Source organism: Xiphophorus couchianus, chromosome 9 (assembly GCF_001444195.1).
Source record: "Xiphophorus couchianus chromosome 9, X_couchianus-1.0, whole genome shotgun sequence".
Taxonomy (NCBI): Eukaryota; Metazoa; Chordata; class Actinopteri; order Cyprinodontiformes; family Poeciliidae; genus Xiphophorus; species Xiphophorus couchianus.
Genome location: NC_040236.1, coordinates 17705569 through 17816643, shown reverse-complemented (window position 1 = coordinate 17816643; position 111075 = coordinate 17705569). Strand labels below are relative to the sequence as shown.

At 39.1% G+C, this 111075-nt stretch overlaps 3 protein-coding genes and 1 long non-coding RNA gene across 5 annotated transcripts; 3 read left to right on the top strand and 1 right to left on the bottom strand.

The window, feature by feature from the left end:
* The first annotated feature begins 2445 nt into the window (after positions 1 to 2445).
* On the top strand, positions 2446 to 28258 carry gatad2ab (GATA zinc finger domain containing 2Ab). The gene is made up of 11 exons (XM_028028675.1): positions 2446 to 2653; positions 16846 to 17154; positions 21309 to 21432; positions 21637 to 21768; positions 23420 to 23491; positions 23599 to 23715; positions 23831 to 24010; positions 24104 to 24344; positions 24435 to 24823; positions 24929 to 25142; positions 25957 to 28258. The coding sequence occupies exons 2-11, from the start codon at positions 16859 to 16861 to the stop codon at positions 26088 to 26090; spliced, it is 1899 nt and encodes a 632-aa protein (XP_027884476.1). The 5' UTR covers positions 2446 to 2653; positions 16846 to 16858; the 3' UTR covers positions 26091 to 28258.
* Positions 28259 to 30862: 2604 nt separating this feature from the next.
* Positions 30863 to 81474, top strand: yjefn3 (YjeF N-terminal domain containing 3). The gene is made up of 6 exons (XM_028028676.1): positions 30863 to 31331; positions 65561 to 65669; positions 74986 to 75096; positions 79137 to 79250; positions 80438 to 80588; positions 80824 to 81474. Exons 1-6 carry the CDS (start codon positions 31264 to 31266, stop codon positions 81018 to 81020), a joined length of 750 nt encoding a protein of 249 aa, XP_027884477.1. The 5' UTR covers positions 30863 to 31263; the 3' UTR covers positions 81021 to 81474.
* Positions 81330 to 86534, bottom strand: LOC114151460 (uncharacterized). Its single transcript, XR_003596947.1, has 2 exons — positions 86014 to 86534; positions 81330 to 85818 (listed from the first exon to the last, which is right to left on the bottom strand). It is a non-coding gene; the product is annotated as an uncharacterized LOC114151460 (long non-coding RNA).
* On the top strand, positions 85725 to 107757 carry cilp2 (cartilage intermediate layer protein 2). Of its 2 annotated transcripts, XM_028028673.1 has the most exons (9): positions 85725 to 85828; positions 93139 to 93216; positions 94859 to 95128; positions 95274 to 95456; positions 95902 to 96057; positions 97682 to 97999; positions 98347 to 98455; positions 99282 to 99439; positions 104420 to 107757. In XM_028028673.1, the coding sequence occupies exons 1-9, from the start codon at positions 85765 to 85767 to the stop codon at positions 106831 to 106833; spliced, it is 3750 nt and encodes a 1249-aa protein (XP_027884474.1). In that variant the 5' UTR covers positions 85725 to 85764; the 3' UTR covers positions 106834 to 107757. The 2 variants fall into 2 exon arrangements, with proteins under 2 accessions (XP_027884474.1, XP_027884475.1); XM_028028674.1 differs by lacking the exon at positions 93139 to 93216 and having other exon boundaries at positions 85731 to 85828.
* Positions 107758 to 111075: the final 3318 nt, after the last annotated feature.

Below are 111075 nucleotides of genomic sequence, written 5' to 3'. Positions count from 1 at the left end.
GACTGGTCAAGGACAGAGTCGCTGAAGTAACAAGTAGGACTGAGCTAGAAAACAATGAGCTATGTCTGAAAATCTCACAGAACGTTGTTCAGTCTATCATCTGAAATGGAACAAGTAAGCCACAGCCGCAGTTTCACCGAGACGTAGCTGTCTACCCGAAGCGACAGTCGGGCATTTATCAGTGAGGCATTCTGGGGGGGGTTTGTTTCACCTGCGAGAGCTACAGAGATCTACAGCTTAGGTTTTGTCACCAGAACAACCATTAGACATCCACTTTCACAAATATGGCTTTTTTGAGATCTTTGCAAGAAGAAATCCATAACAACATCCATGGAAGACGGTGCTCTGGTCAGATAAGACCAAAACTGAACTCTCCATCTTACAAGAAAATGGCTGTGTTTGGAGGGGGGCGGGGGGAATTGCTGCAAAGCTCCATGAAGACAAGAGTATTGTGAAAAAATTCACTTTTTTGATTTTCCCCTCATCAAAAACATACCTGGAGTGTTTGGTTTGATTTGTTCATGCATGTTAATATCCCATGGCAGCTATTTGGGATGTCTAAACTCTTGTTTTCATAAAGAGCTGCTTATATCCACTTATCCTCCTTAGAGCTTCTCACAGATGATACCCTCCTTTACCACTCATCTCCTCTAGACTAGCAGCAGCAATTAGCAAACACCTGATGGAACTGCGAGTCTGCTGAGCTTCCCGTACAGACTACTTCTCGGTATAATTCTTCTAAGAATGGTTGTAAACAGCGTAATGGGAAGCATTATTGTGCTAAAGTCAAAGTGTCGGAAATAGGAGCTTCTTAAAGAGACAGATGCGAAATTTCAAGGCGTCAAATTACAGTCATTTCTTTTGTCGTGTTTGATATTTACAGCATTTTTATAACAACTGAAAATGACATCAGCTCTTCATTATTTTGTAAAATGGCATTATCTGCCTGGAAAATGACCAATTACTATTGCAAGTTAAAAACAAGGGTCATTTTTTTATTGTTGTACAATACTCTTGCATAATGGCCAATTGTCTTCAGCTCCTCAGTGACCAGTGTCCTGCCGGTTTGTCTCTGCGTCAACAAAACTGACGTAAATAGTCCAACTGCCTCCTCATGTTAAAAAGTTTTACAAAGGGCTGCTGGTGATCCATAATTTAATCCAGGTGTGTTGAACAAGGAAATGAACTAAAACCCTTGAAGATTGACTTTGGACACCACCGCTCAAGCCAGTCAGTGACCAGCAACCTTTTGAAGTCACATCTTCAGCTCGCTTAGTAGAGGCTAATAAAGGATCTATTACTTTATTAGTAGTTGTAAAAACAACTTCCAGGTACGAGTTGTTTTTACTTATACCTGGAAAAAACAACTAGAGACAGGTTTATGTAGTATGTGATAGTGGAAAAGTAGCTTTATGGATCAAGAAGCCAGTTCAGCCTTCTGGAGAACATGGAACATAAAACATATGGCCTGAGCTAAAGGAAAGCATATTCATAAGTTTGAATTACCAAGTCAAAGAGGAGAGCTAAATATTCTTGAGAACGTGTGGCAACTTGAAAATTGCGTCTCGCAGGCACTCTTTAGCCATCACTCTGACAATGAACAATTTCCCGTGAAGAAAGAAAAAATCTGAAAACATCAGCTTTTACATGTGCACAGCTGGTAGACAAAAAGACTTGCAGCTTTAATTGCAAAGCGCTGACTTGGAGCGGGGAGCCGAAAACAAATGCATGACATACTTTTCAGTTCTTTATAAAACAACTGGAAGCCATGTGCCATGTTCTGTCCACTCAGTTATTCCCTCCACTACTGTGCATTAAAAATAATTGAAATAGACATTTCTATGATTTCAACATGACAAAATGTGATAAGGTTGCTTTTCCATAGAACCGTATCTTGTAAAGGTTCAGTTCAAATGCATATGACACTTTTCGGATTCAGACACTTTTTTAGATGCCTTCAAGCAGAAAGGAGCACAAGACGGAAACTGATGCCTGATTGCATTATCTGGTTTATGTCACAGCAGAACCCCGACAAACGTTTTAAACTGCACATGGTTTGTGCAGCTTTCTTTCACCCAGACATTTCTAAATGAATGAATATATTAATAAAAAAACATAAACTTTATTGAATGAGCTCTTGTAAAGACAGCACATGATTCGAGTTTAAAAATATATATTCTTTGATACAATGAAGAGGCGTAACATTAAATAGGCTACCTGTTGTCCGGGACGAATTATCCCGTGTCAAAACTATAAATAGATTATGTGACTCAATTAATTACTAACAGCTGAAGCTACGTATCTTATTTATGCAGAGAAGATGCACATTAAAAGTGGACATGCGTATAATGTATCAAACTCCAAAGTCAAAGCATTCACAAAAATGCATTTCTCCTACTCCTCAGTCACTTCCGTGAAGTCGTTCCAGAACACATCTTTTTTCCTTCCATCGCAGCACTTATCATTTCCGAGGTGTGTATGAACGCAGCATGACGCCGCCTGTGGTGGCTCATTACATTATCTGGCAACCGGAGTGGCAGCGGACAGAAGAGAGGGGATCCCCGGGATTTTTTTACGCCAAAGCCAGCTAAATACTGACGCCAAACAAGTGAAAACCGCGGGGGAACTCGACCCGGCTCCTCCTATATACTCCGTAAGTTCGTGAAACTTTATTTCGTTGTCCTGTAATCTTATCCGAGATCATAATTTCCAATTAAAACGTGACGGTGACGGAAGTTTTTTTCTGTCGGTGTTAGCTCGGCTAACGCAAGTTAAGCTAGCTAGCATAGCTTGATCTCCGCTAACGTGCAAGGTAACAGTGTGTGTGTCGTTGGGCTCCACACACACACCCATTCACACACACATACACACACACACACACCTACCGAGGACGGACTGCCAGGAGCAAAGCCTCAAAAGTGGAGCAAAATAAAACAAACTTTTCCTATCAAACTTGTTTTATCCTGCACCGGTATTAGTACATAATGAAAGTTAATTACTGAATTTGCTAATTTGAAGCCAACAATGATTTAGCCAAAAATGACATTTCTCTGTGTAATTAACGCTCAATTATTCGTGAACACATCCAGGGACTGTTTGTGCAGACCAGAGAATTAGCGTTAGCAGGCTAACTTAGCTTGCATGTTAGCTCGCCTTGTACTGCCCCGTTGCTCTCCGAAACGGGGTCGGTTTCATTGTCTCTACCGTGTATCGCTATTCGGAGGTGTAGAAACACCCAGTCTAAAATGTATGATATGTATTATCACTTCTTAAAGGGGCACAAGCTCCTGGTTTACACCTGATATCACAACTAACCGCCGAGGACCATTGTGGGCTGGATTTATGTAGCCTCTGGTTTTGTAGCCGGACAGATGGACAGGTTGTTGTTGGGAAGCCAAGTTAACGTTAGCATCCGATAGCTTGTTGTTGTTGATGGGTTAGTTCAGCACAGGCATCCGCTCTTCCGAGGTTTAAGTAGAGTCTCTTAAGTTTTCAAACAGTATTACTATTGTTGTCAGCAGGCATTTATAAGTCTGCGGTTTCTCCTAGTTGTAGATTTATTCTCCTGCGCTTCCAGAAACCATTGATCTCATAACTTTGTCAGATTAGCTCAAGCGTGAAGAGACTTTATGGAGGCGTAATGGTGGACGATTGTGCCTTGGCCGGTGTGTCTCTGTCCGTCCACGACAGCTTAGTAGCAATCTCCCACGTTTGGTTAGGTGTTTTGGTGAGACATCTGAATTCCCACTTTTGTTTTACTAGAAAAGCAAGGTTTGTGTGCCATGATACAAATTCGAGATCCAATGCCAAGGCGACATGGTCTTTTAGTTACTACACCGTTCAGTGCCTGTTGAGGTAAAAAAAATTCGGAAGTATTTTATCAGTAGAGACATGCCTCTTAATTTACGCCATTATTGTTATTCTATCATAGTGGCTTTCGTAGTTGTGTTTTTTTTTAGGTTGCTTTAAGCAGTCATCTTATATCTACTTGGCTCCCGACCAAAGGTCCCTGCCTGTTCTTCAAGAGGTCAAGTCAGAATTGTGTTTGCAATTCTGACTTTCAGTTATGTTTTTTGTTCTTTTTGTTTTTTGTGAGATGAACAGCAGTCTGCTTATCACTTTCTCTTCTGAGCAAGTGTCCTCTATTTAGATCAGGCAGACAGTTGGCACCCTTGGCTGGTGAAAGAGGACATGTGTCGCTTTGCATTTTATGATGCGCCTTGGAGTTGCCTGAGGAGGGGTGCCTCTTATAAAAAAAAAGAGACATGGGGGGTGGGAGGGGTGTAACTCCCCTGAGAGTGATGTAACTAGACAGGCATGACTTCTGATGCTCTGTTATTCATCTTGATTAAAACTTCAACTTACAGATATGTTTTCTATTGTTGACTAATATATGTTATTTCCGCATTTATTTCCATGGTTATTCACTCTTTGTTGCAATTATCTGGTTTATACGGTGTCTGGAAAAATATTAGCACCCCTTGGACGTCTTTAATGTTACAATCGTAATATTCAATATATTTTTTGTGACAGGGGAACAAAATGTAGGGTGTGACTGTGAAGTGAAAGTAAACAGATGCTTTTATTTTATTTTTTTAATACTTTGCATAAAATGAAAAGTGTGGCAGGAGTTTGTATTTCCCCTTTTATGCTGATTCCCTTAAATATAAACCAATTGCCTTCGCTCAGTTGGGAAATAGTCAACCTGTGTTTAATCTTTGTATAAATACAAAATAAAAAGCTGAATGCTGATACACTTTGGAAGAAATTTACACTTTTTTTTTTTTACCCCTCCAGGGGGTCTTTTTGTGGGCTCTAGTGTCCCTTATATGATAGTAGGCTGACAGGAAATGGGGAAGGAGAGGGGGGAAGACATGCGGCAAATGTCGTCGGGTCCGGGAGTCGAACCCGCGACGGCCGCGTCAAGGGCTCCAAATGTGGGTCGTGCTAACCCCTACGCCACCACGGCACGCCCATTTACACTTCTTTTAAGTGTACTTAAAAGAACACTGTATGAAGAACAAAATTTAATTACAAATTGCAATAAAAGCATTGGGGTGGCAGCATAATGCTGTGGGATGCTTTTCTTTAGCCAAACAAGGCAGCTGATGAAAGACAGCGACTCCAAACGTAGAATCAGAGCTACAAGTGAACAAGAATTGAGTGATTATTGCCCTTTGAAATCTAAAGATATAAAGGGCATTATAAATAAAATCTATTATTATTTTGACCCAACGATGTATCTGTTACTATGGTAGAAAGCCAAACTATTGTATGGACCTTTTTTCGAAGTGACTTTGAAAAAGATAGTAGTTTATTTCATAATAAACTACTATTATCACTTTGACATCCTTGCAGTAAAAACTTTAACTCATTGATAAGATGTGTCCCTCCATTTTGACAACTGAATCGTTATCTTTATTTAACATGAATAACTATTGCAATTGTCATGCATTTGCATAGTGTCTCTTTATGTTTGCTGTTAGATTCGGCAATTCCTGTCTTTCTAATTTCCACTTAAAAATCTTAAAACCAGGCAACAAAATATCTAAAGGGCCGGGTAGTGACAAGGAACCATAAAGTGGGCAAGTCTGGTTTAGACCTGGGCACTTTACGGCCCTGTCAAAGTACAGACCTAAATCTGACTAAGGTTTTGTGGCAAGACTTGTAAATTGATGTTCCCAGTCAGTCTGAGTAAGCTTGAGGTTTTTTTTTTATTGTAGCAAATTGGAATGGACAAAGAGTTCTGCATTTCCATGTGCAAAGCTGGTAAAAACATCTGCCAGAAGAACCTGGCAGCTGTAATTACCATGATGGGTGGATCTATGAATCATTGACTCAGGTGGATCGAATAGAAATGCTGGCTACACTTTTTAGTTGTAAAATATAGTGGAAACATTGTATAATTTTCCTTCCACTTCACGATTTTGTGCTATTTTGTTTTCATCTGTCACATTAAGAAAACACCTCGGTGTGCGATTGTACGTAGCAAAAGTGTGAAAACATTCAAGGGGTATGAATACTGGAAATGTTCTTATCTGAAATGTAATATATACACTCCTGATCAAAATCTTAAGACCAGTCAAAAAATTGCAAGAATTTGCATTTTGCACTATTGGATCTTAAGAAGGTTCTAAGTAGAGCTTCACAATGTTAAAAGAAGAAATCAGTGCAAGAGACAAGAACATTTGAGCGGGGAATTAATTGAAAACTGCATTTATACTCAAAGATGATTTTTTCAGCTGATCAAAAGTTTAAGACCATAGCTCAAAAAAACCCGAAAACCCCCCAAAACAGAAACAAAGTGTCAAAAAAAAGGACTCAGTAATGAGTAGCTCCACCATTCTTGTTGATGACTTCAAACAATCGTTTAGGCATGCTTGATGCCAGTGTTTCCAGGAGGCTAGTGGGAACGTTGCTCCAAGTGTTGAAGATGGCTTCACGAAGGGCATCCACTGTCTGGAACTGATGTCCATTTTTGTAAACTTCCCTTGCCATCCATCCCCAAATGTTCTCAATTGGGTTTAGATCCGGGGAACATGCAGGATGGTCCAAAAGAGTGATGTTATTCTCTTGGAAGAACTCCTTTATCAGGCGGGCATTGTGAACTGCAGCATTGTCCTGTTGAAAAACCCAATCATTACCACACAGACGAGGGCCCTCAGTCATGAGGGATGCCCGCTGCAACATCTCCACATAGCCAGCTGCTGTTTGACGCCCCTGCACAACCTGAAGCTCCATTGTTCCATTGAAGGAAAACGCACCCCAAATCATGATGGCGCCCCCACCACTGTGCCGTGTAGAAAACATCTCAGGTGGGATCTCCCTGTCATGTCAGTAACGTTGGAAGCCATCAGGACCATCAAGGTTACGTTTTTTCTCATCAGAGAAGACAACTTTCTTCCACCTTTCAATGTCCCATGTTTGGTGCACCCTTGCAAAGTCCAAACGGGCAATTCTGTGGCGTTGAAGAAGACGTGGCCTTTGAAGACGTTTTTTGTTTCTGAAGCCCTTCTCTCGCAGATGCCGTCTGATGGTTATTGGGCTGCAGTCAGCACCAGTAATGGCCTTAATTTGGGTAGAGGATCGTCCCGTGTCTTGACGGACAGCCAATCGGATCCTGCGGCTTAGAGCTGGTGAAATTTTTTTGGGTCTACCACTTGACTTTTTTGTTCCATAACCCTCAGGATCGTTTAAAAAATGCAAAATGACTGTCTTACTGCGTCCAACCTCAGCAGCGATGGCACGTTGTGAGAGGCCTTGCTTATGCAGCTCAACAATCCTACCACGTTCAAAGTCAGTGAGCTTTTTTGCTTTTGCCATCAGGAGGTCTTGACAGTGTAAAGACTTCACAGAAAATGACATGGAATCCAGATGTTTGCACAGCTTTTGGCTTTTAAAGACTATGGTCTTAAACTTTTGATCAGCTGAAGAAATCATGTTTGAGTGTAAATGCAGTTTTCAGACAATTCCCTGCTCAAATGTTCTTGTCTCTTGCACTGATTTGTCCTTTTAACATTGTGAAGCTCTACTTAGAACCTTCTTAAGATTCAATGGTGCAAAATGCAAATTCTTACAATTTTTTGGACTGGTCTTAAGATTTTGATCAGGAGTGTATTTTAATCCTACTGTTATGTAATCTTAATTATGGCATGTGTATCTTACTCCTTAGTCACTATAGCTGATATGAAAGCATATGTTCTTAAATGTGTGACTACTCTCCTCCCTTCTCTTCCTCCCTCATCATGGTATTTTATTATACTTCTTTATACTAAATGTCACAGTTTAGTTTAGGCAGTTTCAGATTATGTTAAAATGTCACTGATTTAAAAAAAAAAAATCTAAGTTCTCTTTCTACAAGTGAAAAACAAACTACCATAGTGTTGTCTTGGTGTCATACCAAGCATGAATATGGCTATTTTTTTGTTCATTTCTTTACTAATAATGAGTCATCTATACTGTTTTCTAATAAGGGTGTTCACCTTTTATGATTCCGAGTATAAAAAATATTTCACACATCACAGTAAACTTACTTATATTAAACTTCTAGACTTTCCTGCCACTTTTTTACAGCACCAATTCTTTACTTTACCACCTCTGACATCTTGTTCTATTATATCACCCAAGCATAACTTTGCTGATTTACAGTGTTTTCATGCTATCTGAGAAACTCCCTTTCTGACAGTTCCTCCAGATACCAGAGGACAGGAGTAGACATATTGGACAGGAATAACCACCCAACAGCCTGGGGCGGTTCTTTAAGCAGAAGCCAGGAAGGTCTTTAAACCCTAACTGCCCTGACTATTACTTGTTTACCCTGTTGGATTTTGTCAAGCATGTGTGTTAACAATGTGACCAGCCTGTCCCTTTTAGCCATCAGACACCTCATGTTGTTTTGTTGTTTAAAGTGATGGCAGCTTCAGGTCATGTGTCTTTATGTACTTATTTAGTAAATTATTATCTTAGGTAATGCATTTCTCATACTAGCAGTGATAATTTACTTCACCGCCTTTACATTAGGTCTGTGTGCAGCTCAAATTTTTTAATTGTCAAAGATGTTAAATAACACTAAATCCAACTAATTAAAAATGACAATTTTTGTGTTCCTGGAAAGGATAACTATTGTTTTTAGTGACACATAAGGTGTTTTGTTTTTTGGTTTTTTTTATTTTAGTCCAACTGAAAGCTAGTAGTGAAAAACTGTCTCCTGTCCCACATTAAATATGCATCGCCTTGTCCTTTGTCAGTTGACCAAAGTGACTTTCAAGCCACTTGGTCAACATCATAGGAAAAGTTTTTTTTCTCCCTATGATTTCAAAGATCCTTGTGCAGGGAAGCAAGCAATTTATATTACACTTTTTTATATATTTTTGGAGTTGTGTATCATTTTTGGTGTAGCGGTTGCTTTGATTTTTGCATGTCAGCAGCTTCATTAAATGTGTTCTCTCAGCAATATGTTCATTTTTATATTAATGACAGAAGGGCGCTACAGAATCTCGAGGATATATTATCACAATATAAGTGTGTACAAAATTCATATCAAAAAGGAGATTTTGGAGTGGCTTAATTGCAGGCTGATATATTCCAATTGTTGTGAACTTGCTTTTTTACATGCTAATTTAGTATTTATCCATTAGAAACACAGTCTTAAACAGCAGATCAGCGGGTTTTGTCATCACAATTTTTACCACTAATGATCTCATCACCAGATTTTCTATCTTACAGCCCTAAAAAGAAGCCATGCTTTGGTTTAGTTTTGTGAGCATTCAGGGTTTTCTTTTTAGCAATAACTTCCACAACTGATATTTCCTGAATTGGCTAGTATACTGTCTATTGGAAATTATTTCTAAATTTTGTTTGCATTTTAAGTCCTGCAGCTGATTTCAATCTCTTGACCCCCTTGATCCTTGCATCATTTCTGTCCAATGGGAGCAGTAACCATTGCTTTGTTTACAAATTGTAGGTCATTTATATTAAAAAAGCACAATGTGAAAGCAAACCAACAAAGAAAAGAAGTTTGCCTTTGGTCCGGCCCAGACAAGTGGACCAAAGGAATTTCCGACATCCATAGAATGCTAGATTTTAATGCTGGTTTTCAATCTAATGTTTTTTTTTATTAAGCAGGAAATTCTATCCTTTTTATGTTTAGTCTTTATTGAGTAACACAAGTATAACAAACTAATATTATCGGTTTAATCCAGCTATATGCTCTGGTAGAGCCTGCAGGCAGCTGCTTCACAGATATGTGGCTTGTAGTTGGATAACTAACTTTGTAAAATGTTGCCTTAATAGCAGCATGGGTTGCACTTTTATTCTTTCCACACCATCAATGTCTGTTTTTTCCATGACTGTCAGATTTTCCAAACAGAAAGTTTCTTCTTTTAGATAAACAGTAACTATTAGACATTTTCTTTCAGCTAGATGACCAGAAGTGTGTAGTAGCAGACAGAGAAGGGGAAATATGCTGTTTTATGTTCTATAAAACCGATGAAAACGCTTGTTTCTCTGGTTCAGCATTTTCTTTGCCATCTTCTTATTAGGATTGTAAAAACTAGACATCATTTGACAGAAAAGTGTGAGATTTTGAACTGTAGCTTGTGAATACATTGGTACAGCTTCATACAGCAAACTTTAGATTGGAGGTTTGTTGGGGACTTCCACCTGGGTTGTGACTATAGGGATGCACAACATTAGAAAATCTCTCAACTGAGATAATAATGTTAAATATTGCAATCATATCAGTTGCAATATATGCCTATTGTCTTCTTTCCTCTCTTTCTCGTGTGTGCTTCCTACATTCGGTGACCTTTTAGGCTTTGGGACAATGTCTCTGTGTCTGCAGTGAGCGTGTGTCCTGCAGGCTAACTGATACATTAGCATCAAAAATGCAAGTTCACAACACTTGGAATGTATGAGCCTCAAGTTTTTGAACACCAAGCTGTTCTTTGCAATATGAATATTGCACACAGTGATATTGCGACATTGACGTATTTGTGATGTATTGTGCAACCCCAGTTATGACACTAAGGAAGTCTTAGAACTTGCTGGTCAGAATAGCTATCCCTTTTGGCCTTGGTATCCCCCAGAAGGAGCTGGGTCACTGGGGAGATGAATGTCTGACTTTCCCTCCTGGACCCGTCACCCCTTCAACTTGATCTCAGATAAGTGGAGGATGGCAGAGGTTGTGATGAAATGGTGTAATGTAATGCAAGCAAGCAAGTAGCAGATGAAGGAAGAAACCCTTGGTTGCTCTTTTACATTACACAACACTAGTATAGAGTGGGAGCCTGTTCTAGATGCCAGGTGTTTGATGCTGGAGGAGAGCTTATTAGGCAATCAAGAAAATCCAAAATAACTTGATGCAGCGACTAAAGCAAAACCTACATACACATATTTAGGGACATATTTAGAAGCTAAATTCTGTTTTGTCTCTAGCACCATTTTTGTTTCCTCTCTTGGTCTGCTTCCACTTATCAAAACTGTTTATTGTTTTGAAAATCCATAGCTGTCAGTATCATTGTAGTATATTCTCTTTATAAGTAAAAAATAATTATTAGTAGAAAGAGTTCATACCTAGTACAGGCTCAGTTTTTGTGTCTGGTCAGTTTTTCTCATGAATTTTCTCTGAATGGAGTGGCCTGAATCTCATCGTTGCATCTTTACTCTTCGGGAAATGTTCTTTTGTTTTCTAATCTTGACTGACCCCTTCTGATGGAGAGCCACTTAAAACTTATGACGCCTCGTCTAATCTCAGAAATATGCACCAATTGTCACTAACATTGGGTGTAATTCTTTGTTTGTTCGTGTTTTCCATCTTGAGATGTCTTTTTATACGGTTTTGTTTCACTCCCAGAGGTCCCCTTTTTTGCTCTGGTCACTTCCTGCTTAGATCCATTTCTAAGAAATGTAATCTGATAGCAGTCTGCGTGTGTCCTGGCCCTCCAGTTTCTATGAGGGTATGTGCTTCTGGTTTTACAGGATTACAGAGGGACCATTTGGAAGCAATTAGGCTGAAATTTGAGATTAGCCCTTCCTTAGATTTTTGACAATGTTTAGCTGTTCTTTTAAATTTTGGATTGTAAATACTTGTGTCTGTAAATGTATCTAGGGATTGTACAATAATAGTGTAGAATGATACTGAGAGATGAGATGAGTAGTATTTTATGTGAGTTTTGTCACCTTATTACGGATTAATTGGTGGTCAACAGACACGCAACGTTACTGCAGTTCTACGTGTGTCTACTATAATCCAGATTAGACGTTGGGTCTTTATGCGAGGAGGTTACATGATGAGGTGTGAGTGTGTCTGTGTGATGCAAACAAGCGAGCTCTTGTGGTTAAATGCGGCCGTATGTCTACCAGCAGTTTTATACGATCATGTACAGAAGTCAGAGGTTTTTCATACTTCCTGGTCTTGTTGGTGTTTCGTTGTCGTCATGTTGCTGGGGGTAGAATCCAGGTGGAGACATGCGCACACACAGATACACTCTGTGTAGCTCCGGCTCTCATTTACGCACACAGACACACACACCCCAACACACACAAAGAGACAGTCTGGCAGATTCAGGGTTAAAGGCTTCCATTTTGTTAGGTAACACCCTAATGGTCTGATCTGTCAGTGGCGTTAAAATGGCAGGGGCTTAACCCTTGGCGTTCGGGACACAACCGGTAGGGGCACACACACACACACACACCCCTGCACGCGCACACACACACACACACACACACACACACACACTCTTGGAGACTTCTAGGCTGTCCAAGCCTAGAACAGAACAAGCGAGCAAGGAGTGTGTGTGTGTGTGTGTGTGTGTGTGTGAGATAGAGAGAGGGGGACAGAGAGAGAGAGAAAGACAGGGAGGGGTAAGATGGAGAGTGAGCTTGTCAGTGAGAAAGAGAAGACAAGGAAGAGTTTTTTTTTTGTTTTTTTTTTCTTCACTTGGGTACAGTTAGATTATGGCTCAGCTAACCACATGCGCTCTGCGTTCTTCTCCCTCCCCCAACCATGGCACCTCCTCAGCTGGGTCCCTGCCCCCATTCTTACCCTGGTGATCAAACCAGCACAAGTAGTCTGATCTTTATTTTTGTCATTATTAAGAGTATATCTGTAAAAAAAATTCCTGTTTTCTGATCACCTCATAAAGAGCATTGGACATTTAAAATGTTGAGCTGGCAGTACAGAAAAAAAACCCCATTAGTTGTGATGATTTGTTATCCGTCGCCTTAAATTTAAAATCATCACACAGACGCATCGTCCAGTTGGATAGCTGGTCAGTATGAGGGATTAAATCAATATAATAAAAGCCAGTGCTGCTTAGCTACCCAAAAATGAGTAAGTGTTCTGTTGTCTTTTATTGGGCTATAATAATTCATACTTGTGGCATCTCTATCGGACGGCATAATTGTTGTTTCTCCTTGTATTGAACCCTAAGGACGCAGCCGAGGAGCCTGTGTGTCTTTAAAATGGCTGTTAATGTGTTCACGGGCTGCGACCAGTCCCAGTGGGGGGGTCGTTAAGGGGCTGGAGATGAGCGGCGAGCGGTCTACCTGAGGGGTTGAGCCGTTGCCATTGATCCATTCTCTGCGAAGCTTCTGGACACAAAAGGAGAGCGACTGAGGGTAAAACATGGAGTGTCAGCTCAGGTCACAGATTTCCATTTATTTTTAGGCAAGCATTTTATTTTTTTTTTATCCTGCTATACTGTACTCAAGAATGTTGGAGATTTCATTTGGGCTGTGGGGTCCTTTCAGAGAACAATAAATGTCCTGTGTTGTTTAAGCTATATATGAATTTCTGCTCTGCTTTAATTGACAGATTTACATAGTTTATGTTTTTTTGCTTTGTCCCATCCTCCTTTTGGTTGCATTTTTTTATACTGCGGCTGTATTTAGGGCCCCATGATTTCTGCGATGCGGAAAATTGGGATTGAATCGCTGAACTTATTACACAAACTAGAATCCATAGCAAAACACAGCTGGTGGCGATTCAGGAAAAATATGAACAAAGGTCTTGATTATTATGGAAACGTGCACAAACATTTACTACTTACAAGTTTTTTTTGCATGTAATAAGTATATTGATATTGAGTTGAAACTCTAGAGCATTTTTAAAAGGGAAATTTTCTTTCATGTTACAAAAAAGATATTAGTTTTTGCACATAATTTTTGAGTTCTTAAAAAATGAGGGGGAAACACTGAACACCATATAAAACTAATGTTTTGTTGGACCACAGCAGTTTTTCATTTGATATGAAATACCAAACCCTAGCTAAGGATGTGGGTTTTTTTTTTCATTCACTCCATAATTATGTTCTTTTTGGGTTAATTAATATGGTTAAAATGTAATTCAGAAAAACTGAAACAGAAAAAGTGGAATTTGACATAAAATAAAACAGAATTTTGAAAATAAGGCCCATGTATCCTCCTCGCCGTCCATGGTAGCATGATAAACACGTGTCCTCTTCCAGCCTTGTTTCCCACAGTTCCACTTGTGTTTTAAACATTTAGCATTGCTTGCACTTTATAGATATTTTCTGACAATCAACACGCATATGCCTTACTTTAGATGTACTGTATATTGCTCATAGAAATGTCCCATATTTATTAGATTGTTGTCTTTTACTAAATTTAAACGCTCCTAATTATTTTATGTAAGATGGGATGCCTGAAAAATTGCTTCAGGTAAGATTTGTTTTTCTATGTTTTCATCTAAGAAAGAAAACGTCTGAATTATAAGTGGAGACGGTGGTTTAATACATAATGAACTGAGCTTACAAAGCTGTTTATGCTGTAGAATTCCCTTAAAATGTAATTGTTTGCAGACAGTTAAATGTGACCCTTAACCTGCGATTGCAACGTCCTTTGACCACTGATTAGTAGATTTTCTCTTTCAACATGCTGCTGGAACATTTACTGTGGATTCACAAATACATAGGTCTCAATATATAGCTTGTTTCTTATTAGTTTTCCCCCCCCATCTAATATATGTTCTTTAAGTTTTAGGCAGCTGAATAAATCTACTTACTCCTACAAACATTATGACCCTCAAGCATTTTGCAACATTTATTGTCTTGTTGTTTTCCACCACTAGTTTCTTGGTGTACTTCCTAAGTTTAGGACTTTTGGTGGGGTCACCAGTCTGTCCATTCCTTCCGGGACAAAGGTAGCCACGTGTCTCAACTTGAAACTAGTGGCTACAGTTTTTCTGGTCACGTGGCGATTTGAATGTCTAACTTTGAGAGTTGATTCTCTGCTTCTTAAATCTGCCATAGTTCACCACAATGTTGTGCAAACTGACTGTGAAGCCGTTACTTAATTGTATCTTGGTTTAAGTTTGATTTCTGCAGTGCCGTGTGCAACACACTCCCACACAAAAGCTGTCATCTCCGGTAGATAGATGCTCTTTGTATTCAGGCATGGTACAGCAGGGCACATCTGTCCTAGCTGTGTAACAGAGTTGGGTCCTTTCTAAGTACTGCAAACTTTCATGTCAGCAGGCCTGAATGTTGGCTGAGTTAAGTTGGTTTTGTTTTGAATGTTTTTGGCCATTAAACAGCAGTATGAATTACTGTCTCTTTAATATTTAATTAATTAATATTCAAAAGGCCCTATAACCTGTAGACTAGGTTTATCATTTCAGTAGACTGCCATGCTTTGCAGCCCAACACAAACATCCCAGACATTAGCTTGCTGTTTTACTATCAACACAATAATTGTTGACTTATTTTCAAATTTTCTTTTCCAACTCTCTGCTTCACATTAGACTCTATAGATAAATATTCCTAAATATAGATGAAATAATTTGGTACGAGGGCTCGGTTTCAAGTTGCAGCTGTGATTTGGAATTAGTTTTGTCCCGTATTCTCCTTGTAATTCTTGTGACTTTGTCTCTGGGTTGGTTCGGCCTTTGTGCTCCCTCCATCTCGGACCAGTTAGAACTGGTTTTTCAAGGAAGTGATTTCCCTCTCATAAATTGCTCATAATGTGTTCACTAATCAGTACGCAGAATGTTTCCAAATGACACACATTTTATGTGAAACATCATGAATTAATAAAGTGAGGATGTGAGTTCCTGCTTCATCTCTTAATGCGTGACGATTTGTTCGCTTTATGTGAAAGTGTCACTAATAATATTCACTTTCTGCTTTGTATTCTGAAATCTTAGTGGTTCTCTTACCTTTGCTGTTGCTGTACTCTGTAAGAATTGGGTCGGCTTTTAATTTAAGCTGGTTTGTTTTCTGCCACTTTTCAGTTTTTAGATAGAGTTTTGGTCTGGGTCATTCCAGAAGCTCATTGTTTTGTGTGTTTGAGAACATTTTGTTGGAACACCTTTATGGTTTCAACTACTGATTTTATAGGGAGTTGAATAATTTGGATTCACTGGCAACAAAAGATACGCTAAGCATGATGCTTTTACCAAAATACTTAATAGTTAGTTTTTCTTTGAATAGAAAACTTCACCAAGAATCTTCTAAAGCTTTTATGCTTTTAAGGCAAAACACTAATATCAACCATCTGATCCAGACTGTCACGACCAGACTGAAGAATATGAGAATGTTCAATGTATGTAAACCTTTTCTGGTGTTGCACCTGTTTAGGATGGTAGTTGTTGGAAATTTTAAGTAAACTCTGTAGATCTAATAAATTTATTAGACTTGATTATTTTTTAAGAAAAATAAAGTAAAACTGCAAATATTGCATCCTTTGGGTTTTTTAATGAGCATTTCTTCCCACAATAGAATTTAGTAAATCAAGACGGGTTCTGTTATAATAATCACTTCTTTCTTAAGTGAAGAAAATCTTGATTAAATCAAATCCTGCGTAGGTTTCTTCCCCACCTCACCCCCAATCGTCCTAGATGTAAATTAATGTATTGTAAAGTGTTTGACTTTTGCAAACTGGCATTGAAGTACTAAGTGCTCCCAATCAAGCCCTGTATGTGATGCTTTGTTTCAAACTGCAGATTAGCTGATTTGGTTTAGCATCTTCAATCACCTTTAGGACTCTTTGTTGTCTCGGTTTAAGACAGCCGGTCTGGCACTGCTGGCTTTATCTAATTGACTCACTTTCAGATACTCTTTCACTTCAATGAAATGTACACTGAGCCAGATTTTACCTCACTTGGCTTATAAGACTGCCTCTGTTGTGCTGAAGCATTTTGTTATATTGATGATGTTTGCCAAATGAGAAATGCTCGCCCTCAGTCTTGATTTCAAGTCAATTTTTTCACCGTTTCCTTTTTTTCTTTTTTCTTTTTTACCTAGCTTACCTCTTTTGTTTGCTTTTCTGTGTTTTCTGAATACATAAACAGAGTGCTGCAACTGTTTGTTCCTTCTGTATCTCCAGGGTGAGAGCAGCCATGTCAGAAGAGGCGGTGCGTCAAACGCGCAGCCAGAAGCGAGCTCTGGAGAGGGACCATGCAGCTCTTGGCAGTTCCCCGGGGGACATGGACGGCAAGCGGGTAAAGCTGGAGAGAGGTGATGCAGCTGGGGCTCCGCTGGCCCTGGTGGGACCTGCAGCTGAGGGCATGAAGCTGAAGAGTGAGCAGGCTGCTAAGGTAGCAGCCAGCATCCTGAAGACTGGGGAGGTGAAGGCTACCATCAAGTTGGAGGTGCAGACTGGAGACGAACCAGTGGATATGAGCACATCCAAAAGGTGAGGCAAGGAAAATAATCTGTTGGGTTTTGGTTTCTTTGTGGGTGTTGCACTGTCATGTAAACAGAACATACTGTATTTTACGTGATTGTATTACTGTTGGACATGAGCTGGCATTACATTTTTGGAGTACAACTTTGAGTGCAAAGGTTCCAATGTTTTGACACAAAACTACAAAACAAAAATAAGCAGCACGAGTCAATTTTAGGAGAAAAGCAACAATTATGCCTGCTGTTGCAAAAAAAAAATAATAATCCAACATATTGATAATTACAGGTAATGGGTTCCATAAAAAAATTTTAATTTATTTTTATGGAATTTTTTAAACTTGGAAAAGGTAAAATACATTAATTTAGTATTACTTTTCAAGGTCAGAATATTATAGCTTTTAGGTGTTTATAAAAGTAGAACTGAGGTAGCTGAGAATAATTGGATAATTAGCAGGGTTATGGACACGGTGGAGGGTCTGTTTTTCTCACCTTGGGAACATCTTGGGATTCCCCTGGAGGAGCCGGGCCTTCCTGCTTAGTCTGCTGTCTATGCAGCCCAACTTTGGATAAGTGGAAGATAATGGATGGAGGGAGGGAAGGATGGCTAGTGGGGATCTGCTCGGATAAATCCTGCGTTAGACTGCTAACAGACACTTTCCCCAAAGCTTGCTAGCTGGAATTATCAAATGTCCTTCCTCCATTTACTGCAACACACTGCCAATCAGCTGGCTGAAGGGAGACTACAAAACCTTTCTCATACATACAACAACTTCATGGTGAGGAAAGGCTTGCCATCTAATGCATTGAACATTGACCAGTAGCAGTCTATTCCTAATCTCTGGGCCTTGATATTACATTGTAGGTCATTTGCATTTGCAAGAAACATTAGAAACCTTCTTGCGTCATGTTTGTCGCCAACTCTGAGCTTCAAGGGCTACCTTTCTGATACAGTTGTAGATTGGTAGGCTGAAACAACGTTTTGAATTCTACGACATCTGAGGTGATTCTATGTATTTTTATTTTTCCCTGTTATAAGGGGCAAGGCCCCATGTATGTTACTATAGGCCGTGGATTGTATGCAGGCACGCACAGCGGGGTGTTCTGCATAGAGCTACGTCTTTTGGAGTTTCAGGTTTCTCACTGAAATTGCAGTAGAGCGAGTGGTCTGACAGGAGTCATACAGGAAGTCGGTGTGTGGTTGCCAGCAGCCTGCCCCCATTCTGAAAACTTTTGAGGCTCCTAAAGGCCCAGGCTCCATTTTCTCCCACAGCAGCACCTGAACTCTGCCTCGCACTTCTCACAAAATGAAGGCTATGTGTCACAAACTGGTTCCAACTGGCCGTTGCCATGGTTTCCACGTTGGAAGGAGCAGTTGGAGGAAGGAGGGGCCAGGAGGAGTGGTGGGTGTGTCACATGACCACACAGAGAAATGCCTGATGTCATGTGATGTGTATTTGGTAGAGAGATAAATACATACACGTACACACACACGCACAGTGATATGATAACAGTGTAAGTGGAACAGAGGGGTGATTGAATAGTGAGTGTGTTTGGCTGTGCTGCGTTACCGCATAATTACAGACGAGTGTCACCTTTGGCCCCAGCTTTTAGCCTCTTTTAATGTTTACGTGCTTCCTTTCTGCAAAGTGATTATTTGGATTGTTTATGGAGGCCTTTGTCATCGAAGCTCAGCTTTGTTAAAAGTATGAATGACAGAGTTCAATCCAGCTTCAAACTGTCAGACAATCGTACAGTAACTGAATTGAGACTTTCTATTTATATGCTAGACGTCTGCTTTACAGTGTTTTGTTGATATTTCAACCAATCTGCACAGAGCTGTTTCATTCCCTTAAAGAGCTGAAATCGGCTCTGGGCTGGTTTGCATTGCACTCTGAATTTGAAGATCCATCTACACCTCAAAACGACTGAATCAGCAAAATCCTACCATGGTAGGGGGGTCAGCGTACATCTACAATCTGGGGAAGCCGAGGCATGTAGAGACACTGGACCTTACATAACCAAGCTGCCATGTGGTGTTGTGACGCTTGTGTAAGCTGTTCTCAATAGATGGTAGCAACCTTCATCAGCTAGGCCGTGTCATGTCGGTAATGAGGCCATATCGGTCAACGCGCAGGGTTCGCCTTGAAGGTTTTGTGGTACATTAGGAAGCACTCAAATCCTCAGTAATGGTGCTTACTGTGTTCCTCTGACTGCTGTTTTTATTTTATGGACAGAATGTAAACGAAGCTGCTCATCTCAGGCTTTGTTTTTCTTCAAAGGTGTAATATGTCTTTGAAAAGCAGAACTGCATGCAGATCAGTTTTTCTTTTCACATTTAAGTTAAACACATAAGGAAAATACTCTATTACACACTCTGGACAGACCTTACTGGCCTTAGATTGATGTCTCCTGAGGGGAGCCGTTGAGAGGGCAGCAGAGACACGACTCCGGGGTGAGCAAAAGGAAGAGGGGAAAAAAAAAAAAACCCAGAAGAACTGACTCAGTGAGTTGGAGTATAAAAGATGAACAAGTAAGGTTGGGGGAGGGGTGCGTGAAGTGGTGACTGAGTGAGAGTGAGTGTACACAATAGGTTGGCTCCTGGCCATGTATTACCCTCCCCCCCCCACCGCTCGCTGTCACCCTCTCCAGCGTCTCGGGCCGACCTCTGCTCCGCTCCGCTTGTGACTCTGGCGTCGGCAGCTGGGAGGGAGGGAAGAGCCGAGGCCCAGGCTTTGCCGGCGCGGCTAGGCCACAGGCCTTGCCATAGAGGTAGAGCAGGAGCGGGGTGAGGCCCTGTGTGGGCGACAAAACGGGTCTTGCCTCAAGCCCTGGAACCTCTTGCTTGGCAGGGACTGAACTTCCACACAGTGGAGAATAATTGCACAGCATGATGCAGATGTCGGAGTCCGATGTCACAGACGCTAGCATACCCAAAGCTATTTTGCATAACTCGGCCTACCTACAGTGGTCAGTCGTTGTTCTTGTTCTGTAACATTACTGTGACCCCCCCTCCCCTCCCTTCTCTCTTTTTCACCCACCTCTCCGCTACTGCCACTTGTCTCCCCCTCCCTTCGATTGCGAACATAACATGCTGTAAGTCACCTTTGTTTTGCTTAGTCGCCAGGAAAAGCCATTATGCACTTAACAAAGGTCTCCAGCTTTCACTTCAGTTCCAGTTCTACACTTTAGTTCATTAGATTGCTGCTTTGAGTCCCTCTGCTCCCAGAAGGGAGAGCACAGCTGGTCTGTTGATGCTACCTTACGCTGGATATAATCGGTGGTTGTATTCTTCCTCTGCCGCCATTACCCCATTATTGATCTCTTGGTACATGTCTTCTTGTGTGTTCCTGCACACATTTGCACCGCAGCAAGGCTGGCAGAATAACAATTCAATAACGCCATCTACTGGATTCAAGACAAAGCTACAAGTTCATAATGGACAACTTTGTTCAAACGAGAGAAAATTAATCAAATGTCATTTGTTCATCGGTCTGTTACAATAACAAATTTTGCTGGAACTGGAAGATATTTTAAATATCCAAAATAAAACACAACAACCAAAAACAATAAATAAAATGGAAATCAAAACCACACACAACAGAAACCATAAATAAAATGGATTATAAAGCCTCTACAAACAAAACTGCCCTTCACAAAATATTAATCATCAGAATGGAAATTGAGCATTTTTAACTTTATCATGCGATTAAATGACTTATTGCGTATTGCGACAGGCATTGTACATCTTTTGTTGCATAACTGCAACTAAGTTATGTTTGATAAAGTGATGATGCTCCATGGATTGGGTGTGAACTTGCAAAACAACTCTGAAACCAGTTTAAACGGTCTTTACACAAGCGTTGAAAGTGCAAAAAATCTTCCCATTAACCATCAAAGTCAGACTCCCAAATAACTTCAGTTGATTCTCTCGCTCCATCCAAGTATGTTCTTAAATAAAACAAAAAGACACTAGAATTCCTATGCATGATGCAAAGCGTTATTGGAAAGCACTATTTCAACGCAAGGCAACATTGCTACACTTTCAGGAAAACTTATTAAACTTTTAACTCAGTTGCAATTGGTCTTTGGTTCATGAATGTGTAATAAAATGTAATAATTATTTGTTTAATAATAAGCATGTATTCTTATTGTTTCTTCCTTCAGTGACATTAAGAAAGAACAACAGCCACCTTCTCCAGATGATGTGATTGTGTTATCAGACAACGAGCCGTCCAGTCCCGTCATGAACGGCCACTGCTTCACGAAGACGGACACAGATAAACTCATGGTAGGAGAACATAACTTTAAAATGTAATGGTAGTTTTGCAGTATTTACTGTCTATAAAGGCATTTGCAGCCACTAAAAAGATAGTTAGGCAATCGTCTGGTATGCTATTTATTATCTTGAACTGATTTAAAAGCTGGCTTTCACTACACCCAGAAAATAACAAGGTATGAACGTATTCCTTTTTTTTTTTGGTCTTATGTGCAGAAGAGCTCACCTGAGGAAAGGGAACGTATTATAAAACAGCTCAAGGAGGAACTGAGGCTCCAAGAAGCCAAACTGGTTCTCCTCAAGAAACTACGACAAAGCCAGATCCAGAAGGAAAGCACTGTACAGAAGGTAAGCAGCAAAGGGAGCAAAGTTTGCAACATTAAGAGGCTTTCACTGTGTTGTGCCATTCTGAATAAGGGTTTTAGCTCTCCACAGAACACGTAGTTCTTGTTCTAATCCTTTATTGACTCTTAATGGAATGAAAAATAGAGATTTCTTGATCAGGATTTTTTTAATCCCCAGTACAGCTCCAAATTATTTGAGACAGGACATTTTGTGATTTGACTTTGCAGCAACAGTCAAATCACATTAGTATTGTGATTGTGTTCAGTTGATGAAACTCATTTTTGTTTGGCCATTTCGACACTTTGGACGCGGCTTTATTGGTTTGGCAGCAAAGGATCATTTTGTTCTAATAGAAGTCTCTGAAAAACATATTTTTGTTTCTCTAGATGTATCTGAGTCAGCACAATTGTAGTCTTTGGTAAAGTTCAGTTTTACTTCCTTTGAATTTTTTTATGCAAAGCACTTCCCTGAAGTTGTTCATGCTAGCATGTTTCCTCTTTGTTATATATTTATTTTTCATGTGCAGTCAAAATTTACAGAAAGAGTTTTCATCTGATTCTCAGATGTAGTGCTTTATTTGTAACGTCATACAAGCAAAGCACTACATCTGGACTTAACCCCTCTTTCTCTGTGGACGTTATGAAGGGTGAAAAATAAAAGGTTTGTTAAAATGGAAATAAGCAATTTTCCCAAAGAGCCTCATAATGATCTGTAATCAGCCCAGTCTCCCTACTATTGGCCTAACACTGTATATATTTTATAATAAAAGATACATTTCTGTTTGTTTTACAAATTAATTTATAATTTCTAAGAAGAGTTTAAAACTTTTTCTGCAAGCAGAATGCTGTAGTGTTATAGTTCAAGCTCATTTACTCACTTAAGGCTATGTCCTGTTTGAAAACTCTACTTTCTGTGTGAATCTTTCTTGGTTATTGTCATTATTCTTCAGCTTTGAGGCATATCTCTATTATCAGTGCAGATGCTTCCTATAAACGTGCCGGGCAGGCAGGTATTTCCCGGGACTGTATTTCCCGCACAGACTGTTTATAGGAAGCATCTGCACTTCCTATAAACGCTTCCTATATTAACTGTGCGGGAAATAAGCTTATTGTGCAGGGTGTGCTTATTTTCAAAATCAGGAAATTTAAGATTTTATTTACAAAATAAAATGCTTCCCTCACCCCCAACCCAACAACAGTGTAATTGATTTGCATGCGGATTTCACATTTCTGTGTTTGATGAGCTAGTGGGCCACAAAATGGCCGTGTCTTGATTAGATTAATTAAATATTGTCTTTATTTTTAATTCAAATTAGCTGCACAAATTACGGTCGCATGTCTTTGTGGACTGTGGCAGACAAGATCACTCACAACACCATGATAACAGGTATCAGGAGTTGAGTCTCTTCAGAAATACGGATCATTTAAATAAAAGCCCAGATTGGGATTCCTAACCTATACTCAGGATCTCAGGATATTTTTGATGTGAATATTAGACATAAGTCTTATAGCAATTTAAATTAGTCAATTTGAACCCACTTTTTAAGTCATGACATTTTTTATATTATAAAGCTGCTACCTTATAGAAACCAAGTTATGGTGTTTATTTTGCCAGGGTTGGTTAACTTCTTAAACCACACTTTGTCTGTCTTCAGGCGAGTGGCTCAGTGGCAACTCCTCCTCCTCTAGTGCGAGGCAGCATGACATCCAGTAAAGGACCCCTTCAGGTATCGCCTCACCTCGAGTACTCATTCTAAAACTTGTATATTTTTTCCTTTTACCTGAGAGTTTTCTTCTCTATTATTTATAAATATCATCATTATTGTGTTTGCAGGTGACAGGTCGCAGCTCAGGCACGGTGATCCCCCCACCCTTAGTGCGGGGTGGACAGCACATCCCGTCCAAACACAACTCTCAGATCGTGATGCCACCCTTGGTCAGAGGAGCCCAGGTTGTTGTCCACCTCTTTAAACTTTATGCTGTGAATGTCTTTAATGTGTTTATTTTTCTTGTTTATATTGTTGGGGACTGTTCTCTATAATTGCTATATCTGTGCACCTCCCCAGCCTATTGCGGTGACCCCTCAGCAGATCGCTAGCCTGCGGCAGCACCAGCAGCACAGCGGTTCAGGTCCGCCCCCACTGTTACTGGCGCCCAGGGCTTCTGTCCCCAACGTCCAGATCCAGGGCCAGAGGATCATTCAGCAGGGACTCATTCGAGTGGCTAACGTGGCCAACAACGTCATGGTCAGCATCCCTCGGGTTAAAACCGCACCTGTGGTGATTTCTAAACCTCCTCTCCGTTTGTGTGAAATTTAGATTTTGTCTTTGTGTTTTTAGGGCTCTTCTGGTCTTAAAGGCTCGTCTCCCAGCTCCAGTGTCAATGATTCTCCGGCTAGCAGGCAGGCGGCCGCTAAGCTAGCTCTAAGGAAGCAGTTGGAGAAGACTCTGCTGGAGATTCCTCCTCCGAAACCTCCTGCTCCCGAGTTCAACTTCCTGCCATCTGCGGCTAATAATGAGTTCATCTACTTGTTGGGGTTAGAGGAGGTGGTTCAAAAGCTACTCGAGATGCACGGCCGGGGTGGGTAATTGTCTCTGTGGTTACGATGGCAACAACAGATTGTAAAGATGTTAAATAATCAATATTGTCTCAATATTATTCCATATCTAGGTAATCTGGGTCCTGCTGCTTCCATGGCCAGCTCCAATTCCAAAGACCCATACACCTGCGCCCAGTGCAAGACGGACTTCACCTCCCGCTGGAGGAAGGAGAAGGCCGGCACCATCCTCTGCGACCAATGCATGTCGTCCAATCAGAAGAAGGCCCTAAAGGCCGAGCACACAAACCGTCTGAAGGCAGCCTTTGTGAAGGCGCTCCAGCAGGAGCAGGAGATCGAACAGCGTATCCTCCAGCAGACGGCCTCTTCATCCTCCTCCAAAACCACCTCGTCCTCCTCTCCCTCGCTGTCCAAGAGCGAGGTGCTGATATCCCCGCAGTACAAGCAGATCAGGTCTGACTTGCAGCACCGATCAATGTCTGCACACCACTCCATTAAGCAGGTCGGCACTCCATTTACTTATGTAGCGGTCTCTTATTTGCTCCTGCATTATGTTTGTTGATGTCCACCTTGCTCAGGATTTCACCCGCGTTGTGTCTCTGTACAGAGTCATTTGGCGCACAGCATCCAGTCTCGTGGCGTGGCGCACTCCTTTACCTCCTCCCAGCTGCAGAACGCGGTGACGGCGGCCGCGCTGGGCAGCAGAGCAGGGAAACACGCTGCCGCTCTCTCACTGCAGCAGGGAGCAAAGGTCAGCGCCAGCAACAGCGGTAACCAGGGCAACATGGGAGCCTGGAGGAAGCAGGGCAGTGGGAATGCAGGTACACAAATGTGACAAAGTTATGCAGAAAATGCACGCCACATTTTCTTACTTTGTAAGAACACTACTTTGTACACTGTGTAGTGTGATGTACACAGTGCATTTTACATTTTATTACAATGTTTCTAGAAACTTCAATGTATTGAGATTTTGTGCAATATGCAATAGTTAATGACTGAAAAGGAAGGGAAATGATTTATGGTTTTCAAAATGTGGATATCAAAAAGAGTTTGGCAAGCCTCCTTAGGTGTCTATACCAGATTTGCACATCTGAAGTCCTTTTGGGTTTTTTTTTCCTTTCCTATTCTTAGTTTCAAAACGACTCCAGCTCAGCTACGTTAGACTGCATCTGGAAACATTATGTTCAAGTCTCACCAATTATTTTTTTATAGGAAGTGTAGGTTTTGACTAGGTCTTTAACATAAAATCCCAATAAAAAAAGATTAAAGTTGTGGTTGCATGCATGTGCAAGGCACAGAGTTCTAATGCTCCTTCTGCTCATAGACTTTAAAAGAATGAATAAACTTTTTTTTCTCTTAGACTCTATAATCTTTGATTCATAGCCATATTCAATGAATAAGAATATGCATTCCAATGAGACCTCTTTGGCAGATTAAAGGAAGATTAAAAAAACCTTTTCACAGTCCACATTTCTGTCTTTACAGTGTGTTTTTATTGGTAACAAAAAAGAAAGGCTGTTTTAACTAATCTATATAATGTTTCTCTTAGCAAATTAATTAAAAGAACAAATTTTAATAATGTACTCATTTATCACACATGACTATGCGTTTACATTTTTTCGTGTGTCCTTTCAGGGGTGACGATGGCCTACGTCAATCCCAGCTTGTCTGCTCATAAGACCTCCTCTGCAGTGGAACGTCAGCGGGAATATCTGCTGGACATGATTCCTTCCCGCTCCATCTCCCAAGCAGCAAACACATGGAAATAATGCAATCTCTCCCCTCCTCCTGATGCCACAGCGTTTAGCCCTCCTAATATCAATAACAGCCATGCTCATTATCATTCTATTGTTTTCTATAGACTCTGGCTCGGACGGCCAGGATAAGAACTCTTTTTCTCGTTGATCAGAGGTGTATTTAAACCTTTTCTCGACGCCTTCTTATGCTACCTTGTTCCTTTTCCGAATCACTTCCTTAATGGAGTTGTTCTCCAGCAGCTTCAGGGATGCAAGGAACATGTCATAAACATCTTCGGGGTACCTTTTGCAAGACTTGGGGACTCGGTGGGCGGCACTTCGGCTCTTCCAACTGTTTACTGAAGAAAGTGGCAAAAAAATAAATAAATAAATAAATAAAAACAACGCTGAGCGTTCCTCCTTATGGACCACGCAGGGATTAGCAATGATCATCATTATACACACGATTTGTCCTGCATCCTGCCCCTCTGCCACCCCTTACCCCCTCCAGCCTGAGCCACTCAGGCCCGTGCGCTGGCCTGACCGAACTCTCCTACGGACCTCATGACGGGGATTGTTGAGCTTCGAGGACCATTCGTAAAATATTAACTGCTTTAGCTTTGCAACAATGAATAAGACAAACATTAAAAAAAAACAACAGACTGACAAGGAAAGAAAAAAAAAAGAAAAAAGGATCTATCTGCACACAGACTGCCTCTTCTCACCAACCTTCGGCGTGTAAATTAGAGAAGTTGTCTGTTGAACTATTTTGTATGGCTGAATGTTAGGATTTTGTCTTCTCTTCTGTAAGTCCTATGCTGTGTTTGGAATATCGTGCTCCCTGACACTTTGGAAGTGGCCTCTTGTTGAGGTCTGAATATAAAAAAAAGGCTAATGTTACTGTTGAGGTGGTTTTACATCTGCTGGTTTCCATTATTGTGGCCTAGTTTTAAATACTTTTTTTTTTGTCTTTTTGGTAAGATGATGAGGAAGAATAAAGATTAAGGGTTTCATTGACTCATGTTAAAAAAAAAAAAAAGCTTAAAAAAAGAAAACGGAGCATATTTGGAGGACTATTCTTATTGAATATTGTAAAATAAACCTTCCAAAGAACTAGTGGAGCCCAAATGGAATCCCTTCTGCTAGAAGGTTTCTAGTTTATTTGAACCCTCTCTGGATATGAACATGAATTCATGCTAAACTGAGTGGGTGTAAGGAATGTCAAGATTTTGACATTTTAATTTTGCTTTTTAGTCATAGGTTGTGGTGCATAACTTTTTTTTTTTTTTTGTTCCTTCTACAGACAAAACTGTCTGAATTTATTTATAGGGTTAGTAAAGACTTGCATATGCCCTACGTTTTGAATGGATATTGGTTTAAAATGTGTTTTTTTTTCTCCCTCTGTGTCAAGCGGCTCTCACAGAACCTTCGACCGGTTTGAGCGAAGCTGGACAGCTTTCAGAATGTAGTCATGCAAAAACAAAAACTAAACCCTTCTGCAACAGATGACGGACTTCTTAGTCTTTAAGGTGTGTATGATTTCTGTAAAGTCGATTCTTGCATTTTACATGCGCTACAGTGTGTTTTAATCAGATTGCAGCAGCACAGGCAGACGTAAAGTGTCATGGTATAAAAAAAAAAACAGGATGTTACGGTCACAACAAGAGAAAATGAGCTGCTTTTCTTTTATCAGCCAGCAGGGCGGCCCAGCTTATGTACCACTTATGAGATGGTGTTCTCTTTGTCTTACTGGAAAATTTACAGTAATAAAAAAACGAGAGAGAGGCAGAAATGCACGATCGGGCTGTAACGGGTTGACACACATTTTTTATGTTTTTTTCCAGTCTCACCTGCTGATTCAGATTTTATGTTTGTTTTTCTAATTCAAAAGGACTATAATGCATGAGAGAAATGTGTGTTGCGGGTCTGTGATGGAGGCAGTAGTTTTGAGTCGAAATAAACTCTCAGATGTTCTAAGAGTATCCGTCTATGCATCAAAGCACGTCCTTAACCTATGACTTTTAGAAAACTCCACATGCTGTTGATTTAATGAAAATGGGAGCAATCACAATTTTCATGCATTTAATGACTGAGGGGAATAATAACTCACTAGAAGTGACTTTATGTCCAGCATCTATTTCAGGCAGAGCACATATAGTCATGTTGTTAAAACCCCCCAACAATTTCTCAGTAATTAAAAAATAAAAAAAACGGAAGCTCTGTTCTGATCTGTTCAGTTGATTGCTGCATCTCCCAAAAGAGTCAGTTAGATTCAATTTAGTCAAATTGAATTAAAAGTTACTGCCTGACCCGATTGTTGTGTTCAGTCTCACATTTTCTAACTCTTTGTTGCACTCAAAGATTATGTCCTTATAAGCTCCACTTCTTGAAGCCTAATGTCCTCACTTCAGATAACATGTTTTTTTGTTTTTGTTTTATGTAATCCAACGGTTGGACAATTACTTTATATGTCAGTGCCTCAAGTTGAAAAGTATCCCTTGATTTTTGGGCTTTCATAAAAAAACCCAACTAAATGTATGTTGACATGTGCAGATGCCTGGTGGTAATGCAAACATTCAGAAATTAAGGTAGATTGCTTGTGAAGTTCATATTTTCTACATTGGCATAGAAGGGGAAATATTCCAGGTTGTGTGTACATTCCTGATGAGCAAAACAAAACAAAAAATAACAACCCGTATATTGTGGGAGCAAGAACTAGCAACCTGGAATGAGCCCATGCCTCTTTCGTTGCCCTCCTGGTGCAACCCTGTGCTGTCCTGACGACTGCCTGCTGCTGCTGTTTGGCAACATTATCACCATTCCGTTGTTTGTCTGTGTGTTTGGGGTCAGCTGCTGACTGCAGTGAAGCGCAAATGGACAACAATGTATAAGGTTTTTGGTTTTTTTTGTTGGCTGTTTTGGATTTTTTTTTCCTGCTCTGTCAAATAATAAAACTAATTTTAACCCCTGTTTCTTGACTTGTTTGTTTACTGGCAGGGTTGCATGAAATTTGAACTCTTGCTTTGCTGGAGGAAAAGATACAAAGTGTTGACAAAGGCTGAAGGAAAGTGTTTTAACTTGACCCAAGGTATAAGCTGGTTAATACATAAGGGGTAAGTTGAGCCATATACCCAAAAACACGCACACACCCTCTGTCCTTGCACCAACTAGACTCCACCCACCCACCTTGTCCTTTTTTTAGTAAGAGCCACTTTTCCCCAGCACATTCAATTTTTTTTTATACACAATTCATCAAGACTCAACTTACTCCACCTCGCATAAACATCAGATGTTGCCTAGTATGTTTTGTCTGATTTCTAGTGCAAATATCTTAGCACACTTAAAATAAGAGAACTAACTTATAAGTAACTTTTCAGCAAGAAATAGGAGCTTGTTTAAAGCAAATTTGCTTCCTTACTATTGAAAAATGACTAGTTCCATTGGCAGATTATTTCACTCAGGAAAATGTTAATTGTTGTAAGTATAGTATTTGCACTAGAAACAAGACCAAAATTACTTGGTAAGATTTTGTGTTGTTGCAGAGCAGTCTCCCTCAGAGGTAATTACACAAAAGGCCAGTTATACAAGTTTCTTTTTAAAATGTTTGAGTTAGACGACCTGATTTGCATTTGCTTGTTGTGGACAATAGATGGTAGCAGAGTCTTTCAGTAAGAAAATCTTTTTTTTTTTTTCTGAAGGGATGCCAGAAGACGTTTCAGTGAGAGCCACTGTAATGAGGAATGGACAAAACTACACTGATAGATAATGAAAATAGATCGTCATTATAGTCACTCATATATGACACATTTGGAAATGAGATTTTAAGAACCCACAGGCACAGAACACACAGCTTCCTTGAGGCTGTCTTTTATTTTATTATTTTTTTATATGACCTTTTAATTACAATAATGCTGTTTGGCAATGATCCCAGTGTCCGGTTGCTAGTCCATTAGCATTTTGTCAATTTGGTCTGGAACATTCCCACTTTGACCTATAGGACTCTAATTTGTAGTTATTTTATTTCCTGTCCAGTAGTTTTAAAAGCTAACATTGAAGAAGCAAAAATATTAGATATATATGTATATATATGTATATATACATATATATACATATATATATGTATATATATATACACACGCACACCCCTACACGTATGTGGGGGTGTGCGTGTGTGTGTGGATCAAAAAGTTACTGGGGTCAGTGTGTCAAATACTGCTCTGGAGTCTTTCTGCATAAAGTCTGAATGTTCTCGCTTCCTCCTACAGTCTAAAAACATAACTGATAGGTAATTTCCCCTTAAGTCTAGCTATTTGCAGGGTTGTGTGTCTTTGTGTGATGGACTGGTGACCTGACCAGGCTGTACTCCGCCTCTCACCCAATGACCGCTGGAGATGGATAAGTGTGTGTACTTAGAATCCCATTTGCTGATTTGTCATATATTAGTGACCATAGTGCAGTATTGCTCATGTCATCTTTTGTTATAAGAAACAAATGCCCTTATGTCATGTCAAGAGAAAAAAAATGCAAGTGAAGATATTCCTCTTAGTTTAGCATTTATCATCCATGACCTGTTCAGGGCTGAGGAGAATGTGTTTAATGTGTGGACCTGTCTGGTCAAATTTTAGTGATGTGATGACCAGTGGAGATGCTGATGACTAAACAGCCACGACTGGGAGCCAATCAGCCGTCAGAGCACCGGGGCTCCTGCTTCTTAATTGGCTGGATTTCCGTGTGAGAGCTACGGAAAGCGCAGACCTTTTTTTTTTTCTCAGAGAATGAGCCGAGGGGACCCTGCAGCTGAAAAAACAGACAGAGAGAAGAGGAAGGGTTATTGAGACAAGAAGCTGTGTGTCTGTGTGTGTGTTTGTGCGTGGGCGTGTGTCTGTCGGTGTGAACGGGCGTGTACGTGTGTGTTTTGAAGCAGCCAGTAATTACCTTCCAGCATCTGAACCAATCAAGAGCTGCAGAGAGAGAGAGAGAGAGAGAGTGTGTGTGTGTGTGTGTGTGTGTGAGAGAGAGAGTCCATTTAGATTTCAGTCTATTCCCAGGAAAAAGACACTCGCGCTCTCACACACGCCCGCACACGCACGCAGTCTCACAGCCCGTCCATTCAACCAGAGTCAGGGAGAAGGGACGGAAGTGTTTTCTTTGGGGGAGCACAGCTTATCCTTTCTCCTGTTTACCGACTCGTGGTGGGTGAAGACAGATGGACAAGATGAACCACAGCTCAGCTGAGGCAGAGCCTGAAACCATAGAACCGCTGCGTTACCTCAGGTAGGCACCATTCTATTCTATTCTATTACCACTTTGATTTTTCACGCTGTCTTGAGCTGTTCCGGTTCCTTCCACGCTGAGCTACAGTTGCTCCTTCTCATGACTGCTCAGATCAGTGTGGAGAATTGACAGACAGTGGCGGGCAGATGGAGACAGGAGAGACAGAGAGAGACCTCAGCATCTTCTTACATGCTGAGGTCTTATAGGCAAGACAGAAGATTTTATATTAACTTTCTGACTAAGCTACTGGGATCAGGTAAATAATAATAGGAATAATATTTAGTTAAGAAACACTGGTGAGTAATATGATTGGTCAGTTCTTCTGAGGAACTTCTTCCGCCCTGCGTCTTAACTTTTTATTCCTGTCTCTTCTTCTCTGCCCTGAAGGCACAAATTGAATTACCAATTTGATCTATGATTAAATTAGGATGTCCACGGGTTATCTGACCTCATCACTTCACACATTACCAACCAAGCCAAGCATCTTGTGATTCTCTGGTATTTGGGAATGAGATGGGAGGGCTGTGGAGACTTACAGAAGCGAGGTCGCTTTCCTGGTTGCCTGTTGCTCTCGCACACAAATGTGTGCATCAAGTGCCCTAAATTGTTTAGCAGTAGTTTTGCTGCTTCACATAGAACCAGTCGAACATGACGAAAGCTGTTGACAAAGATTTATTTTTCCACTGGCTGCCGGGTTAAGAGAATACGCAAATATGTGTATTAAGTGGCAAAGCTGCACTGATTAAGCTTTTAATGGTTGAAATTGTTTTCTTCGAAGTCAGATTCTGGTTTTGCTCCCCTGAGGACCAGAACACAAGAAACACTGTGAGGTCTCTGACAGAGGTCGTCGTTTTGAGTCCAACAGAAAATGAACGAATTACAAAATTATGTCTATGTACTGTAAGTATACATAGACATAATTTTATACATTTTATATGTAATGCAGCTCTTTGTTTCACAAAGTATCCCTTAAGCTGGTTTATTTTTTATCATTTCTTTAGTATCTGAAATTGTTCATGAAATTCTGGTGTGACAACATGACTATATGTGCTCTGCCTGAAATAGATGCTGGACATAAAGTCATTTCTAGTGAGTTATTAACAAGCTTATAGTACAGTTTGAATGCATAAATCAAAGGGACTCATGGGTTTGTCAGCTTGAGTCCCACCTAAGATTCTATGATCTGTGAGCTGTCTGAAACAGACATGCACACACAGAGAGAGCATGTTGTTGAAAATTATTTTAGAACTAATCTGCCCACAGCCAAAGACTTCAAATAATAATAAAAAAAGCCCACTAGAAAATCAAAGGAAACAGTCACAAGCTAGAGAGCAGAGCGAGTCTGGCTCATTAATTGGTTCGTTTCACTGATTAACATGAAGGTTTTCAACAGCTTTCTGTGGGCAGGTGGTTAAATTCAGAAAAGATTATTTTTTCATAAGCTATTTCACTTAAGTAGTTTGTTATAGATGAACTGGGTTATGATGCAGATGTTTGTGAAGAATATTTTCTCTTGCTCATTAAATCAGAAGTCCAATAACTGTGTGTGTTTTTTCTTGCAAAAAGTTCAGACAGATATTAAAAAAAGTTGTGCATGGCAGTGGCTCCTAATGCCTCAGCCTTGTTTGGTGTGACTGATTACTGCACAACCCAAAAGTTTTCAAGAGGCAACAACATTTCAAATAATGATACATGAAGCTGCCAGCAAAACTATATACTGAACTTGATCCATTTTATATTTTGTCAATTTATTTTCACAAATTTCTGTGTTTTTTTTAAAATTATTGGATTGGACTGGGTTAGACCAACTCAGCAGGGCACGATTGTAAAGTGAAAGGAAAATCCTGCATGGTTTTTGATATTTTCTGCAAATAAAAATCTGCAAAGTCACAAGATGAAAGCAAAATGTACATCTTTGACTGACATGCATGCGAACTGGACGTTTGTCAAATTACACCAACCCCTTGTTAGAACACGGTGGCGGCAGAATAATGCCTCTGGATGCTGTTCTTCAGCAGAAGCTGGTCGGAGTTGATGGAAGGTGTGGATGTAGCTTAGGACTGGGCAAAAATTATTACAAACAAAACAAATGCTAAAGTGGTGGCGTTAATCAATTTCAAAATTCATGAAATTTTACTATTATGTTGTGATCATACTTTTGTCTTCTTAGTTGCAACCCCTTTGTTTTCTCTTTGAATATATATATAAAAAGATGGCTGGATAAAAATGGATTACCCCGTGCTGCTGTGGCATATTTCACAAACGTCATTTAGAGACGGGATGAAATTTGCTCCCGTGAAACTGACAAAACACTCTTGAGTCACAGAGATTGATTCAACTTAGGAGGAACTCCCTGGTTTTTATCATTAGATTTATTATTAGAGCACTCTCGTGGAGCTTAATTTACACTCCTCGTAAACATATGTAATTGCAGCCTTCACAGCGCCTGCGCTTGCATTACTCACAATATGTCAGCATTAGAAAAAATGAGGCTGTGAAAACGGAGCCTCGCTCACGGGTCTCTGCTGGCACTCTGTTAATGGATATTATTGTGGAGGGAATGCTCATTAGAAGCTGCAATTGTCCTGCTCAGATTCCATGCATGTCTACATGTGTGAAGTCTAAGTGAGGATTTAGGATGAGATGATAATTAGACAGTGATAATTCCTCTCTCTCACCTCGCCGGCCTGGTGAGATCATATAGAACTTGCATCTAGCATATGTTGCCAGAGGCAAAGAGAAACCCCTTTACGTTAATGCATGGAATGCAGAGCGATATCAAAATTAAGCAAAATAAATCCACACACAAAAGGGCTGCCGCGCACATCTGTGTATTCAAATAATCAGATGGAAATGTGGAATAAAATGCTCGCCCCACAATCTTTCATGAGGAGCGGAGTCCTTGCTCTGGCACTTCAGCTGATGTGACGCCGCAGGCAGCGAGACCTGAAAATGTTGTTCGCAGTTGGCAATGACTCGGCCTCGTATCTGGATCCGGAGCTTGTTGCTGCAGGTAGCTACGGAAAGTTCAAATGAGTAAATCGCAAAGGGCACGCACACACAAAAGGCTTCTGTGAGAGCGTTTTATTCAAGGAAAGAAAGCAGATGACTAAATATCTCAGCTCCAAAGCCTGCTCTGTTTCTCTACATTTCTTCTTTTCTTCTTCTTCTTCTTTCTGCTGCGACTGCAACATATTTTCATTGTGGAAAAGTTTTTTCTCTGTTTATTTGCTGTGTATTTTTAAATGACATGCTACAAAACAAATTAATATAAAATATAAAAGGGCTTTGAAATGGCTGTCTATCTTTATTAGCCACTGCCCGGCTCTAACTTCATGCCCTTCCAACCTTTGCAAAGATTAATTTCTTCCTCATTGTTATTCCTTCTGCTCATCTGCCTCCTCTCAGCTCAGTTCTCAGGTTGGCAGCTCCATTTGCTTGTGTGGCAGCCTCTGTATTTATTTATAGTCCGAATGTAATGACTGGGGCATGGAGGTGGAGAACCGAGGACAGTTATGATTTGCAACCAGTACGATGTTTGCCCATCATTTTTCCCCTCTTTGATTAAAATCAGGTTAGCTGTAGAGAACTACATTTATCTCAATTTGTCATGTTAAAACAACAAACAGGATGGGAAAATGCAGAGGGCAAGGTGAGCTTCAGTGTTTTTTTTATATGAAAAATTTGATGTCGGCAGCTATTTTTTGTACTTTAGATTATATACCTATATATATTAAACAACAGAAATATCTCTGAATGATGTTAGGATTTAGTTAGAAACTAAAATGGTTGGAACAAGAAACGTATACAATTACTATCTGACCTCAACTCATCACAGATAGCCAATTTTTTTTTTTAGTTTTTTGTTATTGTCCTGTCACACTATTGCACATCTGCCTTGTGTTTTTAATAGTGAGTGAAGATACATGGCTTTAATTCAATGCTACTCTAGCATAGTTTTCATGTCCATCTGATACTGTGGTGTATATAATTTGATCTTGCATCTCAGAGATGTTAAATATACTGTGCACATGCTAAATGTACTTGAATAACATGCAGTTGTCGCAGCACTAACCCAGGAATAACATTAGTTTTCTCGGCATGGTGAATTCTTGAAGCTGCTTCCCCTGATTGCGCTGTGACCCATTTTGAGAAACTTTCTGCTTAATTTCACTCAGGACTGAACTTTAAACACACACAACCTCCCTTACACAGCAGCAGACTGTGCATGTCGCTCACATTCATGAGATTTGCACAATCTCATGAATAGGCTGGCATCATAAGTGACACACGTCATGTTTTGCGAAACATGTTTTATTTCTTCAAGTTTAAAACAAGTTTTTTGATAGGCAAATATGAGCGGAAACGTAGGACACAGTGTGATAACAGCGTTAGCGTTTATTCATCAAATACGCCAAGATGTTGTAGAGCGTGTCAGATCCTGAACTGTCTGTTAACCCAAATATTCAGTTTTTAATAGCCGGAATATAGTAACCTCTCATCATCACAAAGCATTGTGTGATAGGAGCACATTTCAAAATGAGGACAGAACCAGAGAACTAGGCCGCACGATTGGTAAGGTCGCCTTACTAACCCGGTAAACAAGAGCAGCAATAAAAAAAAAGTTGCCCTTGAATTTAAATTAAAAATGAAACCCAGATATTGCTTTTCAATAATTAAACAAAATCATTTGGATTCATTTCCTTTCCATTCCAACTGAATTAAAGTATTCAAGAGGTTGTGGTCATTTTACAAATTTCTAAGATACTATATTACACTATAAAGACAAACACTGTTTGGGAAAAATACGTACACAAAGTCACAATAACAACTAAATGGATTTTGCTCCAGCCAATTTAATATAGATATATATGATTCTGTCACATTTTAATGCTCCATCTGAAAAAACAAATCTTATGGGACTATTTCCATGTGATATAATTGTAACAGATGGGCTGGGAACATGAAAACTACAGAAGCTTTATGGCTGCTCCTGAGTGCCTAACGTCAATATTCTTCTGCTTCTCTACAGCATGCATTAGTCAGACAGCTTAGAAATACACACTAATGTTCAGCTCACAGTGTTGTGTATGTATGTAATTCACGAAAAGTGTCAAAAACGTCTCCTTTACACAGACTAAAACTGATCTAGTTCACTTTCATGTTGTATCATTTGAAAGCCCTGACATAATTCTGTTATTTATTTATTTTTAAATTGCGTAACATTTGTGGATAAAAGGTAATAGATGTAGGCCGATACCATTCTCTGTAACATATTTCATCAATGCGTCATCTCACTAGCGGCACATTTTGCTTGTTTGGAGCTCTTCTATGAAATGTAAGAAAAAATGGTCCAGTTATTTGAAACAAGGCCTAAACACATCATTCAAAATTAGTCTCAATATTAAGCAGAGAATGCCTCTCCAACATTTGATTTGTTGCTATTATTGGACCTAAAAGAGAGCTTACCTCAATAATTCATAGTTAGCGTTATAGTAGAAATCAAACATATGTAAGCACAGTAATTAGTTAATAAATGTTAGCAAACATGCTAACATTCTAGTTTATTGCACTAATCGATGCATATTGGTGATAACAGCATGTCACCTAACTTAAGGTCAATGAATAATCTTTTTCTCTAGTGGTGGGGGATTTCCCTTCTTCCTGTCTGTTAGATTGTTTTTATGCAATTAACTTTAAAATAAAACAACACAATTAACAAAAAAAAAATGTGTCAATTGCCCCATGTCAAGTGGTAATTTGAACACTACAACAGTTTGTTTTTAAATTCACTGTTGTCTTGCAACAACAACAAAAAACCCCATTCTGGTTTTGAACCTCGGCTGAGCCAATTGTACATGCAGTTTGCAGGTTCCCCCTGTGCATACATTGATTTTCTCCAGGCATCCCGGCTTCCTAATTGCTCTTATGATAGTTGAATAGCTGTTTGCGCAGTATGTCTCCTTGACAGACTGGTGCCCTGTTCAGAATGCTCCCACCTCTCGTCCATTAACTGCTGTAAATAATAAAGCCACATGCTCCACTGCAATCCTGCAGGAGTCAAGCAGATATCATTTTCTTTTCTACCTGCATCATGGCAGAAATTGAATAGAGTATTGAGGACTGTCTATATGCAAATGAAAAACTACAAGCAAAGTAATTTTGCTAGATTGTTGTTTAAATCTGATAAATTTATGGTTGTGTGTGACTTAACAAGAACTAACTACGTAATTTTAAAAATGCTTAATCTACTAGGAAAGTGCTCCTACTTGCACAAGTGGGCCCTTGGTCTTACTTGCTTACTTGCAAACCACAGCCGTTTGACAGAGTCCTTTCAAAATTATGCAAAGAACAACTTACTTAAGTATAGCAGGTGCCATAAAGAAGATGTTTTCTAAAAGTTGGACTTGGCAGCTAGTTGACTCAAACGCATCCATTTGGCAAGAGAGAGCAAACCAATTCCAAGCTGCCAGCAAATAAGGACAGAAAAGAAAATGCAAAGAGGCAGCAACAGCTTTTTCATGTTAATTAATTTACACAATGCACCTCTCTTGAGGTTGAGGTCTGTTTTAGTGGAGGTTTGTTAGAATTTGTGTTCATTTGCCAGAACATCACAACGGCCCAAAACAGTTCAAATCCAGGTTTGAATTGGTCTCCAGGCAGCAGCCTTTGTTAACAAGGCACACAGGGGAACCATTCGAAAGAGGCTGAGTGGGACTCAGTCCACCTCTCTTTGCCCACACTGTGAATCATTTAGGGGGATTTCAGTGGGTATTGGGCGGCAGTACAGAATGCAATATGTTCTCAAATGAAACGTCATTTCTTCTATAAAATACACACACACAGTGAAAGATTTATAAAAAACAGAAAAAAAGCTATCATCCCTTATCAGTTTCTGCTCGTAGGAGGAAGAAAAACAGAGGAAAGGTCAGACATAGCAGGCAGAAATGATGGAATGACTTGTTTACATTCAGTTCAGGTTTGCTCTGACAAACCCAATATAATAAATTGTCCTTTGGCTGCAGTCGACTATGGTTTGCGGAGACTGCTAATATTTCCATCTTTGCGCCAGGAATAGTAAATTTATATAGCCTGGATGTTTCCTGTTTCCACAGAGTGTTGTTCAGAAGTTCAGGTGCAATGATGTGGTATTGCATACATGCTAATTCAATGAATTTTAACAAGAATAATTTAGTGCAGATGCTTGAATTTATTGTGATTTTTCTCTTATCAGTGCATGGTTAAAACTAAATATGCTTGCTCATGTATACATACATATGTGCCTATTAAGGCTGGGTTAAATTCCCCTTAAAACATTGCAGAGAAACCACGTGCTGTTTCAAGTCTTCAATAAGGTTAATGTATAACCTAGCTGGATAAAAGACCAATGTTTGAGTTTACGTCAATAAATTGGTTCCCTGTCCACTTGAGGTCAAGACTTGTTGCTTACTCCTACCAGTTTTAATGTGAGTTTGGGGTATTTGTTCTACTAAAACCCCAGTTGTGTCCAAGTCTTAAAATCTGACTCAAACTGCCACACTAGGATTCAAGAAGAATTGCTTGGACACAAGCGGATGAGTCAGTGTTTACAATGAAGTGAGTTTCACATTACCATGGGCTGGGAGAGTGTTAGCTAAAAAATAAGCCACTGCTCCAAAACCTAAACAATTAAGAAAAACAGAAATTTTCAGCTTCTCGCATGTATGAGCAAAATGTCTTTTCTAGTGGGGAAACATTTTATTGTTAGACAAATACAAGATTTTGCTTTTGGGTTAATGGCAAGAAAAATCATGGAAAGAATCAAGATAAGGCTTTAAAACTGCACCAATATGGTGCAGTTTTCAGTGTTACTGTTCAGTACAGTGGTCATGTCGTTGAAAGAAATTAGCGCATCCAACAGCAAAGTGATTCCATAGACACATCTAAGCTGGTTTTGGAAAAGATAAAAGAGTTTGAAAAACCTCAGGGTCAACTATATCAAAAATATTATGGACTATGCTTCAAAGCTGAGCCCATGCCAAGAAACCCACCAGTTTGAATTAACTCTATCAGTTCTGAAATAAAGATCAGACAAATATTCAGTATGAATAATATCAGAACATTAAATTTGAACATGTGAACATTACTTTGACACTGTTAAAGAAACCCTTCAACAAAATTAAACTTATGATCCAAATTCTTAAGTTAATCGAAAATGTATTTTTCCATTATTCCATCGAAAACCTCCCCAGATAAATATGCCATTCATCCTCATGTTGAGCGTATGTAAACATTTTACTAGCATTGTACATAATTTAACCTCTTTTGCTCAGTCGTTTTCGTTTCTACATCTGATTTAGTTTGTCTACCTGTCCATCTGTTCCCTGTGTCTGTCTAGAATAGCAGATACAGTGGACTCGCTAATGAGTTTCTTTCCTCCTACTAGTAATAGTACTGACCCAGATAGTTAGACAGATTGGAGCTGTGAGTGAGTGTGGATGCTTCAGCAAACTTTTAATGGTTAGCTTCGCTCACTCTCCTTCCTAAATAAGAGACAGCTCTGTGCCTCTCTGCTCTCCTCGTCTCTTGCTGTCAAACTCTGGACTCTGGGGCAAACTCAGAGAAAAGTGAGCGGAGGACGTGGCTTTTTGTTTTATTTATTCCACCGATGCTGCCATGATTGAGCATTAAACCTTAATTGAGAACTGAAAGGTGGCCCACTTGAGTCACATAAAGCCACAATGAGGAGTTGTGGATACTTATGAACATGTTTCTCGTAAGTTCGTGAGTAAGTGTTTATGCTTGTGAGATTGATTTGATGGATTTTAGAGTCTCTCTTGTGGCAGATAAGAGCAATTGTAGCGTCTGCCAGGAAACTCTCAGCTCGGTCCCCCACCTCCGACACCTCACTGCTAAATTCTTGTCAAATATTCGCACCTACAGTACGCATAGAAGTGCTGAAAGAAAATCCCACTGATAGATTTCTGGAAAGCAAGTTAAATACCTCCACATATTAAAAGCGAGGTAAGTCTTACTACATTTTCAGTTAGTTTTTGCATTTGCCCAGGATATATTAAGACATAATCACTGTGAAGATTATGTCACAGGTCTGCTATGGAAGTGACAGACATGATAGAGTGAAAACAAAAGCTTATGAAGGGTAGACTACATTTTCTGGAAGAGAAATAGATGGTGCTCTGCTTGTGATACTGTTCTGTTTCAACAAGAGTTGTCACAAAACTCCCGGGCTCGCTCTGTGCTGTCTAAACACTTTGCAGGCAGTCTAATCAACACATCCTCTTTAGTACGTCTTCGTATTCCAGGTAATGTGATCATCTAGGAAATCATCAGAGATTTGCGTTGTATAATTGAGTTTACCTACTGCTGCCTGTGTCCATGCATTGGGATCATTTATAAAAGAAAACTACAATACCAGGAAAAGCACTGAAACGTACCATCCTTTTATCTTTATGATTGAGAACCCAACATGAAAATATTTACCCCCCTGTTGGTGGACTAATATTAGAAATCATTGCTGATGAAGCGGATGGACATAGCAATTTCATGCATTAACATGAATGTTGTTCAGATGAGAAAACAGCAATAAACTTAAAATCTCTAGTAAATCTAAAGTCTGTTAGCACTTGCAAATACGGTGTGTATGTAAGCCATCCTGAATGTCTAAGTGGACCTCCATGGAATCGCTGTAATTCTGCCACCGTTTACAGCAATATGACATCTTTAAGCTGCTGGTAAGACAACTATTAATAAGAATGTCACAGAGCCAACCTCACAGATCCATATCATAGAACTGTTTGGCTTTAATTAGCCAAACAGGCTAATTGTGTAACTACAATTCCAGAAATAACGCATCTAGAATACACCACTACTAACACCCTACTGTTAGAAAACTGATGATTATATTGCCAGGAATAATTTATGCTGTTTTGAACATAGAGTTCAGTTGAGATTGCTTTAATTAGCCAAACAGTTCTATTACAAAATACAAGAAGGCTTATAATACACAAAAGTAAATTTGTAATCTTACTCAGTCTTATGATTCTTGCCAGAGAATGGACTTTAGGGTTCTGTGTGGGACCCCTTACTACAGGTTTGCCACGTCTGCATTAGGTGGTGTTCTTTTTCAGACGACAGGTTGAACATCAAACTCAAGCTACTTGGCCAGGGGAGCTTCAGCATGTTCCTCCCTCTCCACCAGACTGCGTGGAAAGCAAGCATGTACATGGCTAACAGCGGTTCTTCAAGGTGATGCTGTCAGAGCGTCACCACAGCCCCGTTTGGTTCCTTCTCATTTCTTCACCTGATTCCCCCATCCTAATTGGTCCTCTTCGGTTCCATGACCACATGCATGTTTCCCTAGCAACACAATACCCTCCCTACGGTAACCGTGCATTGTACATTTTCCCTGGCAACGCTTTCTTGGTGCCTGTTTGTTTTTCTCACCTGAAGAAGGCAGATCCTTCCAGTTCCGATCAGATTGAAAAGCCACAATGCCCAACTCATCATTATGACTCCATATTTGTTATGTAATGCGTATTTCTTTTCTATTCTTCAATATATACCTTATATTATCTGTCCATGACTGCAAGACAAGCTGTGGGAAGCTGTCATAGATATGTTGCTAGAAATGATGCTGGGGATGTAACCAGCGTTAATAGGGTAAACTCTGGGTCAGTTACCACAGTAACAGATGAACCCACAGTACTCTTGTGGCGGAAGGTTAAAAAAAGATGTTCTCCTTATATCCTGTCTCCTGAAGAGCCTGAGGGAGCTGACACACACGAGAGGTCCTTGTTTTAATTACACAGAAGGTTCATTTTGAGGTCAAATTAGTTTATGATGATTTCCTTTTCCCTTTTCTTAGTTTTAAGGAACTACAGTACTTTATAAAAGTTTATACTCCCATTGAACGTTTTCACATTTTGCTACATTACAACCACAAACTGAAAGTAAATTTTTGTATTTTATCTCATAGAAAAATGCACAAAGATACCGTAAAAATAAGAGTTCTGCATGTTTTGATTTAAACAAATGGTACATTATTGGATTCTTGCAGGACCTGTTGTCACCCTATGGAGAGAATTCAAATATAATGTGAGGGCTGCTTAATCAGTGACAAAATCAGCTGGATACTGGATCCCAGAGGACCAGAATTGACCATCTTTGGTTTAAATCATCAATTCACACCTGATGTATTCAAAGCAACCTACTTGCGTGGACATCAAGTGAGCCACTTAACTCTGGCCCTCCTCCTTCTCTGCAGCTTCTGCCTTTTGAAACTGGGAGTACTTAACCCCCTCGAAGCACATTATCACCTTGTGAGAGAGCATACAGTTCAGTACTCTGTGAGCTTAAACAACCCCACAGTGGACCAAACTGTAATGCACAACGAGAAATACTAGACTTGCAATTTTATGAAATACGGAAGTCAAGATCATAAAGGATGTTATTTAAGCCATATGATACAAGTTACGATTGTGTAACTACAATTCCAGAAATAATGCACCTAGAATACACCACTACTAACACCCTACTGTTAGAAAACTGATGCTTGTATTGCCAGGAATAATTTAGGCTGTTTTGAACATAGAGTTCAGTTTGAGATTGCCAGTACAGAAAGTATACTTTTCCATCAGTTTTGTGTGTACACACAAAATTCAAGAATTTGTCAGTCTTTAATGTCAACATACAGTATGTTGAGAACGTGATAATGTTAAATTAATAGGTATAATTATCTTATTGGGCAAGCATTCATTTGATTTAGAATTTAGTTAGAACAATTCATTTGGTTTATGACTAAATACGTATGTGCTCAAACTACTTTATTATTTTTTTATTTCATAGATTTCTGTCATGATAATACCCCTTTAAGAAGGACACAATGCATGATGGGAGTTAAAAGTTCATGACCTGTGGATATATATGAAAAGAGAGAAAACTACACATGCTGTATGGTCGAACCGTGGATTTTGTTTAATAAAGTTGCACAAAAGCGAAGACCTTTGAGTTTTTTTAGTTCTTTTTAAGGGTGCAACACATACTCTCTCTCTACATATACTGATGAATATAAACTCAACTCTTAATTGTTGAACGAGCTCCAACGGAAGGACAAGCCAACCCTTATTTTGAATACATTTAGCTACAGACTACTTGAACTTTTATAGGCATTGATATGGGTCGATTAATTCTCTGCCTAACATGATCAGGTGGTTGTTAAAATAAGTAACTTGATTATTGTTGTTTTGAGCCAGTTAAGCCGTTGCTTATATCATAGTACAACTTCCTCTCAAATAGCAGGTTTTCCTAATTTAGTGTAATTTTTATGTAAGTCCACCCTTTATAATAATTTGTCCTCTGAACTCTTCTGAAAGTTTGCTTACAGCGGTCATAGCTGCTCAGGACACCGCAGAAAGAGAAATGTTCTCATGGTGACAGAATGGGAGCGATGCCTACTAGTAACTCATCATATGTTGCCTTTGTTGGGGAAAAACAAAACTGCAGAGACAGAAAGAAAGATTTAAATAAAGAGGATATAAGAAGTAAGGAGTGGGTAAATCTCCATGTAGAGGATAGAAGTAAAGAATGAACAAGATGCAGAAAGCTGGTAATAGACTCTGGAGGGAAGTTGATTTGTGTATTTTTTACCAACTTCACTTTCATGCATCACTCAAATATTTGTTTTCCCCCCTTTGTCTGTTGTAATCGAAGCCACAGCTACACCTTGAAGCAAGATGCTTGCATTAATATGAGCTGTGATGATATGTTTGTCGGAGATATTTGGTGACATGCAGCTTATGGACAAATCTTTGGATTTTGTGCCCCAACACTTTTTTTTCCTAATGAGCGAAACACATTTAGCAGAAAAGAGCAGAACAAATGGCTGACAATAATTCTTTTTTGCAGATGGATTTCTTCTTCCACACATCTCTTTTTGCCCTCATGAGTTTATTAAAAGATCATTATCATGCATTTGTTTGTGTGTTCAGGCTCATTTTGCTTTAATCCAAATGTTTGTGAGCATTGCAGGGCCCACGCCACTGCTCCCAGCTGAAGGCTTTCCCAATTCCCAGTAATTAGATTCCACTGCTTCGCTCTGCTAAGTCCTGATTGTGACTCTGTTTTGTTTCTCATGCGAGGAATGCTGTGACAGGATTCTGATTATGTAAATGACTTGTCTTATGGATTGCCCTCTGCTTTTGTTTACTAAATGATCCTAGTGCATTCATGGAAATTAAAGTTATTTTAGTCAAGAGAACACAATGCTGGAATGTAAGAATGAAACAAACTTAATTAGCATCGCTGTTGCCTGTGTGTTGATTAAGGTGCATAAGTAGCTGTGAAAAGCATTACATGCACATTCTTCCCGTTCATTCTCTGAGAAATTATTAACATTTTTCTATTGTCAGAAGGCATCTATAATCATCCCTAGCGATGTGGAGGCTCTGCCTTCTTCTTTGCCTAGCAACACGTGTGATCCTCTCGATAGCAATCAAGCCAGAGGTGCAGAGCCGTTCCCTCCACATGCCTGTTTTGATGGACAACTGAGAGACAGTACGTTAACATTGTAGTGTTGAGAAGAAGGAGACAGCCAGGCAGAAGGACAAGCAAGCATTCAGGTAAATGTTCACACAGAAATGGGAGACTGAAACCCAAGAGAGGTGAGAGAAAATGAGAAAAACAAAAAAGGATATAACCGAGCAGCTGGTTTTGCTCCCTCGCTGCTTGTTTTATCATTCCCGCTGTCTGTTAGGTTTTTATGAGCTCCAACGCATCTGAATCCAATTTTTCTGCAATCAGATTTCTGCAATTGCACTAAATGAGTTTTATGATAATTGCTGGGGTGACAAAGAGCTGGACATAAGGGAAGGGACTCAAGCTTTTCTATCTTTTGCATCTGTCACCTCGCTGTAGCTGACGCATATAAAAACCCTCGAGTCTACCAAGATTATGAGATGAAATGGGATTTCAGCATCACAGCAGTTTCACATTGACCATCCTTACATTTGAATGTAGCAATATCTCAAGACGCCAGCCAAGAAGCCAAAGCTTTAAAAAATTTTTCTTCCAAGTGGACTGTGACCCGAAGCATAATGGCAAGATTGGTTAAAAGCTGGTTTAATGACGGTAAAGGGGCTATCAAAAATCCCTGATCTAAGCTGAAACTGTATGCATATATGCGAACAAGGCAACATATGAACACAAATGTCATGTTTTGTTTACAGTAGGACCAAAATGCAGAGATGGACTAGGGATCAGCAAAAGTAAAGGTTTAGTGGTAAAACAAAATAAAAACATAGAGGTGAGCATGAGGAGAAACAGGACATGGAGCACGAGCAATGCAAAGGAAGGAACCAGCAATGAGTAACGAAACCCAGGGAGATTATATATACAGTATATACTGGAGCAAGAGTGGAGAACTACATTAGATCTAGGGAGCATAATTAGAAGAAAGTGAAAGAGCTGAGAGAAGAGAGCTGAGCAGGGGAATTGTGGGAAAGGAAAGTAATTGACCTCGTGAACACAGAGGGATCTCACTTAAAACACAAGGGAATCACAAGACTAGCACTAACGGTGAAAAATGTAAATGCACAAACAGAACCCCATGATCTAAACACAAAGCAATGATGTAGAATGATATAAACAAAAATAACAAACACAGAAATGAACTGAGATGTAAAAAAGTCTGTATCAAATCATGACACTGACTCTTTAAATTGTATTTTATAACCGCTAATTAGCAGTCATGTTACATCCATAAAATCCTATTAAATTCAGGTTGACAAAATATAAATTAGGTCACAATGGAGTTAGTTCACCTCAAAAAATTGCAGTTTTTGTTTAAACCCATTAGCCAACAAAATTTTCAGTCATAAATTTAAAAACATCGCGGTTATTTCTTAAAATTTTTTGTAAAAGCTGAAGCTGCTCTGCGTATCTTTTCTATAGCAAAAAAAATAAATAAATGAATACATAAAAAAATAAATCGGCAACAATAAACCCTTCAGTGTCACCTCTTGAAAAATAACATCACTCATTCAAAGCTCTCAGTAATGTGAACTCTACTCATGAATGGGTCTTATGTTTAATATCCAACTCTTGTCGGAAAAACTAACATAAGGAGTATTGTCCCTACATAATATCTTACACATTTTTTCTTTTTTGTTCATTTTGGTCAAACACATTAACCTGGACTCTGTTTAATTCTTACCATTCGTCATAACTCCAACAACAAAGTATCTTCTTTCTCTTATCACCTTCTTCTCCTCGTCTTTTTTGCTAAGTCATCTTTGGATATTCGGAGAAATAAAAATAGTTTTTTTTTAAGTCAAAATAACACTTCAATTATGTTGATAGGTCCACATTAAGCCTGCCAACGTCGCATATCCCATTATACATACTGTGTGCCATTGTCACCCTGACAGCTCCTCCCTGATTAAAGGCAACACCTCTTCATATCAGAAAAAAGTTTGTCTCACTTCAAGAAATAAAGTCCAAGCACTGTTTGTCATATGTCAGTAGACTAATAAGCAGTGGGGTGGACAGACTCGACACATCCTGTCACCAGGGAAAAGTTTTGTTGATTGCGCAACATCAGGAAGCTAAAGGACTAAACCTTAATTCTGCCTCCCAAAATAATAGTATTTCTAAAAAGTTATCAGGAACAATGCTGTCATGAGACCAACATGAGGGAATATACTCGAAACTTTGAGACCTACAATGCTAATATGTCATTGTGTATATAGTTATTATCTTAGTAGATACTTAGCAAAGTATATTTACTGTATTTGCTGTAATTATTAATCTTCTCAGTGGTCTGGTCAGGGTTCGTTTGCCTGAAATATCACTGAGTGACATTACTGTGTGAGATAATCATTAGCAGCTCTATGTTAGAAACAATTTTGAATAGTTTTTTTAAGCAATGTTTTCCAAAATATATGAAAAGACAAGGAATTAACAATTAAAGATAGGTCAAATTAGTAAATGTAAGACTGTAAGTAAGGATGGCAATGAGAGGTGCTAGTGGAGAGAAAAGAGGTCATTTAGCAGCGCTAGCAGCAGAGTACTGTCAAGTGATTTCCCCCATTACTCAGTTTCAAGGTAATGAGATTAGTCAGCCTTGAGGAGATTGAATAATGTTCTTGTAATTGGTTACACACATGACTGCAAGAAGTATTGCTTTTAAGGCCAAAGCTGAGACATTGGGTAATTGTCTTGACCGGCAGTAGCTACCGGAAGGGAGATAAGGACTCTGTTGACGCTGCGTATTGCTGCTCCTTTTAATTAAGACATTAAATGGAGGCGATACATCTTCCCTGACTAACGTTGCTGACAGCTTTATCGAACAATTCAATGTAAAAGTCAGACTTGTAGGTTTGCGCAAACACGAACGTTAACCTTTGAATAGAGACGGCTGCCAACAGGCTGCACGGTTACAAATCAGAGGAAGAAAAACTGGGCTGACGATGTTTGTGTAGGCAGCAGTGACAGACGCTGGCTTTGCTTGATGGCTCCTCCTTCACACCTCCACATCTTCTCAGCTTGCAACTCAAGTGTGGAGCTGTATTTTATTTCCTTATAGCAGAGAATAGCAACTCCATGTGTAAGATGTCCAGAATAATGGGAGCCCAGGCTGCTTCTAGAAATGGGCCACCACCCTGCTGGGCTCCTCAGGCTGCACAGCTTGTGTGGCATTCTATTGCTAATGTATGGGGAAAATGCAGCATGTGCGTACATTATGCAGACAGGAATGTCAGTGCAAAAGCGCTAGTTGCCGGAGGTTACAGCTTCATGTATTAACATACAACTAGTGCATTGACTTCGGAAACTGAATTTACTGGTACTTAGTGTATTGTTCTGGTTAAAAGTTTGCATACACTTATCTGAAATTATTAACTTGGAGCTCCTTAACGTTGCTGTCGAGGCATTATTTTTATGGGCTGAAAATATTATATCCTGGAAAGCCTTAAGAGATTCTTAAAATATGTGAACAAGCTTGAATTTAAAAAGCACAAAGGAGCAAACATACATATAGTAGTTGGATAAAAATCCATAAGGAAGTTGCGCTTCACACATTTTGAAGGGAACAGCTAGCTTCTGGCATAATCCTGACTGAATATTTAATGACTTCTCATAGAAAAAAGGATGGGAGTTTGTATAAACGTACTGATTTACTTTCACAGATCCTGTTTTTAAGCACAGTCCATACATTTCCAACATGTGGCTTTCGGTGGCCATTCCAGTTTGTTTATCTGAAGAACTTTAAGTGATATTTATCCAAATATTATTTAAGTGTGTGTGCGTATTTTTGACCAGGTGAGAATTGGAGAAAATTCACAATAAATTGAAAGAGTGCGTCCACATTTTTGTTTTTAACACTCACAGAGATTGTATTGTATGTTGCATTATCAGCCCCAATTGATTAACAATTCAATTGTTCATTCAATTGTTAATTCAATTAACAATTCAGTTAATCAATAAAACCTCAAACTAATATGACTTAATGTCACTAAGGAGCGTGTGTAAACTTATTCTTAGACATTAACGTAATGAAATAATAATAATTAAAAAAAATCCTCACAACAGACAATGCTGTTTCACATTTGCACAACCGACTCCCAAATCTCCAACATTTTTCCAGCCTCTTTATCTGAGGTGAAGTTGACACATGCTCTTATTGGATGCAACCCTCATCATCACCATTCCTGTTCTTCATCAAAGCTCCACAGAAGAATCCTCTCATAATCGTCTCTGCCATCGGCTCCTGTTCTTCGCACACATTTCCCTCCGCCACCTGCCGCCGAGGCATTGTAAGCACACACACCCACCCTCACACTCGCGTCTACGCGCACGCGCACAAAGACACGCCGGGTGAAGCTGTGAAAGGTCGGCCGAACGCCAGTTGAAATGCGATGGCTCTTTGGTCCCTCTCATGCTTCTCCCTGCTGCTGGGCTCATTAATTATGAACAGCCTTCACTTTGTGTGTGGGTATGCGTGTGTGTGTGTGTAGCACACTTGTGTGAAGAAGCAGCTACGTCTGAAACAAAACATTGCTGCGAGTGCGTTTGAGGATTTCTTATCTTTCTCACGTTCTCTAATACCCAGCAGCTGATTCACTGGTCTTTTCCCCGTGAAACAGTCTCCATAGTTTGCACCGTAATAGCGAATGACTGGCGAATTCATACACGCATGGTACTCGAACGTTCATTCTGGACGATCAGGTGGGAAGAAAAGCAAGAATTTATGTGAGGAGAGTTCAAAGGAAGTGCTGGAGAGTTTTCAGTGGGAGAAAACTCCTGCTCTTTTATGTCTTCCCCGTGATTTGCCTGGGGATTTTCTCTTCTTGGCGTTTGCCGGCAAGAGCTGCAAACTGGAACTGTAAAACGCGCAGGCAGGAGGGAGATTATTCTTTTGTATTCCGACCAAAAGCTGAACTTAGCCGAGGCCTGGAATTTTTCTGCTGGGCTTTCAAAGTATGCAAATGGGGACAGTTATTTAAAATAAAATAAAACAAAAAGCAGAGAATTAAAAATAGCTGCCTAGTTTATGTCCTCTCTGTCGCCCTCAGAAACACTAAGCCATTCACTCCTCCTCTGCACCTGCATTTTCAGATGTGTTTGTGTTTATGTGGATAAAGTGGACCTCTGCATATTCATAATTCTGCATTCGTGGACTCTGACTTGCTGATTTTTCTGTGGAACTTGATTCCAAATTATTTGCAGAAAAGAACATTTTCTTAGAGCATACCTGAAATATTCCAAAGAAGATGCAACTTTGAAAGCTGAAATACACAAAGGTATGGTTTGAGGTTCGCAAAGCAGCCAATTCAGGAGTGGTATCAAGTTTCCTTGGTGCTGATTGGCTGTTCCTCGATGAGTGCAGATAATAAAGACTGTAGATATTAGCTGCTGTGATCATGCCACTGTGTAAAACGAACTATTAAACTATTAAAATAGGCAGCTGTAAGAATTTTTAGACGGGCTCTCAAGTATATAGCGGCTCTGGTCCCTAACGCCCACGAATACTTGGGCTGAACATGTTATTACAGTTAATGTGACAAACCAATAGGCCAGATCTCCAGGTTTCAGGGTTGTTACATCAAAACAATACTAAGGCAGAAGAAAGCTAACAAGATGGCATCTTCCAACAAACTGGTTCCAGTGCTAAACTGAGTAAAACTATAGTTTGATGTGTTTGCGAGGAGACTCTGGCAGCAATATTTAGCACAAACACTTTGATCAGAGAAATGTTTTGATAGGTAGCTTAAGGTGGAAACTGATAACCAATGAAAATGTTAAAAGCACCATGTTTAAATCATACGGCATGTAAAATGTTGCCTCATAAACGATATAAAATTGGTGAAGGCTTTAAAAGAGTTGACTCTTTTAAAACAACTTGGTTAGCCAATAACCAATTATTGTCTCATTTCATTGCCTCCAGGATATATGGGAGCCTGCTCAGGACTAATAAAAATAGTTAATACTGTCTTTATCAGACTAAATCATGTTGACAGCAAATAAAACCAGGAATTTCATTATACAGAGATAAATAATTCTGTTTGTGTAGCTAAAAGTGTCTCCCAGAACCGTGATCATCCAGAAACTCAGAGTAAACCAGATGACAGGAGGAGACATTTTAATGATGTAATAACATGGAACCGTGCTGGTTATCTGGATGTGGCAAAATCAAAATACTTCTTACATGAAAAAATAAAACAGTAGAGGACGGGCTTGCTAATAACTGAAGTTCAGTAAGTGAAATAAATAAATGAGCCCAACCCCAGCATATTTTCATGTGAGTAAATTCTAATAAAATGCTGGCATGCCTCTGTTTACTGTCTGACACAGAGACAAGTGGCCTTTAATGTGTGTGTAATTTGATGGCATAATCTGCCCTTCTCCCCTGCCGAGGGAGAAACTAGCTGCGAGATAAGACACTAAGAGTGAGATGCAACAGTTACAGTAATCACGGCCTGTTTTCACCTCTCAGATTTCTAATTTTGCACTAGATGTCAACTTAAATGGAGATTGTAGACTTCAACACAGATGTCTAATCTAAAAGAAAAAAAAAAGAGACGTAATAAATACGTATCTGTTCAAAGTTAATGTCTACCAGTCACACTGAGGTCTCCCCAGTCAACTGGATCATTTCCTCTCTGCTGCTGATTCTGATCTTCAGGTTATATTTGAAATACAGATAAAGAACGCTCTCATGTGGTTTACTTCAGATCTTTCCAAGTGAATTTTAAAATCTTAGTACAAGAGAAAAAAGTAGTCATGCTATTGAAAGCTTTCAAAAGGCTTTTTGAAGATTATTAGACTCTATGCTTCATTTTTTTGGTTGAGAACAAACATTTTTCATTGTATTTGTCTACAAAAAACATATCAGTTTGCTTCTGATTTAGTAGATTGCAAAAACTTGATGTTTGGTATTATACAGCGTACACAATAAAATTAATTGTGTCAGCTGATTTCAATCACACACACACACTGTATTTAGTATAAATTTGGACATACTTTCCTGAAAGCAAAGGTTTAGAAATGTTTGACCTTGACACAAAAATATGTTTTTAATTGAAAAAACTATTTATCTTTTTGTATGTTGAAAATTATTTAGAACTTTAAAAAATATAAATATATATTTTGCCACAATACAACCACAAACTGCTATTTATTTTTGGGGATATTTTATGTGACAGACCAGCATAAGTGGAATGACAATCCTCCATAATTTTCAAATTTTTTACAAAGTTTTGCCTGGATTTCTGTTTGTAATCATCTTTATTTTGATGTCCCTAAATGAAATCCAGCAGTTGTCTTCCGCATTCACCAAATTAATGAACATAATTCACATTTTTGAAATGTAATCTTCTCACGAGTGCAGCCAAAGGGTAAGCGGTAACAGCAGATAAACTCAACAGCTCAGGTGGGAAAATTTGTTGACTGGACAATTATTATTTCAACTGTACACAAATAAAGCCTTTACGGCTGAGTGACAAGGCGATTGCTTTTGTTAAAAGAAAGTCATAAAAGTCCCGTTGGAAGTTTGACACAATCAACTTGTGGAAGAAGATGTTCCAGTCAGATGAAACCAAAAGTGAACCTTTTAAAGTGCATAAAAAACCCCATTTATTTCAGAAAACGTACACAGCACTTGCTCCCCGTAGTGAACCACTATGGTGGCAGCATCATGCTGTGGGGAAGCTTATCTTCAGCAGAGACATAACATTTTTCAAAGCCTATGAGAAGATGAAAACCTGTTAGAGGATCCAAAAGACTTGGACTTGGGAAAGAGGTTCTCCCCCCACTCTATATTTTTTATGTATCCGAGTGGCCTAGTCAAAGTTCAGTCCATAGTCCAGTTGAGAATCTCTGGCAGTGCTATCTAATCATTTAAAGCACTTTGGCTAGCCTTGTTTCTGAAAACGTGCTACACAAATGAAATTCCTTTGCCTTAAAAACCGATGTCTTCAGACGCTTTCCATTCCAGCTGATTAAGTTTGAGCTAATCAATGAGCTGAAATATTAGCATCTGCAAAGTAGGTAGAGAAATAGTCCGAAGGATTTGCATCTATAATTGGAACAATATGTGATTTTACATAATATTGTATGGCTCTGCATACAATGTGTGCCATTTATTTATTGATAAAAAAATAGAAAGGTACCAATTATTTTTCTTTCTGCATTTGTCTGTCACATAAACACCCCGATGCAGTTTGTGGTGGTGCTTGTGACACAATGAGAAAAAGCTCAAGGGGTCGGATTATATTTGCAAGGAACTGCATTTCCGGGAAGACCTGAGGCCGCAGGAGGACTCATTTAGTACATTAACAGAAAGCTTTGATCGAAAGAAAATTCAACTGAAAGGAAGATTATCTTTGTAAACTGAGTCCCATTGTGGCGCTAGAACTGATCACAATTAGTAAAACTCATGTATGCAGTAATAATAAGGTGGAGTGTTTCCATCTCTTGTAGATAAGGAGAATGAAATCCTTAAAAAAAAAGATCCAGAAGGCAAACCTTTTGCCTGATCATCAGAATATTGAATGTTAGAAGTAAATCACATGATTCTTTGCTTACAGCAATTCTATAAACACAGGATTATGTATTTTTGCAATCAGCAGATTCCTCAGAAAATCTTCTAAGGATTGACAAACAGCAGAATGTAATCTTATTGTCTGTTGCATACACACATGTTGAATAAAATATTCAAATGCACTCTCTAAATCCCTTCCTTCTGTTTTCGTCTTCCTGTTTCTTCCGCCGAAAGAGTTCATCCGTTTGCTGTTAGTGTCGTCCCGTTGCTAACCAACTGTGACATCTGCAGCCAAATAAGTGTGCAGACAGAGGCCTGATGGGGTAAAAGGCTGGCCTGGAATACAGCAAACAGTGGATGCTCCCTTTTTAGTTGGTGTCACTTGTTCCATCCTTTCCCACAGTCTTAATTTGCAGCCTTGGGAGAAAAGGGTTTATTTGGCCGTATACAACAGGGAGAGATGTCGTTAGATTGCCCTCTTTGTGGCAGGGTTTTATTAGGTTGACTTGCTTCTTTGTGTCCCGCTGCTGCCAGCAGCAACTGCTCTAATTACGCTGCGGCTATTTCTCCTCCTCTGTTATTTCCTGCTTTTTCAACTTGTTTGTTTATTTCATTTTCCTGATCTCTCTATGTAAAAATCAAATTTTTATTCACTTTCAGTCTCTCATACTTTACTGCGCCCTATGGTGTCTCTTGATTAATAGAATGGGTTTTTAGTTGCTCGTTGTTTCATTGCATTTGTGGAATGGTGCTTTATTATTTCCTTCAGTAACCTTTGTGCTGTTGGTTGGCCAAATGCAGATCCATTTATTCAGCCCACAAACCACATGAGGACAGTATTCAACTTCTACAATCAGTCTGGGGCTGAAAACTGCCTAGACTGCTGCTACTGCAAGTGGCATTATCAGAAGAAAAATAACTGAATACTATTGCGGTGTTCTTGTTGTATCATGATGGGCACAACCACCAACCCTTTTCAAGGGGATGAAACATGAACTTAAAGATAAACATTAGGTTTTTTTTATTGGAAAGAGAAAAAGAACAGAAGTTACGTCACTAGTTTTTGGTGAGAGCAACAAGTCAGTGGTTTGTTCCTGATGTCAGGAATGGGTCCAAGTAATTTTGCCCGTGTTTGATTTTCTTTTTTGTTTTTAAAGTTTTGGTCTTTCCATAACAAAGACCACCATATTCCTCCAATACTTAATGGAGGGACAATATAGTCTGTCTGGGCTGGGAACGCCTCCGAATCCTTCAGCTCGTGTGGATGAGCTCATTCACATGGTTTCATCCTGCATGTTGTTACCCTCGCAACTCAAGATAATGGATGGACACAGTGGTGAAAACTGGTTCTGATTTATGCAAAAATAAAGGAATATTAGTTTACTTGGATCCTGTCAGAAGCAGTACGTATTGGCGACAATATCTACTTTGTTTTTCTTCTTTTAAAGATTTCTTAGAGAATGTTTTTTTCCTAAAACACCCAACAATATTTACTTTTTTGTCCTATATGAGTTTATGTAAATGTATTTCAATATATGATTATAATATCTTCGCATAAACCCTGGTCTGTTTTCCCATAGGACAGAAAAATCCTTCCTCTGGTCATTGTTCAGGATTCCAATGCCTGTTTTTGTTGGGTTTTTTTGTGTGTGCAGCTTTTAAGTCTAGTTAAGCACAAATATAACAAATGCAAATGTATTCCCACAGGTATGCAACAACCTTTTCCTTTCATTAGTGTGCCTTTTATATGTTGCATGTGATTCGGGTAGCTCTGTTGCTATGATACCAGGACTTTGTTAAGCAGAGAGAAAGTTTACTGCTTTTTGGGGGGCTAAAGTGACATATGATGCAGACAAGATAGCATGATATGAACTCATTTATGGATACCTTGAGAATATGTACAATAGTGTGGCTCAATCGCCACAAAAAAAGAACATTACCACTGATATTTTATTGTCTGAAAGGTCATCAGTCTGTCATATCTTTACTATAAACCTGATATAACATCTTAGTCACGGTTCTCTATTTGCACTACCTGGAAGATAAAAAAACAACTTTCCCTATCTGAAGCAAATGGAATGTGGCAATAGATAAAGCGTACGTTGTTGATGGCCCCCAGCCTCAAACCGAGGTAAGCTGGGTTTAGAGCTGAAGCAACGGTTTTCAATGGATACATTATGCTTAAACAAAGGAGAGGATTCACGTCCGTTGAGGTAATACAGCATGATGTGACCTGTGGGCATGTGGTTGGGCCGTAGTTTATATATGTCCCTTGTGCTTATTGTCAAGTTGTGCTTCACTTCATCTGCTCAAAAATGTGTGTGTGTGTGTGTGTGTGTGTGTGTGTGCGTGCATGAGAGAGGCTCTTTGTGCATCGAGATAACAGCCCTTATTCTTCTGCAGTCACATAGCATCTAAAAATGAGGAATAAGTACCTCACTCTGACGGACGTTTTTAGCTCATGAGACCACTCCAGCCGACTCTGAGAGCTGAACACAGATATGAAGCCTGCTAACACCTATTTGTTAAATAAACACAATTCCTTGCAAATAAATGATTTTTGCATGACAGACCAACAAAAAGTATACCATGAATATACATTTGAATAAAAAAAGTGATTTATATATTTTTTTATTAGAAAGAAAAACTCCAGAAAGTGCTTGCTGCTCTGTGAAAGTTACAGAGGTTCATTAGAGTCTATTAGCAAACGAACAGCAACAGGACGACTACGGAAGACTATGTCAGGAATACAATTGTGGAGAAATTCAACCCTGGCTTTTGTTGCTGACTTCATATCGCTCATAATCAAATTTTAAATATATGAAACAAATTTAAAAATACCAATTATGGTCTAAACACGATTGTTATGAAACTCATGATAGACTAAATTCACTTTTAAGAGTGAAAATGGTTTCTTTTTAATAAAAGGATCAATGACTTTATCAATGTGGTTCTTCCCTCTGCAGACTTCAAAAAATAATGGCTACCTCCTAACTATTTGGTCACATTATGAATGTTTCTTTCCATTTCCTATCAACAGGGGGTCACTCAACTCATCATGTGGCTCAACTTTCCCCAAAAATGGAGCAGAATGTGGTTGAACAAAGAATTTAGAAAGAGATTTGGGAATTAATACTAGCATAAAATATAACTTAAGTACCATTTTCTGTTGGTCTGTCACATAAAAGCCGATAAAAATGCGCCTGTGGTTTTGGGGTGACAAGATCCAAAGGCCAGACACTGTCAACATGATGAGAGTGTGCATGACTCCTAACAGGAACTGCAGGATGATCAGATGAGTTGTGAGATCGAAATGGAGGAGCCACTGATAGGAACTATCAAAAGAATGTCTGTCTCCTTGTAGCGGATATGAGGAACTGTACGCAGGCGGATAAACTGATTAAGCCTGATTTAGAAGGATGATGGCGTTGGAGACAGTTGTATGCATTTCCCACACATACACACGCGACACGAAGCCAAGTCCTAAATGATTGCCCCTAGAAGACTGGGACCAAACTAAATCACGGCATCCTGATTTGATAAGAACTGAGCAGCATGACGGTGTGCTCATGCTGGGCGGTTAGAACGAGACCATATGGAGGCACCGGGTCAGCTCCCTATCTGCCAGCTGAGGCTGTTTATGAGCCATCCCCATGGCTTCGGCACCTGATCCTCTCAGCCGTCCAATTATGTGGAGGGGAAACGTTTTATGTGTCTGTATGCTTCCAGCATAAAGGAGCGTAATCAAAGTGCACATATTATAAGTCATGCGCGCTCTTGGTTTTTTGGCTCGCTCCGATGTGATTAACATTCACAGAGTGTGACGTCGGATGGAAATACACAACAACCTATCAAAAAAACCAAAAAAACACAGACAAACTATATAACTCTCTGTAAGGTGATGTCTTTTAATTTCAGATAATGATAATTAATCGTTGTTTAATGACACAATTTGCTGCTGATATTTCATTTCTCATTTCTCACAAGCAGCTTCACTCTGATTTGCTTCTCGGTCTAGAGAACCATCCTGCTTCATTTTTAATATTTTTTGTGTAATTTGATTCTGAGTCTGCCTTTCTGTTGCTCTCCCTCCTTCACCTCGTTTACATCATCTCCTGGCTGGATCCTGCAGGTCTTCCTGGAGACACTCTCCAGGGGATGGGAGAGAAGATGAAAGGTCTCCTGATCCGACAGATGCTGCATTAGATGCAAACTTACTGACATACTTCCTGGGAAAGCCCAGGTTTTAATTAGAGAATAATTACAGCAAAGAGACCACATGCGTTTCAGCACTGGACAAGCTTTTCTTAAACCGGACGAATTAGGACCTAAAACTTTCTACTGATAAAGCGATATTTATCAGTAGAAATTATACAAATTTAAAACAAGAGTCTAAAACAAAACTGTTAGAAGCTCCATGTTTAATCTGATATAAAGTCAACTCTTTATACTCATTCTACTCTTTTCTGTCACTCCGGTGATGTGCAAATCTTTCTTGTGGTGAGTGTGAGGGAGGGCTACTCTGGTGAGGGAGATAATCCAAGGAAAGAAAATGGAAAAGCGTAAACTGGGAAAGCTGATAAGGCAGAATTGGAGATCAAAGGAAGGAGCTGTGAAAGGAAGGTGGGCAAAGACATAAAAAACGAAGGAATAAAAAAAAAGGTCGTTTGGTGCGAACACAGTGTTCACTTTCTTAATACACGTACATGTCTTTCTTTTTTTTTTTATCGCCCCACAAGGGGTCTTTTTGTGGGCTCTAGTGTCCCTTTTTTCAAAGTAGGCTGACAGGAATGGGGGAAGGAGAGGAGGGAAGACATGCGGTAAATGTCGTCGGGTCGAACCCGCGACAGCCGCGTCGAGGCCACGTTTTGCCTGAATGTGGGTCACGCTAACCCCTCTGCCACCACGGCACGCGCCTTAATACACGTACATAACTGAGATATGTCTATAAAGGAAAGAAGAATCTCAAAAGTCCACCAAAGTCTAGTTTGCCTCTTTTTCTTTGTGATTGAAAATCAGAAAAGCAATATATTACAGTTTAGAATTACCATGGATGCATGTGTAAGCAGTGATGTGACTGCTTTGTTGTTTTTAATTTTATTATACAATTCAAAATTTGAAACCACAAAGACAAGGAAAACACTTAAAAGGATAGGAATGTAGAAAAGCTTAAAGTTGAGTTAGTTCACAACGCATTAAGCACAGCACACATTCTGACAATGCCACCCTCACCGGGAAACATGGTGGGGGCAGCATCATGCTCTGGGGATGCTTGTCCTAAACAGGGAAGCTTGTTAGAGTTGATGTAAAGATGGATGCTGGCCAGAGGAACAGAAGTCAGACACAACCAAAAAAGATTTGCAGCTGTTCTGAAAGGTATTAGCAAGGCTTCGTACGATGCCATTCCAAACTGTAAGAATCATGTTAAATTTGAAATGCCGTGTCTTCGTTTTCTCCCACTTGCAAATTATGTACTACTTTGTGTCGGCCTGATACATAAAACATAATTTTTTACTATCTCAGTTTTCACACTGCATAGTGCAGATGAGGCATTTTAGCAAAAGAAGCCCATTGATACCAACTACATAAAAAAGCATAAATAAAATGAAATGAATCAATGAAATGAACTCTGTGTGCTGAATGATGACCATGTTTTATGCATTGGTAGAGAGAGAAATATAAAAAAAGTATAGACTTGTAAAAGTGTAAAACGAGGACATGAATGAAGATAAAAGATGTGCTTCTTTTTCACCAACATGCTCCTCCATGATGAGCTTCATTTATTTTTAAGGACTGCGGTATCTTTAGGGTGTGTGGAGTAATAGGCGGGCCAGGAGGTGGACAGGATAATTAGTGAGAAAACATGTAGGAGCTTTGGAACTGATGAACTGTGTCTTTTTATTCCTCCTGTCCTCTCTGACTAATTATTACCTGCCCTTTCATACGCCACAGTAGTTCCAGTCACACTCATGGCTTTACCCATCTGGGCACACTTCAGTTAATTACAAGCAGTAAATTTAGGAGCACCAAAAGCTCTATGCTCACTTTTATAAAGCATGCTGATGAGCTGAAAAGATCTTAGGATCTCACTCCCCTTTCAACATTTGAAGCAAAACGTGAAATGAATAACCCGGAAGCCATTCATTCCGTTGTTTCTTGATTTTGTAGCTACAGAACCAGATATTTATATACACTGTGTGTAAAAAAAAACAACAAAAAAACCATGCATATTGTTTTTCCTCAATGGCTGATTTTAAATTAAATTTATATTTTTCTAAAGGGTGAAAATGTTTTATAATTTATTCTAATTCAGACATTTACACCAGAGAAGATTGCTGTACTTTGAAAGTGTTTCTCAAAAATCCTGCACTTGAAGAAGTCTGTTTCAACAAAAATGTCTGATCTGAGTTTAACTTTTAAAAAGGCAATTTTACCAAATACTGAGGACAGGCATGTGAACGTATGATTTTGAAGAAAGTGAAAATATTCTGATTACTCTGCCATCAATTAAAAAAAAAATGTTGGTCCTCATAACTGCAGTAAAACAGGAACAATTTAGTGTGATTTAAAATCAGTCAGAAAAAAACCTGACTGTTTTGTATCTTTCAGTAAAGTGCATGAAAATATCTGCTTTAATGGATTAAATGGACAATAATACCACACAAAACACATCCACTGCTGTTTTACTCAGCCTTTTTAACCCATTTTCAATTTGATGCCAGGAGCAAGTTTACAATAAATTGTGTCAGGTGTGTGCTTTCCACTGTGTTGCATCATCTCTCCTTTCAGCAAAGCTGTGCTCGAGAACAAGCAGAAGGGGGAGAGCAGGCTGTGTATCTGTTTTCACCCATGTTTAGGATTTAGGGAGCTCAACAGCTGTGTGTTCACGGTTATTGCTCGGCTGGGCGGCGAACCCTCAAGTCTTTTGCAGCCTTCAACCATTTTCTCTTCCAGTATTGTCCTGTACTTAGCGCCACCCATCTTCCCATCAACTCTGACTACTTTCCTTATTCCTGCTAAAGAAAATAATCCCAACAGCTTATTGCTGCTACCACCATGTTTCATAAGGGGGATGACATTTTTAAGGGCGACATGCAAGTTTCTGCTTCAACTGTGGAGATGTCTGTGGTGAAAGCAGGAACTCAAGCTTTGCTGTTGCTTCGTCACACATGGTCTTTCACATATATCAAACTTGCCGTAGCAGTTTGGGTGGTCTGGTCTGGTCTGGTCTGTTCATGCGCTGCTTCCGGCCTGTTGCTGCTGCCGCTTTCTGCTTGTTTCTCAGGCCTCTCTTCGGGCTGTGAGGTCAGAGCTTCTCTCTTCTTGACATGCAGAGGAGACTTTCTCAGAGGGCAGATGAGCTTATTTCTTTATGGCCATGCCATTTGTTAAAACAGCCGCTGGAGCTGGCTGGAGTGAAATAGTGCTTTGCATGCAGACCCCAGGAAGCTACGTGTTTGTTTCATCTCCCCAGTGTATGTCATATAACCTGTGACCAATGTCACATGAGCTGCTTGTTTCAACATCTTCCGTTTTGCTACTCTTCAATAAATGCCGGGTTTATTGATTCTAAATTACATGGTTAATTATTATCTTGCCAACAGTTTCTCCTACCTCAGCTGTGGACATCTGCAGCTCCTCCAAAGTGATCATGGGCGGTTTTGGCTGCTTTTTTGATTAATGCCTTACTTGCTTGGCCTTCAGATTAGGTCAAAGGTCATCTCAAAGCAGGTTTAGAGTGGTTGATTCATCTTTGTGTTCAGTGGGATGTTCACAGCTTGGCAGTCGATTTTGTTTAAACTTCTGCTGAGCTTTATGTCCTTCACAGAACAGCTGTATTTATATTGACTATAAATGACTGAATATTTTAATTACGAATGGCAATAGCAGGGACTAATTTCCAATAATTAATTTCAAGCCTACAAAGCACTAGATTGAGAAAAAAATAATTGTTTTTAGATAAAAACTAACATTTTTATCTTTTATTTTTGTGGCTAAGAACAAATTGTTGTTGCCATGTTTTGGTTAAAATGGCGTATTTGGGCCATGACAAGAAAATAAAAAATACAATTAAGAGAATAGTTATAATATTACGAGAATAAAATCATACGAGATTAAGATCAAAATAATGTGGGAATAAAGTCGTAATTTCACGACAAGTCATAACATTATGACTATTCTTGTAATATTATGACTTTATTTTTTTTAATGTGGCCCTAATATGCCACCGTGTTCATTAGCGTCTTGTAAAATGACATAATTATGTCATTTTAGCTAAGCTCTTGCAGCTGGAGTCATCAGAATGTATCAGCATGAGCTTGCTGTTCTCATAGTCAAACACAGTGTTCGCTTTCTTAATACCATGGATGTCAGTTTTTGTCATTCGGCTGAAAACAATCTGCCAGTGTGATAAATAACATAGCTCTGCCAGGAAAGAGAGAGAGACAGAGAGAGAGAGAGAGAAAAAGTGTGCTTGTTGAAAATTTCTGTCTCTGGAAAAGTGGAAATCAGTCAGAGTGAGAGTGGGGGTGGATTGAGGCTATTTCGGTCTTCCAGTAATAAGGCCTAGAAAAATGGAAGCCCCATCTGACATTCAGAGGTGGATTCATCTCTCATCAGATGCGGATGCTTCACAGGTGGAGGCCATGTACAATGTTAAAAGCTGTTTCTGTCTCTTTTTTGTTTTTTGATGTGAGCAGGGGTTGTTTGAATCTACTGCAAGAGTGATATAATGATTTACTATGTTGATTGTTGTTCTGCAGTGGGATCATTTCAAACATGTGTTGCTGTCATGAGTGCTTCTCCTCCTTTTTTTCTTTTGTGATCACATTTTTATTTATCTTTGCAGCATACACAGCCGGTTGTTGCTACACTTGCCTAAATTCCCCAGTGTGGTCATTAAAGTTTCATTTTACCTCATTTCATGTGTAAGGTAAACAGACTCATTAGGCAGGTGGGATCATAGTTGAGTGGATTGACCGAAGGTGACACATAACAGGAGCACTTCACGCGCAGCATGGGGAAATTAACTTTCCCTCCAGAGAGAGGCGACTGGCTGAGGCTGCAGGTGCAACAGAAGGAAATACTCATGAGGGAATGATATATATTTATTTCTTTAGCTACAGTTTGCTTATTTGCACATGATGATGCTGCGGCTCATTTTGAACAACCATTTGGAAGCAAATGTGGTGCAAAATCTTAAAGAGATGTGTTCAGCTTTCTAATAAAGCTACTGTAAAAATGAATTGTTTCCAGTTAGGATTAGCAGAATGTGAACTGTTAATTGAAAAGACATGCAGTTCATGGCGTAAAGCAGCCATCTGTCTTGAACAACATGTGCTGTTTCCTTGCTAAAACTGGCAGCTCCTGAGCAGCAAACCTACAACAGTTTGTTCTGTCAATAATGTATGCGATCAATAGTTTGCGGGTCGACCAGCAGGACTTGTTCTATGATCCAGCAGCACCAAACCGAGATGTTTGCCCGTCCCACAGCAAGCCGAGCTGCTTATTAGACTCTTTCTGAATGTACAGCCTGATAAGGACCAAAATAACTCACCGTGATGCAGAACTGCGCAGCCTAATAAAATCAGCAGGGCACGCTGGCGCCAGTGCGTATGGCAAAACGGAGCAAACCCTGTGGACTGAGGTGAACTTTCCAAAGATCAGCTTGTCACAGTGGCTCAGGAAACATCCCTGAAGTGAGCCGTGGGTGACAGCTGCTGCCGCTCCACTGGCACAGGTAAATGCCAGGAGCCCCACTTGGATACATGGCGTGCTGACACACAAAGCGCACAGACCTTCACACACACTGATGCCTCAGACAAACCCAGAAGGAGCCAAAAGAGGGTTACAGTCTTCCCACTGTCAGCCTACAGTATAGAGATAAAGAGAAAAAAAGATGTATGTACAAAAAGCCTAGCAAAAATATTCCTGAACTTACTTTACTGTAGAAAAGCCTTGTTTTTATTTTTTTTTTTAAAACAAGTTAAAAACTGTGGCATGCATATGTAATTATTCCCTTTCACTATGATAACCAGGAATACAACTCAGTGCAATAAATTATCTTGAGACGTTATCTCCAGTGGCTCTGTGAAGGTCTCACATAATTATTAGACTTTAGTGAACAAACAACATCATTGATAACAGTACACAGGTTAAGGATGAAGTTGAGGATATATTTAAATTAAATGGCCTTTACTTGTACAGCACTTGATCTAGTGCAGAGGACCCCAAGGCGTTTCACACTACATTCAGTCATTCACATGACAAGAAGCCCTTAGCAACTCTGGAAAAGAAGAATCAGTTGACAGATTTTTCCTACAGCTTTTAGTCATGCAACTGTTGAATCTGAAGACTTGCAAAAATAAGGTTATTGCTGAACGAAAGGAGAAGTAACATTTAAAGTTCTGTTCTTAATTTATTTAAAAATGTAACACCATGTCCATAGTGACCCATGGTGGTAGCATGATCATGTAGAAATCTGTTGGATTTACGTTTGTAACTTCAAAAATGTTTTTAATGATTAGGGCTAGTTTAAGACAAGGCAGTGTGAAATAAGAGCTAAGAGAAAAGACATAAATTTAGTTTTTCACTTTAACTCTTCAGCAAAAGCAAAACAATTGACCTGCTTCATCGTTGTGTCCTAGATTGTCTACAAACTAGTGGAGCTGATTGAAACTTCTGAGAGCATCAGCACCGATTTTAAGACTACAAAATGTTTCCTTATGGCTACTTTTGAGCAATTAGAGTTTTAAAGGGACGAGGGAATCCCGCTTAAATTAAATAAATATCAATGTCTTGCATTTGCATTGCTGGGATATTTTCTTAATTTGATTTTATGTTGAAATGCCTGGTAATTTGAACCCATTTTATCTACTGCATGTATTAACGTCACATAAACCTCTGATGTGCTGTTATTGCTCTTGTGTTTTTTTTGATGAAAACATGATGTAACAAAACTGAACATAACTGATGTAACACAAAGAAATATGACACGCTTACAGCACGTCCAGAGGTGCTCACACAAAGAGCGCTTGATCTCCCTTCAGCTTCCACTGAGAGGTAAAGGTTTGAAGCCTAGTGCGGCGGCTTGCTGAGTAAGTGCTGATTAGATACACGTTATTGATTTCCTGCATTGATTCTAATCTCGACTGTTCATATTAGTTTGGAGCATCCATGGCAAAATGAACGGCTTCAGTAATGTCACTTTAATCCCCCATGCAGTGGCCCCTGTTAAATTCCCCTGAGGAGGATCTGATATCCCCCAAAATTTAAAAATATTAAGCCGTGGTATCGCTGTCTTCTGAAAGTGACCGCTTCATTAGGGGTTTGTTTTTGAGATGGCAGTACTGAGAAGGGCCACCAGGTGTCTGTAGAGTAGAAGGGAAATGCATTCTGTTCACAGACGCTCAAAATTAGAGGGTAGGGTCTTTGTCATTCCTGTTCTGCACACTGAGGATTAGATGGCAGTGCTGTGCTGCTGCTGCGTTGCCTGATCTGCTTTATCTAGCAGGAAATCCTACATGCCAACAGGCTTTATCAAGAACAGGAAACCCTTAATACCAGCTTGAGGATGTAAAACAAACGTGTAGTCAGAGAGATGTTCTCAGTGAATCCCAAATGCATAAAGATTAAAGATGCTTTCATATGTGTGCATAAAGCAAGAACCGTTTGTGAAAGATCAAGCAGAGGGCTCAGTCTTGAATTTCCTGACCACATCGAACTGAAGATGTCGAGTTTTCTCACAGGAACGTCTTCACACTCAGAACTGATTGAGTAAATCTCGAGAAGCTTCTGGAAGCTCTCATCTTGCAACACATAGAATATGCATGCACATGTGTTTGAACAGCATATGCATATGCAACTCATGTTATTAAGTCTGCTCTCTCTACTCCATCATCTACTTCAGCTTGACATCATTCCAGGGAAGGAACTCAGGGTGTTCGGGTTCATCTGGGTCAGGCCTCTATACATTCACTGACTTGACTCTCCAACACAGACAGATAAAACAGATAAAACCCCAACTAAGAGTCACCAGGTATCTAAAAGCGCTCCTAAATCAACAATCTGGAGAAAACCTCCATGGCCACGGAAATAACATTACTATTGGCTGTGCAGACACAAATTACAAGTATTGTAGAAATGTATTTATGAGCGGGGTTATAAACTTCATGCCTTATCTTCTTTTTTCTTTCAGCAAAGGGGATGCAGCAGCTATCGAGACAGAACTACTGAGAGACTACAAGTTTGGACAACAGCAGCTCATAGAGCTTTGGGGACAAGCATCTGCTGTCGCCATCACTAAGGTATGGATAGAAAAAGTTTTGTTATTAATTCATAAATCTGCTTTTCTTCTTTTGTTTACTTTCATTCTTTTACAGGAAGCATGTGAATGACAGTTTGAGAATAACTGAACACCCATTAAAGCTGCAGTATGTAACTTATATATATATATATATATATATATATATATATATATATATATATATATATACATTGTTAAAATTATGTTTAGTGACAGAATAATATAAGACAGATAATCTGTGAAAAATATTGAGCTCCTCTGCCTTCTCCCACTGCTCCCAGAACTACCTGCAGAAGCACACCACTCAGTAAGAAACAACAAATCAGAGGCAGGGGGAGGGTCTTAGCGCTGTCAATCAGTCTCGCGCTCACCCCATCCTCCTTGTTCTATGCTACAGCCGGTTCACCACGAATGCTAAGGCTAAGTAGCATAGCCTTCAGTGATGGCGGATAAACGGTTTTCCTGGAATGGTAAATTATTTCTCTACCGTTAGCACATTGAGCAGCGTTGATTGAGAGCGCTACAACCCGCCTCTTTGCCCTGATTGGTTGTTTTTGACAGGGAGCGGTGCATTTCTTCAGCTAGGAATAGTAGCTAAGGAAAGAGGTGGAGGAGCTGGACCTTTTCCCATGTTATCTGTCTCTTGTTATACTGACATGACAGGGTGACAGTTTAAACAAATATGTAAAAAAAAACAACAATTTTTAAAAAAAGGTGGGGCAAATCATCTGTACAGATGATCTTATTTGCATAATAGTACTACATTAAAATACACACACATGTTTTGGTTTTGTGTCCCACCTCAACATTGTTCGAGCCCCCCCTCCTCCAACAACCTGGAATGGTAGCAAAATAAACTTGGGTCCTTTTGTTCTGCCTTTTTTTTAATCACAGTTCTACTTGTTCATATGTTTGAATGATTTGCTTTGCCTATAGATTGGACTTGAGCGTAAGCAGACAGCTGTTAGGAGACATTTTAGCCATATTTTAGCTATTTTAAAAGAAATGTGCCTCTGAGTCATGTCGCATTTATAGCTCAACGGATGGAGCAGCAATAAGTTACTAATTCAAAATTTTTTGAATTTGAATTTTACAATAACTGTCAATGTGTGGCATGATTGTCGCACAAATTTCTTAGTTGAAACACTAGATTATTTTTTCTCCAATTATATAAATGTGTTTAAAGTAACAGTTGGATTTTTATTAGTATTTTTCTAGCAAGAACTTATGCTTCCTCAATGAAAGTCTTATAAATCTTACAATTTCCCCTTTTCAATCTGCTATACTTCTTTAAGACTTTTTCAGTCATGTTCCTTCTCCTGTAATGGGAAACATAAATCCAGTCCTATTTGTCTGCACAGACAAAGACAGACTTGGGGGGGGGGGGAGGGGGGAGTAACATTTATTTTCAGCAACAAAAAAAAAAACACAAAAAAAAATGAAGATGGATTAAAAGTTCAAACTATCCAGAGAATGCAGGGTTGTTAAATGCAGTTTTATGCAAATCTATTAAAAAAGCTCCACTCTGCATCTTAGCAGACCACTTCTAAAGGTCAGCAGTTTCTGATATGCTCTTCTCAGCCTACCAGTTTAAGCCTCCATAATCAACACAAATCTCAGTGAGTCCCCTGTGTGTCCATTTGATTGTACAAGAGGGTAAGAAGTCACAGCTGCTGCTACTTACATTCCCCTATTTGCATCCACTTCCACACAAATGTCTGATTGTAATGTAGAGCGAGTGTTCTGAAATTTCTGTGACATTTACATCCAAACATTTGTGCGGTTCACCTCAGGGCAGAACACCTGAGCTAACTCTTTGGCAGCGCCTCTTTACGACAAAACCACACGGCCACTGAAACGGCGCTCCTCTTCTCTGGTGTGGCGGCGCTTTCATTGCGTTGCGATCTGGACTTTTTCAGGATGAGGTGTGTGTGTCAGGGAGAGCTGGAAGGAACACATGTGGTTGCCTTTGACTGGACCACGGAGTTGGTCAATTGCCACGCCGGATTCCACTGTGGGCTTTCTCAGTGGGGTGTGATGAATGAGAGTCCGGGCTACAAGACACATGAAACTCTGCTTCACTGGGTAGAGAAAGAAAAGACACACAGAAACACACATTTATAGTTTAAGGGCAACTTAAGTCAAAAGGGTCGGTAACAGCAGCTTCCTCATGCATCTTCCACTATACTGGGTTGATGGTGGAGACGGTGGTAGGATACCTACCGATTCAATTCCCGCTCTGTCTTTGGGCAAGAGACTTCACCCACCCTGCCTGCTGGTGGGGGTCACAGGGCCCGGTGGCGCCAGTGCATATCAGCCTGGCTTCTGTCAAACTGCCCCAGGGCAGCTGTAGCTACTGTCCAGTAGCTTGCCACCATGTGAGCATGAATGACTGAATGCAATGTCAGCGCTTTGGGGTCCCATAGACTTGATAGAGCGCTATACAAGTACAAGTCATTTACCATTTAAACAGGGCTGTGTGGCGGTGGCATCAGTCAGAAGCAGAGCCTTTATGTTATCCCCTCATAGTGTGTGATTTAACCAACCACATCCACTTCCCCTCTATTATCATCAGCCGCCGTTGGCCTCATGCCTGGCCCTCCACCAGCAGACCCTTCAGCTTAGTGTTACTAGACAAATACGGCCTGGATGCGGCAGATCACGGCTACCCACTGCCGCCAGCAGCGCTTGCTGCTGAACATGACATCACTGCTATTTAGGGAAAATTACAGTAGAAGGAGCAGCAGACAGTCTGATTTCACTGATTTCATTGCTGGCTTGCTCCCACTGCTCCTGCTGGTGCTGGACACCACACAAACAAGCGTTTGCACACTCTCGCTCTCACACACACCTACACTCCTGATTGCCAGATAGATTATAGGTTCTCTGAAAGTAATCCCTTTAGTGTTCTAACAGCAGTGGCCACAACCACCAGCTCCAGACTGAATGTTTCTGTATCAGTCTGAGGGTTTTCAACACCTGAATGGAGACAGGAGACATTTGTGTTGCCATGCGCCAATAAATTATTCTTGGCGCAGGAGGCCCAGGACCACTGTTTGGTCTTAGTGCAAATCTACAAAAAAGTTCTGTTTTCTTGTGATTTAATTTGTGCTTTTAGGCCCGCTTAGGTATGGTGTGTGTTTCAGGACAGTTTGGAAGGATGACTTGAGAGCTTTTTAAAAATTTTTTATTTTACTTGTGTTCCCTTTGAGACACTATTACAATCAGGAAAACATATTTTGAACAGTCTTAATGCTGCTGCTCTTGCCCTTTTAGACATCTGTAGACTCTTTCTGGAGTCCAGCAGACCATGACTATATTTATGATTTTATAATAAACCATTTATTTTAATGAACTGCTTCCTACTGAACAAGTACGGCATAAAAATCTTGCTTTTTTCAGCTTGAGCAATTTGGGTCACACTTTATTTGAAGAGGTGTGCATAAGACTGACGTAACACCTGTCATGAACATGTTTACGACTGTTGTCATGAAGTGTCATTTGGTAAATAATGACACTTTAAATGCACAGTTGACACTTTTCATTGTCTTTTAATGCAACTTTTAGCGCAACTTTGCCCTAAAAGTGTCATTATTTACCAAATTACATGAAGACTCCTTCATGTTCATGTTTATGACGGTGTTTTGTCAGTCACATGCAGAACCCTTCAAATAATGTGTTACCGTAATTTGCATAGGCAACCACAGCTGCCGGTATTCTACCGTAAATTAGAGACATTTTCAATTTCTTTACAGTGTGTAGGTCCTCTGTGCCTTTAAGTATATTCAAATCAATTCAAATACTGTATGTGGAAGAAGGTGCTCTGGTCAGAGAAGCCAAATGTGTAACTCTTTGGCCTAGATGTAAAAAGCTGTGTGGCAGAAACAAACTGCACATCGACACACCATTCCCACGGTGACCCATGTTGGGGCAGCATCATGTTGTGATGATGGTTTTCCTCAGCACAGGCATGGAAGCTGGAGCTCAAAGATGATCTGAGCTAAAAGTAGGACAATTCTGGAGAAAAAGTGAAAGTTTAACTTTCAGTAGGACACCAAGACTTTTTTTTTTCTCCCCAACTGGGACAGGAAAGCTGGGGAGATTTGTGGAGCTATATTCAGGACAATCTTAGAAGAAAAGCTGTTAGAAGCTGCAACAATCATGAGTATGGCCCCAATAGATGCGCAGACCTAGATGCTGTTAAAAATAAATCTATAGCCACAGTTCCTCTACGTCCAATGCGATCACGTGTAAACTGTTTTGTGAGAAAGAACGGATGCAAATTTTAGTCTATAGGTTTACAAAACTTGCAGTGAGACAACCACACGAACACAGCTGTAATTGCATTTATAGGTTTTCCTAGAGAGCATTGATTCGAGATGCTGAATACAAAAACACACAGGTTTCTTTCCAGAAGATCTTAGAAAAATAACCATGCATCCGTTTCCTTCAACTTCAAAACTTTTCATTACATTGTTTTGGTTTATGACACGAAATATTAATAAAGTAAAATTAAGTTGGTGGTTGTTGCATTAAGTGTTAAGTTATGCACTTCATCCTAAAAAGTAAAAAAGTTACAAAATACTGTAGACTAAGTACATTTTATTTATATAGCACCTTTCTCAGGCAGTATTCACAAAGTGCTTCACAGTAAAAACAACTAAAAAAAACTGTAGAAGCAATAAAAACATAGAAAAAGACATTTAAGAAGTTCATCATACCAACAAAAAATTGTTGCTTGTTTAAAAAAGAATGTCTTAAGTCGCTTTCTAAAAGCTTCAATATTGTTAAAACGATCTCACTGACATAATGAAACGATAAAACCTCCTAAACATCCAGAAACTAAAGGCATGAAAGAAATATGATGAAAATGTCTAGAAATTCTTGCTGAGGTGGTTTGAGTTGCTTGAAGGTATTTTGGAATAAAGCTCTCCAACATATTTCCCAATACAGGAAGCAGGCTTTTATTACCGCTGGATATGCAAAATACATTAAAGAACAGAAAAACTGGGTCGGGCTTGCAAGCTGTACCTCACATGATGATCAAAAAAAAAAAAAAGAGCTGGAGAATTCAATATTTATGTGAAGATCACTCTGGCAGTCCCTCTTTTCTCATTAAAAAGAAACATTAAAAAAAGCACATAAACAAAGCAATTGGGCTCTAAGGCTGTATTAAACATGCCATTTATGTCCTCTTCTGGTATTTTTTCTCAGTTATTTGGTGGTTTGAGAGCCCTAAATCAGAATTAGTGATTCATTTCTATAGATTTATATCAGAATTATCAAGCTTTCCTTAGCAGATGAAATTACACAGATGCTTGATAATGCATTACACCTTTGCCTGAAGTGAGCTGCGGTTTCATGCAGCGCTTTACCCTTGTGGGTTCTGCAGCAGCAGAAAGGACTCCAGCAGTGATCGTCGTGATCCCTCTTAACATTCACAAAAACAACTCTTAAGCTTGCCTTTATTAACAGGAAATGTGGTGAGTCCATATGTAAATAACATTCTTGCTTAAATCATCCAGTTTGAAGAAGAGACAGGCAATTTTGTTCCTCATAGATTAGTGCAATTGTTATTATTGCTGAAATTCCTCCTTCCCACAGAACCAGCAGATACAGAGCGTCATTATGAACAAATGTATAAACGCAGCGAATCATCTTCTATGTTATTGCTATATAACCTTTTATCATTATGTCTCTTTTTAGACATGGCTGAAGGGGTGCGCTGCTTTATTTTTTGCACTGACTTATCACATATTACTCAGCCATTTTTTGTAAATTTATACTTCCAAAAAAAAAAAAGTTTTTCCTCACAATTGTGCTCATTTGCCAATTGTTGGACAATTTGCCTCTGAGCAATTTAGTGGATTTGTCGGAAGGAATATAGCTGCCTAATGGCAGCAATAGTCAAAAACACGCTTTGTTAACAAGAGTATACACTGTTTTGCAAGGGAATGAATTCCTCTGAAATTTCCCCCTATTTTTACACCGCAAATACAAACTTGGGATTTTATAAATCTACTTCTACCTTCTACTTCTTGTGAAGCAGAAGGAACATTTGAAAAGATGAAGAAGGTGTCCCTGAACCTAAAATACCAATCTGTTTGAAAAACAAACACTATGCATCACCCTGAACACACAATCTCAATTTCTAAACACGGTGGTGGCAGCATCATGTTGTGGGTGATTCTTTTTTTTGGTCAACATTTCTTTCAACAGGGATGATCAGACAGATCTAAAACACTGGTCGATTCTAGAAGAAACCCTGTTAGAAGCTTTAAAAGAATGGAAACTGGGGCAGATGTTTAAATAGCCAGAGGTCCAGTTCAGCTCAAAGCATATGCATGTGTGAAAATGGCCCAGTACAAGTTTCAACACAGATCCTACTAAGAATATAAGGTAAGGCTTGAAAATTGATACCCACAGTCTATTAAATCTGCCTCAGTTTGAACTTTTTTGCAAAGACTAATTGGCAAAAATATCACACTCTAGATCAGGGGTGTCAAACTCCAGTCCTCGAGGGCCGCAGTCCTGCAACTTTTAGATGTGCCTCTGCTGCACCACACCTGAATAGAATAATTAGGTCGTTAAGGCTCTGGAGAACTGATCTACACAAGGAGGAGGAAATTAAGCCATTTAATTCCAGTGTTTTGTATCTGTGGCACATCTAAAAACTGCAGGACACTGGCCCTTGAGGACTGGAGTTTGACACCTGTGCTCTAGATGAACACAGCTGTCAGAGGTATTCCCCCAAAGACTTGCAGCTTTAATTGTAGCAAAAGGTGATGCTAAAAAGTATTGAGAACTAAAAATAGGCCACACTATTCATTAAATTGACTATTTTCTTTATCAATATCTTATTTGAGCAAAACCAATTCTTTTGGCCAAGTTTAATTATCATCGACGTGGGCCTTCATAATTAACTTACTGACAAACAGAGAAGCAAACAATCACACTCCTTTGTTTCTACAAAGTACAAAGAATACTTTCTGGTTTTTATTGCTTGCTGATCTCAGTCATCACCCAGACGCCCAATTTAACGATCGATCCCACATGGCCCACGGCAGCCGAAACAATCTCCCTCAGAACTCATTGAGTTACTGTGATTATTTCTCCGCTGAGCTGTTATGATGGAGATAACAGCCGGTTTCCCATATTCCAGATTCATCGCTCTAGTTAATGCGCTCAGAGTCTTGTTATCCATCCAATTATCCGACGTGGACGACGGCCTGTTTCCCCCGCATGAATGTGCTGCGGTGCTGAAAAACTGTGTTGAAAATGGAGGTAGATGAGTTTTATACACAGTGGAGGAATTTTAGTCTACGTTTTATTGCTTTTGATGGATGAGCGCTGCTAACTGGGCCACATACACTTCTTGCTCAGCAACACATTTCTATTGCTGAAAGAGTCCATCGACTTTAAAACAAGTAACACTTTTAAAGTATGGATGTAACAACTTTGAAGTATAGATTTAACAATTATATTGAAGTGAATAAATTCATGACTATTTTTGATCCGATATTGAGAACTGCTACGTCAGAGTGTGCATTGTCAGCCACAGTCACCCAGTTATAATAGGAGCTAAACTAGGATAATCGGTCCCTTTCTGACAGGCATTTGTTGACCTCTTTACAGATGAGATTTCTGTAAAAACGTGGTCCATAATTAATTCCTTGATCTTATTTTAGTTCATATATCAGTGAGTTAGAACAGTCACTGTGTTTTTCTGTCCATAGTCAACATTTTCAACATATATCCACACTATCAAGTTTTGTAAGTTGTCATTCATTTTTGTTTTTGCTGATTATGTTTTATGATAGAACAAAGTAGAGCGTAATTGGGAAGCAGAAGAAAAGTAATATTTAGATTTCACTTTTATTTATCCTGCACCTTTCCTACTCCTTCAACCTGACACCCCTAAATAAAATCCCATGCCTCTTACTGTCTTCAGAAATTATAGAATTAGTAAATAGAAGGGGCCTGTGCTGTAATCATAAAATAAATCCAAATGTTTTGTAAACTCTTCAGACGTTTGCTGGATCATGTTTGTGAACAAACAGCAACATCAGGATCAACATCTGTCAAAAGAGGCACTATTAAGATTTTAGGGAAGACTAGCAAGAAGAAAACTGTATTTGAAAGAAACCCACAGGATGTGAAGTAAAATGTAAAACAGAAAGTTATTACATTTTTGATATTATAATAAATCAATATTTTGCTTTTCAATTTTTAGTACTTTGAAGAATCTGTGGAAAGTCAGAGTGAAATGAATGGGGACCATTTTATTGTAAGTGAGTGTGTACATACGCTCAAAGACACAATCGCTAACATGGCAATTTGGTTTATTTGAGAGAGACGGAAGATTGGTCTCTCAGGAAGACTGCCCTGCAGGCGAATACCTGTCTGCTTTAAGAAGGTGCAGGCTGATTTACAAGGGCGACTGAAGCCACTAAACAAGACAGATGCCAGCAGCTCACAGCAGTCGGGATGGAGACAGAAGGTGTGTTATATACAGAGGCATCCCGTGAAGAGTGAACTGGAATTTTTTCCACTGTTGCCAGGGTTATTTTAATGATAATAGACTGTCTCTCATAGACACAGTGCAGCTTGTGCCATTTTCAGCCTCCACTGGGAGCAGCAGCATTCTGTGGCCTAATATTTAAAGAATGATGAAGAGCCTGAGGTAAAGATCGGATAACCCGTACTGAATGAGAACCACAAGTCTGAGTGCCAGAACCGAGCTGATGCTACAATTTTGAACTATTTTAGCATTTAGCACCAATATTCTTGAGAATATTGGCTGCATAGCTAACTGCTGCTTTGGAAAAATGTAACATTCTTAGTACATCTGAATCAGGACTATTGGCGGTCAATTAAAAGAAAAGGTTCTGCTCAGAGTCTGAAATAATGTTCAGCTGTAAAGTGGAACAGGGAATCGAACTGTTCTGCTTACCTAAACCTTTCATACAAAAGACCACCAGATATCAAATCACTGATTCCATGTGGCTGCTTCAAATCATAGGTCTTCTTCAAACTGATTTCTCCGTGGTGATCCTCACGGTTCTGTTTTGGGGCCTTTGTTATTTCTTGTTTACATGTTTCTTCTTTAGCTCAACTGCACCAATGTGGAACCCTCGATTCTACTCAATTCAACTGATTCAATTAAAAAGTACTTTTTAGTTAACACAATTGCTGTTGTAACTCATGCTAACCAAGTTTCTTCAGAGTTGAGATGGTGATGACTGAGCTACGTAAGAGAAATGGCACTCCCTTGCTTTACTTACAGTATCTTTCACATTTATGTGTCTCCCGTTCAGGCCTATCCACTGAGTGCTTTATCAAAGAAGCAACCAACAGTGCTGGTGATCTGCGGTCCAGATCAAAATGGCTCCATTGGCCTAGTGTGTGCCCGACATCTCCGCATATTCGTAAGTAAATACAAAGCAAACATATTAAAGTGAATAATACGGGTCTGAGAAATGATTCATTACAACGGTCTTAAAAACAGCCTGGTGAGTCATTCAGACAAATGAAAAACAATCTCCAAACTTTAACGTGTGTCACGACTAACAGGGGATTCTGTATACAGGCCCTAAGTGCTTTACAGAATTTCATTTCAGCTCCTGTAAACGGCTTGAAGCAGTTATCCCATTACACTCTCTGCAAGGGCACTCAGACAGTCATGATGATATCATGCCATTGTTACTCCCATTAAAAGCTTCTTGAAGCTTTGCCTCACCCCCTCGGTGCGACGTTGGAGTTATTTCTGGAGCTCGGGACGCACACTGACTGACATGTCAAGACAATATATTTTAAGAGCAGTGATCCATCACTTTCATATATCACTGACCATTTTAGCGTGTCTCGTATCAAATGTGCAATGTTATTCTGTTTTAGTCCTTGACTTTATTAGTGGAGAAATGTCAGAGATGTAGTTTGAAGATCTTTGGCTTAGTATGGAATCCATTTATTCACTTTAACGCAAGTCTCGGATATGGTAGATTTACTGTGCGTGGATAGTTTCGAATTACAAACATGTTTGGGGGATTTTGATTTAAGCAGGCAAATTTGTCTTTATGGAGTCTTCTCTTCTAAATCCTCTCATATGATTTCCTCAGAAGACTATGAACAGGGTAATGAATTAATAAACGAAGATTTTCATACCATTATTTTTGAAAACTCTCAATTTTGGCTGAAGCAGTTAATTGGATTAATCGTGTCCAATTGAATATTAAAACTTTGAAATAATCATCAACTAATTTAGTAACTGAATAACTGTTAACTGGAGTATACAGACTTTAAAAAAAACAACACCCTCAGAGCAATAATTAAGCCAAAGGTATACAACAAATATGTACATTTTGCATTAAAGACATAAATCTATGTAAATATGTTCATCCCAGAACTCCTTAAGCAGAATAGTTTTAGTTTCATCTGTATGATGTATCAGACTCCCGTGTAAATCATGAGGTTTCTCATTGATATGAAAGAAAACACAATTCAGCACAACAAAGTACAGATATGTTTTTATTAAAGCTAATACTCTATGAAAGAAGAAAAAAACAAAACAAACAATTAATTCTACAGCCAGTGCAGTTCACTATTCAGTGAATTATATTTCTTCATTGAAATTTCATAATATTAGTCACATAATAAATTATTTAAATCCCTATTTTATACATTAATTACATTTTGATGCTGGGTTATGGAAATGACAGAAGGTTGCTGATAGGTATTTTCCTTTCGAACCTAAATAAAAGAAAGAACCACAGACAACGTATATGAATTTTATGTAGAGCTTTTGCAAAAGGAGAACGCTCTATCAAAACCTCTCCTCCGATCAGTTCTACAGAGCGTTCTGACCTGTTCTCACAAAAACTCCTGTTTTTATTGTCAAAGAAGGACAGGCAAGGGGGCAGTCAGGAAAAACAACAGAGATCGTAAAGCATCTAACCCAAACATCTAACAACCCAGGTCCAGATGTGATATCTGATCAAAGGTCTGAGCCCGGTTCAAATCTCGGTCAATACTGTCAAGAAAACAAAATACGACTGATTAAATTAGGAGGTGTTCTTGCAAAAGGGTTTAAAGTCTGAGAAACTCAGTGTTATCTATTTCTCGTAAAGTTGAACAGACAGTAGTGACCTCCAGGTCATTTAAAGAAGAGAACACTTTAAACAGAAAATCACTTTAAACAGAAAATCACTTTAAACAGAAAATCACTAAGATCTATAGACTTAAGGTGAACTAGAGTAAGAATAAAATGATAATACCAAAAAATCTCTAACAGTTGCACACACTATTTAAAGAAAAAAACATTATTACATGTGGAAAATTTGATTGTTTTTACAGAAAAATGAGTAACTGTTACTTTTAATGTTGTGTGTCATTTTAGTTTGTCATTTTTTACAGGAAAATGACAAACTGTTACTGTTAATGTCATGTGTTTAAAAACTAAACTCTATAAAGCACCATCATCCCTCACGGGCTGGAAGCTTGGCGCTGGTGAATGTGAACGTTTACGGGAAAATAGCTTTTCTGCACCATTTTTCCTGGCTATTGTCTTAATGACTCTGCAAACAGTCATTAAGAGTTCTTCTTCAGTTTCTCTGAATTTGCAGCTGCTACTTCTGTTCAGGTCAAACAAATGCCAGGTCCAGTGACCGACCTTGACAAAATCTATTCTTTTCTACTTTTTCTCCTCACCGGTAATTCCCAGCAAGGGGAAAGGGAAAGTTAAACACGAACCGACATAATTTAACTCACAAAATAAATTCTTTTGAATTCATTTTCAGCAGAAAATGAATTCATATGGAAAATTTCAATACATTGGGTAAAAAGAAAAAAAAGAGTTTTGGTGAAAATATGCATTGGGAGCTGTGAGTGCACATGAACCAAGCTATATTTGCCACAAATCAAAATACCAAATCAACACTCACTGCCAATTCTGGTTTTAGCTCAAATAGGAACCACAGACACAGATTAAGTGTACTTGCTGTGAGCATACTGGCAGATATATCGAATCTGTTATCCTCAGAACAAACATTAAGAGGGAATGGATTAAGGGACCATTAACACAGAGCCACGTTAACAGGAAAAACCGTGTTGCGGTTATTCTGTGCTCTTTTGCCTCATTTCCACTGTGCACCACGGACCAGTGTGACTCAGCATGCTGTTTTATGGTCTGGTGTACTGACAAAGAGCATTTCCACCACCAGCTGGACTCTCGATGGGCAGATGGGGTTAAACCCAAACACCTAACAGTCACAAGCCTGTAGCTCCATCCTAACGGTACCACTGTCCCCCAACAGAAAGGAGTCCAGCACGGGTCAGTTGTATGGGCCGCTCTGAAAATGAAAACAGACGTGATAGCACACTGAACCGCACCAACCTGTGCCATACAGATTGGTGGAAATGAGGCATAACGTGTATTTAGCTGACAATTAGTTTTCAAATTATACATCTCTGCAGCACCCACATATCCTGGACAAAACTGCACCTGTAGGTTGTATAAAGAGCTATTTGCAAAAACCAACCACCACAGAAACAGTTTCTTGTCCTAAGCTTCCTCTCTGATGGACACAATGAACACCTTTTTGGGAGAGTAGTCTAATCCTCTACCTGTAAACAAAAATATGCAAATTTGTGCTATTTAGCCAGCCATTTAAAAATAAGTATGTTTTTATGTTTTTTGTCTACTGTAGAGTTTACATATTTCTATGTCTACATGCTGTGCATGTGTCCAATTCCTTTATAAAGCTGACTCTGATACTCAAAATGCTCTTGAAGTCTTATAGTATTCTGTAGAATAATGGAATTAACATTTGACAAAAATATAAGCTGCCACGTATTTAAATGAAAGAAAAGTGTCCATATGATGCTTTTCACAATCCACATATTCTTAGACCTAAATTGATGTACTTTAGAATTGCTTTTGTCATTCACCTGAAAGGCCTCAGTGGATGCACATCATAGGATCCTTGTGTTAAAAGTTCACCCATGTTCACTTCTCAGTGAAAGTAAGATGTCGACAAAGTCACCCTTAATGTAAAAACAGCAAGGGGAAAGGGAAATTTAAACACGAACCGACATCGTTTAACTCACACTCATTCTGCTGACTCCTAAAGATTTATCTTTGTGACTGTGAAAAATTCATGGTCACAGGTGCTTCCTGCTGAGCATCACACACCTCTCAGACAGAAGGTGTCTGGATTTCTACTCTTCTCAGCTTCCAGCTATAACGGGAATTTTCATACAGGAAGCAGACTGTTGAAACCACAACTTCTGATCATGGTGCAACAGTATTTTCCCCCCACAGTGAACTGCTGGTCAGATGTGCACCGAGACATTTTCCACACTGAATCCTGTTAGCATTTGCTGAAAGCATTGGCAAGGACCTCAAATAAAACCTTTGTCTCTCTTGAGGCGACATTTTCTCCATCTTCATGTTTTTCTGTTTCTGATGCAGGATTATGAGCCCACCATCTATCACCCGAAACGTTCCTCTCACAGCCTGCACCAGGATTTCACAATTCAGTGTGAGAAGATGGACATCCCTTCCCTTTCCTATCTCCCTACAGAGGTCAGTAACCGTTTAACAGAGTACATTTTACAAGATCTTCAACCTTGTCCTACCAAATTGTTTTCTGTTTGTGGAGACCGTTGGTTTAGTTTGAAACTTATTTCAAATCCTGTGCATGTATGGATGTTACTGATGCTGCCATTGTCCAAAACTACAACTATTATTACTACCGCTACTATTACTGTGACTACTACGAATACTACAAACACTACAACTGCCACAGCTCATCACTTCTCACTTTTCTTCCTTCTTATATTTTTGAATTAAAACTTTAAGCAAGTTAAAGTATTTTTTTAAATCTGTGCTAAAACATTTAAATCAAATTTAATTATATTCTCATTCTCAAAAAAACTAAACAAAAACAAATATAAGTATTTTTTATCTACCCCCCCTTTAAATCAGCCATCTTACTGTGTGAAAAATAACATAAAAGTTAAGGGCCATACAAAACAACTGGCAACATGCCCACATCTGGCCATCTTGAGAGCAGATCAGAAGATGCTAAATACTCTCTTAAAATCCCAAAAATGTCATCATGAAACTAACTGAAGGTTCTTGCTGCTGTTGATATGATATAAGAGCATAAAAAATTAAAGCTCAAGAAGAAATGAACATGACATTACATGACAATTATCAAAAAAATTTTTTTTTAAATACAAGTGGGACCACCAGTACCTGGATGAGAATTAAGAAATGGAAAGTCCTGGAGTGATATGTGAAACTCTTAAAACATCTCACAGCTGAAAGCGAGAACTGGAGTGAACATTCCTCAAACTCTTGAAGATGGTTATAAAAACTGTCTCACTGAAGTTATTTCAGCCAAAGGGGATTACAATAGCCAGTGGATAATTAAACATGCTAAAAACCCCCCAAAAACATGCATTTTTAGTTGTATTTCTAATTTAATCTTTGAAGCAGGACTAATGGTTTACCTGCGATTAAATTATTCTCATACCAAAGCATAGATAAAAAAGACATATAAACAAAACATAAAAATACCTTAGGAATGAATGGAAAATATTTACTTTTATCCCGCCAGAGTGTATGTGTGTGTTGGATTCCAATAAGCAACCTTACCATTAGAGGATGGAGTTGTAAAAAAAATTGTTTGACTTTGGCTAAATGTTCTGTTTGAACTGTATGCACAAGAAATATATATTATTCACTCTGACTTGTGCTTTGTTCAGGTGCAGCTTATCAATGATGCCTACAACCTAGTGATCGATGCCATGCTAGGCCTGGAGGCAGACTCATCCAATATTAAGGAGCCATATTCTGGTATCCTGGTCACCCTAAAGCAAATCAAGATTCCCATTGTCAGTGTGGATGTGCCCTCAGGTAAGGTTTTAATAATGTGCTTCTGACTTGAGGCCAACAACAACAAAGCAGGATAAATGAGCCACAAGGCACCCAGCTAGGAGCCCTGGCTTCCAAAAAGGAGTTTTCCAGGTCTGGTTTCAGACGTGAAGAATAAATCTTTCCTTGCTGTTAGCTTAGTCTGTGTTCATCAAAGTTCAACTTCAGCACCGCTTGAAAAACTTTCATGCAAATACTGACATTTTGTCTTTCCCAGGTTGGGATGCAGAGGAACCAAGTCAGGATGGGATAAACCCAGAAGTTCTCATCTCACTCATGGCACCAAAGAAGTGTGCATTAAACTTCTCTGGAAAGCATTTCTTGGCTGGACGCTTCCTGCCCTATGACATTCAGAAAAAATATGAGCTTAATCTCCCAGACTACGCTGGCACGGACTGTCTCCTGGAACTGTAACACACGGAAACACAGGAGCTGGTATAACCACTCTACCCTTGGTCGCGTTTTATAGGTTGTTACTCTAATTTTACTTCAAAGTCTCGGCTGTTTAGATCCAAAATGCACATTAGCCCAATGTGTTGTTGAGCTGCTGTAAAAGGTTGAAGCTTAGAGCAATGGCTTCGAGTCGTGACTGTTTAGGAAATGGCATGAAGAGTTTGTTGTCAATCGACGTGTAAGAGCTGTAGCATTCCACCGTTTTCTAGTTTCCAGAATTGGCAAAGAAAAAAACCAGTTTTCTATCATTAAAGTCACTGAATTTTTTTTCTTCTTTTTTTTCAAAAAACCCCGAAGCTTTTATGTTCTCATGTACTCCTTCTGTGGACCCTATTCCCTCAGTGTGCTGCTAAAATATCGTGGTGTAGGTTGGCGTTTTGGGTATAAATCTGTAAAGCTATATATATTTGTGTTCTTTTGATTGTTTGGTCATTTTTAAACTTGCCACTATGTTCTTTTAGTTAATGCATTTGCTTTTACAAAACGTTCACATATTTCTGGTTGACCAATAAAAAAAAAAAAGATCTGACCAATTTCAGGAAGCGCAACGTGACTGGTGTTTTTAACTTTTTTCACTAATATAATGATAATAATTCAAAATGTACTTGGGTTTTTTTTCAAAGCTACCTCTAAAAACAGGCGTAAGTGATGGCAATACTAACTTTAAACAACACAGTATTTAGAAGCACTGGTCCAAATTATGTTTAATGTCCATTCAGTACATTTGCTTATATACTACAAGATTTATTTATTTTTGGTTTTCACGAAAGACCTACAAAGTCAACCACACAACTTTGAAGTGGAGGAACACAGTTGTATTTACACTAATTAAAACATATATTTAGGGGTAAAAGAGTAAAGAGGACTTATATTTTTATACAACTTTGGAAACCATTAATATTGTTTTCTATCACTAAGCATTTACAATAACTTTGTGTAGGTCTATCACAAAATTCCCAATAGAAGATGTCGAAGTTTGTGGTTCTGATGTAACAAAATGTAAAAACATTCAAGCACACAGCACAGTACGTCTTCAATTAGGTTGCTCTCCCATCCCCATGTGGGGAACTGACTAGAGTAACACAAGCACTGAAGTAATCAGATATTGAAGTAATGTGCATTCAGGCGTTTGAATAATGGCCACTGATTCATTGAGTTTGAAACAGAAGCATATTGCAACAATTAAAGTCGGGCTTCTTTAAAAGAACTCATATGGTTGCACTGCTTGCCTGCTCCCAACTGGATTTGGTTTGTTAATATAAGCTGTAAACAGGTGAGATCGGCCTACAATCAGCCCAAGTAGACGATCTGTCCGTGTGGAGGTTAGCGCTGCAGCTTTCGGTGGGAATGACTTAAGACGGAGGTTACTGTGCTGTTTACGGCTGAGGTAATGTGTATTTATACAACCTTAGGAGCTTCTTCAGCATACTAATGCACTAATGCCTGGTGAGTATGCACATGTGTGAGTGGGTGTAGGCAGTCAGTGAAAAGGAATGTTTATATGTTGTTCACTCTGCACTGTCCAAAGCAATTGGGAAATGACTGTGGAAATATCTCTGAACTGTCAGTGGCCAAGTCTTTAATGTCCGTCCAAAACTCTCTCAGGCAACAATGGGTCTGTCGTTACAGTGTCAGTGGTGCTCATCACCAGAGCGGGTGAGTAATTAGCACCAGGATCCTTGATTGATATAAATTTATACAGTCAAATGTAACGGCAGCTGTTTTGCAATGTTTAGGAACAGACTGCGCATGGTGGTTTTGGCTGTAGACATATGGGTAGATGCCCAGGGTGGCATCAGAAAGTCACTTGGGGTAACCACAAGCACTTGTCATTTCACCTCCAAACACCTTGAAGAAATTTTCTTCTGCTTCTGATACAAGGTGCAGTAAACTGCAACCCCTGCTTGCTGCAGAGAATAGAAAAACTATTTCAAACACTGCAGTGGAAAGTTAATCCTGTGGCAGGATTTAGATGATTTTCTGCATTTTCATTGGCTGTGGGTTGGCTGAAGGAGAAGCTAATTCAAAATCTTATTTGTGTAAAAAATTTAACTGGTCAAATACCTAGCTTCTGGCCTAAATCTTAATGTATTGTAGCATTTCAAAGTCAAAACGGTCAAAAGTTGATCAGCAAGAAGAGCTTGTTTGCTGTAATGATGAAAGCGTTTGTTTTTGTGATTATTGAGAAGGATATATGGAAAAACACATAAATATTTGTATTTTCAAAATCAAAACATATTTTAAATTTTTTGTCGTCTTCTGTCCAATTAGAAACAACCATCTTGCTTACTAAAAAGTCTTTAATTCTTGATTAACCAGGAGAATGAATAATTCGTAGCACTTGCCTCTTGACTAAGAGATTTAAACTCAACATAATGAATTGAATAAGCCATCATAAGGAGCATGACAAGGTATACCTTACACAATTTTAATCCAGACATTTTGTACCCCACCTCCAAAAAAAATTTGATTGTGGTATTTGGTCCAGTTACAAACATTTATAAACATTTTTTATATATATAAGGATTAATGTTGAGTAAATCTATGAAGGGGTCTTTTGGAGGGACGAAAAGGAAAACACTAAAACGTCATGGAAACAGTTTTCAAAGGAATAACGTTGCCATAAGGGGAAGTCCAGTCCGTCTGCTGCAACCCTTAGGAAAGCTGCACGCATCCAAGTGCCATTCACTGTCACGGAAAGAATCAAAGCTTCCGGGCAGGGCATTGTTTTTTCATTATTGATCAAGAGTATTCACTTCATTTAATAGTCTGTTAAATTTGGCTACTGTACATAAACATTTATGTGATTTTGGTTGTTCTTAACTGTTTGCAGTAGCCACTACAGTGTTTAATAAAAATAAAACATTCAAAGGTGCTAACCAGAATGTATATTTGTTGGACTCAACACTGTATCATGATTACCCTTCTGCTTTTTGGAAAATAGCCGATAGTGCATATTTATTTATCTATTATAACTGTGCTCTACAGCTTTACACAGAACTCAAAATTTTCCCGTTTTTCATTAGAAAATCAAACATGAATTTTCCCTGAAGTAGAAAATCCAAGTGGGCGTGTCAGCTCATTAACAGAGTTCAAAATGTAATATACCTGCCTCATATTTCAAATGTAGTGATAGCTTTTGAAGTAAAGTGTTTATTTACACTTTACGTCTAATCCTACTTTATGTTTTTCTATAGATATTTTACACACATAGTTTCGTACATATTCATTAAGGTAATTAAGTATACATGCACAATAGTATGTTCCCTATTTTTCTCAAAGTAAGGAAATTACTCAATAAAGCCAACTTTATCATTGCTGAGTAAAAAATATTGAATTTATTACAGTCTCTATTTATTGCACATAATTCTATGAAATATTGGTATTTATACACCAGTCTGAGAACCGTCTTAGACAATATGCACAATAGCCACAATCAAGTTAGCTGCCCATCTGGGATTCATTTAGCAATAAAGTTTTCAAAGGTTAACATCATTGTGCATTTCTACTTTCAACTGTACAGTTTTCTTTAAGCTTTATCAAGCTAAAACCAGTGGAAGCATTCCTTCAGCTGTTGCTGCTTAACCCGGTGTTAATGTCAAGCCAAGTGGGATTTATAAAAGAGCTGAGTTAAATTAGTATTTTTAATTTCCACCTCTTTCTCGAACAAATACACATGTTTAAAACGAGCCCAAGTACATTGCACCTCATAAGCACGTCTCACGTCTGTGCTCTCAGGACTTTTTCCTGAATGGCATGCCATATGACGACACTTCCACTCTCTGGCAGTGCATCACCGCGCAATCAGCAACTGTTAAAAAGTTACAAAACTGAACCAGAAGTCGAACCAGAGGGAGGCAAGAGGGGGGAAGCAGCAGCATCTGGCTGTGGCGAGAGTGAGTGGAGGAGATGGGGGCAGTAAGAGCGAGCCACAGTGACAACTAAAGAAAACGTAGTCTTCACGTGTAGTTAAGTAAACCACAGTTATATTTAATGATGGACATTGAAGCCCTTTTGTACATTTAAATGCAATAAAAAAAAAGCAAGATGAGATCATATTAAGCATAGATTATTAAAAATTTTTTTTGGATGTGCTAATTTTAGAGAATGCTTCACTGTTTGACAAGATGGAGACAGAAACCAGAATAGAAGTTTAAAGAAGGAACCAGACACGTGCACACACCTGTTCGCAGGACAAATATAACAACCCTGTTGCAAAGGAGGCTCGAACCCACAAGCAATAAAAGAGCAAATACCTAAATTAAGCTGCAGTTGAGTCAGAAAGATGAAATATGAGATATGGATTTGAACAAAGGGGAAAGCAACCTCTTAGTTTTTGGCAACTCCAGCCACTCAAACGCCCACTGACTGCGTTCATCTTTCTCCTCTCTCCCTCTAGCAGGCCCTTGTCGTTTCTTTTTTTCTTCTGGACAATGATATGGGGGACCCAGATGTTAAATTCCACTAACCAATGGTAAAGAGAGAGGGGCTGGATTGGTGTGCACTCCTGATGCCCCTTCTTTTAAAAAGCTCCTGTCTCCAACCCACATGAGGAGGAGACACGGCGAGACTCTGCAGGACCGGCAGCATCACCCACACCTGAGGATCTGAAGCCCACTTACCCTGACCAAGTGCTGCAGAACCAGTTGTTTGCTTCGTCTTCATCTTGTATCCATGCCGACTCCGTGATCACACCATCAGCACAATGTTGGAATTAACTAAGCTGCCACTACTGCTCTCTTTTCTGGCCTCAGTGGCTCTAGGTCAAGGTAAGAGAAGACTGATTTAACTTTTGTTTTGCATTTATCATCACTGTAAGTTAAAAGATGAAGAAACTTAAAAGAAGACAACGCTGGGCAGCAGGAAAAAACAAACAAATTCTGGGTTAAACATTTTTCATCTCCTTGTCATGTCTCATAATAAACAACAACAACCGGTTTACGGCATCACTCACATGTGTGGACCAACTGAGAGCAACTGTAGAGGTTTTTCTGGCTTAGCGACATTCCCTTGAGGATGTCAGGGCAGGACTGCTTCAGAAAAAGTGTCTGGAGGACGATGAGATAAACTTTGTGTGTGTGCGCGTGGACGGGTGTGGGGGTGTTGGTACGGGTGTGTGTTCCAGATTGAAATGCTGTGGGGACACACTGTGAACCTGTAAACTTATACATTAAGAATTAAAAGCATCAAACATGTTCATGTAAACAAATCAAGAGCAAAGCTTGTCCAATTAAGAGAGTATAGATATTTGGATAGGTAATGGCTGTGGAGATCTGCAGGCAAATTTGTGAAAGTTATTTACAGTCTTTCAGAAAGACAGTATTGGACTCTGTGGTTACATTCATTACTCTCCTCATTGGCCCTTAATTGCTCGTGTGAAAACAAAAGCTGGTTTCAACCCCAGTGCGATTAGCAACATGTGGGGATGAATGAGGGGATCAGTAAAACTTTCTCTGAGGTTTAACTCACAGTAAAAAAAAAAAAGCAAACAAAAAAGGCAAGCTTTAGTGTATAACAAATTTCCGCAACAAGACAATTCAAAGTACTTTACACCATAAAAATGTAATAGAGTAACCAATTATGAAACAAGCAGTAAACATTGCATTACATGGCCCAAACAAACAGCTGTTGCATCATGCTTTTTTTCTTACCATCCCAAAAATCAAGTCTCAGCTCTGTCCCGTTCACTTGTTCATAATAAAGCGTACGATCATGTGGGATATGACATGCAGTCATAAATGTTGAAAAAAAACAATTGTGTGGAAAAATAGACAAAACGTCACCAAACTTTATGTTTTGATACCTACCTGTTTTGCAACTAGGGGTACATTCAGCTCAACAAATGGGACAAAACTCGATATTGGGTTCACAAAAACGGTAAGAGAGATTAATTTAACAAGATGCGAGGAAGTAATAATGCAATCACTTAGCAATGCTCCTGTGCAGATTTGACAAAGCAACGTTTTGTGGTGTTGGTGGTTGTCATATTTCAATGCCAAAAAGCATTGCAATTTCCAAAGAATAATGGTTACATAAATCCTAAACTGTATTTTGGAGAATCTCCATTCAGTGTAGAATCATTCAGTTCAACTTCGATTAGTCGAAATACTTTGGATTTAAACTAGGGTTGATTGGATGTGGTCCGAATTTATTTTAAAAAAATGTCTAAAACCTATAGGAAGCTCTGAAGCAGAGACCAACTTCTTGTTGCAAGATATCAAACGTTGTTCTCACGGTGATTGCAAATTATTTATGTCTTCTCTGTCTTTATGTATCTTTGTCTGTTTCTGCCAAATGTTGGGTCATATTCAATGCCTTTGCTGTCAATCAGCTCACCAAAGTATTTATTAACTGACTCTGTGAAGACAACAGGTCAAACTGAGAATAATTGCCTACTCTCTTACTCCAAATGAAAGTCTGTCAAACATAAGGATACAGTTTCTCACATTCATTTCCAGGTCTCATAAAAATAGCTTGAGCTTACTTTACCAGGCCAAGTCACATGATGGCAGCAACCCGATAATGCTGCCACCATGATAAGGCTTCACATTGTGGCGTTGTGACCTCGTGCCTAAACACATCTTTACATCACTTCCTGTTGTTGTTCCACTTTTTCCCAATCTTTGGTCCAGCTTGAGCATCTGGCCATTACAATGACCACCTAACTCATGAACATCATAAGTGCTCGCCCCTGAATTTCACCTCCTGTTGTTTTGAAAACTCACTGCTCTTCCCAAGTGTCACTTTCTTTCCACCTTCCATCTGTTTTCCATTATTATTATTTTTTTAAGAGAAGGCGCTGGCAGTTCATAAAGGCAATCGAGTGTGAATAGACCATAATAGTCTCCACATCTTGTGGGACTTTCAGGCCTCTGAGTCGTAAATGTCTGGCAGAGGGGTTTGTGCCATATACTGATGAGTAAATCACAAGACCAGCCGACAGAGAAAGAAGATTTATAAATGGTTGTTCACATTGATCTTGACTGAGCAGAACACTCTGACCCTAAAATGGATAATAAACTTTTACGTTTTATGCCACGCTTCTTTAGCGGTACATCCCCACATCTTGTGAGAAGGTGGTGCGTCTTGGCCTTATTTCACTCTCGAATGCTGCGCAGCCAGGCCATCCCCAAAGACATAAACCCGGTCACCTTGGAAACAAGGTGCAATGATCACATAGCAAGTGGCCCTTTTTTTTTTTACACCTGCTGGCTTCGTACTTTCCTAAATGAGAAAATGGAATAAAGGGGGAAGTGAAGGAGCGCAGGTAAAATGGCTTTAGCGTTCTGTTTTCCAACTTTGCTGAAGCGGCCAACTTGCTGACCATTTTATGCCTCCTTTCTGTGCGTTCAATCTACTGCTGCAGCATTGACTTCGCAGAACGTCTCCATCTGTCTATTCGTCTTCATCTGCTCTCCTCTTGTTTCTAATCTGTCTCTGCTTCAGGTATTTCTCACAAATACTTTCCCCACCTTTTTTCTCTTCTTTTTCCTCACTCCATCAAATTCTGGCCTTCACCTTTCTCTACTTATTCCTCCGTCCTACTCCATCAAACACTATCCTGGCTTTGTTCTCTGTCACTCTCTCCATCCACCCTAAATCCTTGGAGATTTATGGCCCATTTTTTCCATTTAAAGGTGGCAGCTGTTGCTGAATGCCCACCGTATTAGAGGAGTGCTCTGGAACTACCACCCCTTCACATGAATCTTCCAGTCCTCTCTTCTCTCCACATAACTTTAGGCAGACACCAGGGCTACTTCTCCAGATGCTGACCACTGTCTGTTCCAAACACGAAGCCGTCTGGCCAGATGAACTAAATGACTGAGACAAGGACGTCAGTGGATCAAAGAAATATAAATAAATTCACATTAATCCCAAACTGGGTCTGGCCCAAGCACCAGCCTGATGGTGTTTTACAAACAGCCTTCTACTTTTACCATTTGAAATATTAACAAAAATATTAACTGAGACTGACCTGATATGACCTGATATGGGCAGCTGGGGAGTTAGCATGGTGTTGAATAACTATGCCTTCTGATATAATTTCTGTATTTTTATAATCTGTTTTTGTGATTACTTACAGTGAATTTAAAAACTCATCGCTTTGTCTCTAATGGGAAAAACGTTTACGATTGCTCAAAAATGCACATGTGCCGTTTCTCTGGTAGGAATGTTTGATTGTCACTCTTCCTTCTGTGATGTGAACAGGATGTTATTTGGTTTTGGTAACTGTCTAGTTGCGGCGATAAGACTCAGGAGATTGAAACTACTGCTTTTCTAACTTAATGCAAATGCTAGCTGTGCTACAATGCTGGAAATTCAGTCGGTTTCAGCTGTATTTCTATTTCTACCTTCCTCTTTAATTGTGCTATGCCAACTTCATTTATGTTATGTACATATTTATCTCTCTCTCCATATAAAATACCTTATTTGTGCTTTTACTGTTAAATAGCCTTGTTCTTTGTCCTTTCTCTGTCACATGAGAGAGTTGGGGCCCCTGGCATTCCTCTTTTCTCTGTGCAACTGCATAAACAACTCTCATATGAAAACATAAACAGAGCATTGCATGCACAGGCTCACACAGACAAATCACTCTCAAGTCGAACATAAAACACTTTTGTACAAACAGATTCACCAAGTAGGATTTTTTTTCAGTTCGAGAGTAGTTATTTTTTTAATCTTCTCCATCATGTAGGGATTTTTAGAATTACAAACAGAATCCAGACAACCTATTTAGGCCTTGTCTGTCTGCCAACATACATCTGGCAAAGACATACCTTCCCAATACGAGTGAAAACATTCTGGGTGCAATTTTAAAAAGTCTTTCATTTTCTCTCTTTGGGAGTTTTTTTTTTCTTTCTTCTTTTTTCTTTCAACATAATACAAACACTGGAAACTCCCTCTCACAAAATGAATGAAAGCAAATCTTCAGAAAGTCACAGGTGATTACTAATAGAAGAAGTGCCTATGTCCAGCCAAGCTGTAAACCCCAATGATGTATAGTTAGTTAAAAACAACAATAGGCTCTGTGGCTCAAGATGAATCCGCACTTAGAAGAAATCCAGTTACTAAAACTGATGTTTGGTGTTTTGTAGCCAGCCTTCTGTCACCAAAGGATCGTGTTACCTAGTCGATGTTTGCTTAGGGTCATTCCAAGATTGACTATGGATGTTTAGGCCACTAGAAGTACTTTAAGTGAACATACCAAATGTCACTGTAAAATAACCACGGTTGTTTGTTGGTCATCTTTCATTTCCATAATCAATATTTGTCCCTAATCCAAAAAAAAGTGAAATAAATGCAACACGGATCTTTTATTACAAAAGACACTTTTTGTAATGTCTTCAAACACCACTACAAAAAGTGGTGTTTGAAGACATTTTGAATATGTTCCTAATGTAAAATAAATGTATAATATCCTAAAAACACAAATGAAAAAGGACAAACAAGATATACTTCAGCGGTGAGGCACCTCAAAATGTCATTTTCTAATGGCTCCGACATACTTCATAGATGTCCATGAGTACGTTTACAAGAGCGTACCATAGCAAAAAGCTTGACTGGAAACAATGTTTTCATCAAACTGTTGCGTGTGCGACACTGAGCTGATAAAGTTGAGAATCTGTGCCACCTTGTGGATGAAATGGAGTCCAATTCTGAAGGGTGTCGGACTGAAGAAATTAGAACAAAAATTCGCAAGATATATCAATCAGAGAACAAAAGGACTTCCAGAGAAGGAAAAATACTTAGTATTTTTACTTAATAACTCAGACACTGAGTAAGGAAGGGTCACTGTGTTGAGCTAAGTCGAATTATGGAAAATAAAGGAATTTGTCACGAGAAATATAGAAAACCAGTAGGCTTGACCGTGAAATCTCAACCGTCTGTGGACAGTGCACGCGGGTTCCATGTAGAATCTACACGGCTCACAAAATATGCACAGGACACCCGAGTATGTGTGAGCCTGAAGCAGCAAATAGGAAATCATAAATTGTAACATTTCTCCTTGGGGTTTGAAAAACATGTGTTACTTGCTTCTTGGTGAGGTTAATTCACTCACATACCAGCCACATGAAGCAGTAGCCCATGGCCTTTAAAAAGTGTTAATATGTCAGTCAAAAGCACAAAGATCCCAGTGCACTGGGCCAAATTATATACCTGCCATAAGTGAGGCCAGCACTCCAACATTTGCCTTTCTGCTGCACCTAATCTGTGTTCCCTCTCTTAACTTCCCTAAAACTATCAGACACCTTGTAAAACCAGAAGACTTGTTTTGGTGTTTGGTTTTCAATGTGAAACATCTTGAAACGATAATCAGGGGCCAAGAACTTGGCCGTAAATTAACTTGGAGTTGGTGTGAGGGGGAGTAGCGCTGTTATGTAACAAGCCGAAATGCTTCTTTAGAATTTCTTGGAAACAAGTCTGAGTGTGGAGTTGAAAGGATCATTAATGGCCGTATGTCCGGGTCTCCGAGCTAAGAAGCTAAGTGAAAAGTTGTTTATGTATTCTAAGCTACAGTATCGCAGAGGGAAGAAAATGTGTCATGCATTCTGCAAGCACTTGTTAAATTAGTGAAGACCAATACATAGTGTTGATCATCAGCGAGCATGTGTGTAGGAATGCAATAGCGACATACAAATCACTGCAGAAAAAGAATGATGGGGAAAGTATTTGATTCCACCCACTGAACTCAATCTGCAGGCAGCAGACACAGCTGTTGAACACATCAATCTGAAGGCATTTCATTGTGGTTCTCAAGTCAACCCAGTAGTTCGGAGACACAAAGCCATATGGAAAGTGTACAATGGCTTTTTAAAAGCTAAATTAAAAAAAAAAAAAAAAAGAGCACCAATGTTGGTCAGCTGGCTGCCCATGCCAACCTAAAAGTGTACATTATGCAATTCCTAACATCATTTTAGAAATGTAACGAAAAGGTTTTAATGGTTGAACCAAAAGAGCTGGCACGACAATAAAGAGCTGAAGCATGCAATAAAACCAGAAGGGACATCGATCAATACTAGTTAATGTGCTGGGATTCTCTTCTCATAAACTCAGCAGTGCTTGTGCCTAATACACACACACACACCCACACCTCCCCCTGCACACACATGCACACGTGTACATGGTGAGAGGCAGCATACGTAACTTTTTGTTTCCGTCACGCACCATGATATATATATATATATATATTTTTTTTTTTTAGCGGCCCAAATGTAACCCAAAAAAGAAATGTCAAGCAAACAACTGACGTCTTTTGCAACATTAAAAATTAGTGGTGGAGAATAAATGAATCATTACACATTATGGCATGGAAGAAAATATCACTGAGTCCCATTTAATAAATCAAAGAGCCAGAAACCTCATATTTCATGTGTTGTTCTTATTTATGACACTATTGCAGCAGGGCATAGAAACAAGACGTTATGAAACAGTGACTCTGAGACGTGTAATAATTGCTGCAGGTATAAATGTATAAACGTAAAAATTAAATGTGTTAATGTTTCTTAAGTTAGTTAATTTGCATAGGTTTTCTAATGAGCTAAGCTAATGAATGGCAAAATATATAACTTTTGGCATCAAAAGGTTTGTTAGACAGCAGGAAAATAATCAGATAACGAAATAACATATTTCCACAGATAAAACATTTTTCCAACACAGTTTTTTTTTTTTTCAGAACAACTTCCAGTTTGATACATATCTGAGTTACAGTTTTCATACCAAAAAAATCACTGCTATGCTTACTTTGATTTACTCTGGGGTATTTCTGGATGTTCTATCTTTGTTCTTTTATAAACATACATCCATCCATTTTCTAACACCCTTGTCCGTAGTGGGGTCGGGAGGTGCTGGTGTCTATCTCCAGCTAACGTTCCGGATGAGAGGCAGGGTCACCCTGGACAGGTCGCCGGTCTGTCGCAGTTTATAAACATACAGAAAACAATAAAGAATTTTAACTAATTAGAGTTCATTTATAGCGGTTACATCTGTTGATGTACAAGGGACCAATGGGACTTTATGACATATTGGGGTATGTTGGGGTATTGATATTAATTTTTTAATTTTTTTACTTTGTGTGCAGGCTTATTAAGGACCAGGAACCCATCAGACAGGAGCAAAAGAGTGGTTTTCAATACATTCACGGACTCACAAACAACAGGTATCATGGCTGTTTTTTAAATAATTTTTTTTGTCATAAAAAATATCTCTAACATCTTCTTGTTTGAGATCTGTAAAGATATTTATGGTTTAGCATGCGACATCTGGGAGCAGCCCTTCCCATTTCACTAATGTGAAAATTTACATAAAACTATAAAATTACTTGTACTTTTCACAGGCCTTTTGCAAATCCAAACGCTTTTTACATGCTTCACTTGATGTTCACGACTCCATTACAAGCAGAAAAGTCTAAAAGTCAGCTCAGCACATTTTTAATGGTACTAATTTCCTGTAAAATAAGCAGCCAATGGCTTAAAATCTATGCCCAGAAAACACTTAACCAAATATGTCTTATGAGCAACAACAAACCTACAGTGAGCATGAGAAGAAATGAACAATTGCTCTTTTATTAGGATTCCTCCCTGCGTGGGACTGATTGAAGATGACAATAATTGGAAAGAAATCCACTTGCGTCAAACATTAACTTCATGCCTGTATGAAATAACACAAGGCTCTAACAGACATGAAATTTTATCACTATTCATTTCAAATTTAACTAATCCCCAATGTACTGTCATCTTTAAGGACTACAAATTTTTAAACATCTACAAAGAGTTTTCCTTCTTTTCAACATTCCTGTTGTTTTCTTTTGAAAGATCTTTTTAATGGCATAGAATAATTTGTTTAAACTATGTTTATTAGGAAGTGCACTGGTTTTATTCCTTATATTTTCCTTGAACAATCCGTTAGGCTTAACTCTATATTCCACAGCGTAGAAAAAACATTATATACTAACCCCAAGACAAATTTTGCACAAAAGAAAATAAAATTGTGTTATATTATCAATTTTTTTGTCGTAGTTCTTCTTGTAAATAGTTGTAAATGTTATTGTACTAAATAGCCTGATTATGTTTCCTTAAATGTCGTCACACTTATAAAAAAAATGTCTTTGTGGGTTGAGCTGATGAAAAACGTCCTAAATCTAGAGTGAATGGAGTTGCCTGCATGCAGTCCTCATGTCAACCCTACAATCACTTGTGGGATCACCTTAGATATACACGGTTTGTACCAGACTGAACAACACATACACACTGGGTGATTTGAAGCAAACACTGGTGGAAGGACTGGATGCCTTCTCACAGCAGCGGGTGACCAAGCTGTTGACCAGTATGAGAAGAAAGTAGCAGGCTGTTCTGGTTGTTTATTGCTCTATCTTAATCAATCCTTCTTTGAGACATGAATAAATTGTTATACCACAAATGTATCTTCTTTTGTCAAATTCCTACCATTCAATCCACTAAGCAACACAAAACAAGAGCCATTAGCTGAATAACGTGAACAGAATTGGCAGAAAGGATCTGACAAGTTTTACACGGCCCATACCTCATACTCGACTTTGCTGCTCAACCCTCATATTGATTTTTCTTATGTTTGAAGGGGAACATGCTTTCTAGCGGTTTATGATTTATTTCTAAGAAGGCACTGTTACAATAACAACAACAACAACAACAGTAACTGATCAAAAACAAATGCACTTTTGTGTGTGAAGTATTCCTGCTTCTTTAGAGTAGATGGTGCTTTCCTAGCCATTTCTGGCCAATTCAAACAGTTGGTTTCTATCAGTTTTCTCTGCGTGCCCCCAGGTGTGACTGAGTGGACATCTTGGTTTAACATCGACCATCCTGGTGGGAATGGAGACTACGAGCGCCTGGAAGCAATTCGTTTCTACTACAGAGAGAGGGTTTGTGCTCGGCCCACGGCCATGGAGGCCCGCACCACAGACTGGGTGGCAGCTGCAGACACTGGTGAAGTGGTCCACTCCAGTTTGGAGAAGGGCTTCTGGTGCATCAACAAAGAACAGCCATACGGTCGAGTCTGTTCCAACTATCATGTTCGCTTTCAGTGTCCTCCAGGTAGTCCTGATAAGAGCAGCCTGTTGCGGCACAAGCTGTCACTTAAACATGTGATGTTATTGTGCACTAGTTGTCATATAACTAGCCTTTTCTAGTACAGAAACTGATGAATGATTTGAAATCCTAAGATCTCTTGTGTGTGCAGTGCAGAGCTACTGGACCGACTGGAGTGAGTGGGGTCCCTGCTCCACCACGGTTTGCAATGACGTGGGAATCCAAGTTCGGCAGAGGAAATGTGTGAGCGCTCAGCCTATGCCACTTTTGTTCGTACCAGCATGTATAGGACACCATGCGGAGAGGAGGGAGTGCTCCACTCCACCATGCGCAGGTCGGTCAACTGTGACGAGAATTATCCTTACACCTGGCTAAAATTACTGAGCAATTTTTAGATACCAAAATGGATTTGGGTTTTTGATTTAGTCTGAAATGAGACTGTATGATTCATCTGCAGGTTAAACCTTAACACTGTCAATGCAGCATATTGTTGTTCCCTTTATCTTTAACATTCTGACATCCAAAAGTGCTTTTAAATGCTCTGTTGACTATCCCTTTTGAGTGGTATGCTCCTAAAAAGCTGACAGACTTTACTTCAAGTAATCATCCATGATATTAATACTTCAACTGTAGCTATAATCAGCTTAATGCTCAAGATACAACAGATCGAAGTGAAGTGTTTTCAGCCAGCAAACACCAATGAATGACTGACAAAAGTACTGAAAAGATTTACTGAAAATAAAGTACCACAAATCCCTCTAATCGCCCTTTTCTTATAGCCAAGTGGAGTCCTTGGAGTCCCTGGGGGAGTTGTTCAGTAACTTGTGGTGGAGGTCGCAGGACAAGGAGAAGAACTTGTGTGAGAACCTCAGAGATGGTGCAGTGTCCTGGACGACCTGCTGAGGTCCAGAAATGTGGAAGAAGTCGATGTCCTAGTAAGCTCAGACTTTTTTAGATATTGTGTAAAATGTCTTTACACAGTTTTATGTTAAAAGTTCACTTTCAAACAGCAAAAAAGCATCAAAATCTCTACAATTTTGTTATGTTTTTAAAGTCAAACAACACAGTTCAACTCTGAAATTGAGATAAAAATTGACTTTTTATAATATCAATCAATCAATCAATCAATCAATCAATCAATCAATCAATCAATCAATCAATCAATCAATCAGTCCTATTTGTTTAGACACAATAATGGTCCATAAGGGTTAGGGTTAGGGGCTAACCCTAAAGCAAGAAACAGACAAAATAAAGAATAAAGTATTATCATGTCATTCCAAGAGGGAAAAACCTCCCTGAGGCTAATTATGTAATATTCACATTTCAAATAAGTTCATTTCTTATAAAAGTATTTTGGAAACCTTATGTAATTGACAATTTGTTTGACTTACAAAATTATATTTGAGTAATAGGAGCTGGGCATGTTTTTAACAGGAATGAAAAGGATAACAAATGATCTTCTGGGTTTGGTTAAGTTACCAAACTGTTGCTAAAATGCAACAGCTGTTGCCAGGAGTCAAGAAATTGGACGAAACAACAGCAGCAGACTGTCTGATAATAATATATATATATTTACAGTTGTTAATCAGGAGCACACTGACTCTGTTGTTATTAAAGCCATGGGACCTTGTTGTGGTGACTGACATGCCAGCACTTCATTCAGGTCGAGCACAACAATCGACACTGTGTACAAGTCCAGAAAATACTGCAGGCCCTTTCTCCAAAAAGTAGTCAGGAGTTTTTGTTAGTTAGGAGAAATGAAGCTCGTTTGTTGTGGCAACGTTTTACACAAATAATATTTTTTTCATCCACTTGGCAGATTGCAACTTTTCCTCTGAAATCCTCCCACTTAAAACCAAACCATTTCCAGGCCCACATCTTGCAACAAGCTCCAAACAATAAGCTGTTATGATGACTGCAAAGCTGCTTATTTTTAATAAAGTCGTTAAGCTGAGGTGCACCTGTCCATGTGAAATATAAACCAAGTTGCTATAAAGTAAAAATAAGAATTTTGATATGACTGACAGTTTATTACTATAAACAAATGTTAATGTGGTATTGACAAATATGCATAACATCATCACATTTTAGATTTTTACTCAAAAGAGGTTGACAATATACAATCATAATTAACTAGTTTGGCTATGTTATTGAATAACCAAAGCATTTCTAATTGTAGTTTAAATTTCTATCGCCCTTATGAGAGTGATGGATGGTCCTCTATTAGCGTCCATGCCATGACTGTATGTGTTTTTCATAATTAAAAAAAATTTCCATTGAAGCAAACTTGCTTTTTTTTTGGAATTAAGGGAAACGTCAAAGAACTTTCTTTCAGCCAGCTGACCGGCACTATGCAGCAACAGCTACAATAAGGACTCTGCTGCATTCCTCTCTCATTAGAATGACTTTAAGACATAGAAACAATGTTATGGAAGATGATATTACTAACCATAAACCATAATATTTTAACACTGTGATTCCAAATGTTTTGCATTTCTATTCTTCAGCATATTTTTCACACTTTACGTGCTGTATGTCTTAATGGGTTTATTACAACAGCCACATGCAAGCTGAAGTGCTCCGAAGGCCAACCCAGTGAGGACTGCAGCATTTGTGTCTGTGAAGGCCACATGCTATTCGGAGACATCCAAACTGTGACCGGAGTCCCTGTGGCAGGGGCCAGCGTGGCTCTGACCAGCCACCCTAAAGTGATCCGGACTCTTACAGACGTGAAAGGGCAGTTCACACTATCAGGAGTCTGCTCCTCCGGCTCCACCTCCATTGCCATCAACAAAGAGAAGTTTGTGCCAGTGGTCGTCTCCACTTCCAGTAACGCTACAGGGATTTCCTGGCTACGGGCTGTCCTCACGTCAGCTGGTGAGTGCCAGTAGATGGAGTAGATAGATTTGATTAGGTGTTGACGGATAGCCATGAGAAAACATTTCCTGATGCTGATTGTTTTTATTGGGCAAATCCTACTTTCAGACAAATAAAATACCACAAAGTCAAGCCCAGACCACCTATATAGTTGTGAAGAAACCTGATAATGTTAGAACTGTGCTGCTTTGAGACTGTAATTCCCTTAACAGCAAGTTTTTTAAAACCCAGAGACCAATGTGAGAACAAAGTGCCTGTCGGGCTGAGTTTTAAGAGCTCTGTAAGCTTCTGTCTCACCATGCACAGAAAACAGGTGTATAAGGTTTGTGCTTTTACACCTTCCACAGAAAAGCCATATGTTGTGAAGCACCCAGAAGACAAAGTGCGTTACGAGGGAGGAAGGGCGCTGTTGTGCTGCTCGGCTACAGGATCACCAGCTCCAGACAAATACTACTGGTAAGAAGAACAGCAGTTTTATGCAGTAATACACACAATGGCATGTTAGGGGTGAGAGGAACGGGTCTTTTTTCAAAGTAAAAATACACTGAAAGGGGAATTTTTAAAAAAATGACATGCTTCATAATAGTTAAAGGAGACTAAAAATACAGAATTAAATGTTAAATGGTCTGAATTTATATTACATTCATCATGCTTTTCTGAACATACCAACCATTCAGCGTGTTTTTAACTTGTCATGTTCATCCAATCTCTCTCACACATCAATACAGAGATCAGGTTTAAATTCCTTGCCAATGGGTACATCTACATGTGGTAGGGAGAAGCTGGAACTGAACCTGCAACTTCCAGTTTGCAAAAAGTCTACTCTTCCAACTGAGTCACAATCACCACAGTGTAAATGTACATGCAAAGTAATTGTAAAGATTTTAAGAAACAATTCTGAGTTTAAATTATTTCAGTTTTTACAGCTGATGTGCCGATAGATTTCTCTTCCTGGTCCAGAAGAAGCATTAACAAATAAAAATGCTAAAATTTAACCAGAGTTGAGCATTACATTTGCAAATGAATGTGCTTGGTTATTATTTTCATTTCATTGGATATGGTCACATACAACAGGACTGAATTTATTTGGATTAAAGTAAAGTTTTAGGCCAGCCAGACTTGTAGTAAGAATCATTAATAAAAACTTACAAAACATGTAGCCTTCACCTCCACTAAGAATTGCATGTGCTGACTTAAGGAGCTTTATTAAGAAATCAAAATCTAAATAAACTTAAGTAATCTGTGTCCTTTGTATCTCTACATTTCTATAAAAATAAACCAGGTACCACAATGGGACGTTGCTGGATAAGAACATGTATAAGTATGGAAATGACCTTGTGCTACGAGACCTAAAGCTAGAGCAGTCTGGGGAATACTACTGCAAAACCAGCAACGCTGCAGGCAGCATCAAGTCGTCTCCAGCTCACCTTACTGTGATTGGTACGTACAGACTTAAGGAGAACATAAAACATAAAACCTCGTATCACAATAAAAACGTCTTTCTTCTAAATGCAAATATAGATTCATGCTGCTTTTTATTCTTTTCAATTTTTTTTTTTTTTTATCAATTAAATCACTGATGTCAAAGCTGACCAACAGTGTTGATTTTCGTAAGCAAGCAACACACAGCATTTTCCGCCAAAAGCAACACTTTGTTTTTGCTTGCAGGTAAAGCAGATTTATCATATATGCAACATTGTTTTTGCAATAAGAAGCCAATTTTTCGTACATTGCATTTCCTCTTTATCAGCTCCAAAGGAAAACATTTTGACATGATGATGGCGAGATGCTAGGTGGGATTATGACTCAGGATGACTCTTATCCTGGTGCATTTGACAATGACGTATTGAATTTTCCACAGGCTCAAGTAAAACCACTGACAGAAACCAAACAACCACAAATAATTTGACTGTATAAAAAACAGCCGCTGCTAAAATTGAATACACCCTTTGAGAGGAATGCCAGACCTGGGCTACATTCAAGTCATCCATGAGGCATGTTGATGCATTAAGAAGAATCATACAAAACCACAGTGCTCAAAAACCCCAGGAAAGAGAGAGTCACCTCACACCAAGTGGAAAAAGCAAAAGAAAGTAGAAATAGCAGGAAAATCTAACTGAGCTAAGGGATTAGGTTTTATTTTGTTTACATTTGTTTGAAATACAGTCGTCTCATGATGGATTTTATTTTTATCGTTTGAAGTGGCTCTAGGTGCAGAAAACCCCAGACGGCAGTTTTTCCTCCAACATGCAGTGCATAAACTAAACTCTACATGTTCCTCTCTCAATCAAGAAACAAAATGTTGCCACATCAAGGAGGGAGAACTACAGTGCCCTCTTTGCCCCCTTGTATATTATACTATTCTTTTTAATTTTTGTTTCACATTTTATACAGTCAAGCAAGTTTTATATCAGACAATGACAACCTAAATAAACCGAAAAGAGTGACTTTAAAAAGATGATTTCATTTAAGAAAGCCAAAAAAATGATGTATATCCATCCATCCATCCATCCATTTTCTGTTCACCCTTGTCCCTAATGGGGTCGGGAGGGTTGCTGGTGCCCATCTCCAGCTACATTCCGGGCGAGAGGCGGGGTACACCCTGGACAGGTCGCCAGTCTGTCGCAGAAAAATGATGTATATGAAACACAAATTACCCCTTAAACCAGTTTTTTTTGACCTACTAATTCTATGTGCTACTCTTTAAGACAATACCTGCTATCAAACATTTCTAACAACAGGCATTAAGTGTTACGCTGGTGTGGAGGAATTTTAGCTCACACTTGCCACATTGAAGCGTTTTCAAGTAAGAGCAACCTGTTTACTGTCCTTCCACATCTCAATTAGATAGAAGTCTGGACATTTTACCAAGTCAGTCCAGAACTATAATTTGACTCTTTTTGAGTTATTCAAAGGTGGTTTTCAATTCAACTCATAATATTTATTCCAAAAGGAAATTATATGTTGTTATAACTCATATCATCCAAGTATCTTCAAATAGTGGTTGGATGGCGATGTTGTGGGCAGAAAAGATCTCCAGTAGCAGTCAGTCTTGCAACAAATCTGAAGAGGCTTTTAACTGAATGGTAAATTGCCTGTACTTGTATAGCAATTTATCAAATCCAGAGGACTCCAAAGCCTCTACACACACTGATGGTGGCAAGCTACTAGTTTGCAACCACAGCTGTCCTGGAGCAGTTTGACAGAAACAATACTACCACACACTAGCTCCATCAGTGACCACCACTGGCAGGCAAGACAGGCGAAGTGTCTCGCCAAGAACACAACAAAGGAGATGGATGGAACAGCAACTCAAACCAGCAAACCACCGATTATGGGATGAACTTCTAACACCATCACCACCATTGCACCAGAAGGCTGTTGCTGTATGATAGTTCAGTTTCCAGGCAGTAGATAATATTCCATACTGAAATGTCCTGGATGATACCATCAGTTGTTGGCAAGCACTACTAATCCACCTCATTTGCTTTTGCCACTTCTCTTTAAATATTTGTCTGGCCGAATGGTTAGAAAGCCGGGTAAAGAGGCGTTGGAGTCGAGGATATGATCCTTTCCCGTAATGATTGTTGGAAGAGACGGTTTTAGCTTCCCACTCAAAGCCTCTTTTCTAACTCGTCTGGGATTTGGGTTAGGAGTTCAAGTATTATTTGGGCTTTTGAGATGCTAATCAGCTGCTCTCAGTTGTAAAAACAATATGTTGTAGCCACAGCTATGCATCATAGCAACTGTCTGGAAGTTTAAAAAATGCAAAAAATATTTCCAGCTGCACAGTATCCAATTGCAAAGGGAATAATTGCCCAGACATTCAATGCTTGAACCAAAGAAATTATGAACAAAGGCCTCTAACAGGACATATCAGTAATGTAATGTAACAGAGTTAATGTAACAGAGCTACTCCAACATGATGCCACCATTAACATAAAATATTCTTCATTTATTTATTGTGTATTTAAAAATCTCCACATTTTCAGGTTTCTATTTAATTAAAATTTTATTTTATCTGTAGGTACTTTATTTATATGCAGTTGTTTATGTTGTTTTTAGATACATGTTTTACTCAATGGGGTATTTTTTGATAACAAGAGAATTTCCTCACTGTGGGATTAATAAAGGACTATTTTATTAGCAAAGCAATCCAAGATCTAAGCTCTAGATTCTGATGTTTGCATTTCTATAACTCAATTCTAGAGCTTTCTAATTTGCTTTATATCATTGTTATCGCAACTACATAACGGAGACCCACATGAGCTTTAGTCTGTGACCTGATGGCTAGACATTTCCCTCCCGGATTGTCTTCTGCAGAGCAGAACTGATTGTTTTTTTTAATAATGGGAGATCACTAAGGTTGTGAAACACAAAAGCAACCCTAGGACATCATTCTACTACCAACATGTCTGACTGTTAGTTTCATGTTCTTTGGGTTCTTTTTAGTAAACAATGGTTTCAGTATCAGAGTGCTCCAGAATGCCATTTTTTTAATGTTTTTTTTAATCAGATCTGTTTCTTATTGTTGAATCAAGAATACTAACCTTAACTAAGGCTGGAAAGGAGTTTTATGGTCTTCAAAGACCTTTGGTGACCTTTTGGATGAGTCGTTGATGAGCTCTTGGAGTAGTTTTGGTGTTCCAACCATTTCTGAGAAGGTTCACCACTGCCCCACATTTTCCCCATTTGTCAACAATGGTTCTCACAGTGGTTCACTACAGTCCCAAAATCTTAGAAATGACTTTGTAACTTACTTTGGACTTGTAGATATCAACCTCTTTTTTTTCTAATTTGTTCTTGTGTTGCTTTATCATATATTTTACTTGACTTCATGCTGTCAAACAAGTTCTGTTAAAGTGAATTCTTAAATCTTCACTTTAGAGTAGTTATGCCTTGGTTGGATTTGCGAAATTAAATCAAAGAATGTGGTAAATCATAATTAATTTGTGATTAAACAAGAGAACTGATGGCTTTCTCATGCAGGGTTTAGTTTTCCCTTGAAAAATGAAAAATGGAATTTGAAAAACTGCTTTGTATTGACTCCATGACAAGAAACATTCAAGTGTGACAAAAAAAGTTAAAACAGTTCAAATCTAAGAGGGAGCAAATACATTTTTACAGCACTGTAGATAGAGCCTATTCTCCATGGTTCTTGTTAGGTAAGGCACAAGACAGAGCAATTTCCCTCAGGCAACAAATAAATCCCTGCAGCCTAAAGTTCATTGTCACAGGAGACTCCAGCATGCGAGAAGAATAACATCTCCACCTCAGAGGAGAAGTACATGTACTAGTCTTGAGATAAATAATTTGTTTTTGTGTTTACATTTTTAATTTGAACACTAATAAACTATCTTAATCGTAATCGGAGCTAGCTCAAGACGTAAGTGAACTAAACTGCTAAAACCTCAAAAAACATTTGAGGCCCACATGAATCCTTGAATTTTAGATTTTAAAAAAATGTTATTTGTTGATTAGGAATGAGAATTCTATTTTATTTGATTTGATTTGCCGGCTTAAAGTTAAATATTTAATTTTTTTTACAATGTATATTAAAATTTAAAGTAACTGACTATTTTCCAAACACTAATGTTCATTTAATTTATTGTTATTTTAACATGGTTATAAGTTGTTGCCACAAGTCTTATCTCTCTTGTGTTGCAGCTCAGTTTTTTTCACAAATACATTTCATTAAATAATAACTAATTATTTGTGATTGCTTTTAAGCTCAGCTAATTCAGCTTGGCCTCCTCCCCCGAATCCACCAGATCTTTATTGAAACAATGTTGTTGGTGGTGAAGTTCTTAATATGAAAAGGGACCCCGAATTAAATTCAGCATACATAATTAGTTAGACAGGTCTCATATTAGGAAAAGCAGCAGAAATGCAGCGTTTACATAATCATATGCCAAAGGAAGCTTATCTTGTTTTGCTACGTCCACCAATTATTTGGAAATTGAGGGGTACCTAACAAGAGGGTGGTTGAATTTCAGGATATCAAGTGCAGTAATTGTATTTATATAGTATCTAGCTAAACAATTACTGTTTGAAAAAAAATTTAATTTAAATGATCTGTAAATACATGTTCACTTCATGTGTAATAATAATCTAACCCATGCTTCACTCTCCTAGTTAAACACGTTGATGCCAATTTTTCTGTGTGTGCTCTACAGAATAGGTTATGTGACTTTCTTTGCAGTTTGAATAATCAATATGAATGTAAACATGTCCATTAATTTTATTTTACCATATTAGGTCTAATATATGATTCCAAACAGAATGTCTGTCAGATGCTAGCAAATGAAGAAACTGAAACCACTGTAATTGTAGCATTCTTCTCTATAACATTTGAGTTGTGAGGACTGCATGTCAATATTGTGCCACACATCTTAACGCTGGATATAATCTAATTCACAGCTAACGGATCACCAGCATGCAATGCCACTCCTGAAATGCACCTCATCAGATTACCAATGGACTGCGTTCAACCTGGCACTCACTCCAAGTACTACAATGCTGGTCGATGCTCTCACAACAAATGCCCGGGATCCCTCGACTTTGACATGCGGTGCAGAGACGGAGCTGGATTCTGCTGTGGTGTACAAGAAATGGAGAGTCGAAACATTGACTGTGGTACCTACAAACTCCCCATACGAGCGGTGAAACAGTGCAGCTGTCAGAGGTGTGTGCAACCTACCGTGCTGGTTCGTGGCCGAGTTGTGGCAGCTGACAATGATGAGCCTCTGCGATTTGGGCATATTTATATTGGTAAAGGTAGAGTAGGCACCACAGGATACCAGGGAGGGTTTACATTGCAAATTACTCCAGATACACAAAGATTGGTGGTAAATTTTGTTGATCCTACTCAAACGTACATTGACACTCCAAAGGTGTTCATTTTTGACAAGAAAAGTGGCTCCATCTATCATAATGTGAAAGTGATGAGAAAGCAAACACCAGTTGATATAAATCCAGGAGAGACCAATTTTATAGACCTTGGGGAAATTAAAGGGGAAGATCCCATAGGGCAACTGGTCATTCCACCCCACTCCTTCCTTAAAGACAACGGAGAAATCTATGAGGGGACAGTGAAAGCCAGCATCACATTTATTGATCCAAGAAACATAACGACAGCAGCAGCAGCCCCTGGTGACCTCAACTTTGTGGATGAAGAGGGTGACATGCTGCCATTAAGGACCTACGGCATGTTTTCAGTTGACTTTAGAGATGAGACCAGCAAGGAGGTTCTTGGGACAGGGGCAGTCCAAGTTCTCCTTGACACGCAGCATGTTAAAATGCAAGAACACATTCCCACAATGAAGCTGTGGTCTTTAAACCCAGATACTGGTGTCTGGGAGGAGGAGAGTGATTTCTCCTACAGCACAACTACTGGTGATCATGGACGAAGCAAGCGTGAGGAGCGCACCTTTCTAATAGGCAACATGGAGATTAGAGAACGTAGGCTCTTCAATTTAGATGTGCCTGAAAACAGGCGCTGTTATGTTAAAGTGCGTGCCTACATGAGTGAAAAGTTCCTTCCTTCAGAACAATTGGAGGGAGTTGTTATCAGTTTGATAAATTTGGAGCCCAAACCTGGTTATTCATCTAATCCCAGGGCATGGGGTCGGTTTGACAGTGTCTTAACCGGACCCAACGGGGCTTGTTTGCCTGCTTTTTGTGATGCCATGAGACCGGATGCTTACACTGCTTATGTCACAGCCATACTAGGTGGAGAGGAGCTGGAAGCAGCTCCGTCTTCCCCTAAGATGAATCCAAACATCATTGGAGTTTCCCAACCTTATCTAGATAAGTTAGACTACCAGCGTTCTGATCATGAGGATCCAGCTCTAAAGAAAACTGCATTCAGAATTAATTTGGCAAAGCCTAACCAGAACAATTTTGATGAGACAAACGGACCAATATATCCTTATCAGAATTTATTAGCTTGTGAAAATGCTCCTGTGGACGCAAACCATTTCAGATTTTTCAGAGTGGAAAAGGACAAGTATGAATACAATGTGGTTCCTTTTGAGGAGAATGACTTGACAACCTGGACGGGAGACTACCTCTCTTGGTGGCCTAACCCCCAGGAGTTTAGAGCATGCTTCATCAAAGTCAAGATTCACGGCCAGAAGGAAGTGATGGTCCGGTCAAGGAATCTGGGAGGAACACATCAAGAGACGAGGGGCAAACTTTATGGTATTAGAGACATTCGCAGCACCCGTGACATGCGAGAGGCTAACACCTCAGCTGCATGTGTTGAGTTCAAATGTAGTGGCATGTTGTTTGATCAAGCGGAGGTGGACAGATCACTCATATCATTGATTCCACAAGGTAGTTGTCGAAGGATTAGTACCAATGGCCTTCTACAGGAATATCTCATTAAACATCCGCCAGTTGCTCAAAACAACGAATCACATGCATTCACCATGTTAGCCCCCGTTGATCCATTAGGACACAACTATGGCATCTACACAGTCACAGACCAGAATCCCAGAGTTGCCAAAGAGATCGCCATTGGCCGTTGCTTTGATGGCACCTCCGATGGTTTCTCAAGAGAGATGAAGTCAGACTTTGGTGTGGCACTGACCTTTAGCTGTCCAGAGAAAAAAATTAACAGAGAGAGCCTCTTCCAGCGTCTGCAGACCAATCCGGGTCAAACATTGTCTCAGATGGCAAGGGACATGAGGGAAATAGAGGGTCTGCAGGTGCAGAGATCATCAACCCAGGTCGTGGCTTTTCCTTCAGAGCAGCGGGGAAGGACCCAAAGTCGGCGAGCTAGTTCTGCAACCAGAAGGAGAGCATCCATGCGAGCACAACAGCGCCAATAGATGTGTTATGAAGTAGGTTATCTACAGTATGTTTACCATGATGGTAATGTTGAAATGGTCAATGCCTTCTTTTTTTAATTCCTTGCACACTAGTGAAGACTAATTTGAAGGCCCTACATCTAGACAGTAATGGTTGCCTGTCTAATCAAAAGTATGACTTCCTGACAGAAAAAAAACAAAAACAAATTAAAAGACTGAGACATATGGGCAAAATCTAGTGTAGATCATTTGTCTTATAGTAACTTGAATGTTTTGGTTTTGTTAAATTTGCTTCATTTCTCTTATAAAAGGTAAATATCACTTGACTCTTCATGACTTAGTGCCTTGTATTTATTTTTTTGCCTATGTTCTAATTTTATGAATGAATATGCAATATTAACAGTGGACCTAAGAGCTTTTTATGGGGTGCATATGTGGGATTTTATTTCACAGACATCTTTCAATGCTTAATTTAAAACCAAACTTTCAAACATAAATACTTTAGTAAACCAAAGTACTTCCTAACTGTAAGCTGCCAATGCACTCATACTTTCAAGATCCAACATAAGGTCTTTGCTGACAGATACTGGGCCTGTTTTCCGCAAATTTGTAAACTCTTTCCACCGACAGAAGGTCAGTTCAAATCAGTGTGGTATGACATGCCAAGATGAGTAAGAAGTATCATTTTAGACATACTCAATAACGTTTCACCAAAAGTAATTCAGCCAAATGTTTGTCCCCACCTACTTCAAATGTGCCAGACCACAGTTGTCACTTAGACAAACATGGATGTCATTAGAGGCAATTCATGAAAGGAAAATAAATTATTGCTAAAGTATGAAATAATTTCCTATGCACATTCCAGATAAACATACAAACAAACTAAATATAATCTAAACAATGAATTTGTATTTCTTTCCTCTTGCAGTAAAAGACTTAAACAAGTTTTGCATGGTCTTTGATTTGTTGCTGGGGTTTTTGAGCTATCCTAATGTTTGAAGTGTGACAGTAATAATGAAACATCAAAACTGGAAAAATTCACCATGTTTTAAATTACAGCACACAGTGTTGAGTTAGTAGGTAAATGAAACCACTCCAAGAGTATGATTAAAAGTTAATGAATCCTTAAGAAAACTCATATGAAATAACGACATAAAGAAGGATATCCATCCATCCATCCATTTTCTGTTCACCCTTTGTCCCTAATGGGGTCGGGAGGGGTGCCGGTGTCTATCTCCAGCTACGTTCCGGGCGAGAGGCGGGGTCACCCTGGACAGGTCGCCAGTCTGTCGCAGGGCAACACAGAGACATACAGGACAAACAACCATGCACACACACACTCACACCTAGGGAGAATTAAGAGAGACCAATTTACCTAACAGTCATGTTTTTGGACTGTGGGAGGAAGCCGGAGTACCCGGAGAGAACCCACGCATGCACAGGGAGAACATGCAAACTCCATGCAGAAAGACCCCGGTTTTCTTCATGTTACTCTGTACGAAAAGCTAAATATAAAATATGATGAATTTAATTATTTAACACATCAGGTTGGGAGTTTAATGCCAATGAAAACATGAAGAGATATTTAGATTGTGTTTCAGCTGGCTGGGAATCAAACCCAGGACCTTCTTGCTGCAAGGCAACAGTGCTACCAACTGCACCACTGCGCAGCCCAGTTTAGAAGAATAGAATAATTAAATAAGAGACAATATTTTGTTTATTCAGTTTATTTTTTTTTTCAGCTTTGAATCTGAGTATTTTTCTTACAGCTTTCTTCTATCAACAGTTTGAGAACAGCAAAAACTCAATATTAAAGGTTTGTAATTAATTGTCTGTTTTCTTAAAAGGAATAACTAAACTACATTGAAAAATGTTGTGAACCAACTAATCAACAAGCCAAATCAAATTAAAATGTGCTAACAAGTACAGCTTTAAAAGACTCTTAGTACTAGGAGCAACACATGACTTTTCTGGAGATCAGCGCTGTCAAAAAATTTAAATATGGTTCTGCAAATAAAGGTTTTTCCAGAGGTTAATAGAAAGGGTTCAAATAAACTTTAACATACTATTCTTTAATAGACAGATGCCCAACTTTTTTCTAAACTGATCCTCCTTTTAGTTGTGTTTTATCCTTTCAGATGTGGCTATTCCACTTGCCGGCAGAAACAAATTATTGAACCTGCCAGGGATATGGATACTTTTGGGCTTAACTTTTCATTGTATGAATGTTATTATATTTCAAGATGTAATGAGACTGGAACTTGGTATCAACACATGTATTTTCCTATGTGACTGTGATCAGTATCAGGGACAAAAAAATTTAATATTCATATAAACAAGTGACAAAATAGTTTTATAGTTACAGAGCAATTGTTCGTGGTTCACAGAAAATAGCTCTGAACTGCAGCTCAGTCCTGGAGGCCAGGGATTTCTTCAATTGAGCTTCTTGAAGGATACATTAGCTTTAAAATAACTAGCTTAATAGCAAGTAGTGTGTCTGTACAGCTGGGCAAAACTTGCATTATATGTTTTCACATAAATTATGATGTTTTAATCTTAGTCTTTTTGAATTTGCCAATATGTTCATACTCAGCTTATGTTGTTTTGTCCACTTGAATCTCTTGCTTTTTTTGCATCAGAGTTTCATTTCATTGGTAAGGCTCACAATTCTCAGTAGACCATTTCTTTGTTTAAGTAGCACATTGCATTGCTGAAACAAAACAAAACAAAAAATTCACATTGGTCATGGTGTAAGTGAATACCGTGAAAAACAAACACTTTTGGAGGCTTTGGGCATGGAAGCTTTTTGACAAATATCTTTTTAACTTGAAGTCATTATTAGTCTTAAAATTACATGGAAATACAAGCCCAGAACTTGTTTATCATTAGTCTAGCCTTTTGTAAGCCCATGGGATAATCTATTCAAGCTGAACTAATTTGCATCCAAATAGAAATGGGAGCACCATTGCCCTTGGGGAAACAGGAAGAAGTCGACAAGTAAATACAGGCTTAATGTTAATTAGAAACTAGGACTGGCCTGAGGTCTAGTGAAACGGTTGTAGTTTTGCAAACATCAAAACAGGGTAATTTTCTGCAAACTAACTCAAACTCGACTTTATCATCAACAAAACGCTGGGCCCCAGTATTATTATAAATGAGTACACCATACAAGTGCTAACCAGCACACTAAGCATTTGTTTGTTGTCAGTTTTGGTATCACATTTAAACATGCTCTGCAACAGAGTGATATAAAATGTTTTGAAAATGGGCTATAAAGAGTCTATCTAAATTACAACCATATAAACCTACAGATACATTTGGCAGCACTTTACAGATAGCCCTCGTTTCCAGAACTGCACTCACAGTGACAGTCTGGGGCATCTTCGCCATTATCACCACTCTCACTAACCACAAACCTGTTTGCAGAAACATGTTAAGACTTCCAGATGAAGACAAAAATCTCCCAGCTCCAGATGCTCGGTTCGCCCAGTAACAAAGATGATAATTGAATCCATGTGTCAAAAGAGATAAGTCTTCTAATGCAGTGGTGTGTCAGGTCAGTTGAGGCCACTCAACAGATGTACTGCAAATAAAGGAAATGTCAAACTTTAGACTTCAAAAAAGAAAATAGAAGTGAGATTATCTCCTGATGGATTCAATCATTTCGTTCTTTTATTGAAAAGGGGAATGTGGTCTTTGGTCTCACTGTCTGTCACTTAAAGGATCCTGATTTTGAAAAAGTGGTTGCAGCTGAAGAATGCAGCTGCTTTTTTTTTTTTTCAGAAAATGCTTTGAAAAGAGAATTTGCTTTGTCAAGAGATATTATCCTGGAAAAAGCCAACTGTCTTCTCCAGGTCCCTATGTCTTGAGAGAATTTAAACAAGTTTAAGGGACCTTTTCAATGTTTGTCTTTAATGGCGTGAAAATGTTTCAAATGAATAAAGTGAGCCTGTTCACACTAACATGGATATTTTGCAAAACGAGCTCACATGTGTGTTGCGCTTACCTATCTCATCCACAGCTAGCAGAATTTTGTCTAAAACTATACATATATTTTTTTAGCAATACACTAGTTTTTGGGATGGACTTGACACCCAACTTTTTGCCATTCTACTACAAAAAAATAAATGTTTTTAAACTTTTAAAAGAAATATATTATTTTGATCGAGTCAGACTGTGCCGCAGCAGTTGACTTTTTTTACATTCATATTCTACAATTACTGGTCAACCAAAAATATTTCATAAGTTGCTATTCAACTCATA

Bases quoted from the DNA above. Each gene is read 5' to 3' on its own strand.
- cilp2 (XM_028028673.1), top strand. From the start codon at position 85,765: ATGTTGGAATTAACTAAGCTGCCACTACTGCTCTCTTTTCTGGCCTCA. The intron at 98,000-98,346 runs GTGAGTGCCAGT...CACCTTCCACAG, and splicing joins GGCTGTCCTCACGTCAGCTG to AAAAGCCATATGTTGTGAAG. The intron at 98,456-99,281 runs GTAAGAAGAACA...AAAATAAACCAG, and splicing joins GCTCCAGACAAATACTACTG to GTACCACAATGGGACGTTGC.
- gatad2ab (XM_028028675.1), top strand. From the start codon at position 16,859: ATGTCAGAAGAGGCGGTGCGTCAAACGCGCAGCCAGAAGCGAGCTCTG. The intron at 23,716-23,830 runs GTTGTTGTCCAC...GCACCTCCCCAG, and splicing joins CCTTGGTCAGAGGAGCCCAG to CCTATTGCGGTGACCCCTCA. The intron at 24,824-24,928 runs GTCGGCACTCCA...GTCTCTGTACAG, and splicing joins CACACCACTCCATTAAGCAG to AGTCATTTGGCGCACAGCAT.
- yjefn3 (XM_028028676.1), top strand. From the start codon at position 31,264: ATGGACAAGATGAACCACAGCTCAGCTGAGGCAGAGCCTGAAACCATA. The intron at 31,332-65,560 runs GTAGGCACCATT...TTTTTCTTTCAG, and splicing joins GAACCGCTGCGTTACCTCAG to CAAAGGGGATGCAGCAGCTA. The intron at 79,251-80,437 runs GTCAGTAACCGT...TGCTTTGTTCAG, and splicing joins TTTCCTATCTCCCTACAGAG to GTGCAGCTTATCAATGATGC.